The sequence below is a fragment of the Cupressus sempervirens genome, chromosome 8 (genome assembly GCF_028749045.1).
Source record: "Cupressus sempervirens isolate cs-2001-9-10 chromosome 8, ASM2874904v1, whole genome shotgun sequence".
Classification (NCBI taxonomy): domain Eukaryota; kingdom Viridiplantae; phylum Streptophyta; class Pinopsida; order Cupressales; family Cupressaceae; genus Cupressus; species Cupressus sempervirens.
Window position 1 is genome coordinate 593,141,471 of NC_143125.1, and position 144,179 is coordinate 593,285,649.

Genomic DNA, 144,179 nt, shown 5'->3' on the forward strand with positions numbered 1-144,179 from the left:
CTCATAGGTTGATTTATGACCCTCTTCGACCCATAAAAACGATTCTAATATCTACCTAGGGGTACTAGGACCCCTAAGAACATATGTCATCATTTAATAGGTCGAAGGGGATCATAGGTACCCCTATGGGCCCCTTTGACCCATAAGAACGATTCTAATATGTCCCTAGGGTTCTTAGGTCTCCTTAGGGACATATGTCATCATGTAATGGATCGAAGGGGGTCATAGGTCAACCTATGACCCCCTTAGACCCATAAGAACGATTCTTATATGTCCCTAGGGGTCCTAGGAACCCTAGGGACATATGTCGTCATGTAATTGGTCGAAGGGGGCGATAGGTCACCCTATGACCCCCTTTGACCCATATGAACGATTCTAATACGTCCTTAGGGGTCCTAAGACCCCTTGCTATATATGTCATCATTTAAGGGGTCGAAGGAGGTCATAGGTCAACCTATGACACCCTTTGACCCATATGAAGCATTCTAATATGTCCCTAGGTGTCCTAGGACCCCTAGGGACATATGTCGTCATGTAATGTGTCGAAGAGGGTCATAAGTCAACCTATGACCCCCTTTGACCGATAAGGACATATGTCATCATCTAATGGGTCGAAGGGGGTCATAGGTCACCCTATGAGCCCCTTTGACCCATAAGAACGATTCTAATATGTCCCTAGGGGTCCTAGGACCCCTAGGGACATATGTGGTCATGTAATTGGTCGAAGGGGGTCATAGGTCAACCTATGACCCCCTTTGACCCATAAGAACGATTCTAATATGTCCTTGGGGGTCCTAGGACCCCTAGGAACATATGTTATCATTTAATGGGTCGAAGGGGATCATAGGTCAACCTATGACCGTCTTTGACCCATAAGAATGATTGCAATATGTCCCTAGGTGTCCTAGGACTCCTATGTACATATGTCATCATTTAATGGGTTGAAGGGCGTCATAGGTAAACCTATGACACCCTTTGATCCATATGATGCATTCTTACATGTTCTTAGGGGTCCTAGGACCCCTAGGGACATATGTCATCATGTAATGTGTCGAAGTGGGTCAATTGTCAACCTATGACCTCCTTTGACCCATAAGAACAATTCTAATATGTCCCTAGGGTTTAGAGGACCCCTAGGGACATATGTCATCATGTAATGTGTCGAAGCAGGTCATAGGTCAACCTATGACCCCCTTCGACCCATAAGGATGATTCTAATATGTCCCTAGGGGTACCTCTAGGGACATATGTCATTATGTAATGGGTCGAAGGGGATCATAAGTCAACCTATGAGCCCCTTCAAACCATATGAATGATTCTAATATGTCCCTAGGGGTGCTAGGACCCCTAGGGACATATGTCGTCATGTAATGGGTCAAAGGGGGTCATAGGTCAACCTATGACGCCCTTTGACCCATATGGATGATTCTAATATGTTCCTAGGGGTCCTAGGACCCCTAGGGACATATGTCATCATTTAATGGGTCGAAGGGGGTCATAGGTCAACCTATGATCCCCTTTGACCCATAAGAATGATTCTAATATGTCCCTATGGGTCCTAGACCCCTAGGGACATATGTCATCATTTAATGGGTTGAATGAGGTCATAGGTCAACCTATGACCCCCTTTGACCCATAAGAACGATTCTAATATGTCCTTAGGGGTCCTAGGACCCCTAGGGACATATGTCGTAATGTAATGCGTCGAAAGGGTTCATAGGTCAACCTATGACCTCCTTCGACCCATAAGAACGATTCTAATATGTCACTAGGGTTCCTAGGACCCCTAGGGACATATGTCGTTATGTAATGGGTCGAAGGGGGTTATAGGTCAACCTATGACCCCCTTTGACTCATATATATTAATAACATACATATTAATATAATAATATATATTAATAACACACACACACACACACACACACACACACACACACATATCTATATATCTATATATATATGGTTATTATATTTAATAAAAATATTACGTTATTATCTTTAGTAAAAATAATAATAATATAAATTATATTTATAGATTATAATGAGAATAACATAATATATTATTATATATTAATATATTATATGTTATATCTTTACATTACGTTATTATATATATATATATAATATATTATAATACATATTTACATAGTAATATAATTTTTTTTTTTAATAAATTATAAGCTATAAAATTTTATGTTATAATATGTATTACGTTATTATATATATTAAAATCACACACACACACACATATAACTTTATTATATTTAATAAAAATATTACGTTATTATATATATATATATATATATATATATATATATATATATATATATATATATATATATATATATATATAACATTATTATATATATTAATAACATATATATAAGGTTATTATATTTAATAAAAATATTACGTTATTATATTTAGTAAAAATAATAATAATATAAATTATATTTATAGATTATAATGAGAATAACATAATATATTATTATATATTAATATATTATATGTTATATCTTTACATTACGTTATTATATATATATATATATATATATATATATATATATATATATATATATATATATATATATATATATATATATATATATATATATATATATATATATATATATATATATATATATATATATAATACATATTTACATAGTAATATAACAAAAATAATTTATAAATCATAAGCTATAAGTCTTAAATCCGGTTTTCCCTCCAAAATGGGTTGGGATTTCAAATTTCTCACCAAAATTCACCTAGCCATATCGGATATCCGATTTGAAATCCGATATCCGATTTCAAATCCGATATCCGATTAGCACCTAGCCATATCGGATATCCGATTTGAAATCCGATATCCGATTTCAAATCCGATATCCGATTTGAAATCGAATATCCGGTCAACCCAAAAGACGTGTTTGAAGAGGGTTTTAGTGATACTTAGACTTCGAGTAGTCGTCTGACAATGTTATTTTGATTGAAATTGAATGAAATGAAAAGGGTTTTTTAATATCGCTCTGAAGATTCCATCAATATAATTTCTGTCAAATTCTGAGATCGATAACTATTTATTAGTTAATTATCAATGAAGATTATTGTAAAGTGCTGATTGACATACTGATTGAAAAACGGCTATAATTTTCAAACGGTATAACATTTTTTAAATCTAAAAGTTGCATCACATTCTATGCTTCGCCTAGTATAAGAAAAAATAAAATAAAATAAAATTTGGTAAAATTTTCTATTAATTAAGGTGGTCAAACACGGGACTTTTTTTTTTCCGAAAAAGTTTTGGTAAAAAATTCATATTTAATTATTTATTTGGAATAAAAATACCAAAAAATATGCGTCACATCCGGGCATGAGTCTACTTTTCATATCTATAATTATATTAAAAAAATATTATCATTTGATTTTGATTAAGGTGGTCAGACATACACCTACTTTTTATTTTTGCCTTGAAATTTTTGTAGTACTGCATTAAAATTTAACCTTTTGACCAATCAATTATTTTTTTCTCCTGATAAGGCCTAGTAGTTTAGAAACTACATTCAATTTCTTACTGATTATTTTCTTACAACTTTTTGATATAAAGTCCATAACCACTTTAAAATTATGTGTCAAGTTGACATAACCCTGATTTTCTGATTTTTCACTGCCACTTAAGGCCATAGTTTGGTACACCATGATCCTGCACATACCCTAAGCTAAACTTTAGGCATATAATAATTAATTATTTTATTAATTATTATCATGCAACCTAGGTTTTACCTTGTTAGGGCTTTGATCTCCTTTTATAAAGATTGATCTCTTTGTAATTTATTCATTCAATTTTGATAATAACAATTTCTCTTTTTGCTCATCAAGAATGTCTCATCTATGTATTTGGAAATTCCAACCTCCATAAGATTTTTTCTTCTCTCTTTTTGTGATAGGTGTTTGCATGCAGGTGATTCTTGGGAGCTGCAGGGTTTATTTTTCATCAACTTCAACAGATTCAATAGAACCTTTAACATCAGCTGGCTTTGTCTATATTTTCTCCTGATAATTATATATTTCTGCATTTTTAACATGCTGACATTTATCAGCCATTTTCCAACCACTAGTTTTTCAACTCCATCTATCTTTTCTTTTTTGTAAACTTTACCAATATGCTTTTCTATGGTGTAAAGTTTTAACTGTAACCTCTTTTCCTTCTTATTTATCATGGTGCAAATCTTGCATCGACATTCTACCAGAGGTTTGCCTTCAATCAGATTGGTCACTAGTTCTATGAGTAGATACTTTGAGGCCCAATCTAATTGAAAATTCCTCGACAGATCCCACCTACGATCTTTTTTAGAATTGGTTTTTATATTCCCCTTTTGTGTAGTATTATCATCTAAATTTGCAACATTCTCACCCAACTCTAGGTCCATTATATCATTATGGCTACTCTAGGTATCTTCATGTACTTGTAAAACATCTTCAAGTCCATTGTCATCTGAAATATCAGGCTTGCCTACTTCTTCACTATGCCTTGCGGGCTGTGAATCTTGTAATTGTGGTTGATGTGCCTTTTTCAGTAAACCATGATGATGAAACTTGTTGATAGTAACCACCAAAGTACGATGATAAGGTTTTCCTTTTTGCATGCCTCTCTTGGCTTTCCCCATATTCAAGGGTCCTACCCTTCTTCTTGTTTGATATCTTCAACCAAATAAAGGCTGCCAAAAAAAGATTGAACTTACTGGTGAGGAAGAAAGGACACAGTTTACAATATACTCTAGTAACTACAACTAATAATAAATAATTTGATTCTTCGGCCCTACAAAAACAAATATAATCATAAAATCATGTTCGACTTCTCCCGTTTAGTGCCCACTATATTACTAATTTGTGTCGATTCCCCACTCAATAAGAATGAACTAAAAACTTGTAGAAATTTGATTAATCAATAACACTTACCTCTAATGCGACTCTACTGAGACTTCTTTGTTGTCGATTGAATCTGAGAGATCAAAATTAAACAAATTGTGTAAACTGAAATTGGTTATGAATATATTTATAAGGCTCCTAAGCTCTTTGGACCTTTCTTTGGAAAATTGGCAGGAATGTTATATGATATACAAATATTTGGTGAAGCCTGTGTAATCATGACATGTCTTATGTAATTTTTGAGGTGACTATGGTACATCCAATCATTTGCTACAATTAAAAGAGGAGGCAAAATGATCAGGATTTAAAATACGTGTTTTGACAAATGACAAGTGAATTGACTGCCTCTTCCAAAATTTATTTATAATACCAAGGGCAAATTAATTGTGTTCGATAAGAAACACTTGAAAATCATGGCGAAATTGTTAGACTTAAGCCTGTCCTAAAAATATAATCCATTGGTGATTGCGTTGGGGTGTGACCCAATAACCTAGAAACAAATTGACGATCGTCTCGGGTGGTGGATCCAATAAGTTGAAAAATTCGATGACATGGCTAGCCTCGTATGATCATTGATATCACCAAATCCATGTCCACTGACTAGTAGAATTCATCAAATGGCGAATATTCGCCACTAATGAAAACCCTAGTGAGAGATTATTATGATGTGGACCCTAATTAGACTCAGAGGTTTATTCAGTGCAATTTCCCCCCATATTATTTCTATGGGGGTTTGGGGGTAGTGCCCTCAAGATAGGGTCAAGGGGCTGCGCTCCAAGTGTGCTTCTTGTTGTAGTACAAGGTGGGGTCAAGGGGTAATGCCCCCGCAGGGGTTTTCAAGGGTAGTGCCCCTGAAGCCAAAAATGACTCACTATTGTAAAAGGTGTCAACTATTATTTTTCTATTGGACGATTTATTCTAGCCCTAATTTTGTAAGTGACAAACGCTTGTATAAAATGACTTAGGGTCAGGGATTTCATAATGCATGATGAGATTTTAGCTTCTTGTAGCGGTTTTAAGTTGTAAGGGATTGCAGATTGTAATTATTGGATAATAATAATATTGGACTTGTTGTTGGTGGAAGTAGCCCAAAGATTGGGTGAACCACATTAAATCCTTGTGTGTTGTGTTATCTTCTGTGCGATCTATTATTTTCTGATATTGATTATATTTGTATGTAATTGTTATTTCCGTCTGTGGTTAAGCCTAACATCTTTTATATATCCAACAAAATCATTTTGGACAAAGGTTTTCTCATATTAAATATGAACGTATACATATGTTCTTCCTTGGCTTCTACCTATGTACAATGTTTGGCTTGTTGATGCATACTTCTAATGATGTGGCCAATAATTAATATTGATTTAATGTTGCGTCATGACAATGGATTATATACTTTAGTTTATGGCTCAAATAGTGCTTATTTGCTTCTCTTGGTGAGTTTTTAATACCATATCTATTGAGATAAAGTCGTGACACATTGTCTGCAATGTGTGCGACCTAAATTCTAGTGAACTGGAAAGTATTGAAATGATAGGGTGATAAAATCAGAATTTCACCATTATGATAACTGTAAGGCAAATGTAATGTTGATATAAGCACACTGAAACACTGATATACACAATTCATATTCAACCATACCCACGAACTGAACAACGACATGAAGAATGAGTGTAAGATGTGGTTGCTCAATAATTGAAAGATTTTTAACTGTCTTAAAACCAATCTACCAATATTATAGATACATATTGCCTTCTTAATTATTATTATTAGAGAGGCTATTAATTGAAATAATATAAACAACGTATACTATTTTAATATATAATCGACATTGGAAGATTCCAAATGATTTTTTTCCCATTCAAATCAATGTTTTAACAACTCAAAAGAATAAGCCTATCAACTCAATAATTTTCTGAAATAAAATTTTGTTTTAACTTTTTTTTCGTTGAAATATTTATATGACTACTGAAACTGGATAAATTTCCAAAGCAATCACTCTGTTCATACCGCATCTGAACATCCAATCACTATATTTTATATTTTCTTAGGTCAAACTTCTTTTAACAACCATTAAATTCTTCTTGCCAAGCCCTGCACTTATTCTTAATAGTTTGAATGCCAAATATTTTTGGTTTCTCACTGTCACATTGTAACAGTAGGAAAGCAAGCAAATAATTTGTATTTATTACTAATATAATATTAGAACTATTTTTAACATTAATCATTAAATTATATTCATTATTTTCAATATACAACATATATATTTTAATTTATTATAGATTTATCTATTGTATTTTTTATTAGAAATATTAAATTGTAAAATTTTCAAGTCTAATTTTTAAATTTCATTTTCCTATTAACAATAATACATCAAATTTGATCTTTTGTAATCTTAGTAATTTAGTAATTTAGATTTATATAAGATATATTTTAAATTTTAATAAAAGAATAAGTAATATTTATCATAACATATATTTTTATTTGTATATAATTTTAATGAAATATTACACATATTTGAATTTTTTTTGAGAGTCAGTTGTCCCTTTTTAATGTAAAAAAACCTAAAAACTTGACTATCATGTAGCAAGCTTTTGATAATTGGCAAAAGACTATGGTAGACATTATGATTTAGATCTTAGCAAAAGTAATTTTTACTATTGTATGAAATTTTTATTTGTTTTGAATGACAAATGTATAGATTAATGGATCTAGAAGTGAAAAAAAAATGTATTTGTGCTATAGATAGTTGTATTTGTTTTGAATTTATTGAATATAAATTGTTATTTTTTATATTTTTAATAAATTTAATTTAGTTGAATATATAACTAGAAAATCATTGTAGAAGGTGAAACAAGATAATTCATAATTAATAAATTGTTTAAAATTTTAAAATTTGTTACATATTTGATAAAAACTATAATATGTACTTTTCAATTGTATGGGTAATGTAAGTAGTGATACAAATCATTCTGTAAGATGAATTGAAAAAATAAAAAATTGTTGGTTTATTAACATTTTAAAAATATTTTATACTCTTTTTTGTCTATATTTGTAGACACATACAAACATTTCAAACATTTTTAAATATATAATTTATTTTTATTAATGGTTATAATTTAATTTTTCTATTAAAGTTATGAAAAAGATTAGGAAAGATGTTTGATTTTTGAATATTGATAATGATTTTTAAATTTTTTAATAGAGGTTGATAGTTGTTGTAAGTTTATACTGCAGAATTACAAGTGAAAGAGGTATAGTTAAATGATAATATACACATGTGGTGATGTTTAATAAGTATAAGTATTGAAAGGTCAATTATTAAAAAAATAAATAATAAAATTTAAAAATTAAAATTTTGTGTTTATAAGAGGTTATTAAATGATAATATTGTTAGAAATAGGGATTACCAAGGGGGGGTGTTGAATCAATAATCTACAAACTTTAGTTGTCAACTGGATATTATTACTTACTTTAAACCATGCATAACAAAGCAATAAAATAATGCTAAATAGTAACAATAGCAATGCACAAAGATAACTCATAACACCATATTTTGTTAACTAGGGAAACCCTGGCCAAGGGAAAACCCCAGTGGGGATGATACCCACTAGATATACTGATATATAAGTTCCTTATTAGAGGATGGACCCTGTTAGGAGTCAATGAGAAAATTCAGTATAAGCAATCCCTATTAAGAGACTTTGAATCCCTATTAGGAGATTCCAACCCCGTTAGGAATTGTGGTATAATGTATGCAAGAAGAGCCCACTGCCCAAACATGCAATTTCAACTACAAGAAGAGCTCACTGCTCAAACAAGTAATTTATTGTTATTTTCCTTCCTTATCTAATATCTGATCTTCAACTTGATCTTGGATCACCAGATAGCTCATATAAAACTTCACATATTTTGCTTTCGCAAAAGTTCGCTCATCGCAATTCACAATTTACAATTCATAATTACACAATCTTACAAGATAGCACACTTCTTATCGCAAGAAGTCTTTTGCATAAATACTATGCCTTTACACACATTACTGCTAGGTCGGCTAAGACCACAATTCATTTTTCCAAATTAAAGTAAACATCTAGGACGTCGGCCTTAATTGGACAAGTAATTAATTTGTAAACAAAATAATTATTTCCTTCAATTATGTTGTCCTGCTTCATCAAAACATGATTATCTCTGTTCCGTATAGTCCATACAAACTTCTGAGATTATACACGTCATCACTAACATGTATATAATCTCCATGTAACTTCGCTAGTCATAATATGATGTCAGCAACAAGTTATAAACAAAACATTGCACTGTTGTAAACCAAATTCTATACTTAGACAATTTTCTAATTACCAAACACTAAGTATCTTTATTTCCAAGGTTTCTTGTGAACATGTACATCATGTGTTGCCATAAATGACAACAATTACATATCATTGTTAGTGAATTGTCAAAAAATATACTCTTACAATGGCATCATGAAGTTTAATAAGCACATCGTAGTTGTGTATTAATTGAAAATCTAAAGTGCACTTTTTTAATAATCTTTTGACCTTCATATTTATTTTTTCAACCATTTTCTTATAATTGTCAACAAATATACTCTTACAATGGCATCATGAAGTTTAATAAGCACATCGTAGTTGTGTATTAATTGAAAATCTAAAGTGCACTTTTTTAATAATCTTTTGACCTTCATATTTATTTTTTCAACCATTTTCTTATAATTTTCTTTATTTTGTAATAGATATAATTTGTTTATAAAAGAAATTAAAAATATAATTATCTTTAAATAATACCATCTATAAATTAACATGATTTAGCCAATCCTATAATATACATATATATATATATATATATATATGAATTACATAAAAATAAATCTTGATAATTGAGAATAAATATTTTCCAAAGTGTTCAAAATTGATCTTGTTAGTATTTTCTATAGGCAATATACTATTGCAATCACTTGTGTTTAAGTAGTGATTAAATTATTTAATTTCAACCAATGACGACGAATAATTTTTCTTTTTAAAATTTTATTCAATTTTTTGTATAGCAAAATTCATTTTATTAACAGTGATTAGTTGAAAGTTTTGGAGTCTTATAACAAAATTTAAGCAAACACACTCCTTTTGAGGCTATTGTAGTGACGCGTATTTTCTCTATAGATAATTGTATTTGTTTTGAATTTATTGAATATAAATTGTTATTTAAATTATATTTTTAATAAATTTAATTTATTTGAATATATAGTTAGAAAATTATTGTAGAAGGTAAAACACAAGATAATTCATAATTAATAAATTTTTTAAAATTTTGAAATTTGTTACATATTTGGTAAAAACTATAACATGTATAACTTTTCAATTGTATTGGGTAATGTAAGTAGTGATACAAATCATTTTGTAAGATGAATTGAAAAAATCAAAAAATTGTTAATTGGTTGATTAACATTTTAAAAATATTTTATATTCTTTTTTTGTCAGACACATACAAACATTTCAAACTTTTAAATATAAAATTTATTTTTATAATGGTTAGAAATCATTTTTTCTATTAAAGTTATGAAAAAGATTAGGAAAGATGTTTGATTTTTTAATATTGATAATATTTTTTTAATTTTTTAATAGAGGGTGATAGTTGTTGTAAGTTTGTACTAGAGAATATGTGAAATGAGAAGTGAAAGAGGGTATAGTTAAATGATAATATATACATGTGGTGATGTTTAATAAGTATAGGTATCCAAGGTCAATTATAAAAAAATTAAATTAATAAAATTTAAAATTTAAAAGCATGTCTTTATAAGAGGTTGTTAAATGATAATATACTCTTACAATGGCATCACAAATTTTAATAAGTACATTGAATAGTTGTGTATTAATTGAAAATCTAAAGTACACTTTTTTTAATAATCTTTTGACCTTCATATTTATTTTTCAACCATTTTCATATAATTTTCTTTATTTTGAAATAAATGTAATCTATTTATAAAATAAATTAAAAATATAATTATCTTTAAATAATACAATCTATAAATTAGCATGATTTAGTCAATCCTATAATTTGTATAGCATATAAAATTTATAAATAAATAATTTTTTTTACAAATATTTGAATTACATAAAAATAATATACTATTGCACTCACTTGTGTTTAAGGTTTAAGTAGTGATTAAATTATTTAATTTCAACCAATGGTGATGAATAATTTTTCTTTTTAAAATTTTATTCAATTTTTTTTGTATAGCATACATGTTAGTTTTATACTTTTATAATTCTCAAAATTCATTTTATTAACGTTGATTGGTTGAAAGTTTTGGGGTCTTATTGAAGCTATTTTTTAGGATGCGCTGATATTTTTTAATTTTAAAATTTATAACAAACTATTTGATTGTAGAAATAAATATTATTATTGACTAAGAGAAATTGATGCTTTCTTAACATTTGTACCAACAACGTGATATAAAATATTATTCTCCTTTTGTAAATTAACTGCAACAAATTGAACTTGAAGATCATTAAAAATAATAATAATTAAGTCAATTTCATCCCAAATCTTAAACCCTACTTTTTAAATTCATCCACATTATATAATTAGTCAAGTATCTAAACTACTAATTTCTCTAAATAGAGAAAATGTGTTTGTTTATAGTGGAGGCTACACATGATTATTATTCTACTATGAAGGGAAAAATGTTTAGATAAATTTATTTTATTTTTGATTCATTTAAATATACCTCTAATAATAGTTATAATTTTTGTTTTCAATGTTTAATAATGAAATGAAATAAAGAAAATCAACACATTTTTTTCATATGTATTATACTAATCATATTCAAAAATTAAATAATAAACCTTTTTTATAATATCAAGTGGATGAATAGCTAATAGAATAGTTAAAAGATAAAACATGTTCTAAATACTAAACAAAAGTATATTAATATAATATAATTTAAAATATGTATTCATTGTAAATGCTATCATATAAAATAATCAATGTTTGAAAAAACTTCATCTTAGTTTAAAAATGTATTTGTGTTGGTTTATCATGAAGGCTAATTTTAAGCAAAATAATAAACGTTTACCTACTTACAAATTTTATTTAAATAATGTTAATTTAAATTAAGAAAAATATTATTTAGATAAGTGGAAGAACTTATTATTTAGCCGATAGGATATATGTGGGAACTTTGTCTTTATAAAATTATTTTTTTGGTTGACCAAAAAACTGCCAGCCCTTGCGTTAATTATTTTTAGACCAGTATTATCTCATTCCAACTTTAACTCATATTATTTTTCCTATTTATTTAATTTAATTAGCTATTGTCTACACTATTAACTCTTGTTTTTTTCTTATTTATTTATTTATCTCCATTTTTAATTCTTGTATTTAATTTATAAATTAATTTATCTATACTTTTAACTCTCTTTTTTCTTATTTATTTAGAAAATTAATTAGTTGTTATCTCCACTTTTAAACTCATGTTTTTCTTTCTTTTTATTTAATTTTGATTTTTAAAATTGATTGAAGTGTTAGTTTTTAAATTTTAAATTTATTTTTTATATTTTTCATATTAATTTTATATATTAATTGTTAGAAATTTTTTAAAATAAATATTTTATTCATATATTTAAGCCAATAGAGTTCAAATTAATTAAGTGTTTAGTTTTTATAATTATTTTTTAAAGTTTTAGTTTTAAATTTATTTTTAAAAATAGTTTAGTTTTTCACTTTAAATATTGATTTTGAGTTTAGCGATATTTGTATGATTGAAGTTTTAGTTTTTAAATTGTTTTAATATATTTTTTAAATTAGTATAATTTTTTATTTAAATATTGATTTTAAGTTTAGTCAATATGATATTTGTGGAGTTGTTATTTTTAATATATATTTTAATATTTCTTATATTAATTTTTCATAATAGTATTTTTCATGAAGATTTTTTTAAATGGTTATTTTTTTCATATATTTAAGTTGGTAGATTTTAAGTTAGTTTAATTTTTAATTTTTAAAATAATTTTATTCATATATTTAAGCTAATAGACTTTAAATTAATAAGTAGGAGATATTTTTCCATAACAAATTAAATTGTGATATTATTATCAAGGTTTAACTATGTAGTTTTCGAGTCGAACTCATTGATTCATGTTTAATGAGTAGTGATTTACAAGAATCCATCTCTCATGATAATAAATAGAATACTCTGTAGTCATTAGATCTAGGTGATGTTCAGAGAGGTGAACTACCAGGACTTCCCTTAGTTTAGTTTTTTTTTATTATTATTATTTTAGTTTATATTTTTTGCTCCACATTATACCTGTTATTTTTTCATATTATTTTCTTATTAGTTTTCCATAATAGATTTTTATGTGAATATTCTTTAGATGATAATTTATAAGTATATAATACATTAATAAATAAATATTATTTATTTGATTTATTACAAAATTTAAAAGCACAAAAGCTTGCAACTCCTAGTTATTATTAGTATACTATATTTGAAATGTTCAATTTTTATTTTTTAAATTTTTACATTCCTATTATATCTAATTATATTTAAAATTATAATTCATCTAATAAAATTTTAAGTTTATTTTTTCATAAGTATAAATTTTTAACTATTAATTTTTATTATTAATTATCAATTTGTATCTTTTTTTTTTTTCTATTAGATATAGGAGTACCAGAAAATACAAAGCAACCAAAGCACCACCACGAAAATCAACAAGGAGGCCAAGTCTCACAAAGGGAGAACATAATCAACTATACAACATAACAAAAAAAGGAGAAGAAGGACTATCTAACTAAGAACATCATAGTAATTGCCCACCCAAGTAGTCCAACCTAAGGGACCCTCTATCCAAACGACGCTTTTACGTTCTTGAATCTGCATCAGCCTGAATAAATCTTCTTTTCTAGCATTCACTTTCTTATTGATTTCTCTGTTCAGCCTAATGCAAGCTTGCTCAAAAGCCTGCAGATCATCCAGGGTTCTACACCATTGGTATCCATGCTTCAACTCATGGCAGAAAAAAGTAACATGCTCATCATGAAGGAACCTTCTCATCTTGTCTCGCTCGATCAGCATAGTAGCCTGCACCTACACAAAAAAATAAAAATAAGTGAGTTTTCAAAAAAGCTCAATAAGATCCCTCAGCTTACCTTGGTAACTCTCCTCGTTCCTGCACTTCCAGATCTGCTAGAGAATGTTAGACGAAAAAATATTCCAAAATAAATTGGTATCTTTAGGAAGACCATTAATATGACCAGTGATTATATCAAGAATATTAACATCAATAGGATAAACAATGGAAAACATTCTCCATATTTCTTTAGCAAAAATACAATCTAAAAGAATATATCTACCAGTATCAAGAACTCTGCATAAATTACAAATATCAGAATTAGATAAATCTCTCTTAATAGGTAGCTTGTCCAACATGACTAACCATCTGAAGCATCTAATTTTAGGCTCAATAGAATTCTTCCACAAGATATCAAAGTATTTTTTCCAAACATCAACATCGTAAGAAGAGTACCAAACAACATTGACATGATCAATAATATCACTATTACAATCAAGGAATCTATATATATTCTTGGCCTTAAGTAGATTCGGGACAACTCCACTAGGCCAGTTACACTTACGGTGCCTTTGAGAATCAACATGGCATATAGTGGGAAGACCAATAACAGCTTGCACAATCATGTTATAAGTTCTTTTATGGGAATCAGGGATATCATAATTATTTTTAAGCACATCCCAAGGAGTGATAATATTTTGCTCAAAGAGATCTATGAACTGTTTAATACCTTTCTTAGCCCATAGTCTAGCAGAACATCCTTGGGTAAGGGCCACAGGTTTACCATTTAGGTGAAGATTCCACCAAATGGATCTTTTACCATGGAGTTGATTATCACAATGAAAATCCTTGTTAGTGATGAATTTCCTAACATGGTCCCAAGCCTTCCAAATAGATCTGAAGACCACGAAACCTTGGACCATGACAGGAAAATTGCCAATAAGGTCGCAAAAGGGGAGATTAGTCCAAGATTTGGCTTTCTTAGGCACGCCCCTCTCAATGTTGTTTCTAACCAAAACTTTCCAAGGACAGTTACCCTCCATGGATTGAAAAATCCATTTGGTAGACAGGGCAATACCTTGAACTCTTAAATCCCTTAGCCCAAGTCCCCCAAGGGCTTTGTTAGTGTGGCACCAAGCCCACTTAACATAATGAATTTTATTATTACCCTTGCCATTAGACCAAAGAAATTGTTTGATGGACTTTTGAATTTTAGCAATCTGATAATTGTTAAAAAACTAGGCAGAAGAATAGTAAATGGTGTAAGAGGACAACATCTTCTAGCAAACTTGAATTCTGCCTGCTAGAGATAACGCCCTATTGTGCCATTTGTTAAGCTTCTTATCAATCTTCTCTTTAACCCATGACCACATGTCTTTGAGGGAAGGTTCCACCGAAAAAGGGATACCAAGATATCTAGTGATCTTATTGGGGCCTCCCGACTAAACATTGTATTGAGGAAACCAATCCGGGGGCTGCACATCCCACCCCAAACAAATTGATTTGGCTTGAGATATTTTAGCCTCGGATATAGAACAAAAAAAATTGAGTTTACATTGCAAAGCCTTAAAATTACTTTATGAAAGCTCAAAGAACAACGCAGTATCATCTGCAAACTGGCAATTGATGAGCTCTTCATCATTAGGCAAATAGATACCTCTGACATCAAGAGATAAAGAATTATCTCTAAGAATATAGAAAAGAGACTCCAAAGAAATCACAAAAAGAGAAAGTGCCAAAGGGCACCCTTGTCTAATGGATCTCCCTAGAGAAAAAGGAGCAGAGAGAACACCGTTAAATTCCACCTAAGCAAAAGCATCGCAAAGAAGCACCTGCACAGTATTACAAAAGGAGGAAGGGAAACCGAAGGCCTCTAACATCATAAGAATAAACCTCCATTCAACCCTATCATAAGCCTTCTCAAAATCCAAAAGAAGCATGGTTGAGTTTTGGTGTGAGCATTTAGACCACTCCATGGCTTCCCAACTAGTTATGAGATTCTCAAGAATATATCTACCCTTGATAAAACTAGTTTGGGTAGAGTTCACAAATTTAGGAAGAATATTGACTAACCTAAGAGCCATAATTTTAGCCAAAATCTTATATGACACATTAAGAAGGGTAATCAGTCTCCAATTCCTAATGAGGGTCTTATCTCCATCCTTGGGGAGGAGCTTAATGATCCCTCTATTAAAACATCCTGCCCCAAGGAGCCAATAAACAAAGCTTCAGAGTATAAGTCATGGAGATCCTTACATATCCAACTAATATTGGATTTATAGAACTCAACAGGAAAACCATCAGGACCCGGGGCCTTATCATTATTGAGAGCCTTGATAGCTGCCTCAATCTCCTCAATAGAGATATCTTTAGCAAGCACATCAATATCATTCGAGTCCAACTTTTTAGGGATAAGCATTTTGCATTTATTTCTTAAAGACTCAGCCTCAGAGGAGTCCTCTGAAGTAAAAGAGTCTTGTAATAATCAACAAAAGCCTGAATAATAATCTCAGGGTCTGAAATGTCTTGATTATCAATCGAGAGTCTATCAATGGACTCTTCAATATGTTTATGTTTAAGAAGATTGAAGAAAATTTTTGAGCCCCTGTCTCCATGTTGGAGCCAGTGGGCTCTAGATCTGATCTTGGCTCCACGAATCCTAACTTGTTGATGCTTCCTAAGAGCATCCTTGGCAGCCATAACTCGGGAGAGAAGATCCATATTGGAGGAATCTCTTTGGATCTTGTTCTTCGCTATTTGCAATTCAGAAGATAATTGTTTTTCAACAAACCTGTAATCCTTAGCCTTTTTTTGACCAATGGTTTGAAGAAAAATCCTCCATGAAGAAAGGTTAGATTTCCATCTATCAAGATGGGACATGTGTTTAAGGTTAATTTTATTGATACCTCTAATAATCTGCATAGTAGCAAGGACATCCTCATCCATGAGGAGGCTGGTGTTTAAGATGAATTTACAACTACTAGACTTGTGCTGAAGGGGACTACTATTAAAATTAACCTTAGTCAAAATAGGGTGATGATCAGACAAAGTGGTGGCAATAACCCGAACAATAGATCCAGAGATGTTAGGAGGAAAAGAGAAAAAATACTTATTGGCATAAAATCTGTCAAGCCTGGAATAAATCTTAGCATTGCCTTGCTGAAAGTTGCACCAGGTGTGCCATAATCCAGGGTTGGTTTTCATGTTACCAATAATAGGATAAAAAAGATAATTAGAATTTAAAAATCTATTCCAATAAATTTTTTCATTATCCTTCCAATGAAAGGGAATGCCCCCCGACTTATCATCCTAAGATTCAACCATGTTGAAATCTCCATCGAAGAGCCAAGGCATATTAGGGAGGTCTATAAGCCACTTCCAAAGCTCAATTCTTTCCTTAGGGTCATTAGAAGCATAAATAGCACAGACCTTAAAGGTCTTGTCATCATACTGCAAAGTAACCCACACTGCTCTTTGACAAGGAGAACATCCATTATTAGTAATATGTTTTCCCCATTTATTACTAATAAGTAGGGTGATTCCTCCTCTACCTCTCTCATGGTTAGTGCAAAACTTAATGGCATCTTTCCAAATAAAATTGAGATTGGAATCCAAAGTGAATCCCATAGACTTAACTTCCTGCATCATAAAGAAGTCAACATAATGTAGAGAATTTAACAATCGCTTGATAACAAATTTTCTATCAGGGGACTCTAAACCCCTCACATTCCAAGATAGGCAATTCATTGAGACAAAATGTTAGAGGTGGAGCACTCAATACCCTCTTGATTAGTTAGGGCCAAAAAATTATTTGAAGACTCCCTTGGTTTAGGCACAGATGGCTTATTTTTAGAATCAAGTGGTCTTCCTCTTTGCTTGGCAGCAGGAGAGTTGGTGTTAACATCGTCTTCAAAATTCGCTAGAGAATCCACATCCATACATTGCCCATTATTAGACTTCGGGGGAACAGGTGTGGCTAGAATAACTTCAAATTCATAATCCTCCCCAATCTCTTGGAAGATTTTCTGGGGTAATTTTCGAGAGGACTCACTAGTTTGGGGCTTACAATTGATATCAACATTCTGCCTGATAGAATTCGTGTTAGTCAAAGCAAGACTAGTTAACAATCTAACATGCTGATTATTACTGTTGTTGGGGCAAAAAGTTTTAGGCACGAAGACACTATTTCCCCTTCTTCTTTTTTTCTTATCCTGAACAACAGTAAAACCATCATTTGTATTAAGATCAATAGCTAAATCAAGACTGGGAGCATCTGAAGACCTCTAGATGTGGGAGTGGTATCACACAAAACGTTCTCAGGCTGAACAGTAATAGCAGAGAGAGGGTTAGGCATAATTTTAGTTGAAACATTCTCAGGCTGAACAATGAAAGGAGCAACATTAGTCGAAACATAAGTGGGGATAAGGGTTTCGGTGGGGGGTGATGGGGATGAAGAAGAAGTAGGGGTTGAACGACAGAGAGCATTCTCAAGGGGAGGATTACATGTGACGGGAGGATTAACCATATTTTTAGACGAACCATTGGAGGGATTAGGTTTTTTCCTAATGATCGGACAATCCTTACGGAGGTGGCCTTCTTTGCGGCAGAGAAAACAGGCGTTCAACCCCCCCAAAATCTCTATAGAACATATATAAGCATCATTAAGGATGTTAATTGAAATATCGGAAGGAAGGCCCTTACTAGGCAAGAGAGAGATAAGAACCCTAGCATCCATATGTGGGACGAGTCTCACTGTTTCATCCATTCGAATAATTTTACCAATAGGCTCAAGCAAATGCGGTAAAAAAATGCCATAAAAAAGGGGGAATGTTTTTTACTAGAATCCATCTTGGAGCTGAAAGTGCGAGAACCTCCTCATGGATGGCCTCAAGTGACCAAGCAATAGCCCTAAAAGATGTTGAACCCACATTCCAATATTGTTTTTTAAGAACCTCAGTTTGAGCATCATGATTCACAAAGAAAATCACATATAAACCCTTTTGTATTTGCCTATAGAATGAAATATGCAACCCAAGTTTGTTATTCCAATAATGATGGAACCAGTCATCCATAAATTTCCTTAGCAGATATTTATGAATTTCAACAACTAATAAAATAATCGCAATATCTCTTAATCTATTTTTTTCCTTAACAATTTCTTCCAACATTTCAGGATTAGGAACAATGGCAAAAGTAGACAAAGAAGCCGAAGGGGTCTTACCGGATTCGAAGACATCATTGTTACCCGCGCTTGCAAACTCAAACCTTGCCCTATTGTTAATGACCGATGATCGACCCACAATCTCAGAAAAAGACTTAGGTCGATTGTTGCTATGGGAGGCTGGGTTACTAATGCCATTACCTGGAGCAGATTTAATAGCCGTCAAAAATGTAATACTTGGTACTTGCTCGGCGGTCTTGCCATTACCACTCACCACAAACATAATTAAAATCTTTAATGCTGGATGTAGAAGGGGATACGCCCGGATCGAGAAGCTGCACGGAAGAGCTGCGCTATCCCCTGCCATCAACATTAGCATTGCCGGAGGTCGCCACCTTGACAAAGCCCTCCAACTTCGCATTGATTGATCAAGATTGCAGTGACAAATCCGCATAAACCAATTTCCCTGTACTCGGCTCAAATTTGCATTTGCAGATTTCGCTTTCACAAATTACAAATTTGCACACGTAGACTTCAAATTTGCATCTTGCGCATTCTGCCCATGAGAATAGATCAGTCCAAACACATATTACAATTTTTTAAAATCTTTTTAGTTAAAACATTCCTATTATATCTAATTATATTTAATGTTATAATTCAATTAAATGGAAATACTAGCCATTATGTAGCACTTGTTATTGTAAGCAAACATTGTTGTAACATTAAAGTTGTGAAAAGATAATACACGTAACATAGATTGTTAAAAATATAGAATAATTTATTGTAATTCTATCCATCGTGAATCATACATCTCCTTTGTTACAAGTGCTAGTTTATGAGTTTTAAAAATTGTAGAAAAGAAAAATGAAACAGTAAAATATAATTAAAACATTTGTTACTTTTTAATTTTAATTACCCGCCACGAGAAAAAAATGAAACAGTAAAATAGAATTAAATTAATTTTAATTTTTAATTTTTTAATTTTTTAAAATTTTATTGACTCGCCGGGGAAAAAATAATGTCAATGCAGGCATGCCAGAGGAACTCCTGTGGAGAATTGACCGACTACGAGTCTTCCTTTACTAGGTAGATTCCTTGTTTTCTGCACCCATTTGTGAAATTGACGGACTATTTGCCTTTCTTCCCCGCCTGTAAAATTAATTCGCCTATCATTTCAAGCTCATTTGTGATTTGCATACTTATCCCATTAGGGTTCCCCACAGCCCATCTCCTATCTCTTCTGTGTTTGCTCTCTGGTCTTCTTTTCTGCATGGGTATCTTGTTTGTTATTTGGGGTTTTCAACGTTATGCTATGCCATTTGGAAATTGCATGCAACTGAACATTGGGTTTTAACGCGCCACACCTGCCCTACATTTCAGTCCAAATTCAATTGCCGTATTATTTCTTGGTTTACAGTCATTGGCACAGTGTGGAGGCTGACGTTTTGTAGGCGGCGGGGCATTTTCACAGGTTAAGATCAGAACTGAAGATTCATGTTATCATTTCATCTGTAGTCTCCGAAGTGAGTAAGATCACTCCAGAGCTGTAAAATAGATCTTTGATTTATTTATTTGTTAATTTGAATAGCTCCTTGATTTATTAGTATATCATTTTTGAAGTTTTGTTGGCACATCAGCTGAATAATTAATTAGACATCACGCTAAAGATTTTTTCCGAGAACTTGAAAATTAGTAAATAGAACGAACGAGACCTTTCGAAAGCTTATTTTAACTAATTAGATAAAATCGAGTAAACTCTTAACGATCAAGGGTTAACTCCTTTTTTATTAAGCGGAAGAAATTAGGAAACGGTGAAAAATGATAGTGCAGGCTATTGCTTTTGAATGTTAACAACTTGGGCGTTTGATTGAATGGAACGCTGATGCAGCAGTTGTGTGATAGAAATACTAAAGGTTTCCTCACCTGATGTTTGCTGCTCCAAGTTCCATTAGGGAATGGAAAAACCTTTAGGCGACTATTTATGATTGAATGTGGACCTTCAAACCTTTGTGAAAAAATAAATTGCAAGGGTGGGTATAATCTCATAGACTTAGATGATTTGGTATCACCCTTTCTTAGGCGGGCAATGAGAGATTTTGTTGCTATCTCTTGCGGTGTGGGTGTTACCCCACATGGATTTCACTGCGAACTGATTGTAGACTTTTAATGGCCAAATTTTTTTCCAGAAGCCCTTATATTTTCACATAGTAGAATGAATTATAAAAATATATTATATGTTCATTCTTTCTCCTAAGAAAACCATGGAATGAAATACTTATGACTTAAGACCATATTCCTTTTGTCCCGGAGCCTATGCAATGAACACTATATAAATAGCCCTTTTTTAACAACCTACTAAACTGGATAAACCCTTTATCAAAAGTTGATAAACTTTGCAACAATAACTTCACTAAGTGACCACAAAATCCTAATAGGCCACCTTTGAAGCGGTTTTTATGGCACTTTTAAGCAGCAATTGATTAGGGTGGCCCTTTAAGGTATGGTTACACTCTACTAAGCATTCATTATATTTATTTGGGGCTCTATTTTAGATATTATAAGGTAAGCTGCTCAATTTTACAAATTGTAGATGTAATGCCTTTCTACTAAAATATTGAAGAATGTATTGCCTTTCAAGTGACTCTTTAATAATTCTTACTAATGTAAACTAGTTTAAGTACAATTGAATCATTTTTTTAATAGGCTAACAGCAGCTAGGGGGCTGCATCCTTTCTATTAAAATATAAAGTTCTACATTTGTTTACAGTTGGATGAGTCCTTTATTGGACCAGAGTATGCAACCAATCTGATTTAAAAAACCCCTTCCCTAAAATGTCATCCATTAGAAGAGGGAGTACAGACCAAAACAAACCCAACAAGGAAAAAGGAACAAAAGAGAAACCTTAACCCACCCATACATTCAGAGCTTCCAGTGACCAAATGGAGCTGACTAACATAGATCATATATCTAATGATTATGCATAAAGTATAAAAGCACCCTACCCAAACTAGACATACCTCCCCCGACCTCACATTTTATGACACCCAAACTTCACAACAGTCATTTGGCTTTGAAGACATTACGGGCCGCAATTGGCATGATCCCCTAGGTTTGCAGCTTCCTCCACCACTTTCATATCTTTCTCCTTGCCCTAGTCTTCCAGTGTCCACTTTGGAGTCTGAACTCAGCTTTCTCATTTCTAAGTCCTATTAGCCCTTGTTTCTTGAGACGACTCTGCAACCACCTGTCCATTCCTTCCGACACCATCCCCAACATCATCTTTAGGAAAGATACACTCATCTCAACAACCAACTGCCTCCATAGAAGAACAGAAGGGTATAGGCTTGCATTAGTGGATACTTGACTACCTCCCTTCTACAGAGGCGCACAACATAATAGTCTTTTGGTGGAGGAATTCTATGCTCTGGGTCCACATTCTCTAAGACATTGCCCAAGTTCTCTATAAAGTTGCTACAAGCCAACCTTTTGCACGTGGCTTTTGCAGTGGCCTTCACCTTACTTCTGTTTAACAAAGCTGCAAGAAACATCATTGAGACATCAATGTTAACTGGATGGCAATGGTTTGGCTTTAGGAAATCATCTTTGAGCACCACCCTGATGGCATGAATTATCAAACCACAGTTTGTTTTAAAAAGTCTCCTCATCCTCTTGTCATAAGCCTCACCTAGGATTGACGTTTATCTCTTTTTACACACCAATCACATGTTGCACGTTGCAAATAACGAACTGTCTAGTCAAGTGACTCACCATCACGTTGTTGACAAAGACAAATCTAACTTATGCTAACATGCTTCAATCTTGAAATTTTCTGAAATACAATCAAGAAACCTTTACTCAGTTGCCCTATACCTATCGGCTGTCCCTCATCATTGATACAACCTATCTTAATCCCGAGGAAAACAAGTTTTAATAATTTGAAACAAAGGAAATGTTGAAGGCCAAGCGCTGAAGTGGCAGAGGACTGACCAAGTCAGCTTCTAAAATTGCCATTGTGACACTCAACCTTGCTCATCTTCAAGAATGACCCACACCTCCATCATTTCCGTGGGTTTTCTGATTTGACTGGTGACTGATCTAGATACTCCTATTTGGCTTATTGCTCCTCTGTTACGATTGCAAGCTCCAATACTAGCACTAGAGCTCGCTGCTGATATGCTCAGGCAACCTCTCTACGGAGCTCAATTGGGATTGATATTGATAGCCTCCCTCTATATCAGTTCTCGCTGGATGCCCATGTTCACCTCCTCCCCTCGCGTCAGGAGTTGAATGAACATGTCAGACTTGATATCTACAGACAGCACATTACTACTACCTGGAGTAATCCTCCTGGAGGTTTACGTCTGATGATGACCTTCTATGCTTAGCACTTTCTGGAGATTCGTGATAGGGTTGTTTTTCGTCCTAGCTACCTATCTTGATGTTGGTGTTATGCCCTATGTATCTCTTTGGGCTCCTTTAGAGTTGGTTCTCATCGTCTTCAGGCTTGGACAAACCATCATATGGATAGAGATGACCGGATCTGTCAGCTGTGTACTTTAGTTGAGGTTGAGACAGAGACTCACTTTATTTTCCATTGCCCTATCTTTTATGAGATCAGAGGGAGATTTCATTGCCTATTCTGTGACTGTTTCTCTCTTTCAGCATTCTTCAGTTACATTGATCAGTGGTGTCTTGCACTCTACCTCCAAGAAGCCGCCTTGCTCCGCAATAGTACTTTGCAGTCACTACTTCCTCACTATCATACCTCAGATCAGCTCATTACTGCCTTTTTCTCACCCTTGTCACCGCCACGAGGTGTGAAAAGGCCATTTACTACTACCACCGTCGGTCACTCTAGGTCTGTGAGACTCCGCAACAATTTCTCCTGACAGCGACACTCTTCCAGTAGCTCTCAAAGACAGTGCAAGGCTCATTCGCAGTTATATCCTTCAGTGACCAAATTTTTTATGCCAGCAAAGGATTCCTAATCCTTTTCTTGGCTCTCTTCTTCTCTTCTGGTTTCTTGCTTGCTTTTCTTGGACACCATTTGGTGCTTCCGCTTCTCTCTGCTATCTTGTTGTAAGCTCTCAGTCCCATAGACCCTTTTGTGGTCTTTTGTTGCACATTAATAATATTATCTTATCTTATCTTATCCTCCCATGATTATGTTCTTCTCCGGTAGCTCTCTATTAGCGACTTCCAATAACATTTCTTATTTACATTGGAAGTTTGAGGAATTGCCAAAAAATTGCAAGGAAAATTGGCTATTTTTAGATCAAGAATTCTAGCAATGTTCTTTTGTAAACTTGGCTGAGTATTGAGAAGGAGAACTTCAAATTTTATCTTCTTGATATTTTGACAAGACACCTTGCAGTAGGAGTCCAATAATGTTCTTATTACCGTCACCTCTCTCCTGCTTGCTTCCTTCAAAAGCATTGTATCATCTACAAACTACTTAGGTGTTACTGCTTTGAGATCCAAGGCCACCTCCATACCCACCCAATCACCCTCCTACCTTCTCTAATGATACTCCTTTCCAGGGCCTCTACCATGATTATGGCTAGGAAAGGAGATACTGGATCCCCTTAGTGAAATGCCTTATAGGTAGCAAAACAAACCTTGTGGAGGACCGTTAACTATTATGAAAACTTGTGGGTCTCAATGAAACTTCTGATCCACCGAGTCAAATTTAGTCAAATGCAAACCTCATTGCTTCCAAAAGAAACTGCCTAGCAGACCTTGCTTTCCTAGCCATGTGGACAGCCTCGCTTGCTAATATTATCCCTTCAATTATTGATCCATCAAGACTGAAACCACTTTGCTCATTAGAGATGATATTTGTTAATACTTCCTTTAGCATGTTAGCCATCAATTTAGTGATTATCTTATAAATTAATTTGCATGGTGCAATCATTCAAAAATCACTGATTGCCTCAGCATCTTTCTTCTTCGGGATTAGCTTCTTGATTGTGATGTTCCCACTCTAGGCCAGGGGGAGCGAGAGTGAGACCTTGTGCTTAGTGCCAAGCAACTTTTTAGGGTTTCCTATTTTGTAGGGACCAAGTGATTTTTTTTGACTTTGTCCTAGTTTCACTTGGTGGACTCACTGAGACCCCAGCTTTTGATGGATTCAGTTTTTGAGTTGTTTCGACGGAGTTATGAATTTTCATTAAGTTCTTGCAGGCAACTATAGTTTTTTAATAAATTAAAATTAAATGACTCATTAAGTCATTTTGATTTTTATAACTTAAAATATAAAATTCTCCTAAGTTGGGTGCCTAAGTGTAAAAGGGAATTTAGGGTGACAAAGGTCTTGCCAAGTCTAATTAGGTTGGATGCCAGCCCTATATGGGCCATTTTAGCTGTTGGAAAGGGGATTCTTTTGCATGCTTAATTTTTGCTCTCATTCTTTCATCCTTGCTATGGTGGCTAGGGTTTGGAGTCTTCGGAACACATACTCTGCAGGATTATAGTGACTTTGATTTTGTGAAAGATTAGATGAATTGTTGCAGCCGGTTGGCTTCATTTCAGAGGTCCAATTGGAACTATTTTATTGCAGATCTGGGTTTGTACAGGCTGAATTTTCCCTGTGGTTTCTTATTCAAGTATTGCTGTTGTTTTTCCTACTGTGGTTGGAGGTTTCTTTTCCCAACACAACTGCGCATTCCTTGACATCATCTACCACTGTTTGGGCATCCTGCTTTTTAAATAAGAGTAGATCTGAACATTTTTGTTTGCTGGAATTAAATCAGATTTGTAATTTCAAGTACTTTGATTTATTGCTTCAATAAAATTATGCTCTGGACACCCGGGTACATTTGAAATAAGTCTCAACTCAAATTTTTTCTAGTATTCAATTATTGTTTTTGAATCTCAGCTTTTCAATGTTTGGACAACTCTATCTGAATTCTAAAACCAAAAAACCTCATTCTGCAACTTCTGTCGAATTCTGAAAGATCACACAAATAATAAAACAACATTAAAAAAAAGTAAAAAAATACAGTAGCAGCAGGGTTGAACCAGTTGGGTTCTTCATGGTGGTATTAGAGCCAAAATCTTGCCAGCCTGTAGGGTTTTAAATATGGATGACAGAATTGATGAAAATTTCAAGGCCAGAGAGGTGCTAAGAGAGCTTGTTATAGGGTAGTAATGGGTAGCTGATGTGCTTCAGCAATTGAGTGCAGCGGTACAGAAATTATCAGGACAAAGAAAATTTGGCGCAGATCTGGAAGAGGGCAGCGTTCATGGCATACCACACAGGGCAGTAACACCAACTCGTGCCTTTGATAGGCCTATGCGCCCAAATTTCATTAGGGATGAAGCATACACTGAGGAGGAAGGTAATATTGAGTTTGCTGTTAACATCATGCCATTGCATGATGAGTGGGATGCTCTACCTCAACCTGTTAAGGATTACCTTAACTTTGATAGGTTCATTAGCCAAAGGAGAGAGCACGGTAGAAACTGAAATAATAGGGGACCCAGGAATGGGAACTATGATTTGAAATAGGCTACCAGTAAACTCACATTGGCCAACTTTGATGGCAGCAGTAATATCACAACTCAGTCTTGGGTGAGTAAGCTAGACACTTTCTTGACATTGCGGCCAATGGTAGAAGAGGACGCCATAAAATTTGCAGTCCTGCATTTAGATGGTGTAGCCCATGATTGGTGACCAATGCCACAATTACTTTGCATCATGATGAAATTCATACTTATTAGGAGTTTACAGATAGGTTGGTGGAAAGACTTGACAAATGAGACCCAGAATTGTCTTTCAGAGATTTGGCCCAGCTCAAACAAGTGGGCAATTTGGATACTTACATAAGTGAATTCCAGAAGTTGTCAGTGGTGGTTACAGGAATCTCAGAAAGGCGGCTGATTATACTTTCTGTGGAAGGGCTGTATGAACCTATGAGAGGTTGGATCAAGGCTTTTGATCCCCCTACTGCGCAAGAGGCCATGAATAAGGCACGAAACACAGAGTTCACAACTCCACAGAATACGTTTACTCAAGTGCATCATCCTTATCATTTAACAACCACCAACAAGAATCAAGGAAATCTGATAATGAGGATCAGAAGAAGAAATTTCCAGCACCTCTAGATAGGGGAACTTTGAACGACTTGCAGAGGAGAAAGCTACGCTTATATTGCAAAGCTCCCTATGACCATAACGATGAATATCCACTTAGACCAAAAGGATCCAACAAGTAGATGGAGTGGTTATATGAAGAAGAGGACCTTGTTGTTGTAACAGACCAACAATCTGGTCATGATTATTGTGAAGCTAAATATGTAGAAAGCAGGGTGCAAGATGAAGAAGTTTAGCGCCTATCTAGCATGCAGCAGGAGGGTTCTTTCAGAATGTGTGAACTCTTGGCTGGTCAAAGAGTCATTTCCTTACTGGAGAGAGGTGCAACACAACTTTATAGATGTACGCCTTGTAGAGAGAAGGGGCATGTAGACATAGGGATTTTGAGGTGTTCCAGGGAAAGGTTGCAGATGGCTACACTCTCCAATGTGAGAGAATGGTTCTGGATTTACCAATGAAACTCAACAATTTTGAGTTTAAGGTGGATTTCTATGTTGTGAATATAGTTGATACTGATGTCGTCCTAGCCTCTAGGCATGAGATGGCTCTATGCGATTGGAGAGTTCACACTGTGGAGATGAAGTTTGAGATTGATGGGTCTACACATATCCTTAAGGTCATCAAAGAGAGTAATCTGAAGACCATTTCACTCAGGAGGATGGAGAGATTGGTTAGGCATGACATATGGAGTGGGCAGCAGAGTTCAGAGTGATGCCCCATACAGATGAAACTCACAAGACAACCTACCGTCCAGATATTCAGGACCTTAGAATTAAGCATTCTAAGGTGTTCAGTAATATAGCACCAAGTAGATCACCTGACGGGGGATGTGAACACATCATCGAGCTGGAGAAGGGCACTAATGTTGAATTTTAAGTACTTGTTTACCACGGGAAGTGAATTGCCCTCTCAACCATAGTGATTGTCTCCCCCGAGCACTGCATGTGTTTGATCCAGTAGATCATATGTTTTTCATACTATTTTGCTTGCAATAGAGGAAGGTTGATCTTCCTTTATGTGGAACAAATGAGATCCAATAAGGGACAGAGGTCTTCCAAAGCTTGGACCCCCAACTAATGTAATTATTATATTATAATAACACTAGCCCACAATTATACAATAAGGTCGGGCCTACTTGAAAATTACTATAATAATATAATAATTATGATCACAAAATATAAATATGTCCTCTCACAATAATATAATAATTATAAAAGCATGCATTTCTGGTGCTCATTTCTCGATTTTAACTTAACGGATCACCGACATGAATTTTTCCTTCCACTCAGGGGGTGCGCCAAGATGATCCTTTATCCCCCTTTTTGTTTATTATTATGGCAGAAGCTTTTAGTAGAATCATCAACTATAGTAATCAGCATGGAACATGGAAGGGAGTGGATATTGTTGGGACCTCAATTTCTATTACTCATTCCCTTTTTGCAGATGATACTTTGTTATTTGGTCTTCCCAACATTCAAGAAGCCAAACAGATTAAAAAATTATTGACCTCTACACTTCAGTTTCTGGGCAATGTATAAATGCTCATAGTCTAAAATATGTCTTTAATACTCCATAAGCTGTTGCACAAAGAATTGTCAGATTGTTGGGTTACCCCCTTGAACAGCTCGCCTTGGTTTATCTCGTGGTTCCAACTTCCATTCTTTGTAGGGTCCAATAGACATTACTACTTGAAATCTGTTATAGACCGAATAAAGAATAGAATTGCAGCTTGGAAAGTTAGATGGCTATCCTTATCTGGTAGAATAGTCCTTATCAAGACTGTTCTCTTTGCTATTCCTATTTATTATTTATCTATTTTACAAGCTCCAAAAGGGATCATTCAGCAGATTGAAAAGTTAATCAGAAATTTCTTATGGTCAGCAAATATGAATGGCCAGAAAAAATTACCTCTGGTGACTTTATCAGACATGTCCGCACCTTTTCATGTTGGAGGAGTGGGTATGCATAATATCTCTAATAGGAATAAAGCCTTTGGAGCTAAGCTGGTATGGCAAATGTATGCTAGGCCTTCCTCTAAATGGTGCCGTTTAATTCAGGAGAAATATTTGGATAGCATGGATCCTTCTAGGATTATTACTGTTAGGGATCCACCAAAAGGGTTGGGCATTTGGGATTTTATGATGGAAGCCAGGGAGCTCATCACATCATTTGTTTCATGGGAAGCCAAAAATGGGGAAAAAGTAAGGGAAGCCAAGAATGGGGAAAAAGTAAATTTCTAGTTTGATTCATGGAATGGCTATCCTCCTCTTGCTTCTATTGATTCGCTGCGAGATATTATGTATTTATTAATAGATTGCTGGGGAACCTCTTTTCTTGATTATGTGTTGGTTGTTTCTCTTTATTCAGGGAAAGTAATCTGGAAAGATCAAACTTCTCTTCCTATCCCCCTTCATTCTGCATATAATCTTAAACAGATTCTATTGGAGAGGGAGGCTTTTTTCTCAAACAAACCTGATTGTCTTTTCTGGGCTCCATCAAAAGATGGAATGTATTCAATTAAGAGTGGGTATATTGCACTACAACACAATCAGGCCAATCAGAGAAAGCATCGGGCTTTTATCTTTTGTTGGAACAATTCCGTTTTGCCTAAGGCAGGCTGCTTTGCATGGTTGGCTCTTAAAAAGCGGATTCCTACTAGTGATAGATTGCAGAGACTAAATATTGCAAATGTTTTAATGTGTGCTTTGTAATCAGGAGGTAGAGTCTGTTGATCACCTTCTCCTAAATTGTTCTTTTGCTCAAGCTTGTTGGCATTTTGTGCTTAACAAACTAAACTATCCTATGCCTTTACAAAACTCAATTTGGGATTTATTTCAGTACTGGCCAGCTTCTTTTTCCAAGTCAACGTTTTCTTCCTGTGGAAATGTATTCCTGCCTCGATTGTTTGGGCTATTTGGTGGGAAAGGAACAGGAGAATTTTCAGGCATGTTTCATGTAATTTTTGAAAAGGTTCTTGAGGGACTTGAAAGGGGCATTGTTGAAGTTGTGAATGCTTATGTAAGTTTAAGGGTCAGTGTGTCTTTACATCTTTGTATAATTTTATTGCTCAACAGTGGAAGGGTCTTTTGTTCCCTTCGCTTCGTGCTCCTTTATGCCCACCTATGGCCCCTTTAATAAGGTCTCAAATGAAGTGGGCTCCTTTGGTGGCTGGTCAATTTAAACTTAACTTTGATAGAGCGTCTCAAGGCAATCCAGGTAAGTCTGGTTTTGGAATTGTTAATAGAGATTATAAAGGTGCGGTTATTGCAGCTAAGTCATCTTCTATTCCTCCAAGCACTACAAATAAGGCTGAGGCTCCAGCCTTGCTTAATGGGTTAGTCCTTTTATATCTTTGGGTCTCTCATCCTTACATATTGAAGGTGGCTCTGCAATTATTATTAATGCATGCATTAATCGTCCTGTCTCTAATTGTTCAATTCACTATATTCTGCGGCAAGTTTGTAATATTTTAGATACCATTTCTGAATGCTATATATCTCATGTATATCAGGAAGGCAATTTGCTTGCAAGTTGCTTAGCAAACTTGGGTGCAGATGATATTATTATAGACTCTAGATTGACTCTGACCCTTACCTATATCCTAAGCTAGTGGATATTATTTCTAATGAAAGCTCTTAACATTTCAAATCATGCCTACTTTGAACCACTTTAATTCATTGCTAAGGATTGCATTTAAAGTTTATGTGAAAGCTCCATTCCACTTTGATATCATGCCTATTCTTCGCCTAGTCTCCATTTGAATTTATTTGGATGCAGATGCTTGTCACTTTACTTGGATATTCGTAAATAATGATGTGTACTTACCTGGCTTTAACATGACTGTTTATTATTTTTTAGTGGCTCATTCAAGTGTAGTACTATATCAGGTCATTTCGAAGTATACATTCTCAGTACTTCCTTAGACATCTAATATCTGTGTGTACATTCTCAGTACTTCTTGATGTATCTGGTACTCTTCTTAGTTCATGATTATTAAATATGGCACTTGAAGCTATTATGAAAGGGCTGTCAGCTCGCACAAGCTGATTTGTATGGTCCTCTTTTAAAGGTTTCATATTTGCATTTGCACAATATCGGCTTTTTGTTTTCTGAGCTTCATATCTGTGTTCATGTCTGCCTCTCCACCAAATGCTTCTGGAGAAGTTTTCGTTCAGCTCAAGAATGCAAACACTTGAGTTTTGGCCTTATAATTTTCGGGTTCCCCTCAATGTTCAGGTATGGGAAGAACATTAGGAGGATATCATGTCTTCATCTCAGTTTGATTCTATGTTTATTTCTGCATGCCCTACCTGCAAAGAAGGTGCTTGGAATTTGATAGGAGACTGTACTTTCCCCGCCTTCTAAATTGATTGTGTTTCCTTCTCAAATCATATCTATTATCCTTCCCAATGTTCTGGATATTTCTGGTAAGGTGGTTTTACCTCATTTTCTCCTGGATGATGTTCTGCTGTGTTCGGTTCAATGTTATAGTTTTTGGCCCAGAGATGCCCCCATTGGAGGTATTTTTCCAAGACATTTTCTGTTTAACAAGACAGAATTTGTTGATCTTTTTGATAGTATGAAAGTATCCTGTGAAATTGGAAATTCCATGGCCTTGATAAGGGCTTTGAACAGTTTTAGATTTGATGGTATTATGAGGAATAGAGCCATTTCTAAAGTTGATGCCTTACTACAAATTACTTCTCGCGATCATGTTGTCTCCTCCCCTTCTGTTTTAGAGGAGTTTCTTGATAGATTGCACACACAGCCTCCGTTAAATGTTGAATATGGTTACCCACCTTTGGTGGAATCTGCTTGGGAAGCTTTGTTATCTGTAGTCCACCTCCATCTTTGTCATTTAATCATGCTGATATGGATATTGAAAATTTCTTGGACTCGTCAGATCACATGGAGATGGACTGAAATTGATTTTGTTTTGTGATGCAAATTTTGTTAAGGATGGCCCCTGTGTATTTTTGGTACATTGGGTTCTCTGTAGTTTTATATGCTAAGGTTTCCATAATCTAAAAGTATTAATGTTGCGCCTAATTTTTACATGGGCTGCCGTAGTGAAGGTTATATGCCATTAATTTTGGCCTACATTTAGCTACCCAACAGTGGTTGTTTTCAAGTGGTTATTTTGACAGGAATTGGCAGGATTCCTTTGGCACTTTTGAGGCATTCAATTGTTTATATTCGTGGATCTCACTTGTTGCTTCAAGATTTTGTATGTTGTTTTGGATACCTGTTTAGATTCATTCTTGGATGATCTCTGATGGCACAATGTTCAATGGTTTTTTTTTGATCTAATGGCTTGAAGTTAATGATCTTCACCTTAGTGGCGGTTTATTGGGTTCGGCTTCCTGAGATAGCATGGAGAGTAGAACAGAAGTGATTATTTTTTGCTAGCTTATGAGCCTTGTGTTCTTTTCCATATTATAATGTAATAAACATGAGCAATATTACTTGGCATTTGTAAAGAGGTTTGGGTGTTATGTATGGGTTGGGGATCGCTCCATTGTTTTTTGGAGCCCTTATGTAATGGGTTTGGGGTCTTATGTATTGGGTTTGGGGTCTTTTAGTTATCTTATAGCACCAATAGTGTATGATGCTATATGTAAAATAGCTACACTCTCTGGTTGTAGATACTTCTTTCTACATTATGTATTGTTTCAGGCAATGACCAAAGTTTTTCTTTACTGGTTCTTTTCTGTGGGAGCCCTTTTTCAACTAGTTTTCTATTAATATAAATATAAAAGTGTTGCTTAAATTTTTTTTACATTATTGCATGATATAATTATATTATCTCACAATATAATAATTATAATATCGAAGTAAGCAATACAATAATTATACAATCTCCCAAAATAATAATTATATTAACAAACACAATAACAGTATAATTATTGTATCACAACCATAATTTTATCTGATTCGGCCAAGAAGGAATCCGACCTAGCTACAAAAGTCAATACTCCCCCTTAGCTAGGGAAAGGTTCCTTCTGATCAACCAAGCCACATGCCGTCAACTATCAACACAAGTGCTTATTGTGGTCTTAACATGATGTTTACCATTGCTACTCCCTGAGGGTGAATAAGCACAATCATGTAATGACATCCACCATACATAGTCAAAGAAAACTTGCACCACACACTTCTCCCTCTAAGAGAAGAATTCATAAAGAACCTATTGATCACCTGAATGCTAAGACTCCCTCTTAGCCAAGCCTCCTCAAACTGAAATCAACCTTTTGACCTCTGCATCCAAGATTGAATAGTCAGATTTCCTCTAAATGGAGTCTCGCTCTCAACAGGTACAACATTCTCACAACATATGCTAGAATCCGATCTAGCTAGTTTCAACACTCCTTAGCTAGGGAGGATTCAAAAGATACACATCATCGCCATGACACTCTTAGAGGGTGATTAAGAACATGATGGACTCTTTCCATGATATCCATCTTGCATACCTGCAGAGGATGGACCTACCTTGCATTGTCCGCAAAGGGTAGGAGAGGTCTTGCAACTCAAATCTTCTCTCAAAGAAGACTATAGAACCATCTCGCGTTACCGGCAAAGGGTGGAAGAGGTCTTACCCCTCAAATCTGAAGAAAGCACTACCACCTTGCATTGCCCTTAGAGGTTGGGAGTTACAATTGAATAATTGTATTAAGGAAATAGTCTACATGATCTCTCATCTTAGTCTACATAATTTCTCATCTTCCCATTGCATCCTGCAACCAAGCGAGATTAAGAGTCAGACTATCATAAAGATTAATGCAACAAACATACACTATCAAAAATTCATAATCGTGGAATACTTATCTCTTACGAAAGGAAACTGCTCCCTGGCAAGAGGAATCCCGAACACATCTAGTACTCTAACCTTGGTGCCATCCTATTCAGAGTAATGATACTTCCAAGAACATCCAAGGTGCCCTTCAGTTGTGACCCCTGTTTACTGTTGGCACTCAAAACTTGCAAGCTGCTGCTATTTTGATTTCCTCTGTGTTCATTTATTGCTGCTACACCCAATGGATTGAGATACACCAGAACTGGACTCTGATGTCAACACTGAAATAGCAGGCTATATAAGTATGACCAAGCTCATGTAATCCTGCAACCCAAGGCAAGTAGTCATTTTGCTTCGTCAACCAACTAGCAAGAAACGAATTGGATGCAAACATGTATCTCATAATACCGCTGGAGTCCTCTGTTGAATTGACAATATTCATGTCACTGCTAGAACTAATACTACAAATAGAATGTTTGATACTAATGCTATTTGAAAAACTTGGCATTGCTTCTCATGCAGCACTTACGCAAAACCCCTTTCACAAAAGTTGTACATAATAGAAAAATAACATATAAGCTTGATCGATACATCTCCTAAATCCCATAGAAAAGCACATTTTAGAACATGTCCTCGATTGAATTCAGTTCAAGCAATTCTTTGTTTTAAATCTAATTGAAAATGATTAATTCTGACAGATATAATTTCCTTTAGGCTTTTGATTTCCCATGACTTGATTACACTAAGTACAAGCGCAATGGAAACTCCTGTGAATATGAAAAGAAAACTTGAAATTGATCTACAGTTGGACTCTACTACGAAAGCATAGGTGATTAAAGAACTCCTCCTTTCCACCCACACTAATATGAAAACAATGATGAACATCTTGCAACACAGGTCAAAAAACAAACAATTTTATTTTACAAGATCTTGACTTTGAATTTTCCCTTTGGATTGAGGGAGGTAGGAATGGCTTCAGTAATGGAGGAAGCAGAAAGTCAGCGGGACAAAATTGGGCATGAAGATGTGGTTCACGACACTGCAATCAACTACTACGGTAAGCGCATGACCACTTGCTCTTTAGATCGAAGGACCAAAATCATTGGTCTCAGCGGCCCCGATTTCCCCATACCACTCGCCACACTCTTCAGTCACCAAGGCCCCGTTTGGCAAGTCGCATGGGCGCATCCTATGTTTGGATCTTTGTCTCCCTCTTGTCCCTAAGTCTGTATGATCATGGTCCCATCTTGGGAACAACTTGTACTAGTGCTTTTGAGAAGCACTAAATTGGGTACCCAAGCCGCATCGTACACCCAATCGGTATGCATTTGCAAAGTGAAAAGGAATCCAACTTCTAGGAATCATTATAAAATTTCCATACATTAGCTTTGTTGTCACACTGCCATAGCTACTAGGGACCAGCTTCTCCACGGGATCTTTGGTCTACCCTACCATAGATCCAGGAATCAATGCATGTTCCATGAAATTGTAGTGACACCAACCTAGTGGGCTTGATCTATCTTGGTTTTATCCCATTGTCTGTCTTCCCTTCTTGTATAAATTGTAATGGATCCGTCAGAAGAATCACAAGCGAGGTAGAGGCCCAGCTCATGGAGCGCCCAGGAAATAGAATTGACGAAGGCATCGTCATTAACGAAGATTTGAAATTCCGACTAATCGTTTCTATCAATTGGCACTTTTGCATTGTGGAAGTCCTGCCATAAATGTCCATTGTAGTAAGAAATCCACCTCCGCCAATATCATTTCAAACCAAACTCTCTTTGTTACTATACATCTTTCTATTTTAATTGCAAGCTTAAATTCCACCGTGCAAAGTATATTTGAGAATTAGCTTGTGGAATTAAATTTGTTGTGTGAAACACATATGAACAATCATAACCAGAAGACATTGAAAGAAGCCTTGCCAATTCAATTCAGTTTTCATGGAATTAGCTTTATTTTGGTGCAAGGTTTAGCAGAGGGGTTTGGGTTTGTCTCCACTTGCATCAACATTTAGCATTTAGGCAAGTTTGATAGCGCAACGAATGGTAGACAACCCGCACATCGATCGCAACCCTTCAATAAATAAGTGCACCAAATCGCTTGATCGGACCATGTCTCCAATACAAATTCTGATCTAACCATAGCTTTGATACCATGTGAACTCTAGGTGCTCGTTTACCACGGGTAGCGAATTGTCCTCTTAACCATGGACAATCTCTGACTGTCTCCCTCGAGCGCTGCATTTGTTTGATCAAGTAGATCATATGTTTTCCATACTATTTTGCTTGCAATAGAGGAAGGTTGATCTTCCTCTATATGAAACAAATGAGATCCAAGAAGGGATGGATGCCTTCCAAAGCTTGGACCCCCAATCAATATAATTATTATTTTATAATAACAATATAATAATATAATATAATAACACTAGCGTATAATAATACAATAAGGTTGGGCCCACTTGAAAATTGTAATATAATAATATAATAATAATTATCACAAAATATAAATATGTCCTCACAATAAAATAATAATTATATTATTGCATAATATAATAATTATATTATTGCATAATATAATATATTATCTCACAATATAATAATTATAATATCAAAGTAAGCAATACAATCTCCCAATATATTAATTAATTATATTACCATTATAATTATTAGATTAACAAACACAATAACAATATAATTATTGTATCACAACCTTAATTGTACTTGAGTTGGCCAAGAAGGAAACTGACCTAGCTACAAAAATCAACATTTAAGCTCGTCATGATTATACCATATCGACATCCTAAGTGGTTGAAGGATGAGATTGAGAAGATAATTAAGGAACTGATTGCTATGGGACATATAGGTCCAAATAGATCCCTTTTGCTTCGTCATCAGTTTTGGTTAGATAGAAGGATGACATATTCATGATGTGCATTGATTACTGCACGCTGAACAAGAAGACCATTAAGAATAGGTACCCCATCCCTTGCATTGATGAGTTGATTAATGAGTTACATGGAGCTTGTTATTTCTCCAAGATTGATTTGAGGATGAACTACCACCGGATTAGTGTTAGGGTATAGGATATTGTGAAGACCACTTTTCATTTTCATGATGGACACTATGAGTTTCTAGTTATGCCATTTGTGTTAAGGAATGCAGTTGCCACTTTTCAGTCCATCATGAACAAAGTTTTTCATCCTCAGTTGAGGAAGAGTGTCTTGGTGTTTTTTGATGACATACTAGTTTATAGTAGGACATGGGAGGAACACTTGGCTCATTTGGATACAATCTTGGGAATATTGGAGAGGGAATCCTTGTATGCCAAGGAACCCAAATGTGAGTTCGGTATGGCAAAGTTGTACCTTGGACATATCATTAGTGTTGTAGGACTGTGCATAGATCCTGACAAGATTCGTGTTATTACAAAGTGGCCTACACCAGAGACATTGACACAACTCAGGGGCTTTGTAGGGTTGTGTGCCTTCCCCTGTTAGTTTGTGAATGGGTTTTCGTGTCACGCTGCACCATACAAATTTGAGTAAGGGAGCTTTTATTTGGACGCCTCAAGCACATGAGTGTTTTGAGAAGTTCAAGCAGTTGATGACTATGTGTACAGTACTAGATTTAGCCAATTTTACCATACCCTTTGAGCTATAGTGTGATGCTTGTGGAGAGGGTATTGGTGCAGCGATTATGGAGGATTGTCATCTCATAGCTTTCAAGAGTAGGAAGCAAAGGGGTCCTGAGAAAAGCTACAACATTAATGAGAAGGAGATGTTGGCTATAATGCATGCATTGGCCAAGTTCAGGCAATACTTAGTGGGCAGCGAATTCTATGTGAAGACTGATCACGATAGCTTGAAACATTTTCTTGGGCAACATGATTTGAGTGAGCATCACTAGAAGTGGGTGAGTCAGTTACAGTCTTATGATTTTGACATCTCTTATGTCAAAAGGACCCAAAACGTTGTTGATGCTTTGTCCTGTCGGCCCCATTTGAGTGCATCATGGTAGAGATCTCACAAGACTGGAGGCATTGATCATTGCTAAGCATGCTAAGAACCCTTGGGCTTCTAGCATTATTGAGGGGACAATGGAGGACGACAGGTACTCTATTGTGAATGATCTTATCATTTACAAAGAGAGGGTATTTGTAGTTCCAGAGTCGAGGGTGAAGAGCATTGTATTGAAGACTCTTCGTGATTCACCTATGGTAGGACATCTCGGTTTCTTTAAGACCTATAGGAGATACGGCTGAGATTCTCTTGGAAGGGACTTAAATTTGACGTTCATCAATACATCAAAGAATGTTCTATTTGCCAACAGAACAAGCAAAAGCATAGTTATCCTGTAGGGTTACTACAACCGCTTCCTATTCCTGACAAGAAATGGGAATGTTTGTCTATGGACTTTATCATGAGATTGCCTAAAGCTCAAGGGAGAGACAACATTTTTGTGTTGGTTGATCGGTCGACCAAGCACATTTCTTTCCAATCGCAACTACATATTCAGCTTCGCAGGTGGTTGATCTTTTCTTTGATGAGGTATTTAGATTGCATGGATTACCTTGAACTATTGTCAACGATAGGGACAACAGATTCATGGGACATTTCTGGCAGGAGTTGTTTAGACTTTGTGGGATAGAGCTCACCTTAAGTACTAGTTACCATCCCTAGACGGATGAACAAACAAAGACTGTCAACAAATGGGTAGAGGGATATCTGCGAGATCACATCTCAAGGCAGCAAAAGGCAGGGGTGAAGTGTAGTGCCTCCCTTGTTTGCATTCTGTACCATGGCCTATTTTGTTCGATGACACTTTGAGACATTCATGTTTATGTGCATTTGAGATGCTTCGATGTTTAGACATTATTTTAATTGCCTGTATCATAGCTGATAGATGTTAGATGCTACACTATTCAGTTTGATCACATCTGCATGATGATGCTAGTGATGTGACATGATGCCTTATGATGATATTTGGTTATTATGTATTCGGATATAATCCTTGTTTTATGGATTTATGATGGACTTTATTGAAATATGGTTGTTGTGATTGTGCTACAAATATTTATATCATTCTTCAAGTAAACTTTTATTATGGTGCAAATAAATAATTTTAATAGATTATTTTAATAAAATTAATTAAATGATTACTTACGTGATTTCACACACTATTGCTTCGGCTATTTTAATATCATGCATCTACACTTGATCGGGTTGTTTATTGTGCAAACCTTATATTCCTGGCATTAGCACATTGAGATAGTGATTTGACTATTCATACTGAGCCAATGTCATTATGCATTTGTGACTAGACTAGTGAAGTGTCTGTGCATTTAGGAATCCACAGTGGTTGCGGAAGTTATTAAATTATTGCAATTTATTATTTAGGGGATTTTTATAATTGGTTTAATTTATTTTAAAATTACTAGCAAATTTGTCGTAGTTGAATTCCATTTAATTGGAATTACTTTATTTATTTGGATTAAAAAGGGAATTTAGTTTATTTATGTTTTTTCCTTTTTCCTTTATATGTCACTTTGTTTAAAAGTGCATATATGACCCAAAAGAAGATATAGACTTCACTTCTAATTGAGAATTTTTGAGCAAATCCTCAAAAATCCTTTTGTGAGCATTTGTGAGATTTGTTCATTGTGGGAGCTATGCTTGTGGGATCAACGTGAGAGTAGGCTCGTTAGATTCAAAGTGGGAAACTCCTTTGCCAAGTGTTTCATTGACTTTGCTGCCTCCGTTATTTTCTGGTGTCAATTTCCATTTATGCCATTTTGGCTGTGAGGTAAGGCTTTTTTGTTTTAATAGTTTTGGTTCCTTTCAGCTTTTGTTTTCGGTAGTAAATTGGTTTGAGGTCAAGAACTAGTGTTCCCCTCCGTTTTGGTATGCTAGTTCTACCCGGTTGGGCGGGGACGAACATTTGGGTGCATTTGGGGGTTTTAAATTAAAGTTTCGTGCCATTTGTTGGCCATTTTTGCATACTAGCTTGAAATTCAATTTTTATTTGATTTTTGGGAGTTTGGCAACCATTTGGTCAATGGGTTTCTAATTTCCTTGATTTTCAATAACTTTTGTTTTTGAGTGATTTTCTCGTCGTCTTGTTTTTTGTGCCACCTATTTTTCTTGGTATTTTGTGGCACTGATGTTGGTCGTGGATTCATAGTGAATTCTATATTTCTTATCTGGCCCTAGTTTTACCTTGTTTGCATTGGGATTCATGCTAAATCTGTACTTCTGACATTATGCTTAGTTGAGTGAGTTTTTACACTTGGTGTTTCTTTGTCATGTCCCCTTTTTGGAGGTAATTTGATTTAATTAATTAAATTAATTAAGTTGTCCAAAATAATGAATATTTTATGAGGATGACTAATTAATTATTTTAAATAAGTGGTATTAAGTTAATTATTTATAAAGTTATCAAATAAACAAATAATTTTTTTTTTTTTTTTTTTGTTTTTGGATCAGTAAACGGCTGAAGCCTAGATTAAATTTTGTTAATTAATTTAATTAATTATTTTTGATGTGTTGAGTGAATTTGAACCCAAGACCTCCCACATGAGAGGCTCACAAGTTTCCGTTGTGTTGTAGGCTCTTGCCTGCAAATAAACAAATATTAAAAGGTAACTTTATATTTAATTAATTTAATAAAGTGATTTGAATTATAAAATATTTTATAAAGGCACTTAATAAATAAAATAATGTTCTAGAAGTTTCTGGAGAAAGCGGAGAAAAAAAGATAAATAGGCATCTTGGGCTTCATTCTCAGCAGAGAGATTTGTTGTTGTTGATGTGCATTGTGGAGCCTAGGGTTTCTGCAGTAGTCACAATTGGCCATTGAGAACGAAAACTTTCAATTGGTACGCAATTTTGAGGGTGTGAAATATCACTTGAATTATTGCAGCTGAGAGGAAGATACTTTAGTCTTCTATTTGTGCTACATTGAGAAAAAATATTTGAGTACAAAAAGCAGTCCAAAAAAGCAATCCAAAAAAGCAGTCTGAAAAAAGCAGTTTGAAAAAGCTTAGTTGCTGATTTGTGACACGAATCCGATTCGGGCATGTGAATCGGATCCGTGGATTCGAGATTTTTTTTTTCCCCAATTATGATTCGTGGAGGATTCGTGCATATATATATATATATATACACTAAAAAATAAGAGAAATATACATAATTCTAAAACTAAATCATTTCATAGTATGAATCTATGATTCTAGTATGCATCTATGAATCTAGTATACTTGATCAATGACATAGATAATTAATCTATTTTCACGATTATAAAGAAAATCAACACATTCACATTGAATTACTGAAAGTGAAAGTTTGTAACATTCAAAATATAGATCATTAAACTTAAAGTTTATAACATGATTTACTCATAAAAGAGTCAAGAGTCAACATTAAAGTTTTTATTTAATCATCAAATGGATTTTCAAGAAAATCCGCATCAGAGGGGTACTGGTGAGCTGCAAGTGCTGCATCTGTATCAGTAGAGGAACCCAAACCACTAGTAGTAGAGGGGATTGTTAACTCATAATCCTCCTCCTTATCATCCACATTAATCAAAGTGGATCTAGCAAGATCCCGGATGGTCATATCTAAATCAGGAGTCTCGGGTGCTACATCCCAAAGCTTTTCGGGCCCTTTCTTGTACTTAGGATCCTTCCGTGACAACAAGCGCAAATTGTTGTGAATGAACACAAGGTCTTCTGATTTTTTTGGAGCCAATCGGTTGCGTTTGACTGAGTGGATAAAGGAGTAAGTACTCCAATTCCGCTCAACTGTAGAAGAGCTGGCAACTTAAAGAGAAATTAAAAATTATCAATACAACAATCAAGATAAATAAATTAAATAATAAATTCAAGGAATTGAGAATGTTAACCTTAAGCTTAATTTTACAAACTTACTTGGGATAGGACCTTTATGGCAAGAGGTTGGAGGTACGTGAAGGCTTGCCCATGAAGGTACCACCATTTGATGGCACCCATCCTGCTTTGGTCTGCTATGGCAATAGGGTGGAAATCCTCACCTGAGTTGAAAGCAGCAAATTCACTCCTCACAATTGCCCCAATCTTTGGATCTTGGAATATCTTAGCTAGTGCCCTCTTATACCCATCTGCAACCTCTGCATTTCTAAATGGTGGCACTCTACCTGGAAGGCGAAGTACATCTGCACTATAGTACCTGGGGATAACAAAAGACAATTGAACACTATCAGATATCAATAGCACAAACATTGGATAAAATAAGCACAAACATTTGATAAGAACTACAGTACCTCGAGGATAGAGCATATGCAAGGAGGTGCAAAGGTGTGGTCATCTTGTTCCATCGATGATGAACAATTTTTTCCACCTTCTTGTAAAGGGTGTCCTCAGGATCATTCTCCCTCCTCTGTATGACCTAAGATATGAAATATGAATAATAATTATAATTAGTGAATATGTCAATTTAAACTTTAGAATCTAGATATCTCTCAAATAAAAAATTGTTGTAAAAGAGCGTAAAACTTACCATTTTAATTTTTTCCAGCATACTATCCATGGAATCATAAATATCCCCAAGGCATGGCTCATCATTATTTGCGAAGCGAAGCATTGCCATTATTGGATCGGTGATTTCCAACACATAACTCACAAGACCCCACCAATCCTCATCTAGTATCATTCTTCTCACATTTAAAGCCCTTGCTGTATTGGAATTCTTCCAAACGTCCCATTGGGGGCTAATGACCATATGCTTCAATGCTTCTTTTACCTTCACAAGTCGTCTCAAGACGATTGTGTGAGAGGCAAAGCGGGTTTCAGCAACCTAAGAGCATGTTAAACTCAAGTTAGTAAAACATTTAAAAATTAAAACATGTTAATGTAAACAACAACAAAAATTAATAATTGTGGAATCCAATAATATTCAATTATATATTAAATATAAAAATTTACCTTCAATAACTCCAAGTCCGAGAAACTCCTAAAAATTGCTTGTGACATGTGGTGATTTGTCACAAACATTTGAATCTCTTCAGCTTCCTCATATATCCTTTTCACCCAATCTATTTCGGTGCCAATTGCTTTCATCACTAAATTGAGAGAGTGGACGGTGCATGGTGTCCAAAAGATATGATCATATCTAGACTCTACAATTATCCCTGCAGCCCTGCAAACTTTTACATTGTCCGTGACCACTTGGACAACATTATCAGGACCCATTGACTCTATGACATCAATGAGAATGCGTGAAATAAATTTTGCATCTTTCACTTGCCCTTCACAATCAACTGCCTTCAAGAACATTGCCCCCTTAGGGCATACAACAATAACATTGATCAATGGACGGTTCCTACAATCTTTCCACCCATCCGAAATAATAGACACACCCGATTGAACCCAAAAATCTCTTATTGGTTGAAGTTGAGCCTCTACATTTTTCCTCTCATCATGTAATATGGTAGTGCGCAACTTCTCATAACTAGGCGGTTTGTAACCATGGGGTGCATCATTTATTGCTTCCACCATCTCCCTAAAATAAGGTGATCTAGCAAAATTAAATGAAACATCATTTGCAATTAAACAACGTCCAACTTTGTGATCAGCAATGTCTCTCTTTTTAATTTGGAATGCCCTATCTAGTGGGCCTCTCTTGCGGGTGAGTGGAGATGGGTCTTCATTTTCATCATTTGTAGTTGGCATAGGCAAAAAAGGATGTGTTCTTGTGTTTGTTTGATTGGATGATGGTGTTGGTATATTTTTTTTTTTTGAAGCACCATGTTTTGCTTTTGCAACTGCTCTATCAGCATCCTCTTGCTCTTTTGCTAACGCTGCTATTTGTGCAGCTGGTAATCCCTTCTTATCACTACCTTGACACATGTGAATTCCTTCACCCGCAGGGCCCAAAAAATGTAGTTTCACTCGGGAATAGGAGCTTCTATGTTGTATGTTGCAAAAATTACATTTCCATATGTATGCCCCACCCCCAGGACATTGTGCAACTCTTGTTGTGTGTCTCCATAAAGGAGACCCCTTATCAGTTTTGAAGCTTGGTGATGCAGCCCCACCCCCACCCATTGAGCCTTGACTACTCATTGTTCTATTCTTGCACTCTAGAAAAAAAAAGTGAAAGAAAACCATGCTTTACACTTACACAAAAACTTGAAAATTTGGAAAACTAAAAATAAATCAATAATCTATAAAAGAACTCAAGAATATGGTTGAAATGCATACCTTAAACACTTCTTCCAAGGTATTTGAAGCTCCACAACCGATCTCCTTCGAATCCAAGCACTTTACTTCAAACTAGCAAGTATGAGAGAGCAAAATAGAGAGCAAATGAATTTGCATTGTGATTTAGAGGGTCGTTTTTAGGGTTTAGGGCCTTTAGGAAAAAAAAAAAACATAAAAAAATGAAATTGGGCCCATGTTTTTGCTTCCTTATTTTGTTATTGCCGCGGATTCACCCGGATCCGTGCGTGGATCCTCGAGGATCCGAGCAGGATTCGTAATCTTGCCCGTGGATCCGTAAGGATCCGCGGCTTGGATCCACAGGCAGGATTACGAATCTTGCCTGGATCCTCTCGGATCCATACGTGGATCCGGATCCGAATCGGACCCGAGTCCAGATCCGGCCATTTCCAGGCGAATCTGGTAACTAAGCGAAAAAGCAATCCGAAAAAGCAAAGCGAAAAAGCAGATCCGAAAAAGCAAAGCGGAAAGGTAGCATTGGTGAAAATTATTACAGCTATCTACAATCAGGTTCCTTTGGATATTTCATGCATTTTTTTTATCATTTAGATGCATATTAGAAGGTAAGGTTGTAGGTGAAAGTTTGTAACAGATTTAAGCATTATTCTTGCGAATGTAAGCCAAGTGTCTTGGCCATTTCATACTAGCATTGTAGTTGACATTTTATGTGCAATAAAGGAGACATAAGTTGCTGGTCTGATATAGTTGTAATTGAATATGTATTTATCATTCATGATCAGCATATTAGTTTGCATGCCAATTGTTTGACAAAATGTCAATTGGCTGTAGGTACTCTTTTTGGCATAAATAATGTTATAATTCTGCATACCAAGTGTTTGTATTAATGCCACTTGGCTATAAGTGCATTAACGCCATCATAGGTTGCATCCAAAGTGTTTGTCATAATTACTATTTGCTGTAACAGCATATTGCAAGTAGTTTTTCGTACATATATGCATTGAATATTGTTAAAATAAGTTGCACATTCATGTTAGGTCATTGTGTAGTGAATTTTGAGTGTTCTAGCAAAAAATTCTCATTGATACAAATTGAAGAAAGAGTCATTAAAGCAAATTGAAATACTATATCAGTCATATGACCCTTGTATGTGAAGTGTTTGACAAAATTACCAAGGCCAAATATCAGAAGTTTTCAATCAGATTTGAACAGGGATATTACATTCTTGTTTTCTCTTCCAAACCTTGTTTATCATTGATTTAGTATGGATAGTTGTGGCCATATATGAGCACGTGCATGTGCGTTTGATGGGATCTTGCGAGACCCAAACTCCTAGATATAGGTTGGTTGAGGGATTGTTCATTTGGGGGTTGGGTTGAGAACTTGCATTGCCTTTGGGCACTCATCATGATGAGCATGGGTATGTAGGGTAGGCAGTGGAGTGGCTTCTCTCGTGCACCCTGGTTTATATTCCGACAAGGTAGTGTGAAGAAGTTACAACAAGTGATAACTAAATTAATAATTGGGTAATAAAACTTAATGATAAGATATGAGAACACTTGTACAGTTAATTCGAGGGTGTGTGCCTGTGCGGTTCATTTGAGGGCATGGTTTGATGGTTCTTGAGGGATTTGTTCCACACTGGTGTGATGGTTTCCTGAGGGATTTGTTTTGTACCGGTGTGATGGTTTGCTGAGGGATTCGTTCCGCACCAAAGATAGCTTGGGCTTTTCGATGCCAAGCGACTTACACTCCACTAGAGTCCCTACATAGTTATCTGTAGTGGATTTGACCAGTGACTTGATGTACTGCATTGTCTCATGATCATATAGATGTTGGTATCATGTTTTTGATTGGCGTGTGTGTTAGCCATGGGTGATTGTCTTCTGTGATTGTGGTTGGGTTATTATCTCCATGAGCACGACGGGTGTGGGCCTACAGGTACATATGGTTGGGAGGCGTAGCTACCTATACCACTACTGGGGACTAGTGTACATAGATGGTCTACTTCCAGTTCGATGCTGGTGCTAGATATTCACTTGGTACTTTGGTGTATTTGGAGTATATTCTCTTGTGATTTATGTTTTACTTTGATGCAATTGATATCATGTTTAGATGATGTTTAGTATGTTACTTGATGCATTATTCCTTTATCATGATGATGTATCTTACCACTGCTTTGGATTAGTGATGCTATTGGTAGATCAGCATGTCAGATGTATTTGTTATTGATGGTTTATTGGTAAGAACGATCTCATGAAACAACTCCAACTATCTTGTTGGCAATTTGAGATTCATGCTCGAGGGTATGGTTAGCGCCCTTGATGTATCATGATGCCATTATGGTAGGGAGGAAACAAGCACAGTTGGTTTTATTTACTCATATGTCTTTGATAGATTTGTTTCATTGCGATGTTGCTTATGCTCATTTTGTAGATTGATGTTGTTGATTAGATGGATGTATATTATTGCAATGTGTATTTTAGCTTCATTCAAGTTCTTAGATCTACCTTTATGCTCTCGAGTGATCATTCCTCGAATTACATGGATCCAATTTTCCTCAATGTGGAGGTTTAATGTTTTTACGCATTTTCTTATTGCTTTGTTGATGCACTGTTAGCTTTTGCCGCATGGGAATGGCAGTCTCTCACACAATGATGTATTCTCTCGTGGGAGCAAATCTTGACTTACGCAAGCATCCTGGTGGTTTTCTCGCATGGGAAACAGCGAGTGTTTGCACACACTTCAAGAAGATGTAAATTATAGTTTTGAATACCCTTTAAAGTCCCACATCTTCCTATATTAAAATAGATCAGCTTTAGGGTGTATAAAATGTATCGTTTAAGTATAATGCCCTTTAGGGTCTCTCATTTTCTTTCTTGTACTTAAGATATATATTAATATATGCGACGATTCATTTGAGATAGGTTCCAACCCTCTAGGAGTTAAGATAACGATTTTAGAAAATTTCAGGGTTTCAGGATGTCAGTCAAATTTCAGGGCTTCAGGATTTCAAACTTCGCCAAATTTTAGGATTCAGCATTGTTGTTCAGCATTATGCCCAATAGATGAGTGGTTGTAACTTGTAACCTTGAGCCCTCATCTTGTGCATGACCGTTTGAGGATCTCTGCTTGTAATTCTTGATTATGATATGTTTAGTTGGAAATGGATTTGTATGTTTAACCATGTTAGGAACTTTTACTTTGGGTTTAAAAAGAACATCTCCTTGGTATATTCTCATGATTTGTGTGATCTTTGGATTGTAAGTTATGGTTTATTTAGTGTTTGGGGATCTTTGGAAGTGTTTGTAAGACTTCTGGTTGTGTGAGTGAACATGTGAGTTTAGCTGTGTTCCCTATTTTATTATTTGTATTAGATGTTTCATTCTTGCACTTAGTTACTTTATGTTGTCGTTAAGTAACTTATGTTAAGAAAAAAATTACTCAGTGCATGTTTTATCCTTGTGTTCTAAGGATCTCCAGGCGGGGCATTACATGAAGTGATTACATCTATGTGAGCATTGTTATAATTCCACTCACCACATGTCTATATAGATGATGCCTTTCAAGGACTTGTACAGTTATGATGCTCGGGGTTTCCTGAATTCATTATTGAGTGATTGCAGAGTGCTTAGTATTGGGGATCTATTACAGGAAAACCATGATATAATAAGGGCCCTTTGTGAGAACATCTGGAAGGACCAGATTTAGCAAAAACAGTATGCTGATTAGAAGTAGGTTGAGCAAGCATTTGAGGTTGGTGATATGGTGTATTTGATGCTTCAGCCCTGCCGACAATCCACTGTGGGAAAGAGGGGTGCAGAGAAACTTAAGCTATGCTACTATGGGTCGTTCAGGGTTGTTAGGCGAGTTGGCCACTTGGTTTATGAGTTGGAGATACTGATAGATAATAGGATATATAATGTGTTTCATGTATTGTGCCTCAAGAAGACTTTTGGATAACACATGGTTCCTTCTGCAGTTTTACCACCCTTGGATGATGAGGGGAAGTTGGTGTTAGTACCTGAGATCATATTGGAATTCAGAGAGTGTGAACTATGGAGAAGTGTTATTAGAGAGTAATTGATCAAGTGGAAGGACTTGCCAACTGAGGATGCTACAGGGGAGAGTGACAGTGTTTTACAACATCCAGCTTTGAGTTTTCTTGAGGACAAGAAAATTCAGGTGGGGCAGACTGTGATGTCCCCACTTTAGACCAGGGGGAGTGAGAGTGAGACCTTGTGTTCTGTATTAGACAGCTTTTTAGGGTTTTTTTTTACGGACCAAGTGAAATTTTATGACTTAGTCCTGGATTCATCAGGTGGACTCGCTGAGACCTCAACTTCTGATAGATTTAATGTCTGAGTTGTTTTGAGGAGAGATGATTTTTTTTTTTTTATTAAGTTCTTGCAGGTACTATAGTCTTTTTAATAAATTGAAATTAAATGATTTATTAAGTCATTTTGATTTTTATAACTTAAAAATTAAAGTTCTTCAAAGTTGGGCGCCAAAGTGGAAAAGGGAATTTAGGGTGAAAAAGGTCTTTCCAACTGTAATTTGGTTGGACACCACCCCTATATGGGCCATTTTTCTGCACACTTAATTTTTGCTCTCATTCTTTCATCCTTGCTATGGTGGCTAGGGTTTGGAGTCCTCCTGGGAACATATACTCTGCAGGATTATAGTGACTTTGAGTTTCTGAAAGATCAGATGATATGTTGCAGCTGGTTGCCTTCATTTCAGAGGTCAATTTGGAACTATTTTATTGCAGATCTGGGTTTCTACAGCCTGAATTTCCACTGTGGTTTCTCATTCAATTATTGCTGTTGGTTTTCTTATTGTGGTTGGAGGTTTCTTTTCCCAACACACAACTGCTCATTCCTTGACGTCATCTACCACTGTTTGGGCGTCCTTCTGTTTAAATAAGAGCAGATCTGAACATTTGTTGTTTGCTGGTTTTAAATTAGATTTGTAATTTCCAGTACTTTGATTTATTGCTTCAATAAAACTAGCTCTGGATACCGGGTATGTTGGAAATAAGCCTTAACTCTTTTTTTTTTCAAGTATTCAATTTTTGTTTTTGAATCTCAGCTTGTCATTGTTTGGACAACTCTAGTTGAATTCCAAAACCAAAAACCTCATTCTGCAACTTCTGTCTAATTCAGAAATATCATGCACAAAAAATAAATTTAAATAAAAAAAATACAGTAGTAGCAGGGTTGAACCAGTTGGGTTCTTCACATTGATTGATCTATTCTTTCATTTGGACTAATTTGCTTCTTGATTGATCTTTTCTTTCATCTGGACTATGTCAGCGTCATTTTTCTTGATCTGTGAAAGAATCTGGTGTTTCTGTCCCCTTCACAGATCCGCACCTCCCAGGACTTTGTCTCCAAAAATTTTCCCCTCGAGCAAAAATTTCCATAGGCTCCTTTTTGAACATGTTTTCCTTTCCACAGTCATCTGCACTCATCCCCTATTTGATAATTAAATCATTCATCTTAGAAAGTTCTTGATGTGCTCTCACCTTCTCCTTAAAAATATTCTTGAAGTGTTCCTGGTTCCAATCCTTGTGCTTGTTTTTGAAGTGACTTAGTTTTTTGGCTATTAGAAAGAACTTTGAGTGATTGTCTATGTGCACTTCATTCCACCAACCTGTCATCAGGCCCTTCAGGTTCTCATCTTTGAATCACATATTTTCAAACTTGAAAGGCTACCGGGCTGGAGGCCTATTTGGTGCTAGTCTATATTCCCCAGGGACACGTCCCCCCCCAAAAAAGCCAGTGTTTCGGGGACGGGGACTTCATTGGGGACTTGCATCTGTCCCCAATTTTTTAACACACACAAAAAAAAAAAGGAATGTCACTTTTCCCATCCCCGTTTGCCGTCCCCCCTGTCCCCAAAATCGGCAAATTTTTTTGCCGTCCCAAAAACCTGTCCCACTGTCCCTTGCCATCCCCATCTTGTAAACTCGGGGGAACATAGGTGCTAGTTGTAGTTGTATAGGCAAATGATTGGATCCCATTAAAGGAAGTATGCTTGCCTCATGTGCCACAGTCAGATTTCCCACTCTCCCATGTAATGTCCCAACTGGTTCCGCCTTGATTTTTCACATTACCTCTTCAAGAAATTTTGTCAAACAATTTACTTGTACGAGATAATTTTCAGTTTCCAACCACATAACATTTATAGCAGCTTTTTCGCCAGCACTCATACATGAAGACAACTTGAGCTCCAATGCAAACTATTATCTGAAGCTTACAAAACATATAGAAAACTGACCCTTGATTCAGGTTTCATTAGTCAAACCAAGATCGAGCCTTTCTAAGGTCAGCACTTATTATCTTCATGGTAGAGACTAATGTCCTTCATGCTATAGAATTCTTATGTCAAGGACATCCAGTCAAGCAACTGTATAAATCCAGTCCTTCAAGGATGCTCCTTTGCATCACCAAATAAAGGTAGGAAAATTACCCATAGTAACATGGGGACACGTCCCCCCCGCCGCCCCCCTTTTGCCCCACACACCGGGGACTTAGATGCACTGGAGACTTGGGGATTCCGTTTCCCTATCTCAAGCGGTGCCACCAGATTCCACCACCTCAGCTGAGGATGGAGGGATGTCCGAGTGTTAACTATTTGCTGATCTTACTATTTATGTTCAATGTTTGATGTTCCAATTCAATGCAATGTTCAAGTATTTACTCTTTGACGTCTTTATATCTTATATTGCAATAAGTATTTTCATAACTAGCATTTTGAGTACCATATGTATAATATATACAACCTCCCTAGTCCCCCCCTGGTCCCCCTGTCGTCCCCAAATTAAGGCCCCATTGCCCCCCTGTCCCAGAAACTTGTCCCCCCGTTCCCTAGGGTGGTGTAACTATGAAACTACCAAAACTAGCAAATAAGAGCTGTTCAAGTTTACTCCCATAGATTGATATATGGACTCAACAGAAGTCTCAGAATAGACACTAAGTCTTTAGACCTTTGCACCCTAAGAACATGTGACCACAAACTCCCTTGATCTGCAATAGTTTATGGTATGTTACACTGCCGTATGCTAGAGTTTTGTATGCGGTCTTAAATGGATATGATATTATGATCTCTTTTGATATCAATGCTATTGCCTTTTGAAAGAGCTCCCTATAACTTTTACTTTGATCTCCAATATTATTTGATGTGTGGAAATAATAGTAATTATCCTCAACTTGTGTTCTCTAATGTCTTTGTTAGAATATTGGTTTTCCATGACACTTGAATATGTTCTCTAATCCCTCTCCCAAATTATATTCTTGATGATAAATATTTCAAAGGCTTGACTTATATCATGAGAAATATAAGACTCACTGAGATATCTAAACCATAAACTTCCCTCTAGTATTATCACTAATACTATGGTGAGGAAATAAAATACTTAAAAACTTCTTATTGATTTCCTTTCTTTGTTAAATGTCTTCGCATTCATATAATGATGCCAATACTAAGTATCAAAGATTTCAAACCTTTATGTAATGCCCCCATTCTACAACAGCTCTAGCTTGATAGATAATATTATACACCCAATGGTAGTTCTTCTATTGATTTCTAGTCAATCAAGGCATGCACGACAGTCCAATAATTATTAGTTTGAACTTGTCTATATAGTATTTCAGTGATCTCTTATAGATTTTTCTTTTTCCCCCTTTTGAGTGAATGTTTCCAACACCTTTAATATGTCTTAGAGGGATACAAACTTGGGTGAGCTCTATTAAATTTCATCTTTTGTAATATATGATATTATATTATTAAATAATAATGTATATTAATATATTATAAGATTATATTAAATTTAGATTGCATCATATTATTAATTATATTACATTATTTGTATTTGTTTAGTAGTTTAATTAAATTAAATATTTAATTTAATAATTATTAATTTATTATATATATATATTTAGAGAAATCTTATAATTTAATTAATAAATCCTCATTTAGAAAGGGGTCATCACAGTCCACCCTTCCCCAAAACTGTTTTTCCCCAAGCAACTATCCTGAAATAGTAAATTTAACTTGAGGTGAGAATAAATATTATTCAACTTAAAAAACTAAGGGTAATTTAAATAGATAGAATTGAACTTTGTTTATTGCAGTTCTTCCCTTCTCCTTTGTTAGATGTTGCTTTGCTCCTTGATGCATAAACCTTCGGGAATATAGAATCTCTGCCTTAATTCCTTTCTAGGAATTCTCATATCTGCCAAGAATGTTTTGATGCTCACCAAGGATGTTTATAATCAAGTTTTGACACTCACCAAGAATGTCCTTGATCAAGCTTTGACGCTTACCAAAATTGTTCTTAACCAAGTTTTGATAGTCACCGAAAATGTCTTTCATCAAGCTTCAACACTCACCAAGAATGCCCTTGACCAAGATTCGACACTCACCAAGAATGTCCTTAACCAAGTTTTGACACTTATCAAGAATGTCTTTGATCAAAATTCAACACTCGCCAAAAAAGTCCTTGACCAAGCTTTGACGCTCATTAAGAAGTGCCCTCCACCAATTATCGTTTGGATCGATTATTGACACTTACTAAGAATGCCCTCCACCAAGCATATTTTGGATAATTCTGGACATTCACTGAGAGTGCCCTCCACAATTCACTAAGAATGCCTTCAACCAAGCATGACTAGGATCAATCTCGACATTTTCTAAGAACACCCTCCACCAAACAAGCTTAGATCAATCTCGGCATTCACTAAGAATGCCCTCTACCAAGCACAATTTGGATCAATCTCAATGTTCACTAAGAACACCCTCCACTAAGCACGACTTGGATCAATCGCAATATTCACTTAGAATGCCCTTCATTAGGCATGACTTGGATCAATCTCAATGTTTACAAAGAATGCCGTTTACCAAACATGACTTGGATTGTTGTTTGACATTCACTAGGGATGTGCGTGATTTGATCTTACTTGATATTCTCCATTTTGCAAGAGGGAACAATTTTTTTTCCTTAATCTATGATTGCTTCCCTAAGGTATGAATAATTTAATCTCCTTCAGAAGAATCTTAATCTCATTTGTATATACTTCATTTTACAAATCTTCCTTTTATCAAATGATAATAAGTCATTTATAATTCCTTTATGCAAGTCTACCTTGGTTGTATGTATACACTTTTCTCAGAATTTTGCCTTAACAATGTATATCTTTGTAACAAATCTGTGTTGTCCATATATTTCCTTCTATATGATATTTCTCTTCTCTTCAGTGTTTGTCGGTGTACATATATAATATATCTTCAATTTGCACACCTTTGCCAAAAAGTCTGCTTGTGAAATGCTACATTTGTTTCATACTTGTTATGTAATGATCTTAATATATATTCCATTTAGGTATATCTGCTCCACTTTATAATTCAGCTTTTTATATCCATTGGTGCTTGTATAATATAGCACATATTTCTCATACCATACTCTGTCAATCAATTTAAATTTATTTCTTCTTTTCTATTGGGAGAGGTAATCTTTCATAACAGATGTATTCTTTCCAACAGAGGTATCCCTTTGAACCTCACTAATTGCTGCATTATTTACCTTTCATAAGGTGTGATGAGTCCATGTTGGCTCCAACTGATAATGCTAAATGATATGCTATTTTTTTATGTTTTAATGCTCTTTTGCAATTTTTTCGGAAAGCATATAGAGCATGATGAAAACTGAAACAAAATGCAATTACTCACACCACCAATGAAATTCAGAATTCACTTGCAAATTTATTAATTGCAGCAGTGACAAACAAATTACATCAGAAATGGAAATGGACCTGTTTTGTTTGTAAGCTATAGCAAATATATGATCACAGCCTTCAGGAGAATTCACCAATATTGGCGATTGTGCATAGGACTCCGTTTCCAAATTGGCAGCTCTAGCACAGTCGCCCAACCACAGTAAACAACGCTGCTACAGTGAGAACCCACGCTAAGATAGCATTCAGTCTGTAAGGGAAGAATTTGACCAGAACCCTGCGTTTGCAGCCTAGCTACTATAGTGCCAAAACGCTGCCCAGAATTCCCCAAGTTAACAGGGCCAGAATGTAGAAGGAGGCTGGCGTTGTTGTGTGCTCAAACTGCAGGAGAAAATAAGACCCCAGCAGAGTCTCAGGGTGCCCAATCCTTGAGAAAAAATGCAGAAGAATGCTGCGCCAGTAACAGGAGTTTGTCACCCAATATAATTAGATTCCAACGTCCCAATTTCTGATGAAAATCAAACTCCCAACCAGAATTATGAGCTGCAAAAAAATGGACTATTACAACTAGATTCTCAAACACAAACTCACCCTCTCAGTAACAGTAGCAACAGTAGAGAAAGGCTCCAGATTTCAATTTCCAATTTTTCAATATTAATTGCTCAGAATCACAACAGCTTAGGCGTTCAATTTGAAGATACAGATGATGTTGATCTCCAGCAAACACAAATCTTCCCAACCACGGTAAACACGGTATGGAAGATGTTAAGATAATTTCCAGAATTCAACTGCTAACCTTCTTACCCTCAGCGAAACTCTACTTCTCAGCTACAGAAGACACAGTTAGGGAAGTCTCTTTTAATTCCGATTGCAAATCAAATCAATTCTTCTTTATCTCAGCAATGAATTGATGCACAAACTCAGTGCCAAACCCCCAAAGAGAATAATCAAAAGCAATAGACAATTAGATGATCTATTTGCTTCATGAAGCCATCTTTTATAATGCAATTTAACTTCACCAATACACCTTTCATTAAGGTAGCTTCATCAACACAACATTCAATTAGAAGCTTCCATCTAATTCTTTTAAATAAATAACTTTATAACACACAGCTTCATGAAGACAGCTTTCGCTTTAGAGGATTCATGTTCACAATTCCATTTTATAACATTAAATAACATAAAGTGCCTTAATAAATATGAACCCTCATTAATAAACCAATAATTATGAACTCTGTCAAATAAACACACCAACCAATTACAGATGGCGACCAATTGCCAATGCCACCACTGTAGTGCCACTTATAGTAACTGCCCAAAATAGACTTACTATAAATAGCAAGTCTACCACTGAGACCCTCAAATTCTGCTGTCAGCTGATGGGGGTCGCGATGAAGAACTTACCTAGCCAACTGTGGGAACCTGCTAAAAATGGGGACATTACAGTCCTCCCTCCCCAAGATTGCTTGTCCTCAAGCAATCGGGTAACACACCAAACTCCAACCTCCACTAGGATCCCATAGGAAGAAGCATGTGACATCCTTGTCATCACTGAACCAATTGCTATCCAATAACATCATCAGGACTAACAACATAATCAGTAACATAGCACCCAATACCCGTGCTAATGATGTAGAAGACAAAGTATTCTCTCCAAGGGAGGCATTCCTTTGCACCTCAGCAATTGCTGCATTATTAGACTTATAAATATGTGCTTATATACAATACCCTCTTTCGCTGCTTCAGTTTTATTAATCATAATCACTTTTTGAATCGCTGGTTTAGTTCTTCAATCAGTTTGACGTGTTCATACTTTTTGGGAATGAATCCTTGCTGTTCAATTTTTATCTGTTATTCATCTTTGCGATGAACCCCTGAATTAATTGTTTGACGAGAACTTGCTATTTAGCTTTTACCCCGGAGGATGGCAGGATCATGCTCTGATACCACTGTAATGTCCCAATTGATTCCACCTTAAATTTTGACTTTACTTCTTTGATCAATTTTGTTGAACAATTTACTTTTACGATAGTTGTAATTTTTCAGAGTTCAATCAGATAACATTTTGTTGGTTAATAGTTTGTCTTCCTTGGATTTTGGTTTGTACCTTGACTCTTAATGTGCCCAATGTGGTGAAAGACAAAGTAGTTAACAACAAAATGGGTCAATGTAGGTGTTCTATCAAGGACCCCTGAATTGAAAGGTACAGCTCCCTTGTGTGCAAAGATTTGCAATGAATATTGTTTTTAGTAGATCAGCAATTTCTAGGGGTATACTCTTAACTAGAGAGCAAAAGAGGTATGAGCAGATTGTCCAACATTTGAAGCAATCTAGGTGGATTTCAGATGATGACTCAAACTCCACAGCTATGAATGCATATGAGTCAATTTTAAGCTCTTTTAATACCTAAAATGCAATCTATTTGCCTACTGAATGCAGGATGCAAAAATACAAGACAATGTACTGATGCATACTGCATGAGAAGAGAGAATGTGATTGACTAAACAATACCCAGATTGCCCAAGTTACTGAGATTTTACAACAACCGTTTGCTTCCTACTCAGCACCTAATATTAACCAAATCCCAAACTTCTAATACAACCATGAAATTGCACATCAAACTAGCTTGCATAGAACAGAGGAAACAAGAAAATACTATGAACGATGGGGTGAAGTCATATGACCACTGAACAGAAAGCAACAAAACCTAGTTTGTCTTCAATCCCATAGTTTCCATTAATAACACATTTCATTCCAAAGACCATGCAAGAGCTAAGACTAAACTAACATGAACGACTAAATTAAAATGTAGATGTAGAGTCTCACATAGTAGTCCCAGCTACAGGGGTTTGCACACATAATAATTTTTTGATCTTATTTACTTATCAAAAAGTTATATGTATAGGCCCTTTAGAACTCACCAGTTTCATTTCATGATTACAATGCAGAGAATCTTTGAACAAATGTATTCTAAAAATAGGATTGATTGGTTAGTCATCCGTTACAAAGCCTAAGCCTATGAGGAGAATGCCATATATGGCTACAATATCAAAAGAAGAGAGAGGAAGAGGGGTGAGACTTGCCACAACTTATAGGGAGAATGTAACACTTTTTGAGAGAGCATCAATTCTTCTTTGGAGTTACGGATTAAGCTCTGTAGGCCTTCATTGCATCAGTTGCAGTCTTCAGCTCCATGACACCTGGAATGAGGATATTGTTAGCTTTGCTATAGAATGGAACCAACCCCCCTACAATGAGAGAGAAGAGAAAGATATAGAAGAGTGAAGAATCCCGGATCTGATTTGTACATGACAAGTGTCCACTTGAAATCTCATCCTGCTGTTTGAAAAGCACACTCGAAACTACTCAATGACGAGGAAGCAAAATGCTTGCATTTGATTTGATGGAAAAATTAAGTTTATATCTTCCCCTTTTTGTTGATATACAATACTCATATATTTGAATCAAAATTAGGCCCTTTCCAAGCTTAGTCAAACCCAGGTTGACTCTTCCTGACACATGGCCTTTTGTGATTGGTCGCCTGATCCCTGTCACCAGCTTTGTCATATTACACCCGGGTGCTTCGCCATGTCATTGCCACATGGCATTATCTCGCTGCTTCTGCTCTCTGACAACTCTAGCTTACGGTTTCGCAAGATTTCGACACGTGGAGCCTCTTGCATAGTCACTTGGCAGCAAAGCGTAACTCCGGAAGTCTTTAGATTTGACCATACGATGTTATGCATAACTATCCATGGATGTATGCCTTTACGCTTCCTCTTTGGACTTAACATCATGACCACCCTTAAGTTGTACTTGCAATCATACGCCTTCCTTTTTGGACGTAAGTTTGGGAGACATAAAACCTTATCATAAAATCCTTTATGAACTTACGCTCACTGCCTTGGTTGTATCTTTGCATGAATTTTCAATTAAGTTTTGATCCTTTTAATCTTGGGTCCTAAATAGATTTGAATGTGGACAAGTGTCATTATTTCGGAGATTTTCTCCAAAACTTTTTGTCCTTTAACATTTAGGCCCGAAATATTACTAGGTTCGTTCAATCTTTGTTGATCGAACGGTTTGTAACACTGTAGAGGATGCCGATGCTGCAATAGATGTTACATCAAGTATGCCACATGTCCTCTTTCTGGAGAATATGTGAATACAAGTTGACTATTGTCAAAATCAATGCAAAATTCATTTGGAGTCGTTGATCTGTGCTTTGTTGGATGGTTAAGATGTAGTGATGGACTGGATCCATGACTTTGCATTCGAATAGAGATCAATGGTACTCGTTGATTCGTGAGCCTTAACTGGTGAGCACTTTATCTTGGTGGGAACACAGCGATTGTAGGATCATCTCGATCTTTAATGACTTCTTCTTTGATGCTTGGTAGAGTCATCGAACGCACAGAACATTGTCATTTGCTGTTGACTTTTCATTTATCGCCCATGTAAACTTGAGGAATTAACTTTCCACCGTATATCTTAATTACATCTTATGATCAAGAACTTTTGCCAGGTTAGGACCACATCCTTTCTGGGCTTGAGGAAATCAATGGCTCTCGCTACGTTGTGATAGATAAAGATCTAGTATTTGACTTATGCGGTGCAACAGGGACCGTTAGATCCCTTCAAAGTATAACTTTGATTACTTAGCACTATAGGACCCTTGACATGTGGAGTTACATAATTGGCCCCTAACCATTCAACCCTTAGATCACGTAAACATTAGATTAAAACCTTCGACGTTGATTTGAGATCCATCCAATGATCCAAATCACTTCTTTGAATAGATTGACTTTTCTACCTTCGCAACGTTGATGTGAAGATCAAATCGACACTATCGATTCACTTCTCCATGCAAATAACAGGGTTGACTAGAGAGCACACCATTGTTGAACAACTTCATTGCTTCTTGACTCCAAGTGACTTCGTGCGTGATTCCAATGAACTTGATTTCTTTTGGCTTCAGCCACAAAGATGAACTCTTTGACTTTGATCCAATTGCTCTTTGTTGCCTTGGTTTCAAGTGTTCATGTGATCTTTCCTCCAATTGTAAACTATCTTAAAATGAGCACCTCTTGAACATTCCTTGGAGTTACTGACAAAAATAGCTTTCTATAAGCTTGACACTTTCCCTCCCAAGCCTATATCACCTAGCATAACTGATAAGTATTGATCTCTTGCTTGGGCAAGCCTAAAGGGGGTAGATGAGGAAGAAAGCATCCTAATGATCACTTGGTTATGAATCTTGACATTTAGACCATTACTTGATATCAAATTAGAAGCGCAAAAAAAAGGGGGAGACCAAAAATGTACCATTTATAGCAGAGTACTCACCTGCACTTATACATGAACACTATCTAAGCTCCAAGACAAACTATAATGGAAAGGTACAAAACATATAGAAAACTAACCCTTGATTCGGGTTTCATTAGTCAAACCGAGTTGCGCCTTTTTAAGGTTGATTTCCTTCACACTAGAGAAATCTTATTTCAAAGATTAAAATATGATCAAGCAACATTATGAATCCACTCCTTTAAGGATCCTCCATTGCATCGCTAAATAAAGGTAAGAATCATCAATGCTGGCAGATAAAAGCTGTCCTCCCACAGACCAATGTATAGAGATTTAGACTCAACCAACTTTTTTAACAGATACTAAGTCGTCAAACCTTCGCACCCTAAGAACATGTGACCACAAACTACCTTAAACTTGTGATGGTTTATGGCTTGTTACATTGCTGAATGCTGGAGTGTTGTATGCAGCCTTCAATGGATATGATCTCTTTTGATATCAATTGCTTTTGCCTTCTGAAAGGGCTCACTATAACTTATACTTTTGGCTCCAATAATATTTATTGTCTGTGGAAATAATAATAATTATCCTCAACTTTTACTCTCTAATGTCCTGGTTAGAGTATTGGTTTTCCACTGCACTTGTTCATGTTTTCTAGTCGCCTCTGTAGTCTCCTCCAAAACTATAATCGCTGTTGATGAAATATTTCAAAGGTCCGACTTATATCATGAGAAATATAAGACTCGACAACATCACTAGTAAATCTTAAATTTCCTCTAGAATTTTGCTAGTACAATGGTACAGGAAACAAAATATTTCATAACTTCTTATTTATTTCCCCTATACCATATCTCTTGGCATTAATTTAATAATGCTGATTTTATGTTTCAAAGATTTCAAACTCTATGTAATGATCCCATTCTACAATGCCTCTAGCTTGACAGATTATATTATACACCCAATCATAGTTCTTCTATTGATTGCTAGTTGATCAAGACATGTGCAGCAGTCCAGTAATTATTGGTTTGAACTTGCTAGTTGATCAAGGCATGTGCATCAGTCCAGTAATTTTCAGTGATCTTCTATAGATTTTACTTCCCCCCCACCCCTTGAGTTGATTTTTTCACCACATTTGATATTTTGTGAAGGGATACAAACTTGGGTGTGAACTCTTAATTAAATCGCACCTTTTGTAACTCCCTCTCGACGAACACCTTATGTCTCCCTCTGAAAGATGGTTACATGCCCTCCTTCTACCTCCCTACACGAGCACCAGCTATCCATCGACAACTACACTTAATCTGTCCAAGTTGACCGAGAAACCCCTTATGACCCCCTTGACATACTAGCACACACCTTATCACTCCATCTTTAGCACACACTTTGTACCACCTTTTGCAATCAATCAACCGCATAGCACCCACCTCTGATGACCTACCAAGTGCAACATTGGCAGTCAGAACATATTCGGTCTCCTTTGGTCCATGAATGCCACACTTGCAGTCACAATCAACGATGCAAAGAATGGTGGGGGCCATCAATGATCCATGTTAGTAGCATCTACGTCTTGCACAGTAGCTGGCACAAATATATAGGGGGAATCAAACACAAGACTGCCCTATGAACAGGTTTCGTGACCACCGTCACACTAGATGATCATGCCACATTGAATATATATATATATATATATATATTAGTATATATAATGTCTATTAATATACTATATGATTATATTAATAGTAGATTACATTATATTATTAATTATATTACAATAATTTTAATTTTTTTTAGTTTATTATTTTTTATATTTAATATAATTTTTAGTAATCATTTATATTGTAATCATAATTTTATTATTATTTATTTATTGCTTTAAAAATGAAAATCTTATTATTTGATTATTGACTCCTTGTCAGAAAGGGGGCATCACAGCAACTCAAAACTGTTTAATCTTTCTGCAATGCTAGTGAAACTTCTCCTATTGGTCCACATATAGGGGCCATTCTTTTGTTGATTTTTCTTTATGTGATCATCTTCTATAAATTGCTGAAAGTCTAGTTGTGTCTAAGTCAATTGGGTAAGTCCACTCCATTTTTTAGAGTTATTCTAGGTGGAATTGAAGTTCTCAACAATCACCATCTTGCCCTCAAAGTTTCTCAATCTATGAGAGGTTTTTTTCCAAACCTTTCTCATTTCCCCTATTGGCATTGGGCCTTATACACTAAAACCAAAAAACTTTGCATACACTTCGAGAAATCTTACCCCTCTCCTCTCCTCCAACATTTCTCTTGGTAGGTTAAAACGGTTCCACAAAATCCATAAACAACAAAGGTTCCATCTGCTCCTACAAAATTTCCTACCCATTGTCTCTAACACTTCATCTCTTGCTACTCTCTTCAAGGCTCCACGTTTTTCCTTAGAGTAAATTTACATCTACCTTACCTTGACCAATGTGGTGCTTGATCAAGCACCATTTATTAGGAGCATTAATGCCCTTGATACTCCACGTTATAGCCTTACATTGCTCTTTAGGAAGGAAGATCTCCCTTCCTTTTACCAATTTCCTTTGCCCCTTTGCATTTCTAGCAATCTCCAATTTTTTATTGTTGGTTTTCCTTTTCCCCCCTTTTTGTTTACTATTTGGATATTTTAATTTGGATTTGATCTGTTCAATGATCCCGTTTATACTCATTTTCTTCTTCTGACCCAAAAATCTTCTCTCCTCCACTATCCATGGTATCAATTAATCTCTCCTCTACCAACTTCGCATTCCCCTTTGGTTACTTTTGTTGCTCATTCACTCTACTTTCGCTTGATTTTGTTAGCTACTGCCAAAACCTTCTCCTCAATATTCCTTGATTCTTTAGCACGCTTTGTACATTTGCATCTCCTTTGTCTTATTACCATTCTTCCTCATTGCTTTTGAAGGATCATGTAATGTTTCCTCAAAAGCTTCCACTGTATGATGATTCTTTATTTGTGTCTCCTTTAAGGACCCATCACTATGTAGCCACTTCTTTGTCTTCTTGTTCGTAGACTTGCTTCTTAGCCTCACCGTTAATTACATTGATCCTACTTTCCAATCACCCCTTTTTCTGTGTTACCTCCCCCTGTTTTGAGCACTCACCAACTTGGGTTCTGCACTGCTTCCTTTCTTTACTCCTTGGCTCCCTAGATACTATCCTGACCTTATGACATTATTCCCCAATATGCCCTTCGGACTGGCATTTAGGGAAAGTAGTAGTCTGTCTTCCCTTTCAATTTTCTTATCTCCACTCCTTGATTCATATGAATCTTCATCTCATTAGTTAGGGTTGGTATTGGGTGAATTTTCTTTCAAAATCTTTTATGTTTGAAACGTCTATTGACAAATTTTTTGTCTACTTTAATAAAGGTTCCCAGTTTGTTACTGATATCCTTAAAAATGTTTTCTTCCTAATATTCCATGGATCCAAATCTGGTTCCAATTCCTGAGACATTTTCCTATACCATCTACCATGTAGGAGCCATGTTCTAGGACTTTCCTGTTTACCGTACCAATAATTACCATTTGAGAGAGTCCTAATATGAACATTGTTCCCTCAATTTTTACCACGTCAGTTTCTAATTTCTCCAACACTGGTCAACACTTAATAAAAGACTCAGTTCTCTCAAATTTGGAATAGCCGGCCTTCTAAATGTACTATTCTCTAGTCACTGTAAACAAATAATGTGTATTTAAACTGGTAGGAATTATATCAAACAGTTATCATGCGCCCAAATACTAAGCAAAGGTAAGACTGAACTGCCACTTGATTGTTTAATGATACGAGTACTTCAAATGTGATAAGTCACCCAATGATACCAAACTCCAATCAATTCGGAATTAGAACTCGAATTCAGTAAAATGGTGTCAACATATTATATTCATGACAGGAAAAATGATAACCATTAAGTTATTTTGCTGAATACAAGATTACCGCTCCTTACAACTATTAGATAATGTGCTAAACTAGAAACAGAACAAGTAGATGAGGACAGACCCGTGGTAATGGCAACTCTCATTCCTGGAGTTGCAGTGCCGTAAGGCCTAGCCCTTCAACACTTCCAGATGCATGGTCGAACTGTTATCCTCCACTATGCCTCCTTTTGTCCAGACTGTATTGTCTACGGAAATTGTAGTGTGCTATGGGAGAAACAACATCATGCAGATACCAAGATGCAAGGAAGTGAAAACATCAATAATACCTTCCGTGAACACTTCCAGTCAAAACGCCATGTTCTCGCAGTTGACAACTAACAGCACATACCCAGTCCTGGTTACCACCGATGTCTCTGCTATCATCAGAATTACTCATGGCAATCAACCTTCGACAGAAGATATTCACTTGCAGGATATTTACGGAAACTTTTGCCGGTTTGTGCCTGTTATCTATCCTGTGAACCCACTATATAGAAGCCTGCTGCCAACGTACAAACTGAGATGATAAGGACTGCACTTACATTAAACTCCTCAAGATGCTTCGACTTTGGGAATGTTTGTCTACTGGAATCACCGTCCCACTTAAGCTGGTGTCCTGTAGATGCTTTCACAATTTATGCCGACCACTGTCACTTCCTACTATTTAAAAACTTCAGACTTCTTGCCAACTTTCCAAATACCAAAACAATCTCAAATCTAATAGTGCAAAGTGAGATACTAGGTTTATATCTAGCATCACTTTTTTTTTCTCAAGGGGCTTCGTCCTTAGGAAAATCCAGTCACATTAAAGCAACCTTTAAGATTCATAATATAACATATATATTTGTTGTGCCTTTCCCAAAACGAAGTCTCTTATTTATAACCTTGAAGTGATGGAAAAACATTGGAATAAGAGACGTGGGATAAAACACCAATTTCATCTTCTAGTCACTTAAGTCACTTTATAAAGTGAATGCCTTATTAAAACATAAGGTAACTTTATTAAAGTACTTAATACATTAAATGATGAACTTAAGACAAATCTTCTCTTGTGACCAGCAGGCATCCTTACTGGTAATGCCGTTAATCTATCCGGATGTGGAGATAGATTAACTAGGCACCAAAAGAACTAGCGCGAAAGAGGGGACATGACACTAAAATATTGTCCAAGAATATTGCAATGTTTTTTGTGGGGTTTAGACATACCTTTTTGTTTGGCGGGATTGATTGCTGGGTCTTTTCTAGGGTTGTCTTTGCTCCTTTTGGCAGCTTTTGAGGCATGGGGCTGATCTCTTTGGTGGCTTCTCTCTCCATTTTTTGTCCATCTTGTGGATCCATTTGGGGTCTTCTCTCCATCTTTTGCCTTGAGGGTTTGGTTCTTGATTCTCAAAGCTATTTTGCCCTTATTGTTCTTCATACCATAATGCCTTGCTTCTTTATAGAGGGTAAAAAGACAACCAATTCCTTAGCCTATTGTTTCAAGAGTTGAGGTTTCTGGCAGATTAATCATGTATACTCTTGTGGATGCTCAATTGACCACTCCTATGTTAGCTTGCTAGCGAGTTGTCCTACACCTTTTGTCGGGTTTCCAGTTGTCCACACACCCGTTTTGTCTACTCCATTGTATCACTAGTGCTGGGGTGCATTGGGACAAGCTTTTGGGAAGGGGGAACATAGGGCCTCAATTTTGGGACGGGTAGGGGATGTCCAGGGAAAAACAACGAGGGGACAATGGGGCAGGATAGGGGGGTGTATGGTATACATATAGAACTTGACTTGCTAATTATGAAATGATGTTTCAGTATAATATACCGAATTGAAATACTTGAACATAGAAAAATTGCAAAATGAATTAGAACCATTAAACATTCAACATTGTAACATAGTACATACCCAATAGTAACATTCAATTCAATGGTGGAGGTGGGGGTACATGGATACTCTAAGTACTCGGTGTGGGGACGTCTCAGGGATAGATACTTCAAGGTTTGGAGGGGGTGCATGTAATGTCCCCTCTTTAGTACGACATGGCATTGTTCGTGGATTTGCCTATTACAGACTCTCGTAGGCAGATGGGATTGATGAGAGAGTCATTTTGGTGTTTATTTGGTGATTGGATGGCTCATTATGCTCTTGGAGATATTATTTTATTTATCATCATTTTTATACGGGGCCTACATGTTATAATTCTAAGTTGAGTTGCACTTTTTTTTTTTATAAAGTTATTTATTATAAAAGTGCATTATAATGGGATTTTATAATGGATGTTTCTAGAAGTTCTTAGTAACTTCTTAGAAAAGGATGCTTCTAGAAGTCCTTAGTAACTTCTTAGAAAAGTAAATAAATAGAGGGCTTGGTCTCTCATTTGGACAGATGTGAATTGATGATTCTACTACCATTCTCTTTGAGCATTTGTGGCACCATCCAGGTCTGCAAATATTCAACATAATCCTTGAGAACGATACCTCTCAAGAGATTGCATAGCTGAGGAAGTGAAAGACCTTCTGAAGGGTTGCACATTGGAAGTGGTATTCAGCCATTTCATGTTGAGCTCCATTGATGTATTCAGTTTTGGACAGAGACTTGATTGAGGGTTTGAGGTTTTTGTTGCAAGTAAACTTGTGCTTCATTGATACATCAAGAGGATCAGTTTTTGGGAGAACTTTGGATATAAATCAGGGCATTTCTGAGGCGTTTTTGACAGGTCCTGTTATACAACGAAGGCATACATTTTTGCTCATAACTTCCAACCGGCTAGAAGTCTGATTTTATAATTTTGGGAGGACATTCTACCACCCTAGGTGACCCTTTTCTTGGTATTTTCGGCAGCCAAAACTCCAGCATTTAATTTTGCTAGGAGCCGTACAGCCAGTGCAGGTACGGCTGTACCTGTTGGCAGAGCTGGAACTGGTTTGGGAGTAGATTTTTTGGGCACAGCACAGTTGCTATTTCATCAGTGTGGTCATCAGCATTTGATCAACAGCACACTGCATGTTCCAGGTTCCTTCATACAAGTTTAATGATATTTTATGTGCATTCATGGTAGCTGCTGTAGTTGAACATTTTGTATCAGACCTGTTTGGAATTATTATATGAATTGTAAGCCAAGAATCTTGGTATTGGCATTAACTTCATTGTTAGACAATTGCATTTTTTAAGTTATCACTTGTTGTTTTGAGCATTGAATGTTAAATCGGAGGGTGTATGTCAATTGTTTGATATAATGTCTATGAGGTGTAGCTGCAGATTTAGGTCATGATACTACATCTATTACATTTCAGAATACAAAAGATAAATCTGCATTGCATCAATGACCTTGTCTCAACATCATAGGACTCTTTGCAATTAGTAAATATCTTGAATATCATTGGTATAACATTTCTGCATTCAGATTAGCAAGTTACAGGGTTGCATGTGATTTGTTTGACAAAATTACAAGCAGCAAATTTGGACAAATTGTGATCAGTTTGAGCAAAGGTCTTTACAGTGGAAGTTCCCAAGTTTCACTGGTCTGGTTTGAAAACCTCTCCTATCCATGTTTGGGGCAATCCTTTCTGCTTCTTTACGCTCCACAATATCAACTACATGGTGGTTCTATGCCTGGAATGTCTGCACCTCCTGTTGTGGGAGATCAAGATCAGCTTGGTCTGCTTGCCACCTTGCTTGCCTCTATGCTTGTGCCATTTATTTCCTTTTTAATATAGTTATCTTAGGAAACACATTTTAATTTTAATTTTGTATAACTTTTGAATGCTTTAATAGTTAATTCATAGGTTCAACATACAACTTGATGAAATTTGAAAGAGGAAAAAAACAAATTAGATATACCAATGTGTTTATGTATGTTTAAGTTACAACCCTAACTTAATAAATAAAGTTACAAAATAGGTAGTTACATGTGTGTCTAGATTCATGAAATCTAAATTAGAAAGTGGCATTCGGCATAGTACGTACTATAGTTACATTTGTATATTTATTATATATGTTGTGAACTTCATAAAAAAATCACAAATTATATTGCTGCTGTCACTTTGTTCTCTCTTCAAAATTGATCTTCGGTGGCATATATTTATGAATGATACGATTCACACTATAAGAAGCCAAATTTTGTAGGATAGGTGGCATTCAAAGATTACTGTATAATGAAAAAAAACATTTTTTAATAATATTGTAGCATATGAAAACCTTCTCAATGTTCCATCTAACTTTCAAAACTGCCCTTCAATTTTTTCCTAAAAAGTAACAAATACATTTGTTTTCTTGGTGTATACAGTGACCACTTATGTGATTGCAAAACAAACCCACTATATGTGGAGTATCATTATTCTTATAGCTAATGCACAAAATAAACATCTACATCGTCAATAGTGACTGCAACAAGTGAAGTTAGAAAGGAGTTTTTATGTTACTTAGATTGGGGATTTAGTTGTTAATTTCATGCCTCCTAGTAGCAAAGTCCCTAGTATCTGGCAATGTTGCATTTTCCTGTACTGCTCATCTTATTATAGAAAGTATTAGTTAGTGTGGTTCATGAGCATATATATGTCTTAGTTTAGAAAAGGATCTTTGCTTGCAACACATTGCAGCCCAATTTAAAATTGTTCGTACTTGAAAGGCATCTTTAAATGATTCTATTGCAAAATTACTAGTATGTACAGATAGAAATGATGTGATATAAACAATGCACCTTCCTAGTGTAAGTTGATGTGGTATTACAATTTATATGGGACCACTAAACATGTTAATGCTATTCAGGATGGGGAGAAAGAACAAATGGGAATTATTGATTGAACTAGATGTGCAAAACATTGCAAACCAAAGAAATTATTTCTCCAGTGAAGACCTTGAATGGATGCCTATTGGACAAGGAAATGGTGTGATTGATTTATGTGCTGCTATTCCTCTTGAAAGGCTCAATGATTTTGTGAAAGGTGAAGGTTTGTTGAATAACATTAAGACAACATTTGTACGTAAATTACATAGAGAGAACAACCCTGCAGAATATACCAACCACACTACCAAGATGTATTCAAGGTTTGCAATTTTATTGTTTGTACCTTTCATTCTTATCTAACATTTAAGTTCACCTTATTTTGTAGTAGTTTTAGCATGTTACCTAAAAGACATTTTTTGTTGTCATGCATATATAAACAGGTATTGGTGTGCTTTTGGCCCACAGGATAATAGAAATAAACCTCCAAATCCACAAAGGATACGGAAGTTTCAAAAGAAAAGGGGTTGTCAAACACACTTTCATGTTAGGGTTATGTGTGGTAGGCCGCATGTTGCACTTATTACATACAATGATTGGAGCCATTGTGATGCTAAGGGTGAATTTTGTCATGGAAAAGATGACTCTTTTATAGATCCAACAAGAGCTCTTGAAGTGAGCTTGTCAATTGAATGTAAATCATACCTTGAATCCTTGTTGCTGATGGGTGTGGAAGTTGACACAATATGTGAGAGGCATCATTTAGATCATGGTTTTCTTGAACTGATAAATAAGACAGATGCGCACATGTTTAGAAAAGAGGTGCTAAATGCATGGAAAAACTTACGTTCCATTCGATCCCAAAAAAGTAAAGATGATATAGTAAGTGTTAGCTTGTGGCATGCAGAGGAGAAAGAGAATTTTTTTTATTACCAACAGGCAAACATTGTGGATGATGTTCCATTTATTATTGGCCTACAAACACCATGGATGCAAGAAATAATGGTGAAATATTCACACAAATCAATTATTGCAATGGATTCCACATTTTTCACAAACAAATATGGTGTAAGTAGAACAAAGTTTATTGTATTTGCACTTCTCAATTTACACATTTTTTCTTCTCAAAATAACAATTCATTAATGGTTTATCTTATACAGTTCCAATTATATACTTTGCTTGTTTTTGATGAGCAAGAGGATGGCATACCAGTTGCATGGGCCATATCCTCAAGACATAAAGTTGAAGATATCAATGATTGGCTTGTAGAAGTTCATAGAAGAGGAAAACAGTGTAAAGAAGATTGGCATGTCAATGCATTCATAGTGGATGATGTTGCTGCTGAGGTCCAAACAGTCAGGTTTTGGTGGTTTGTTTAATTTTAAAATTATTTCAAGTTATTAATACTGCTTAATATTTCCTTTAGAAGAATATAGCTTTCTGTTCTACACCCTAGAAAGGTTCTATTTTAACATTACATTTGGTTGGAAAAATGCTTATAAACTTTAACAATATTTGTAGGTTGCCTTTCGATTGTCGACCACAATTATGCATTTGGCACATCCGCAAGACATGGTTGAAAAGTGTACACAGGTTAGGTGAATTAATAGTAAGATATGGTTACCACCATACAAATTTCAGCTTCTTTGCATGATTTTGTGGTTTATGATGTAGGTGTGCTAGAAACAAAGATGTGGAAACAAAAATGTTTTATAAATTGGCTGGCATTATCTCTGCAATGAGCAAGAATGAAGGCACAATTATTCACTTAATTAATGAATTCATAAAGGAATTCCCACAAGAGAAGGGTTTCAAAGATCACTTCAGAAAACTTTGGTGTCATGATGATGGTCATATTGGTAAGACTGTTTAATCCTTCTATTTTGTATCTATGCCTTTATATCATTTTAGTTGATTTATGTTTTACTAAGATGTCACAATGTTTGTTTGTGAAGCTACATGGACAAAAGAATTTCGAAACTTCTTCAATGCAAGTCAAGAAATTAATGCATCCATAGAGTCATATCACTCTTACATTAAGAGTTGCTATTTAAGTCATCATGCTAGAAAATCTACACGGAGGATGGACTCGCTTATTTGTACGCTTCTTCATAAGGTAGAGCCATTGTATAAAAACAAAAGGTATTTGCAGTTAACAGAATTTCGAGCAAACTTCAAGAAAGAAAGATATTACATCACATCATTAGAGAGGTCAAAAGCAATATTAGATACAGATTGCGTTTCATATGATCTCTCTAGCACATATATGGTAAGAAGCCAGTCTGTTACAACAAAAGAATATCTTATTAGAAAGTTTGGGCCCAACTTTTTTGTATGTGATTGTCAATGGGCAAAGAGGGGAAACATTTGCAAGCACGTGTTGAAGGTTTTGGATTTTATTAGGAGAAACAAAACAGATGAGAAAGATTATGATTTTAGTAAGTGCCAAGATTTTAATTTCATATTGATATGTTCAATTAAAATTATGTGTTTTAGAACTAACTGAATTATTCTTCTGGTATTATAGATGTTGTTGCTCCATTAGTTGATGGTGATCTACTAGAGCATTTCTATATTGAAAACCATACCACTGGTACGGTCAATTAGTTATTTGTTGAATGAAAATTTGATTGATTGTTATTGTTTTTAAGCTAATCAATTCTTGAGTCAATGACAGATGGCTCTGTTCCATTTCAAAATGAAGATACAGAAATGTGTCTCTCTATTGAAGACCATACTACTGGTAAATTCTGATAGAATAATTTTTCAATGACATATTAAGGGCTGGTTATGTTTGATATAACGCTAATTGTTCACGTTTCAACTATAGATGCCACGAAAGAAGCAGGTGCACCAATCCTTGAGTCAATGGCAGATTGCTCTATTCCACTGGAAGATGAAGATACAGAAAGGTGTTTTTCTAATGAAGACCATATTACTGGTAAATTTTGATACAAGTATTTCAGAGTGACATATCAAGGGTTTTTCTATGTATTATTTATTCCTAAATGTTCATTTTTCAATTATAGATGCCACAAAAGCAGTTGATGCTTGCAGTGAAGACATGAAAAACTCAGAGAATTTTTTGAAGACAGTACTCCAAAATTTACCAACTATGCCAGATCAAACATTTGCTTTCAATGGGTGTGTTGAAAGATTTAGGAAAGATCTCTACAAATCTGGTCTTTTCTCCTTCGAATTTAAATCAGACCCAGATTTAGAGGAGATATCTTTGAGACAGAGATCACCATGGTCCCGTCCAATTAAAATGCACAAATGTGATTCTAGCCATCCAAGAAGCAATGCCATTGGTCAAGACTTGAATGATAGAATAGAGGAATTTGAATAGGATTATCTGCTACAGGTTGCAGTAAGTAAAAGCAAAAAAAAACGGTTTTGAAGTTTGAACCATTCAGGCATGTTGACATAGGCAAAATATGTCCTTATTGCACAGAAAAAAAGTGAGTATTTATTTGAAAGCAATTGACCACTCTACAGATCTTTAACACTTAAAATTGATATGTTTAAACTTAAAAGTGTGTACTGTTGCAGCTTTGGATGCACGGCAAAACACTCAGTGATGTCATTTGCACTTCTCTTTTGATCTGAAGCAAACAACAGAAATCGACGAAATGCACTTCATGGATGGTAAATTATTTGGCTGTTAAATTGTCTTCACACTCATAATCAAAAGCTTCTGTTCTTATTTTAGTAATTTTCTCATTGCTTGATTAAAAAACAGTGCATGCGATTTGTGGAGCTCGAACATCAATGTTAATGCTTTCTCACACAGACATTTCTATGGACCATTTTAGGTATTTGAGATTGTCCATCTTTTATAACAAAACTAATAATTGTGCCAACACTAGCTCTAAACTGATGCATTTTTCATATGTTTTTATAGCTTTAGATTATCAACAAAGCACTTGGCATTATTGACTACCCCTTGGTATCGATAACCAGGCAACGACAATAACAATGGATGCAATGCAAAATGTGGATGGTAAAGATTGGGATAAATTACTATTGTTTCAATTACATTTTTTGGCGTAGGATTTGCAGCTCTCAAAATGACATGCAAAGGAGTATCTATTTTTTTGGTACTACAATTGCTTTGGTTTTTGACAAAATATCATTTTCACAAACTGTTGAAAATATATCCATATTGTCATTTCTGGTTGAGCAAGAGTTGAAATAAGTTTTGGATGAAAAATGCAACTGTTGGGGATTCTCCACATCCGTTTCCTGTGTTCCTCATTTGATTCTAGTGTAGTCTTTATGATTTAGATTACTTCGTTGGTTTGTGTTTCTCCTTAGCCCATCTTTCGTATTAGTGTGTCTTTTCCGTATTTTCTTTCCTCAACCTTTAGGTTCATTTTCCGGCAATTCTAGTTCTTAGCTTTTTTCCCCAAATAATTTATTACACTTGCATGCGATATATTTAACAAAACATAGCTAAATGATTAACCTTCACCAATTGATGTTGAAACTATGATGGAGATTCAATTTAATAGTTCTTCAAACATAGACAAAATGAAAAACACAGAAGATTGAAATTCACCAGGCAATAGCTAAATCTCAAAATTGCAGGAAATTGAGAGTGAGCAATCACACAATTGAATACAGTTTTTATCCTGTAGGAATCTCAAGTCAGTCAGGCACACAACTAGCCTGAATCACTATTAATTGAGTTCCTACAATAACTTGTAATTCCCTAAAACTTCACCATCTTGAAAATTTCCTTAACTCTGACTTTTTGGAACTGATGAACTCTCTTAAACCCACTTCTAATTCCAATTGCATTCCTCCTGCCTGATTCATGATAGTTTCCTAATGCTTTACAATCAACAACAAAAATTTAAGCAGAAAATTGGGTATGTTGGAATGCCACAGGTTGCCTTCTGTCGCTGGAAGAAACTTCTGTTTGTCATCAGGGGCTGATTACGAAATTGCTCCAGTGTATGCAAAATTGCCATTGGCAAAACTCACTGCATTGTGTCAGTAGGAAACACCTCTCATGGTTACAATACCACTGCCTGTCAAAACAGATGGTTTTGCTCAAAAGTAAGAAACACCGTTTTTCCTTAGTTTCCTCATCTGTAAAAGCTTGCTTAGACATATTTCCTTTCTTCAGCATCCAAGTATTTGAATTAGTTTTAAGATCTCTTCTTCCTTCAACAAAGTGTTTTAATGAATTGCATTTTGTTACGATGAAGTCAAACCTATCGCTTTCTAGCGCAGGCCTTTTTGATATGGAGGCATTTGGTCTCCAAAAGTTACAAAGACTCAGAATAAGAGGGATGCTCCTCTTGATAGGTGAAGTGGTTGCCATCTCATTTCACACCACTTCAACTAGGATTGTTAAAATCTGTATCTTGAATTGTCTGAATAATTTGTTGAGCTGAAGGAGATTGAAGCTGGAGGAACTTAATCAGCTTCTTTTTATTTACCTCAAAGGGAATGATTTGGGTATTTATGTTTAAGGTACCATCTTCATGAAGAATTGCTCCTTATTGCCTTTCGTAGGTAAACAGCATGAAGCTTTGCCAAACTTTGATCAAGGGTATATGTTTGCCCTTCGGCAATAAAGAATTTTTTCGTCATACTTGTAGGGGCTGCCAAACAGAACTTTCTGCACATCCAAAGACACAATATTGACAATCAGTTCATCAACAAGCTTGGTGTTGATAAGAAGCTTCAATTTCCATTGTCTGCACACATGCAAATCAGAACCATCTTTGATCCAACCAAAATGTATGGCTTGGGGTTTTGATAAGTTGCTATAGCAATTTTACCAATTAAATGTTGAGCTATAAGGTTAGCTTGTGAACAAGATCCTAAATTTGCATCATTTTTAACATTCTTGATTTGAATCTTAATGCTAAACAATTGTGGATGTCATTTTAAAAGTTTTTGAAATACATTTTTGAACTACAATAAAATTTTGATGTCTTCTACTCTTTGTTACAATAGGCATGGAGATCTTTATACCTTTTGGGTAGGGGCATTTCTCGAAATGCAGCTTCCAACAAGATGAGTCCGTATGATGATCATGATAATGGTTACAATGCTTTACAGATTTCTTCCTTGTGCTAGCAGCGTACTCCATTTATCGTTGGTGAGAATGGAGGAGAGTCTATCTCATGGTTGTGACTTGTGAGCATGGGCACATGTATCTATGTTCGTTAGTTTTTGAATGTGAATAAAAACATCCTGAGATAGTTGTGATGGTCCCTGATGCACTTTTCCAATACCTCCTCATCTTGCACTTTTTAAAACCAATTGGACTGCACTTTTCTGTACAATACACTTCTGCATTTTTGGGCATTTTGCTTATCTCTCTCTTTCAAAAATTGCCACTTTCATACATTTTCCCATGACAGAATAGATAAAGTTATTTCTTAATCATTATTTGAGTTCAATAGCATTAACTATTAGGAGCTTGTTTTCACCCTCAATGCAAGTTAATGCTTTTAACAAAGGAAATCTTTTGTTCCCAAGTAAGAGAATACATCTTAATGTATACCTTCAATTGGGCTTACCAATGATCAAGTTTCTCTGCATTAACTTCTGTTGGAATGGTAGAATTTCATTTTTCGCATGAGCCTTGAATTGTTTAACCCTTGTTAGGCTTGATTCACTATGTGAAGACTCTTCTTTCGTCAATGGTGAGTGCTTTTCTCTTGCTCGAGGTGTCTTCTAATGAAAATATTTCCATTATGAGAGCTTCCATGGTCCCTCTAATTGTCTTCATTTGACTGAGAAGTACTTGCAACATCGTCTTCTAGCTTGACAAACCTTGCTTCACCGTCAATATCTGCGCATATCTCTCCATGCTTCCTAGATCTTACTCTCACCTATGGGATTCAATGTCTCTTTTGCAAATGCAGTAAATCTCTTTCACTTTGCTCTTTTATAGCCATGATCTGTAAAACTACCTTTTAGACAAAGGGAAGTCGCTCCAATATGACTTGATGTGTAAACTATGGCGGAGATTCCTTTTGATATATTATCAACAATAGATTAATAAGGAACATAAATGATCTGATTCACAAGTTAATCATAAAACTGGTAAGTTACAGGGAAATGAGAGTAAGCAATTGCACAATTGGACAGAAAGTATCTACCCTTTATGTTGGGGAAAAAAACTCTCAGAATGTGAGCTAAAATACTCACTTGATGGACAAAGTTCAAGACAATTACAATCCGTCACTTTGGCCCACAATCAGCCTGGTTCACTGTGAATTCAGACCATAAGATCACTTGCTATCTCCCTAACAACTCTCTATTATGAAAATTGCCTTAACATATTCTTTTGAAATAATGTGCTCCCATGAATCCACTTCTACTTCCTATAACATGCTTCTCATTTCCTGATTTTTGCTCCCAATAGTTTCTTTGTGCATACAATCAAGAGAAAACTTTGAAAAGTCCAATGAAGTTGAACAACTGAGAACATTGGAATGCCATGAGCTGTTTTCTGTTGCATTATGATATTACAACTTGTGAGTTTAGGTGTTTACAAAATCATCACTTTCATGGATGACACCATCCCATTTGAATGTAGAAACTGCCACTGACAAAACCATTTTAACAAGCTAAAACCTTGGCAAGATTAAATCCTAGACAACTGCTGAAACAAAGAAGCATGAACCAGTATTTAAATGCAACATGTTTTTTTTCTTTTTCGGAACATAATAATGGCTACTAAATCAAATCTGAATGGAAAATTGTGCAAAGGAAAAACATTTCAGCATGTTTTTATCTCGAACAATATATTCAACATAAAATAAGAACGAACTGTAGGGCGGGGGCCCTAGCTCGGTTGGCTAAATCTTCCTTGTTGCAGGGGGTTGGTCACGGGTTCTAGTCTTTCCCGTCCTCGTGGTACCGGTGGGCGTGTCGCGCCAGCGCTACCAGTCACGTTAAAAAGTTTACCAGGCGCACTGCAGTTTATAGGGGGGCCGTGTTGCACCGATTCCTGCAGTCTAAAAAAAAAAAAAAGAACGAACTGTGGAAACTTACTAAGAGTGCACTGGTATTTCTCAATCCATTGTCTTTCTTAAATGCTTCAAAGTAACATGGGGACATATATCACCTGATGCTTTTTACCATCCAACCACGGATCGACTGATCCCCCCTGCACACTTCCTACTCAAAGTGGCCCAGCCAATTGGAAAGGGTGTAAACATGGTGATGAACAAGCCATCCAAATCTAGTATATGATCCTACATAGCTCTAGTTGGTCACATCGTAGAGCTGTTGTTAACTTAGTATGATGCATGACTAGGAATGTACCCGAAGCATTACAAATTGACTAACACTAGTATAGCTTAGTGCACCTTGGCCAAGGTTTGAAGATGCAAACACATATAGGATGTGTAGTCAAGCTCTTCACCCTATTTGACTTGGTTCCACTTATTGATAGAAATTCCGTTAGTCCGTTTGGTTTGTGGAATTACACAAGTCTCGATTTAGCCAAATCAAAGATTTGCAAATCTTGAAAATGACTCTTGCAATTTTAGTAGAACCATTTGGTTGACCTGGAAGATGAGTGGGAAGATTCTATTTTTGTGTTTAGTTCCTCAAATTAGAATTGGAATTAGGATTTTTAAAATATTTTTTGGCTCCACTATTGAACGCAAAACCCTATCTTGATGTCCATTTGATCTGGTATGAGAAGGTGGATGTGGTCCAACGTTCAATTCTGGGCAAGTCATTAAAGAGAACTGACATTGGAACTTTGGTGTCAAAAACTGTGTCTTCCAAAGCTCTGCTTGTGGATGACAACGTCGTTTATTTGGTCCTGAGATCCCAAGATGTGATTGTGGAGAGGTTTTGCATGAGCTTGGGTGAATTCCATGTAGGTCTCGGAATGAAAAAGACGGTGCTTCCCCAAGCATGGGTTGGGAACTTAGATACCCAATGTCCTGGACAATGTGCATGGCCATTTCTTCACCCCCCTTTATGGGCCCCGGACTCCTCCCCTAGCACCACCAAATAGTGATGTGGGTATTGATGGAATGATAAAATCAGTTAAAATTAATAATTTTTCAACAGATCTATTTTAGTGTAGACCTGCAACCATTACAAATGTGATACCACATATCATTGAGGCGTCTGTCCAAAACACATTGTTCCAATGAAAAACTTTATTCAATCACTCATTCAGCCTTTGCCCGTGCTTCAACAATGTGCATTCATGTCGATGCACATAGGTAGGGGAACTTGGCAAAGGTTGTGGTGTTTGGGTTTATACCTACCAAAATCCCCTATAACTTGGCAAAGGTTTTGGTGTTTGAGTTCTAAAATCCCCTATTCTTTTCTTTAGTCTTTTTGTGTCTTCCCCTGTGGTCAAAACATCCATGAAACAATCACCTCATCTAGCAAAGCCCTAAGGGCGATCACATATCATTCAGGCGTCTGTTCAAAACACATAGTTCCAACGAAGAACTTTATTCAATCACTCATTCGGCCTTTTGCCTGCGCTTCAACATCCAAGTTGATGCACATAGGCAGGGAAACGTGGCAAAAGTTATGATGTTTGATTTTATACCTATCAACTGAATTTGGTTTGGGAGTTTTGAAATCCCCTATTCTTTTCTCTAGTCTTTTTGTGTCTTCTCCTATGGTCAAAACATCCATGAAACAATCACCTCATCCAGCAAAGCGCTAAGGTTGACCTATTGAGTTTGTTCTGGTAAGCAATCCACAGAAATCCACGCCCAAAACGAAAGTGGGAAAAATGATAAACAAAGAAATGGTGAATGCAGAGGAAGAGTGGACTTCAAAAAACAGTCCAATGTAATTTTGAACAACTCCTCAAAAGAGTGTAACCAGGTTTTGATTTTCAATTCCTAGGCTGGAGTGGGAAGATTGGTAATCTGATTCTGAGGCAAAATTGGAAGTCTGATATTCTAATTCCATTTTGCCATTTGACACACAAAAATTTTCAAATTCATATTATGCAAATGTCAATTCCAGTCATCTTCCACGAACCAAACTGACGCTTAACTAATTTCATAACTGCGTGAGTTTTGACTAAACTAGCCTTAGTCTTCCTTCTCTTGATGTATAATATGGAAGAAGATTCATAATCATTCGTTTAATAGAATTCAGCAACATTGACCCCTTCATTCTGGGCTATCACATGAACAAGGATTGTGTTTTACCGCTCGTATGGTTAGACTTATAGGAGTGTTGGCTTACTAGCCACAACACTTCCATAGTATTCCACATCATAGTTGTCCATTGCAACCAACAATGCTTATCTATCAATTTTTGGTTGTTTAGTCAACTAGTTTCTGTTTAATGCTCTATAATTAAATTAGCCTGAATTTAGACTTCAACCATTTTTCTTTACCTTGAATGGTAACACTACTTGATTTCTATAGGGTTAATGGCATCGCTAGCACTTCATGCTCTCATGAGAGTGCTGCTATCTCTGCACCTTTCATGCTTGCACGGGAATACTGTCTTGCCATAGACGCTTTACACTCCAAACATTTACCAGCCAAGCACAGGTAAATAATGAATAGTTGTGCAATTAATGTTTCACCCATGATCAACACTTAGTGACTGGGTTTATTTCTGCTTTGTTATTGATGTAATTGTCATTAGAAAATAGCTTATTAACCATCCTATCTTGGTTATTTAACTGTTCCAGTTTGCTGTTTATATTTTCTTACAATGATTATTTTAAGATTTCTCACTAGCTGTAATATCACTTCTTTGTCACTTACGCCATTTGGTCATTGTTAAGAGATGCATCATAAACATAATGAACCATGAGCTCACATTCTGGCTCTCTCACCCTATGCTTATACCATAATACTGAACTACGTCTTGTTATAATCTTAGTTATTCATGGATGAAATGTTAGTCACTGACTAAAAGCCTTTTGCAGTCACATTGCTGTTGTAATCTAAGGTCAGTTCTTAATGTTGCTACCTCTAAACTTTAGTTTGTTTGAGTAGGTCTATAATTACATATTCTTCTATATGCCAGTATAGGCGATACATAATGACCTTATAATTTGGCATTATATAGATAATACAGCAAGATGTAATTATTTGTAACCAAACAATCATATTTCAGAATCTTTGATACTTTGGACAGCTGCAACCTTGGATTATCTTATCTAATATTTAAACCCTGTTTAATTCTTAGCTAACTCAATAATGGTAACTGGTAACAAGCCATATAAATGCTCTACCAGCAGCTGGAGGTAAATGTTTTGTTTTAGATAAAGCTCTAAGCGTAAAGCTAATGCATACACAACATGTAAATTAGAACATCCCTTCAAAATTCACTACAGGAATTCATATGTTTTGAAGACCATGAAAACTTGTTTCCCAAATGAATAGCAAGTGGAAGCTGTCTAGGGGAAAATTGCATATGCCTGTGATGTATATAAATACTCTTTGATGAAAAGGAATACTTGCATTAAATTCTTATATGCACTGTTCTTTGCTAAGTACCTTGTTCACAAAATAGTCACAGCTATTTTTATATATCTAAACCATAGGTATCTTTTTCATATGGGTAACATAGGAGCAGCTGATTAGAAGAATTTCACATACCTATGAAAATATGAAAGCCTGAACTAGAAGTGAAGGAAGTTAATAACCCCTGATTACCACCGCTGCCTGAGACTTTTCTCAATTTTTAGACTTCTATAATATATTTTCCTTCCACTGTTCTGTACCTGTGTATTCTCTTTTCTTGTTTTCTGGCGCATATGTGAGAGGAGGCTCACCATGTTCCTTCCAAAAACTTTCTTCCAATACTTTATTGTTTCTTCCCTTTTTTCAGTATGCGTGTTTTAAGTATAAATAAAAATGTCTATCTTCGAATGTGTAATAACTCCAATAGGTTATAACTTCTTCAAACACCAAAAATCTTTATACTTCAGTTGTTTGACATTTCGTCAAACACTTTGCAAGCAAGCTCTGATACCACTGTAATGACCCTCCTCAAATCTGCCCTAAAAAAAAATGCTGATGAAAGCTCAAGGAATTTCATCAAACAATTCACATGCAAGGGACGTATGACTAATATAGTATTTCAGCTAGCTTTATATGACATTTTCTTCAATTTGCATCAATGAGAATCTTGTGCTAGAAGACTACAATGGACTACACAATGACCTAACATGAGTGTGCTACTAATTTTGACAATATTCAGTGCATATATATAATCTAAGCATAAGAAATGAACACCTACAGCCAACAGACATTTTTACAAACAGTTGGTATGCAAACTAACTAGCTGATAAATAATGATATTAAATTGCTTAAATGACACCAGTAACTATTATCTTCTTAATTGCAATGAAAATTACAAAGCTCATGAAATATGGCCAAAACTTTGGCATTTACATGGATTACAAAATGATAATGTTGGTATAATGCACACTTACAGCTGAAAGCTTATAACACCTTAAAAAACAATACTAACAAAAGAACTTGGTTGTAGATGGCTGTAATAATTTCTTTCTATGTTGCCCCTTCTGCTTTGCTTTTTTCGGTTCTGCTTTTTCGAACTACTTTTTCGTACCCTCTTTTTGAGCTTGCTTTTTCGGTTTCGCTTTTTTCGAACTGCTTTTTCGTACCCGCTTTTTCAGCCTGCTTTTTTGGTTCCGTTTTTTCGGATTGCTACTATGTTGAATCTCAAGACCATATCTTTCAATGGCGTCAAGATTTCCAGCTTGAAGAGATTTCGTCGTCCAAACTATTGAGACATAATCTTCAGAATTTTTTTCAATTTCTTTGATATTTCCAAGCATGCCTAAAAGAAGCTCTTCCATTTCTTTTATAGTGTTCTCACAAGGGCTCAATGCTTCGTTTTCTCAATGTGGGATGAAACATCACTCTCTTTTATGTAACTTATGTCTCCAATGTGTTATCAAATAAAAGAGACTCTTTTAATTTAAATATTTCCCACGAACTATAGTCTATGCATTTATAAAGTTAAATATTTAAATTTAACTTTATAAAATAGCTTTATCAATGCATAACAAATCTTATCAATGATAAACAAGTCTTCTTGCCGATTTTAAACAATTACCATCGACATACCGCTGCCACTGGATGTCCGACCATATCCAAGATGACTTATTATAAATAGTAAGTATGCCCAAAGTTGCCTCAAAACCCCTCAGAAAGACCTGCAACTGAAACTATCTAGGCCAAATGGCCTCTAAGTCCCTTTAATGTCTTGGTTAGCCTACGAGACCGTGGGGAAATAGGCTAACGACAACATCATGCTATGAATGCTAAAAAGGGGACATTACAATCCGCCCTTCCCAAAATTGCTTGTCCCCAAGCAATGGTCGAACAGCAACCCAATCAATCCACTTGGATCCCAAATGTAGTCATGAACTATATTGCTGTCAGTCAATATAGGCTCCTACAACAACCCCTGAAAATTAACCAAGAGGAATCCATAATCAAATTGACAATTACAACTCAACCAAACTCTAAAATCACAACTGCCACAGTCAGAAACCCACAAGACACAAACTCTTAGAACATCAGAACCCAAGTAAAGTGGACAAATCAAGCTGCCAACACAGTAAATACCATCAACGCATCCCACTGGCCTATACGGAATGTATAATCCAACTCTGCAATAATGGAACTGTATGTACGCTCCCGAATGAAACTGCACCAAGTATGGAGAATCCACACATTGCACAACTCCTGCAGTCAACACAACTCTGCAGATCACCAACCACTGTTTCATAACCATAACTCCCATGCATCGCTGATGGTGAATAGACATCACAAGATAAACAGCAAGAAATGGAACCCAAACCAAATTTGCCTGCCATCAACTCCTCAACACAAGGATCAAATGCTAACTGATGTACATACCCTGCAGTATAATGCTGATAAAAAGAACCAACCTCAGTCAACAGCTCACCATGAACAAGTGATACAACCCACTGTGACTGATCACTAGTTAAGTCAGGAGATGTCATAGCCAAAGGCGTAGAATCAATAACAACAACCACTGAAGCATCACTCCCAAACTCCTGCTCTAAGTCATGTATTGTCAAGCTATCAACAACAGAACCTATCGCCATGTCATGCCTATCACAACTCTCATCCCGAGGCGTCAAATAGTCCCATAACTGATGACAAGCACTAGGAACCAAAGTACATCTCTGTATCATCATCTCATCAACATGGTCATCAAAGGTAAATTGATGAGCATACCTCACAGTGTAATGTCGATAGAATGCGTCAATCTTAGTCAGTGGCTCAGACTGCAATCGATCATGAACCATGTTGGAACTGACTACTACCTCCGAAGACATCACCAAGGGAGTAGTATTACTAGCACGAACCATGCCAACTGTCGGCTCACCAATATCACACATGATCATTGATACAACATCTCTAGTTTCCGTGCCATTAGTACTAGAGGCCACCACCATGTCAGGCATACCAAAACAATCTACTGCAGCACCCAACTCAACTGATCCTGACTCTAGTGGGAACGAACACGATATGCCAATGTTAGTATCAAGGATGGATGCATTCCCATCTCCTCTGTCTTTGACAATCTCGACCATGGACATCCTCAGATCACTAGACACCACAGCTTGTGACTGTACAGAATTTGGTAAAGACTGCAGTCGCTCTAACTCCACGGTCACCTTAGGCAAATGAAATTGTGACTCCTCGAAAGCCAACTGTGTACCCTTAAGAATCTCAGAAGTCACCTCGAGCTGCTGAGTAAGCTCACTCACCTTATCTTCCTTGGCCAACAATGCTTCGTATGCTGTACTCCCCCACTCCATAAGATAATCTCTGTTGGCTACCAAATGCATATAATTCTGTCTCAGAATCCGAATAGCCTCCCATAAAGAGTGGATCTCTGTCAAGGAAAGATAACTGCCTCCCTGCTCATCACTAGTAGGAGAACCCCATTCATAAACTGCTAACAACTGGCGAGCAACATCAAAATGTTCGCACGTAATAGCAATGTCTCACTTGCCAACTCTCAGCTGACTAGACACATGATTGTGCCAATTGGTCGAACTCCTATACTCTATCCTTGGTACACTGTCCAAAGGAGTAACCTCAGAATAGCTATCATTTGTAATACTCAAATCTTGGGACTCTCCTGTAAACTCTGTCATCTCTGAGAAATCATCAACATGTGACTTGACTGTAAAAGAAAACTGAGTCCCTGCTATATGCGCTAACTCCTGAATTGAGCTCACTTCAAGACAAAGCTCGTCCACATGTCTCTCAGAATCCTGGAGAGCCAACTGAATATACACCAAGGAATTTCGAGTATCCTCCAACTCATGAGAAAGCCGGTCAACCTCCTCCTCCTCCTTCTTCAATGCATCTAAATAGATCCCTGCAAGATTAAGGAGATGATCGCGATCTGAAAGTAGGTGTATGTAACTTACCTTTATTGCCTCCATGCCTTCCTTGATCTGTTGTAAGTCGTCACAAGAAGAACTTGTTGTGACTCCTTTCTGTCTCTCCTGCAGTTGAATCATCCAAATGTGATTCTCAATCAATCCATGCATCCTGTCATGATAAGATAAAGCCATGACAATATCCTTGTCCCCTGTCTTCAGCTGGCTTGCCAAACCAAGTGAAGAGCTACTAGCCTCTATATCATGTGAAGAAACATCCAACTGTACTATCCTCAAACATGACAATATCCTCAACTGCTGTAACTTCATCCAGCCCAATTGTACTAGAATCACTATTTGTGTCAATCACACAATTCGGTGTGCCTATGATATCACCTTCTGATGCAACTGGCTCAACCTGCACAACATTTGAAACCCCTTCTGCCTGTGAAGATGATGCAGATAAATCATTACCTGAAGATGTGCTAATGTCTCGTTGTATTGAATCAGCATGTCTGTTAAACTCCTCATACAAGTTTTTGCCTGTCATAGGGAAGGTACGATCCTTAGGCCTATCAAAACGTTCAATCAGTCTCTCCGTAAACTCCACATATGAAGTAATGTGTGCATGACTCATAGTGACCATACCATGATGCCACCACTCATGTGCTACCCCATCCAGGTGAATTGCTGCATACTTAATAGCTTCTTCCTCAGGCATAGGGTTCATTTGAAAGTATGTGTCAAGCTTTTGAACCCAAGCTCTTGCTATAGACTTCCCCGAGCCATCATAATATGATAACTGAAGTTTCCCTACTTTCTTCTGTAGCTCATAGCTCTGGTTCCTGTCATATCCACGTGGCATATGCTTCATCCGCACATCTATATACTCCCTAAAGGTGATTGCAGCAATAAAATCTGGACCTCCAGCTTCCCAATCTCTCCTCAGCTGGTCCTGTATATCAGTGATCTGGGGCTCTGGTACGGGCTGCTTTGGAGCTCTAGGAGGAAATATGGGAATCATGGGCCACGAACTCACTGTCCTAGTTTGCTGGGGTGCATGACCGAAATTGTTCCCGACTTGTTCGCCTCCATTATGTGCCGCATTCTGATTATTACCATTTTGATTATTTCCTCCACCCACATTAGCATTCAACCCCATTTGACAAGCCATCATCTGCATCATAAGCTCAAATCTCTGACTCTGTTCCTGTGCTCTTTGCTCTGCTGATCGCTGTCCCTGTGCTAAGGTGTCTAATAATTGTAAGAATCTTTCCTTTTCCTGATCTGGACCAGCATTCATTTTGTCAAACATTTTTCTCTCTATTTGGCTATTCCAAATTCTCTATAAGACCTCCACAGGATGGCAGGACTTATAGCTCTGATACCACTGTAATAACCCCAATAGGTTATAACTTCTTCAAACACCAAAAATCTTTATACTTCAGTTGTTTGACATTTCGTCGAACACTTTGCAAGCAAGCTCTGATACCACTGTAATGACCCTCTTCAAATCTGCCTTAAAAAAAAATGCTGATGAAAGCTCAAAGAATTTCATCAAACAATTCACATGCAAGGGATGTATGACTGATATAGTAATTTAGCTAGCTTCATATGACTTTTTCTTCAATTTGCATCAATGAGAATCTTGTGCTAGAAGACTACAATGGACTACACAATGACCTAACATGAGTGTGCTACAAATTTTGACAATATTCAGTGCATATATATGATCTAAGCATAAGAAATGAACTCCTACAACCAATTGGCATTTTTACAAACAGTTGGTATGCAAACTAACTAGCTGATAAATAAAGATATTAAATTGCTTAAATGACACTAACAACTATTATCTTCTTAATTGCGATGAAATATGGCCAAGACTTTGGCATTTACATGGATTACAAAATGATAATGCAGGTATAATGCACACTTACAGCCGAAAGCTTATAACACCCTAAAAAACAATACTAACAAAAGAATCTGGTTGTAGATGGCTGTAATAATTTCTTTCTATGCTGCCCTTTTTGCTTTGCTTTTTTCGAACTGCTTTTTCGGCTTGCTTTTTTCGGTTCTGCTTTTTCGTACTCGCATTTTCAGCTTGCTTTTTCGGTTTCGCTTTTTTCGAACTACTTTTTCGTACCCGCTTTTTCAGTCTGCTTTTTTGGTTCTGCTTTTTTGGATTGCTACTATGTTGAATCTCAAGACCATATCTTTCAATAGCATCAAGATTTTCAGCTTGAAGGGATTTCGTCCTCCAAACTATTGAGACATAATCTTCAGAAAATTTTCCAATTTCTTTGATATTTCCAAGCATGCCTAAAAGAAGCTCTTGCATTTCTTTTATAGTGTTCTCACAAGGGCTCAATCCTTCGTTTTCTCAATGTGGGATAAAACATCACTCCCTTTTATGTAACTTATGTTTCCAATGTGTTATAAAATAAAGGGGACTCTTTTAATTTAAATATTTCTCACAAACTATAGTCTATGCATTTATAAAGTTAAATATTTAAATTTAATTTTATAAAATAGCTTTATCAATGCATAACAAATCTTGTCAATGATAAACAAGTCTTCTTGCCGATTTTAAACAATTACCATCGACATACCGCTGCCACTGGATGTCCGACCATATCCAAGATGACTTACTATAAATAGTAAGTATGCCCAAAGTTGCCTCAAAACCCCTCAGAAAGACCTGCAACTGAAACTATCTAGGTCAAATGGCCTCTAAGTCTCTTTAATGTCCTTGTTAGCCTATGGGACCGTGGGGAAACAGGCTAACGACAACATCATGCTATGAATGCTAAAAATGAGACATTACAGAATGCCATACAGCTTTTGATTTGGTTTGAGTTTCAATTGAAACCGTTCTAAAATCTCACAACTATTGTCGTGGCGTCTTCAATGCATAGGAATTTTTTTTGAAATGAAAATTCATTTTACTAGAGAATTCTTTCGTTTAATAATTCATACCACTTAAATTGTATCGTGGCTACATACGGCAGTAGATCATCCACATAAAAGAGTTTCACAAAATAGAATACACTTAACTATTTTTTTACGTTCGTTTCATTAATGAGGCGGTTGGATATAGGAGTCCACTAAGCCATGACAAGGCTAAGGATAGTTTTCCTAAAACTTGCATTCATTTCATTTTTGATCGAATTCATTTCCATAACTAGCACTTACACCCTAACGAAGCAATGATTATGCGGATAGTAAAATATATATGCAGTGATGACATTTTGGTGCTAGCATGAAAAGATCTGTAACAATAATTTTCTTATGCTCGGAGACATCTGATGAAATAATCACATCTTTATTTTTTCATGTATGCAAAATAATTACATTTTTCTCCTCCTCCATCTTCCCCTTATCTTTCTCTCCTTCTACCCCTTCTCTTTCTTTTTCTTATTCTCCTTCTCCCCGTTCTCTTCCTTTTTCTTATTCTCCTTCTTCCTCTCTTCAATGAAACACCCACATCAAACCATGAAATTAATATCACTATATAAGCATAAACCCTCTTTATCATTCATTGAGATGAGAGAGAACCATCTATTCCGCAAAATATACTGGCCCTATCTATGTCAATCCTATCAACAATGAACCAGGTAAACCGGACAAGAAGAAAGAAAGAAATAAAGAAAAGCTTGACTAAGCATTGAAAAGAAAGAAAGTTAAGCTTGCCTAGGTTGGCAAGCTCCATATTGAGGTGGGACTGGTCGAGAAAATCAGATAGAGATTTTGCACATGTTTTAGAGCATTACAAGACATTGATCACTAATACCAGTATGTTGTAGTTCAAGCACGCTTAACCACACAGTACAAAACCTTTAGCAAGAGTTGTGTATTATAAACTATTCATTATAAAGCCACTTAAGCTCATCAATTGAAGTTTTGGTGCTTCACCTTTGTGAGCATTGCCTAGATGCAACGAGTGTTAAGTGTTCCATTCATTCTTATGAAAGATAGATTTTTGTGAAACTACTCATATGGCCTAAGTCAATGAATGTCTCAAAAACTAAACAGTTGAATTTTAGTAGTAATATCACAATTTAATATATTGTTAAAAACACATATTTTTTAAAATATTGTAAACTAATCCTCATATAATTAAAATTTATTATATCAATATTAAACATTTTAAAATTATCAAATTTAATAAAGAAATAAAATTAAAACTATATCTTTTTTATACAACTATAAAAAATTTCTTAAATTATGTACATATAAAATTCTTGAAAACTACTATATTTTTATATATTAGAAAATATTTAAACTCAACAATTGTTTGGAAACTACTTATAAAGTCCAAGTCAATGAATGTCTCAAAAACTCAACAGTTGAATCTTAGTAGTAATATCACAATTTAATATATTGTTGAAAACACATATTTTTAAAAATATTGTAAACTAATCCTCATATAATTAAATTTTATTATATCAATATTAAATATTTTAAAATTATCAAATTTAATAAAGAAATAAAATTAAAGCTACATTTTTTTATTCAATTATAAAAAAATTCTTAATTAATGTACATATAAAATTCTTGAAAACTACTATATTTTTATATAGTAGAAAAGATTTAAACCCAACAATTGTTTGGAAAGAAAATACCCACAGAAAATAACTCTTGGAAAACAATAGACTACGAAGCTAAATATATATAATTGTCAATCAACCATTTAGCTTTTGACAAATTTTGACCCAGACACTCTCATGAAACATGGCAGTCAAAGCAGCAAAATAAACTTGAACAAATCGAATTCTCTTTATTGTAATATTTTATATTGTATTTATTCGACGCGTACCAATGTTTTTCATATTATTAAGTTCAGCGCTATTTGCATATGATTTTGAGCCTGGTCAAATTTAGGAGCGTAAATGGTCCATTCTACTATTACATAGCGATGCTCAATCCATATTAGTATCTCAACAGTAATCAGAATCATCGCTTCCAAGTTTGCATTAGGAAAAGAATCCAAAGTCGCCATTAAAATACTTATGCAACCCCAACGCTTGCATACCTCCTTCACAGTTATCTGGCCGGACAACAGGGCTCAGCCTTTGATGTTATTGCTCATGCACTTTCTAACATAAGTATTACGGACTCCAAATCAAGTTGCACAGTGTTATTTTGACTGAAAGCAGCTTTGTGGGTGCCATGTCGATTTATACTTCTGTCAATGTATTCAGATCATAGGTGAAGGAAATGAATCTTGATCCTGATTCATTTCAGTCTGTTAGAGTTTGTAATAGAATGAAATAAATATTGGATCTTGATTCATTCCAATATATTCAAAGAGGTCATATTTGAATGAAATAAATCTTTGATCCTGATTCATTGCAATCAATTAAAAGAGGTCAAGCTGAATGAAATACATCTTAGATCCTTCAACTTTCACTGGTGGATAAAATTAAACGGTCTATATTTGTCTCTGCCCAAGTTATTATTTTGTCAACATTTGTTCATTTAATTTTATTTTTCAAAAGTAAAATTCCCTTAGTAGGGTAATCTTTTCACTTTGTCAACATAAGAATAAGTTCTTTTTGTTCTGGGTTAAAGGGCATGCCGAACTGCCCTGCTGACATTGACAAGTATATGCAACTTTGTCACAAACTTCTTGAGAAGCACATCTTCGTATATCTTGTTTCCTATCACATTACCCATTAAAACCAGAGTTTCAAAGGATCTGAACTGAACTATAGTATACACAAATTAAAAGAAAACGCAGACTGAACTGTAGTCTAAACACATTAAAAGAAAACACAGATAGCCAAAAAGTGCTCTACACCACTGATTGTGGGTTAAATGGAGCTAGTTAGTCTTCATGCATATCTAGACAATGCATAATAGAAAAAAAAAATGTAAAGGACCTAGTTGGCACTGTTTATGCTATGTAAAATAATGGACATCATTTTTTTTAATTTTCTATTGTAATGTATCTGGTTGTGATTGCCATGTTTCATAATGTTTTGTGAGATGGATATAGTAAAATATTTTGGAGGATTCTTCGTCTAGATTTTCCATTTTCTTTTCATCTGCCTGTATTTATATGATCTGCAGTAGATCAATATTGTTTACTTCTTTCATTATAGTTTTGTTACTCTGAAAGGTTTTGGGGGAATATACAAGTTTGGAGAGAGATTTTAAAATAGAGAAATCATTTAGAGCTTTTAAATTTGTCTCATGATTTGTTGGAAACGTAGACAAATAAAGCTTGTGTTGTTTGATTTGTTGCATTCAAAGGATTTCAAATTTATTTCATCCACTTAGTTATTTAGTTCATACAGTAATTTTCTCCTTCACACAACCTGCACGTGTTGATTGCATTGCAGAGGAATTTTCATTACGTCATTAAATTAATACAGCAATTTTGGGCCACGTAATTTGCAGATTTTAGTTTGTTTTCCATATTGACCAAATGAGTATATATTTTATTGAAGGTTTGGAATGGACTAGTTAATAGTTACAAATGAAACCGCTTATCACTGTTGCGATTCAACAAGAAGTAATAGCGGGCTAATGCATATGAAAATTGGAGAAAAAACATAAATAAAAATTAATTGAGAGGATTTCATAATGTAGGGAATTTGTGCTGTTAAGAAAGAGATTTGAAATTATCAGTTTCCTAAGGATGGGGTCCCATGGTTCATCTAGTAAGGCCACACTTATATATTAATAGGGAATTTTTTAATATTGTAACAGTCTATGAGAAGGGTTTAGAAGTTATCAAAATGTACAAAACCTTGCTAGGCGATACAGACTGCAGTGGACTGCTTAAGCATCACACACTAAGCTTCATTCCAACTCTAAAAGTGTTAAATAGTCAAAGTTGATTTATTTTTTCTGATATTTAAGGGTGACCAGATTGTATAGGGGAATGGTTTAGATTTTTCTAATTTCTTAATTAGGGTACTCATAAATTACCACTCCTATACTAAAATTGACAACATCCTATTATACTGATATATTTTTGGATTTGATTGTGTTAAGATTTTTACCATCAACGTTTTGAATCACACTATGTGATCCATCATTAGGATGAAGAGCAAGAGATGCAAAACAAATTTTACCATCAACATTTCGAATCACACTACGTGATCCATCATCACGATGAAGAGCAAGAGATGCAAAACAAATCACTCTGTTTTGCATCTCTTGCTTTTCATCCTGATGATGGATCACGTAGTGTGATTTCACTTTGTTTTGCATCTCTTGCTCTTCATCGTGATGATGGATCACGTAGTGTGATTTGAAACGTTCACGGTGAAAATTTTAACACAATCAAAGCCATAAATATATCAGTACAATACAATGGATTGTGGAAATTTGATCTCTTTAATATCCTATTATACCAAACCCACAAATTTACACAACAAATTCCTCTAATCATGGTCATCCTATCATGTTATTAAAGTTGATTATAAGTTAAATAATAAAGTTATGTTAATATTTGAATGACATTTTAAGATAAAATTTTACAAAAAAATTAATTTTTGATCCTGACTATTAAAAAAATATCATTCTATTTTAAATATTTAAGTAATTAAAAATAATATTTTTGACAGAAAAATACTAATAATTAATTTATGTGGACTAGTTTTTAATTTAGGAAGATTAAAAAATTATCATTATATTTTAAGTATTTAAATATTTAAAATAACATATTTTAAATATTTAAATATTTAAATTAACATATTTTAATATTTACAATGACTTGATAATTATAATTTAAACTAATTTTTGTTTTGTTTTGTTTATGTATACATACATCTCTTGAGAAATATAATAATAGTATTAAGTATGATCAAAGTTAATATGATAAATACTATAGTGTCCATGCTAAAATATATAAACCAAAAAAAAAATTATTTAGTTTTTCATCTATTAAGTGGAGCATAAATATATGTGAAAATCCACTCCACCCCAAATATATGAGCCAATCAAGTTCAATTAAAATAATTTTAAGAATTTTAAAAAATAAAAAATTTCACTAATAAACATTACAAAAATTAAAACTTCAAATTACAAAGAATAATACTTAATCTAATTGGTTGCAATAGAAATGATTAATCATCTCAAATCTATACAACCTTATATGATTAAACAGAGCCCCAATAACAGAGCATTTATTGACATTACCAAAATTGTAGGATTCTTTTGAAAATGAAAAACCATAGAGGCTAATTTTTAGATCCCTTTGTTGGATGTTTTGCAAAATTCTAAAAAAATGAAATTGTCATGTCCCCTCTTTGGTCTGATTAATGGAGTTATATGAGTTAGCCTATTGTGGGGGTCTTGTAGGCTAGCAATTGTGGATAGACTCATACAAGATATTCAGTGACCGGGCTTGACTTTACAAGCAATTGGGTGCAATTATCCCTACATTTTTGGAGGATGTGACAATTTTCAAATGTGAGGTTCCATGGGACCATTCCATGGTTTTAGTTTCAGGATGATAGGGTGTGTTCCCTAGTTTCTAGGAGCATCTCTAGATTATAGGTAAGGGACTGCTAGTTGACCCATCTCATCCGGTATCAGTCATAGACAAGTGACATGGCCAGTTTCACGTTTATTTGGTTGGTTTGGGGTTTTAGAGGCAAAATGGGGAATATTTTAATATATTTAAATACTTCCTAAGTTAGCATTTAAATAATTTATAATAAGGCTATTTATATAGCCATTTGAGAGTAATAAGGGGAATATGGCTTTGTTTGGTCAGATGTGCCCTTGTGTTATAGCTTGTTGGAAAGGTCTTGAATTATTAGAAACTATTTTCATTATTTGGGGACTTTTTAGCGCTTTGAGTTATTACATTTTAATAAGGTAAGATAAGATAAATCTATTAATGTCCAACAAAAGACCACCAAGGGTCTAAGGGATTGGAAGCATACAAGCAAGGAAGCAACGAACTACAAGACACCAAATGATGTCTGGAAAAGAAGAAGGGAGATCAAAATAAATAAAATAATGAGGGGGCCAACAAGGAGGCAAGAACTAGGGATCCTTCTTCCGCTTAAAGAACTCCAACATCGAATGAGATGAATGAGTATGAAGGACCTCTGGTCTGTCACTATGACTTGCCAGAGTGGTGTCGTTGAGGAGTGAGAGCAATAGTAGTACTAAACCTGGTCTGGGGTCTCACAGATCAAGAGTGGCCAACCATGGGGGTATTCTTGGTATTGGAGGTCCGCTTTACCCCCCTCATTGGAGACAAGGGGGAGAAGGTGGTGATGAGGAGCTGATCTATGATCTTCTAGGTGGTCAAGCGCTATAAAGTGGAGTCTCAGAGTTGTATCGCCTCCTTGGGATAGAGCTCCAGGCATCTCTAATTTGTATACATGAAGAAAGTTGTGAGGGAACGACACTCTCTGAATAGGCAGTAGAACCTTCCTCTGATCTCATAGTATGACCGGTAGCGAAAGATGAAATGGGTCTTTGTCTCGGCCTCAGACAAGGAACATAAATGATAGATACAGTCCTCTCTGCTCATATGATGATCGGTCTGTATCTATAATCAGTTGGAGTCAACTTTGAAAGATCCAAGGGAGATGCATAAGGCATGACACCAACACCATGATAAGTAGCTAGGTCGTACAATAACCCTATTAGTGATAACCAAGAAGTGCTTAGCATAAAATGCCATCTTAGGACGTAACCCCCCAACGAAGTTACTCCAGGTCGTGGTGATGTACTGTCTATAAATATTTATTCTAACATGTCCATTCAATTCCTATGGTAATGGGAGGAGATGGGCAAGAGTATCCAATAAAAATTGGATGGGAGGTAGGTGGTCAATATCAATCCCAATAGAGCTCAACAAAGAGGTCGCCTGAGCATACCAACATTGATAGGTAGCAACGACAACAAAGGAGCAATAGGCCAAGTAAGAATATCGGTGACGACAAGTCGCTAAGTCCTCAAAGCCACGAAGACGGTGAAGAAACCAAACTAGATAAAAAAATGACACTAAGTCTGAAAGATGAGCTTCAAACTCTACCAAATAATGTTATGGTGCATGAATCTATGGCATATGATAATACGTTTGAGAAGCAAAGTTTGAACACACTCAATAGAGGCCAGTCTGAGTCAAGAAGAGACGGTCCCTAAACCACTAAACCATAAAGCACTATTGGCCTAACCAAGGAGTCCAGAAGGGACAACTTGGACATCGTGCCCTGGAAGTGGTGTCTGAAGCATTGCCTCTCCAACATAGCAAGGGAGCACATCCCCTTGTTAACTCTAGGCTAGATGGCCGGTCTCATATCGAAGTGATGTCTTGAAACTTGACACCAAGATATGTGTAAGAAGAGGCGATCTCAATCTCCTATCCTTGAAAAAATAAAAGTGTAGATCAAAACTCTTTAGATGGTTGAATACCATAACCTGAGTCTTACTCAGGTTCATAGTTAGCTGTCGTAAGTCACAAAAGGAGCCCAGGCCGTCAAGGAGCCTCTGAAGACTCTTGAGAGAAGATGCTAAAAGGACCACATCGTCAGTGTTAGGAGAATGGAGATCAATACTTGGTATAAGTAGCAACGATCACCTGGGAGCGAAAGACTCATTGAGGAAGGTCTCGAGCTCATCGATATAAATGCCAAACAATGTGGGGGAAAGAGAGCAACCCTGTTTCGCCCTAGTAGTGCTCTGGATAGGAGTCGAGAAACCCTCAGTGACCTGAATCTACCCACAATGTTCTTATATAATCGTCAATAAGATCTTTGAAATCTTGATGTCTTTGAGCTGCTGGAAAAGAGCCCCCCATGGGACGATGTCAAAGGCCTTACAAAAGTTTACGAAGCAACTGTAAACTTTTGCAGAGTGGTGCCGAGCCTCCTCAATAATAGCTCATAATGTCATGATGTGGTCCATGGTCTAGTAACCTACACAGAACCCAACTTGGCCCCTAGCTCTACAATCTCTCCTATTGAGCTCTCTAGTAAGAGTAGTGTTCAGTGTCATGGCGTAGAGCTTGGAAAACGTGTGTCCAATCATGATAGCCCTGTAGTTGTCGGGGTTCAAAGTCAGCCCAAACTTGTGGATCAGGTAGATAACATGTCTCAACCAGGAGTTCGGGAAGCCAGTGTAGACCACTTTGTTAAAGAGTGTGGGAAGAGAGGAGCACAACACCGAGGAGTTGAGCTTGAGGAGCTCCACTTGAAAACCCTCCTTGTCGGCTGCCCTATTGCATCTTATGTATTTGATGGCCTCAAGAATGCTAGAGGGGGTAAAAAGATGGCGACAATGGGGAGGCAGGGTGAGGTGAAGGGGGGGTTGGCCCGGGATGTCGTACAGAGTGGAGGCATGGGCGGTGAAGGAGATGAAATCAAGGGAGGAGAGTGGGGTGGTGGGATGAGGGAATAAAGTGCGCTAGAACAACTTGGCATCCTAAGAAAGCATGGCACATAAGGAGCGACATTGGAAGTTAATGAATGCCCGTTTCTTGGAGTGAAGGAAATGACGGTAAGTGGGATAGAGGGTGGTGAAAGCAATGAAGAAAGTCTCAAAGGTTGAAGGCAAGTGGCGATGATAAGACTTACAATCATCATCAAACCATTGGTTCATAGGGCATGTGTTATGTTGCTTGGAGTGAAGGAAACAACGGTAAGCGAGACAAAGGCTAGTGAAAGCAGTGAAACAAGTCTCAAAGGTCAAACGCAAGTGGCGATGATAAGACTTACAGTCATCATCAAACCATTGGTTCAGAGGGCATGTGTTATGTTGCTTGGAGCGACGAAAAGGATGATGGGGGATGGAAAGGAGAGCAGACTCCCATAATGCAGTTGTCAGCAAATCAAACATAGCGGTAACCTAGTTGATCTCAAAGAAGCTATCGGGGGGAAGAAGTCGCGTAAGATGGAAGATGAAGAGGGCAGGGTTGCTCTCGTGGAAGTGAAAGTGGGTAGGGGCAATAGGGGGTGGGGAAGGGGAAACGGGGGAGGGGACGGGGGGTGGCGAGGGGAGAAGCTAAGTAAAAGGCTGAGGAGAGCATGATCGGCTAAGGGAAGGCGAGAGATGGAGAAGTGGCGAACTGACTGAATGTAGGGGGCTAAAGCTAGAGCGTAGTCCACAACACTTGCATCACTAGAGTCTGGCCAACAAGAGAGCTCAGAACTAGGGAAGCATGAGAGGTTGTTCATAATCACCATATCAGAGGACTTGCACATTTGGAGGAGGTGACACCCATAACTGGATAGAAGCCCACCACTATCTTTGAAAGTGCGTCGGAGCCCAAGGCTGGCCATATCAACCTCCGAAGTGCAAGACTAGTTTGAACCACGATCATGTAAAGGTGTCCGCAAGTCTCTAGTCTGGGTGTTAAAGTCTCCTAAAATAATAATATCACCCCTATCCGCAAACATGGAAATGCACTCCTATAAGTTTGAGAAAGGGTCTTTGTCCTCTGCACTATGAATAGTGTACTGAGAAGAGGTAGGCGGGAGTAGCAACCAGCGATGAAAATATCTCTCTGATGATGTCTAGCGTGACTGGTATGTCTAATGCGGATTCAAAGGAATCTGGTATGGACATCAGTATAGACGATCGAGGTAGCCTCAAAAAGATCATCCCTAATTAGAAAAGCCACGCATCTAGAACCCCAAACCCCACTAGAACTACAAATCTCCTCTCTGCATATGGATAACCATTGATAGCCTATGAAACCCAGAAGGGGATGATTCAGACTCTCACAAGTCTTCGTGATAATAAGGATGTCTGCTCAGCCAACTGTGTCCTAAAATAGGCCAGGTAGGGACCACAACAAGCCATTGCCATTCCAACAGTTAACACGAATCGAGTTAGAGGAGGACCCACTCTTGTCAGATTGTTGGTAAGTGCGTCATTTGGTCTTGTCGATCTGTCTTGATGCCCAACCACTAGGGGGAAAATCACCGATAACTACCTTGAGATTTTGAATCACACCCTACTTCCCACATTTCCTAGCCTCAACAACTAGGTCACTCAAGTGTTTCACCTCTGCCACCTATGATTTAGTGAGATCTTTGTCCAAATAAGTTTCAATAGCAAGAGAAAATAACATCTTCTTTGCTCTATGGGCTCGTAGCCTATCTGAAAGGGAGTGAAACCAGAGAAAGAGGGTGTCGTTTGGGCCTAGCCAACATCTGTCTAGTGAAATATTTGAAATGCCAAGCTGGTCTGCAAGGAAAGAATGTCTAGCAACAAGAGGGTCAGAAGTGGGAGGGAGACCACAGACTCGCAAGTTTAGTTCCCAAGCACGTCTCGTCCGCTCCTCGTCTATCTTCCCTTGGACCAGCTTCTCAACACTTGAGACAGGTGTTGTAGGAGCAATGTTACACAAGGCAACCCAAGTTTTACCTTGTGTTCAATTTCATATATGAGATGAATGTTTATCAACAATTTCAGTCTCTCTCTCTCTCTCCTTAAAAGTTGTGAGGGCTGTGGTTGTAGTGTTGAAAGTTGTTGAGAGATTATCAATAGTAGTTGTATTAGAGGTTGACAACTGCTTAAGTTCTAGGATTGATGTTGAGAGAGACTCGACCATGTCTTTAAGTTCTAGGTTTGATTTAACCTAAGATTCCAGTGTAAGAACGCGTTCTGTTAATTTGTGAGAGGTTAGATATAGTATACATTGTATCTTTCAGTGCTACATTGTCTTTCTCAATCATTTCAAGACGGTCCAGAATCTGTTGCCATGGAATTGGATTGGATGGAGGAGTCATTCTGTCAAACAGGTGAGTGATTCATGTGTCATGGTCCTTCACCAATATGCCAAATGTGTTCACAGACAGAGTGTGATGCGTAATGATTGGAGAAAAGAGGTCGTAGAGGATTAACCTGTAGTTTCAGGATATTGTGGGTATACTGCTTGAGGAGGCATTTTGTCAAACACTTGGTCTGCCTCCTACAATGCAATTTGTGGCACCTCTCACAATCACCAGTAAGACATATATTGTCAAGTAGTTCACTTGCAACAGGAATAAACACAAACAAAACAAATCCTTCTCATTGCCAATTCCCCCAGCCTTTGTCAACCCTGACAACATGCACCGATGCACAAAGATCAACCCGCAACCAAAGCCCAACCTGTGTGTTGTGGGGGACCACAACCGATAGACAAAGGCATACCCGACCCACGACAGAAGAAAGTCCGTGGGAGCAAGTGGCAACCAAGACACAACAAGGAACTCAACCCACCAATAGGACACAAATTGTGGCATAGGCGAAGCACATGACACATGACGTAGGAACACGACTCAAGAACTCGACGCAGGAGCACAACTCAGGAACAAGGCTCAGAACTAGTTAGAACACATAGCTTGGATGCCTTTATTTGGGAAAATGTTATTTTACTATAAAGTGCAAAGTGTAATTCTCATTTAGGGTTCAATTTGCACTTGATAGGAGTTATACGGAGACAAAGACCTAATTGTGGAGTATCTTTAGACATTTGAAACTTCTGAGATTGGAAATTGCTTTAGTGGAATGATTCGGAGGCTTGGGATGAAAACCCTAAGTTTGGATTGTTGGGACACAAACCTCAACAAGGATTTGGTGATCGAGTATTGGAGTTGGAAGGTACTATTCTTTGTTGCAAGGATTGAGATTCTTCATAGCACCATTTATCAAAAAGAAACATCACATTTAGCTAGGCGGTCGACCTATTCCAGCTTGTGTGTTTCTTCCAGAGGCAGCTTACGCTTGTATTGTGGGCGCCATTCCTTATTAACAACCACATTTTGTAGTTTGGAGATCATACATGGGTTTGTGACAACAAGCTCTCCATCTTTTGTGATTGTAAAACCCTTCTATAGCTGGCATCAGGTTCATTGTGGACAATAGTAAACCCATTTGATATATTTATTTCTTTGACTGCAAAAATCTGAATATTATGCTTGGTACAATTTGAATTATTTTCAGATTGTTAAGTGTTTTCAATACATGAATGTTGCTCATCATTCTTAGTTCGAAGTTATTTGTTTTGATTAAGTAAAAACAAGTTTTGAAAGGACTCGAAACCTTGTACAAAGGGATAAGAAAGATATAACAATAAGAATCTTAAAATAACTATGGAGAACCTCCTGACAAACTAGAGGGACACACTAAGGTTCCCAACAAGAGGGCAAACAACCCAAGAGACCACAGACCATCAAGATACACATTTTGGTCCATTCTTTTGAGAATGTAAAGTCATATCAAATGAAGGTTTGGAAATTTTTCCTTTTTTTTTTCCCTTTAACTGAAGTCCAACCATCCTCCACCTTCCCCGCAACTTTTTGCCAATCCCCACTAACCCCCAAAACCCCCACAGTAGAAAAACCAACAACAATGTTCTGGACAGAGTCAGCAAGAGAAGGGTCAACAACAAAATTTTGACTCAAAGCTATCAAAGGGACTAGAACAATAGAGTCAACAGCTGGAATCGAATCAACAACAACACTTCGAGTCAAAATCGTCGTAGACACATGCGAATCATTAGAGACATCAACTTGCATATATCTTCAAAAACACCTAAAAAATTGAAAATGAGAAAAAAAACAAAAACAATAGTCTATTTAGAGGTACAAAATTTTGGTCAAAGTCTCAAATTTTGAAACAAACATCAATTTCCAAGGTTATAGGGATTGGGGATGTTTCAGTGGTATCAGAGCTTTGATCTTGCTAACCAGTGAATTTTATTGACACTTCTATGCATTTGGGTAGAGTTGAGATAAACAAATTTTACGTACGCAAGAGAGCTCAATCCGAGCAAGGGTTTGGAATTGAACAAGAAACTATTATGGTAGATGAACAGAGAGGTGCCAGATAGAACCAAATGGAGGAGGAAGAGTAGGAGATGATGCGAACCCTCATCACTAGACAACCCTGGATGGTTCAAACCTTGGAAAGGTTATAGGGTACCTTGGAACAGATGGAGTTGGATAGACATGGAAGTAGGCATGAGAGACAAGGACGAAGCAGATCAGTTTCAGTCATAGGAAGTCAACATAGCCATAGGTCTCATGTGTCAGTTGGGAGCTCCTTCATTCCAACAGGAAAAATGGTAAAAAAATGAAACACAAGTTTTACAAGAACATGTGACTCTTTCCTAGTTAATTCTTACATACCATGGTTTACACTTTTCAAAAGATCTTTTGACTAATTCTAATAGTTAATACCTTATCATCTAAAATTATTTTCTTCAATTTAGTTTGACTCACGTCCAAAAGGTATTTTGGACATGGGTGATGAATTGTTGAACAACTCTTAATTTAAAAACATATTTTGAATTAAGTGATACTCTTGTATTATCATTCCAAAAAATTTCAACCAAAGTTTTTACTTCACTAGTAAGTTTCATATCAAAGCTTAGGAGTTTACCACTAGAAGATGCAAATTGTTTACTGGATCACTTTCAAAATTAACTCTTCTTTTTACAACTCTTTTTAAGAGACTATTGAGAAATGATTGAAAACATTATTTTTTACCTCGTGGGCTAGTTTTTTGGCCTAATGGGTATATATGAATCGGTCACCCCATTTTAAAATTGGGCACCCAATTTTAAAACTAGGTTCCTGATTTGTGCTCAATGGGGAATTATGAATCGAGTGCCCAATTTTTGAATTAAAAAAATTGTGCATCGATTTTGAAGACATGGGTAGGAACCAATACCTAGCCATGGGTTTTAACTTGGGGAAGGGTTCGTATAGGCTTGGTGGGAGCAAGCCTATGCCCTGACCTCTCAAGATTTTGGCAAGACAAATAATTGAAGAAATTGAGTCTGGCTATAATTTTTAGAGTGTTTTCCTGATCAATTTTTTTGATGAAACAAAAACCCATCAGAGTTCTCATTGTCCTTATTTTAGAAATGTAAATTTCACAATGTTGTAGTTTAATTTACTATTCTACATTATTTATTAATAAAAAGTTGTACCAAAATGTAAAATAGTGAGGCCACTAAAACTTTAATAACTTTTTTAATTTTAAGTTTTTTCTTAAATTAATTTACATGCCATCAATCTACATAGAATTCTTTTGAAGTTTCAAATTTTTTTTTTTTGGATCAAATTATAGTGTTCGTGCACTAGGGCTTTAAAAAATTAGCTTAATATCCAATAATTTTTTTATATAAAAATAATATTCACTAAAAAATTAACGAAAAAATATTCTAATTGATCTTTGGTCTGTTAGGTATTTTTCGTTAAAAGGATTCACAAAAAACCATTTATTTTGTCAAATTATGGTGATGAGTGTATTATCATCATGAAACAAATATTTTGAAAAAGTAGTTTCTAAAGATCCACACCAAAAATAATTCATGTCATATGGGTATTCAAATAAGTTTCATATTCGAAAAAAAAAGGATTAGGGCACTATATTTCTATTACTGTTTTTTTGATATTCCATCTCTAAGTGTCAAATTTTGACATCAATTGACAAGAAATTTCATAAATAGATAAGATAAGATAAGATAAGATAAGATAAAAATATTAATGTCCAATAAAAGACCAGAAAGAGGTCTACGGGATTGAAAGATTACAACAAAGTAGGACAGAAACCAGCAGGAGCATGCAAAGGTGTCCGAAGAGAAGCAACAAAACGCAACAAAAAGCACTATGATGCTTTCATGGGTAAAAAGAAATCAGTCACAGCATGAAACATGTGCCGATGCATAGAAATATTATACTGTCTCGAACCATTCCCAGAAAAATGTCACTGGTGCATATAAGCAGAACGGGATTTGACATGTCTAGAAGGCTCATCAAGCCGAATAGAGCTAGAGGGCCTTTTCACACCACGTAAGGGGGATAAAGGTGTAAAAAAGGCAGTAATGAGCTGAGTAGATGAGGGTGGGTGTAGAAGCGGAGTCCGAATCATACTATCCCGGAGCATAGTAGCCTCACGAAGATACAGTGCAAGGCATCTCTGATCATAGTAGCTGAAGAAATCATAGAGAGAGAAACACTCTTTGAACAAACAAAAGAATCTCCCTCTGATCTCATAGTAAATAGGGCATCAGAAAAGAAAGTGAGCTTCATTTTCCACCTTCTTTGAAGTACAGAACACACAAGTCCGCTCCTCTCTGGCAATCTGATGATCCAACTGAGCTCGAAGATGGTGAGAACCAACTCTGAAAGAACCTAAAGAAATCCACAGGGCATGAGACCAACGCCATGAGAGATAGCTGGGCCGGGTAATAATCCCATATGAGATCTCCAAAAAGTGTGTCGCATAAAACGACATCCGTGGGCGTAACCCCCCAGGAGGGTTAACCCAGGTAGCAGTAATATAACATCGATAAATATCAAAACGAACATGCTCATTCAACTCCTGCCGGGAAGGGAGAAGATGAGTAGGGGCATCCAAAGAGAACTGAAAAGGAGGGAGACAATCAATATCAATCCCAATAGAACTCAGCAAAGAAGAAACCTACGCATACCAACACTGCGCCCAAGCACCAGACTCAGCAGTCGTTGTGGAAACTGAGGAGCAATAAGCTAAATAGGAGTAACGATCACAATCACTCGCCATATCAGTGAACCCATGAAGGCGATGAAGAAACCATACTAAGTCAAAGATGGTTGCGAGTCTGAAAGGATGAGCTCCATACTCAGCAAGAATGATACTGTGGGGAGTAGATCTATGACATCTGATGATGTGCCGTAAAAATAAAGTCTGAACCCGCTCAATCGATGCCCAATTTGAGCTAAGGAGAGAAGGGCCCCAAACCACAGAGCCATAAAGAACAGTCGGTCGAACAAGGGCATCAAGGAGAGATAGCTTAGACGGGGTATCCTGGAAGTGATGTTTGAAGCACTGCTTCTCAAGCAAAGCAAGAGAACCCATACCCTTATTAACTCTGGGCTGAATAACAGGTCTCATACTGAACCACGATCCAACAAACAAAACACCCAAATATAAATAGGATGAAGTAATCGCAATCTCTTGGCCTTGAAATATGAAGCGGAGATGAGAAGTCTTTAAACAATTAAAGACCATGACCCGAGTCTTACCCAAATTAACGACCAGCTGTCTCTGATCACAAAATAAAGCCAATCTATCAAGAAGTCTCTGTAACCCATTAGGAGAGGATGCAAGGAGAACAATATCGTCTGCAAAGAGGAGGATCGAGATCAGAACCTGATAAAGATAACAACCATCACCCGGGAGCGAAGACTTCAAGAGGAAGTCCTCAAGCTCATCAATACATAACCCAAATAAAGTCGGGGAGAGAGGACAACCCTACTTAACCCCAATAGTACTGTGGATAGGATCTGAGAAGCCATTAGGAGTCCGGAATCTGCCAACCACAGTCTCATACAGTCTCATAATAGCAATACGTAGCATCTCAGAAATATCGATCTCCCTAAGTCTCTCAAACAGAGCCACCCTAGGAACAGAATCAAAGGCTTTACGAAAATCAACAAAGCAGCAATAAACTTTTTCCGATCTGTGTCTAGCCTCCTCAATAATAGCCTGTAAAGTGAAGATATGATCCATAGTTTGATAATCTGTTCGAAAGCTTGCTTGTCCTCTGGCCCTACAACCAATCCTGTCAAGTTCCGTAGATAACATATTATTCAGAGCAGTAGCATAAAGTTTGGCAAAAGTATGTCCGATCATGATAGTTCTGTAGTTCCTCAGATCAGAAACAGGCCCCGTCTTATGAATGGGATGAATCAAGTGCTTAGACCAGGAAACCAAAAACCCAGTATGAATCACTCTATTAAAAAGAATAGAGAGATAGGGACCCAAAACAGAGGAACCAAACTTGAAAAGCTCAGCCTGAAAACCTTCCTCGTCAGCAGCTCTACTACACTTCATAGATCTGATAGCCTCAGACACATGGGAAACGGTGAAAAGGCGGATGAAAGGAGGTGGGGGGGGGTGAATGGAGGGCTGCCCAGGAATATCATAAAGAGCCATGGTATGCGATGCAAGGGAGTGAAAGTCAAGGGTGGAAGGCAGAGGGGGATGATGGGGGAAAAGAGTATGCTAAAAGAGCTGGGGATTGCGAATTAGAGTGGAGCAAAGAGACTTACACTTAGAGGTAGTGAAATTACTTCTTCTTTTGAAGAAAGCGCAGATAAGACGAGCGAATGCTAGCAAAGTCAGTGGAGTGAGCCTCAAAAGAAAAGCGCATAACACGATGAAGGGATTTGCAATCTGAATCAAACCACTGGTTCATGGGGCAAGTATTACGTCGTTTACTACGAAGGAGCAATGGAGGGCGGTGAGGAATGGAAAGGGTGGCCGAATCAAAGATCGCCGAAGCGAGCAAGTCAAACATGGAGGTGGTCTCAGACAAGACAGAGAAATCTGAAGGGCTAAGGAGTCTGGAAAGGTGAGCAGAAAAGAGCTTGCAATCACCCTCAAAAAAATGGAAGCGAATGGGCAAAAGAGCGGTCATCGAGGAATGAAGAGGCAACATGAGTGAGGGCGCAGGGATAGGGGAGAGGCTACAATGCATGCTGAGAAGAGAGTGATCTGCAAGGGGAAGGTGCCGGATAGTGAAACTGCGAATATAAGAGATGAAAATACTTCACTAGAGAAAATTCACTTTTTGCCCAAAAGTGATATCCAACTTCTTGTACTTACCTCAAATGAATTTATTTTAAAAACATGGATGCAACAAATGGTACTACTCAAATTTTTTTTGGAATGAATAAAATCTCAATCTATATTCATTTAATTATGACTTCATATTTTTACTTTTACTAAACATAGATTTTTCACCATATATAAACTTTTGTGTTCAAAGCTAGTGGAAAAATAGTAAACTAAGGAAAATAAATAAATAAATAAATATGTGTGTGTCTCTGTGCCTGCATGCATATTTATACACACACACATATACATATGTATATATGTACACACACACACACAGATATACAGATATACATATGTATATATACTTTCTATCTATCTATCTATCTATAGGCACTAGGTATTGATGATATTTGGAACGAATAGAATCATAATATATATTGATTTAGTAATGACTTCATATTTTTAGTTTTACTAAACATAAATATTCACCACACACACACACACACACACACACACACACACACACACACACACACACACCTTTTTTCTATAAAAAAAAAGAACTTTGATTGATACACATAGAGAAAGTTATAAATTACAAAATGTACCTATGCCAAAATTATTATTATTATTATTTATTGAAACTTATTATTATTGTTCGAGTAGACTAAAACCCAAGTCCTCTCACATGGGAGGCTCACAAGCTACTATTGTGTTATAGGCTCTTGCCTGTTATAAAAATATATATTTAAAATTTAAATAAAAATTTATAAAAATGTCGGTTTACATTATCTTCAAATTTGTAATGGTTGAAGAAATAGGTGTATGAATGCAATTATTTGCTTCAGAATATACTTTTCAATGTCAATGCTAGCAAAAAAGTGTAACCACTATTTTGAGACCATCCTTCTATCTTTTCTTTTCTCTTGATTCTTGTTTGGTACTTCCTTGGCCAGTCTCCATGAACTAATATTCTCAATATTTCCATTCTTCTTCCTCAAGAAAGTCCCTTTCACCTTGATTATTCTTTCTTTTGTGATACCTCACCTAGGTTTCTTCTCTTCTTCAATTACCTAGTATTTTGGCGTCCACACTCTTGATTCAACCTACAAAAGGATGAAATATGAACTCAAAAAATCATATCTTTCTTATATATTTGGGATCTAATTCCAATTTAATGTAGGGAATAGAGTACCAAATAATCTCCAATAAGCAATCATAGAATCATTAGAGTATCATTTGATGAGTTTTTTATTACAAGCTCTCAATTTCTTAATAGCCACTCACAGTTAGTTTTTCACTCATAACTCTTATAACCAAACTTAATAAAAAAATAATAACAATAGGGTTAGATACCCTTTATGTCATTTGATAATACATCCAATTTGCAAGTGTATTACTTCAAAACAAATGACAAAAAAATTAACTTTCCTAGTCTCTAGACCTAATTGTTTAAACAAATTTGGGGTATTGAAATTAAAGTTTTGGGGCCACAAGTTTCATTGTAAACATGATACAAAATCTGTCAACACAATATGAGATGCCCATTTTGGCTTTATACAACATATCATAAAATCGAGATAAGTTACGTTTTATGAAACCCTTCAAGAATTGACCTGTTTTCCCATTATTATCCTAACTAGGGTTTCAAACCCATTTTCTATAAAATGGACAAAACTCTCTTGAAACATAATGAAAATGATCTAAAAAGACTATATAAAAGGAACTCATTTAGCCTTCCAACCATAATAAGTGTACCTTATACAAAATTTGTACATATGTGAGAAAAATGTCTCAATAGGATAGTTATAGAAAAAATCTTAACGCTGTAGTCATTAAAATGAAGATAAATTCTTCATAACTCAATGAATTTGAGTGTATAAAAGGAGAAGAAAGAAAATTCAATTACATTTAATTTTCTAGAACTTTCATATCATCATGAATTTTTACAAACACATACAATACAAATAAACAACAAAGTAACCTTTGCAATTTGTACAAATAATGATTTTTTTATTGTTTGTTTTTACCTCCAAACTTCCATCCACTATCACCCAATGCCACGAGTCAACATTAAATGAAAATTTATTCTCCAACTATCCTCAACCACTTTTGAAATTAGGATTTCATTGTGACACTTCATGCCAAATTAGAGTAAAAAATTGCTTGACCACAATGTGCAACACTGATAACTTCCATTATTTTGCAACTCCTAACAACTAATGAATCAACCTAGACTCCAACACAATAAAAAAAAATGATTTCTCCCCTTTTGGAGCCATGCAATCAGCATTGTTCTCCTGCACCATTTGAAATTTTTCTACAATGTTAGAAATCATCATTGCTTTTGTGAATGATTGTTTGGCCCTCCCAATTTAGACATTGGGAAACCTTTTCGTACATGACACTTGTTTTGGTTAGAAGTATTTTTTGATAGGAGAAAATACATCACATCTAGGGTTTGTAGTTATTGAGAGACGTGAGTCAGTAATGTTAGTAGATCAATACCTTCCATCCTTGCTTCTTAGATGATTGTGAGGGCACTATCTACTTAACAACTTATTTTCACCCTAGTAAAAAATATATTGATAACAAACAATCTAGTATGTTAGTATATATGTTAGCTAATTGTATTAATATGCATTAGTAATTTGCAAACACTTACAATTAGCTAGCATATATGTTAACATACTATTGTTTGTTAGCAATATGTTGTTTACTAAGGTGCAAATAAGTTGTTGTGTAGACAATGCCGATTGTGAGTGGTATAAAAGCCTAGAATGCTTTACTTGGTTGCATTAACAAAAGCTAGAACTGTAATCCCTTCTAAAGAGATTGGCTATGCAGAACAGGCTACTCCCTTTTAAAGTGGTCATTAAAATAAAATAAATGTCGATACTGAGCATTCTCATCTCTTTCCTCCCATTTTTTATATTCTTCTCTCTCTTTTCTAAATGATGTCTTTTAACCCATGTACCATAGAAAACCTTTGCTCTCTCGATGCATAATATCTATAGTTTATGGCCCATTTCATTCACAAGTGGTCTTTAATAGATAATTAGATATCTTTGAATGGATGTAGTGAGCTAATTAGGCATTGACTACAAGGAAAGAAACAAAAGTACAACACTTGATGACAACTTATAATTACAAACTCATGGTAAATAATTAAAATTATTGAAATTTGTGAAAAGCACAAAATGTGTATGTGTGTTTGATTGATTAAAATAATTAATTATAAAACATATTGAAACTTAGTATATATATCTATAATAGTTCTATTATTTCATATATATATATTTGAGAATTCAAAATCTACTTTACCAATTTAAAAATTATAAAAACAACTCGCTTTCTATAATAATAAGGACATTTGGAACATTGTGTAAGGATACAAACTATCGAGATAAAATAAATTGTATAAGTAGAAAAAATTACATAGCTTGATTCTTAGACTAAAAATGTTAAGTAATTAAAATTGACTTACTTTTTTTCTTAGTGTACGGTCAGTTTAAAAAACTTAATTTACCATTGATTTTAAAATTAACACTATTAGATAATTTTATTTGAATAGAAAACTTTTAAAATTAGCCTCATCAAACCAATCTGATGTAAATATCTAAAACTAATCAAGATACATTTGAATTTTGAACCCCCAAAGAAGAACATTCATGTATACATGTTAAATGTATGACAAAATATGTTTATTGTTTGTAGAGATGAGCACGAGCAGGAAATTTGAGACCATATATCTTCTTGAACAAATCTCAATTTTCCCATAGACCCATGTTGTGGTCTTTTGTTGGACATTAATAAAATTATCTTATCTTATGTTATCTTATCTATGTAGGAGAGATTGTAATTTGATGCTAACAATCATTTGTTTTTTTTTTGAGTGCACTAGTAAGTTGCTTTAGAAGAATAAAAAAAACATTTTGCCATTTTCATAAACAATTTGTATTACAGAACAAATTAAGTTGAAAAATTTAGCTTATCTTGCCTATTTAATACTTTTTAAGCCATTTGTATTTGGCCATTATATGTCCTAACTGAGCCATTATGATAACTATGAAACATCCATTTGTATTTTTTCGGTTGCCATAATTGACAAATGATAGGAGCACAAACGAATATCCTCTCATGGAAATGGCGAATGCGAGTTATTCTCACTGTCATCTAATTATGTTTTATTTGAATAGAGTCTTCTATTGTGAAAAATATGATATGTTTGATTGTATTTATAGTAAATGTTTGTATAGTTAGATTGTGAAATCTTTATATAGTATAACTTATTTATTGTAGGAAAATATGATATGTTTGGTTGTATAATTTACAGTAAATATTTGTATAGTTGGATTGTGAAATCTTTATATAGTATAAATTATTCATTGTAGATTGTTTATTATTGTACAAAATATTCAAATCTAGATAGTTATAAATGTATGATATCTTATATTTCTTTTCTTTATTGTGAAGTGTATGGATATCTAAGTAAACTTTAGGCTTCATTCAATCATATAATCATCATAGATAGAAGGGAGATGCCCACTTTATTATATAGTATATTGTTATATTAAAATGAGCATAGATTAAAAAGAGATAATTATCAAATATCTTATTTTTGTAAAATGATTATATATAAAGGGAGATGATTATATTTTAGTGTGTAGAATCTTATTTATAGATAAATAGGAGATGATTATTTGTTCCTATGATGATATCTTTGAATTTTTTTTTGTTAATATATAAAAAGGAGATGGTTGTCTTTTATTTCATCCACTATCTTTCTTTTTTAGAATGAGCATAGAGAAAATATGGATGATCACTTAATATCTCATTTTCCTATAATTGTTATATATAAAAGGTAGATGGTTATCTTTTATTGTTGAATATCTTGTTTTATTAGAATAATCTTAGATAAAAGGGACTTGGTTATCTTTTCTTGTGTATTATCTTGTTCTTATAATTATAATAGATAAAAGTGGGAGAGCAACCAAGATATCCTTTTGCATTTTTAGATTTAATGATGAACCCAAGTTTCTAACAATGCAACAATATGAAATCTTATTCTAACCACATGTTCAAAAGAAAACAATTGAGATAGGGTGGCAAGAAATTAAAGCAAATTGCTAAAAATGAAATTCCTAATGAACACAAGTCATAGACACAACCTGCCTACAAATTAAATTTTCAAAAGGATTGAGTAGAAAATCAATGAAATTAGGAGAAACATGTCCTCAACTCCATTGATGAAATCGTCAAAGGGAATAATAATAATTGAATGATCTTTCATAATTCATCAAATCATGTAGCCACAAAAAGTGCACGTACATGAGATAAATCTCCATGCAAGTACTCGAAGAAATCCTTTCTTCAATTTGTCATTATAGAGGAATTTGTTAGCAAATATGACAACTACCATAACTAATTGTTTGCAAGAGCATTAACATACAATAAAACCATCGGCTCTATCACTAGTCATGAACATAAAATTCATAAAGGAAATGCACATTCCAGCAAGAAACACTACACACAGAATGAGAGCACCAATAGCATACTTTATTGCATGCCAATACCATCCTTGAATATATATACATTTCTATATTTATAGGAAACCCCATTCTTCATGCAATTTTTGGATCTAGGGATTTTCCCTTGCTAAAAGCATGCTAAATCCACTAATTTTAAGAAAATTGTATACAAGCAGACTCCTAACCAGGTGTTTAGTAGACCATCACTCTTTATTTTATTAATTACATGGTGCATGGACCTTTACATGACTTCAAAACTAGCTAATAAGAAAGAGATAAAAAGAAAGAAGACTTCGGATGATTTGGGAGTCTTTGGGACTTTTTAAAATGTAGACTCAACCTTCTTTGTGTGTCTCTACCAATTAAACTATCGCCAAAATGCATTTTTGGTGCCTAAAGCGCTCAAAACACTGAAGTGGTAGTTAACTATTAGTGCCATTGCAACTAATCAAAATAGTCAACACACCTATGCACCCTGGAAAATAATGCTCCTACACACCTTGAGGTATCACAAGGTCAAACTATTAGGATTCTTCTACATCCCAAAATGCCAGTTTCCAACATCTGGGTCTTCTTGACCTTCCACCAAAATGATGTCTAGATGTGCCACCTTAAACTTTTTGATGGTAGTAGAAATCTCCTGAGGCTCTGATAAGTTGAGAGCTTGGTATTTGCCTCTCACTTCTCTATGAAAATCCTAGACCTCTTTCCTTACTTCAACAAAATCCCTTGTCTTGGAATTCAATTCTTTCAACATCTCCTGGACTTTGAATATGTCGCACATCATCCTCAGAGGACATTGCTTCAAAAGTTTCCCTAAATTTTTGCACTACTACTTCCATTGACCATATATGAATCCTGGAGTGATCATAAAAAATATCTAGACTAGCCATGCTATAATACTTATCTACTTCCAAAATTTGGGTTTGGGTCCCTCCTTGAATATCGTGGATGTCCTCATTTAAGGCCAACTTGACCTTGTCCTTGGATTGAATCTTATCAATCCATTCGTTGATCTTCCCCTATATATACATTAAGCCACATTTGATATCTCTTGCCCCTTATTACGGTCATTTGTCTAGCTAAACACTTCAACCATCAAACCAAAATCCTAGTTGACCACCATTGTAAGTCTCTCTTCCTTTTTCTATATGTTATACAACAAGTGCATGTTAGCTTCAATGATGTCAACTTCCCTATCCTCAAAATTGTGGCACTATCTCTTGCACACATCCTAAAATAAGTCACTAGCTTTCGTGGCTAGAGCTCATTTTTTGAGGGTGGTCATTAGAGCTATCTCTGGGAGATCCAAGTCAATGGGACTTGCCACCTCTTTTACAAACTCATGTAAGACATTATTTTTTCTTCTCAAAACTTAGAGCTCTTCCTCTCCAACTCCGGCCTCTGGAGTTTTGGTGTTTGGATACATACTTGCTAACTTGAGGTTTGGTGTTCTCCACTGTCCAATTTTTGGAACACCTAATTTAGACCGAAAGTCATCAATGCTTCGACAATTTCCTTTGTAGGCTTCCCCAATTCACCATTTTGTATGTGAAAATATTGAGGTTGGATAGTCATTGGATCAACATGGAGAGGAGGAATGGCTATGTGCACTACCATGTTAATTTGCTTGTTCTTCAAGATAAAGGCCATTCGATACGACTCTCCTAAGAGAGATTGTGGTGCACACGACTTGTGTCAAAACTGAGAGACCCTGGACTCTGACATTTGTATGTACTTCCTCTTTCGAGTCTCTACCACCCATGTCAACCATGTCGGGGTTGTACTCGTTGAAGACATATGTTGGCTAGATGAAAACACTATCGTGACTTTCAATTCATTCCCCTTATCTACACTTCTCAGTGTCTCATCTGTCCTTAGCTATTCCACACTAGATGTAACCATTATTGTTGTAGGAACAAAGGAAAATGGTTGTACTGTCAAGGGGGCTTGGTCTTCTATTGCAACTGTTAGACCATCTTATGGAGCTTCCTCTATGTGGGCTATATGTTTTTCCCCCTCTATAACATTCTAGCTCTGATATTCTAACACTGAAGGGAGAAGTTGCATAGTTTCCTTCTCTAGTAGACGTGGGGCAGTGGGGGACGGGGGTATGATGATTTTAGATTTCTAGGAGGTGGAGGCGGTATGCCAACTAGACCCTGTGGGAGAGGAGGTATTGAACTCCAATCATCATCCAATGGCTCTTAGCAAGGTATGTCCCTTATCTCTCATTCCTTCAAGTGTGTGTGTTGGTGTTTTGAACTCCAGTTTTGAGCTTGAAATTTTAGTCTTCCTAATGGCCTTTTCTTGGTTTTCTTTGATTCTCCTTTGATTGATATTGAAAAGTGCTTTGTGAAGTCTTGTTTTATGAAGGCAATGTTCAGATTAATTGCTATAATAATGAACCAAAGGACACATGCCAAAGTGCAAGATCGAGCAAATAGTTTCAAATGGTACAAAGTGTTTTTGAAACACTTTGTACCTGTTGAACTAATTACAAGCGGTTCAAAAGTTGAAGGGGTCTGCTTCGAACCAAGTTGCAAAAGACTCCAGAACTATGCAGAACCCATTTTGGAAGCTCGGTTTTAATGATTCAGAAGTTCAAAGTTCAGCCTTAAGGATCAGCGGTTCAAGTTTTATGACTCAAAGCTTAGTTCAAATTTCAGTTTCACCAGTTCAAAAGTGCAAATGAATGTCTAGTTTTCAAACTTCGATGTACAGATCCAAAGACTTAAAGTTCATAATTCAGCACCAAGTTTGAAGGCTCAATTTCTATCATCCCAAGGATGCAAATTCGTCAGTTCCAAACTGGGTTCAGTTCAAATTTCAAGTCTGGAAGGTGCAGATTTATTAAAATACAAGAGTGAGCAATCATAATGATCTCACTAGATACAAAAATTCCTCAATCATTGACTTCATAACCAAGATCTGATGTACTGGTGAGAAATTCAAAGCAATAGTTCCAGAGTTTCCTATGAGTTCCAGCCCAGTCAGATTTTAAGGTGGGCGACACTTGTGCATGTCACATGGATCGGTTCTATAAGCCCGATGATAATAGACAATGGCATATATTCTTATTGAAAAGCTATCTGATTATTCAAAAAAACCCATGGATACTTCCTAATATTGTCAGAATTTTGATTCCATGTTGCAATCACAATAGCTCCAATAGCCATTGGACAACCCAAAAAATCAAAAAGATGATGTCTCTTGTTCTTGCAAGGGATCAGGTTAGAGGGACTCCATGTTCTCTTCAAACAGAGAAATGCCTGAATTGCACATCATGCAGCTGGAGCCCGAGGGATAAACCAAGGAGTGATGGCACGAATTGAAGTAATTTCCACCAAGTTTCGGGTTTTGATTATATGTGAACTTCGTGAGAATATTGATGTGGAATTGTGCATGGAAGACACACCAACCGTTTTGACAAAATGCGAACACCACCGTGGAGACGGCAAAGGCACGTGGATTATACACATTGCTTCTCAACAACAACATTCATGTGTGATTCAGACGGGTGAATATCTTACTACAATATGGACTTGTCATATGTCGAGGTTACTCGAACCCGAAGTTGAATCTTAGCATGGACGTTCCGTTCAATCCATGCATAAAATATGCTCGGCAACGCATATATATAAGCCGCTGTCATAAAAGAATAAAGACATGTGGAACGCTCAACCAGGAAAGGCAAGACTCTTTATTAACCGCAGAGACTGATCACGAACTCTTTGACATAGTGTCTGATTCGTAAAAGTGCTGTCTCGGCAAGTTTCGAGCCTCCACTCCATGAAGATCCCGGTGAATGAAGAATGGACGCGAATGGTGTCGGTATCATGGCATGCCGAGAGCACAGGGTGAAGTTTGAAGGGAGAGCATAGTGCTCGAGGAGCAAGCGTGCGAGCTTGGGCTTCTTGAGGAAGGGTACGAGTATGAAGACATATATAAGCTGCCCTTTTCAAAGTATGGTGACCATGTTAACATCACAATGCAAGGATGAAATTAGATTTCCAATATTGAACTAAATATTGATTGGAAAGTTTTAAAAAAATTGCAAACAAGGAAATGGAGTTAGATTTCCAATATTTAACAAAATATTTAACAAAATATTGATTGGAGAGTTTAAAAAAAATTGCAAACAAGGAAATAAGAATTTTTTCACGAGGCAAGATTGTTACACCTTAAGACACTCTTCCATAGTTCATTATTGGTACATTGGATTCATTGGATTCATTGGCTGTGAGTTGAATGATTAGCTTGATGACATCCTTTTCTTTCTAAGAAAATATTTCATTGAGCCTAATAAGACATTCTTATCTGACATATTTTGTTTATGTTTCTAGAAATAATCAATGAATCAAAGAAATCTACTATATTTTAGGTATCATAATCATATGATTTACATTTAATCTGACATAGATTTGTAGGATCTCTATGCTGATTTTTTCAATATTGGCAAGCCTTCTACGTGTACATTTTTCCCCTTTTTATAATGTAAATATATTTGCTGCACATTTTATTCATATGGCAACTTTAAACTAAACTATGTACCGTCTGCATTTACACATGCTAAAGCTTGAGGACCCTGACAAAGGTTGTAGACCCTTCATTTAAATATACCGATTGGAATTTCTTGAACATCTCTGAAGCCTTTGAAACAAATATTTTACTGGGAATATCCTACAACCAGAGAATTCTGTGAACTCATATTGTTATGGGGGCAGCATTATGTCGAACAGTTCACATCTCCCTGCCTCCACGTTCTGCATATGTCTAACGAGGGAAGTTGCAACAATTGGATTTGACGAAATTCCAAAGTTTGAACATGCTGCCAAAAATTGAGGAATCTAGATTGATGCCTGCAAATAAAAATTTCTAGAAGGATTTTAAATGCTTTTCCACAAATCATCTTCCTAGGTATCCTACAACGCAAAGATATTTCTACGAAGCACTCTGTCAAACAATTCACGTCACCTTCCACATTTTGCAAACATCACAGTTCTCTGCAACAGGGAATTCTTCCTCCTCTGCAAGACATCTTTTCACAATAGATATGAGAGCGAGTGAGGTAGAGAAACATCTAACAAAGTTATGTTTTGCAGGCGGTAACTTAACCCGTGAGCCAGTGGGCGGGAATAAGAAGTGAGTTTAAATTTTGAATTTGTGCACATTCGGCAAACGCTTTCATTAACGGTGAACGTGAAGACTGAGATGAGTCACAACCGGGCCCACACTAGACAACGAAGCTGTCAAAGCTTCGAGTGTGCCGGTTAAGGCCGACCGATTGCAGTGGGAACCAAGCATTATATGGTACAGGCTAATCTCCTACAAAAAAGTATTAAAGACAAAACAACATCAATTTTTTTTCTAGATTCACGAAAATATATTAATTTTTTTTCTTTTTTTTATTGTTTTTGACTACAAACTATGCAGATCATGAAGATCAAATGCTGAAATTATCAAAAAAATTCATGATGTTTTTGATCTTTTGAAAATTGTTCAATTGTACATTTGTGTGGGAGGATAACCACGTCTGCATCATATCATGTAGAATTTGGAAGGCTTTGATAGCATAAGACAAGATAGCCCACGTCAAAAGATTGTAAACAAGTCAGGAAAGTGAATTGCATGACCATGAAGAACCGCTGTGAACTATTTGACATAATCAAATCATTGGCTTATCTGATTTGAATATTGGTCAAAGTGCCATCTCTCTTTGGTGGAAAAGATCACACACTGTGGAGCTCCAATTTTTAAGCCGTGTGGAGGCATATTGCACAATTGCTAATGGAACTCGGGCATATGCAATTAGAGCATATGGTGGAAGATCCATTCATGCAATGCCTTACCATTCATATAGTATAAGAACAGGGTTGGAGTCTTCGTGCAAAACACCTTAATGGAAGGTGCTAAGTGTTGCCAGATATTTATATCTTGGGCATACAAAAAAAACACAATCAAGCAAAAGTATATGTAAACTAGTCAAATGTGATAGTTGGTCACCAAATCAGGGGAGCACATATAATGAATCATTTGCTCAAGACAGATAAAGATCTCAAGTGTCAACCGACCCACAAAAATAACTCTAACTTGGAATGATATAAGGTGTTGTCAAAAGGAGAATATTTCTATATGTCAAACATAGATATATGCGTTAGTTAATAGTTTGGCTAAAATGCCATATAACCATATTAAACTATTAAAATATAGCAATTTGCATAATCAAATGTGATGTGGGAATTCAAAAAAGACTTCAAGAAGCATTTGGGCTTTGAGAATCAGTTATGAAAACTAAAATTTTTTGTTGGTAATTAACAAAGAAGTTAAATATGCAAACCAAAGAGAGGGTCCAGGTTCTTTTTTTTTTTGGCAGTGGAGAGTCCTGAGGGGTACCACTGTTTTGGCAGATTGTATGTTGCATAAGGGGGGAAACATAGTTTGTATAAGGGAGACAATTCTCGATTGTAATCAAAGCTGTTAGTTTTTAATTTAGATTTCCTTTTCAATTTTTTTACAAATGTTTTGAATTGTCAATGATAGACAAGAATGAAATGATTTCTGAATGAATGAAAGTTTCCACAAACTATTCGAAGATTTTATACTTTAGGTTGCTCTTTGTTGGTTCATCCATGAATCAATATTGAATTGTGGATTTGATTTCTCTTGTTGGGTTCATATATTGTGCAAATTTTATATTAGTCTGTCATTATCTTTCTTGAATGCATATGCAGGTGGAGGGATTCTGTGTTTCCACTGTCGTATGTGCAAATTGTTTCATTTTATAGTAATTTGCCCCCTATCCAAGAATAGTGAGGGTAGCCTTTGCTTTTAGGTTAAAAGCATTTCTTACTCTCATTCCTTGCATATCTAATCGAGGAGTTTTACCTTGCAAAATTCAGAGGGTGCTTGCACAATCCAATGGCAAAGCAACCCAACTATTGGTAGCTTTTTGTGTCTTTATTATTGGGAAAATAAGGGCTATTTTAGAAGTTTTGTGTGAAGATGAATATGTTTACCAACAAAGTGCATCCCAAAAAGACATTCAATCAAAATTAGACAAGTTGAACCCATCTAATTCCCTCCCTAATGAAGACTTAGTCCATCCCTCTTTTTATTGATCTATGACATGATTGATCTAGATGGCCTGGTTTTGGGTGGTCGAGGGGGTTTGCATGACACTTCTTCTTCTTTCCTTTTTAGCTGCTCATGTTGAACGTGTTCACTTGTTGAGAGGGAGAATCGCAATATCTTCTTCTTCTTGATCTTCTTCCTTAACCTCTAGAATGGTCTCAGGGATTCAAGGTGAAGGAGTACTCTTCTTCTCCAATTTCCTCCTTTTCATATAACCACAATCTCAATTTTTCTTCATTTAGGTATGGATGAGGAGGATTCAACTTGGACTTGAGGTTTTTTGACGAGTTCTTCTTTAGTCTTAATGGACTTCCTCTTCTTCTTCCCTTTGACCTTAGTATCCTTTTAGATGTATGCCACATCTCTAGCATGCCTATATATAGTCCAAGGTCAGGCCAGGGACTTTTTGTGATACACAGGGATAATAAATCTGGTCCCTTTACCTCTATTTGGCCTAGCAAGTGCTTGTAGAGTGGAAACATTTAGTATTGCATCTAAATGGAAGGGCATCTTCACCCATTCTTTTGTCACTGCAATGGCATGTCTTGCCCCATGTTGTATATGTCATCATTTTCCTCTCTAGCAACCTCTGTATTCATGATAGGATGATAAAATATATTGTCTCTCTTATACATGGGGTCTAGGATATCTGGGGTATCTCTATTCCATATCATGAGAGATATGTGTAGATTCAATGCCTTTTCCGCTAGTGATAGAATTATCCTACAATAGTTCCTTATTCAAAGTTCGTAGTCATCTATATAATTCAACCAATGATATTCAATGGTTGCATCATGGATGAACTCCTTCCCTATGCTCTATTAGATCATCCCAATATTATCAAAGTAGAGGTAGGCTATCGGGTAACAATCTAAAGGATACCTATCCCACTATATCTCGTAGGTGGAAATGTCTTATTTCTACTTCACCTTGTAAGGCCTTGTGGTGATTAGCCATGCCCATGTCTTCCTGTGAAAATTTTAGACTCTTTCATATGTCAAGGCTAATTGCCTAGCAATCTCCAAAAGCACAAGCCTATCAGAAGGATAGTGGGGTAGCTTCTTAGGGCATAAGAGAGTCCCAACTACCCGGATGTATATGAAGGTATTGCATTAGATATGGTACCCATGTAAGAACCCCAAATAGGCTCTACTCTGATCACTGTTTGTTTCCCTGGGTGTAATGATTGTTTTTGGTTTGTTTTTGAATGTTTTAAGCTGTTTTTGGGTTTTTGAGTTGATGAAAAGAAAATACAAATATTGAAAACTAATCTTACCTAAAATTATAACTCAAATCTGGTTATAATGCTAATCAAATTCATTTATTCGGATGGCTCCTAATGTATGTACAATACTTATTGCTGGAAGAATACATTAAAAACATCATCATTAATAGTTGAAAAAAACCTGATTTTTGTCTCCAATATGCAACCACCCTGCTGGCTACTTCCTCCTTGGGCAGTGCCTGTCAAAAACCGCAATATTAAATCTCTAATTTTTAATTCACTGTAGCGCTGTACTGTTCACAGCACTGTAGCGCACTATTCACGGCGGCACTGTAGCATGTCACTGTTTACGGTACTATAGCGCACTGTTCACGGCACTGTAGCTGTTGTTATAACCCCTTCCAACCTGTAAACAGATTCATCCACTTTTTTCCTACTAAAACACAATATTGACTCCAGAATGAAGTCAACTCACAGGAAAAATTCAAGTGATATTTCACACCCTCAAATTGCATCAACTCTGAAGATACTATGTTCTCCACAGTCTGAATTCTTCTCAAACTTGTAGAAACCCTTGTTGCCACAACTTCAAGAAATTTCACAAGGCAAATTTTTTAAGCAATTCTCATAACTTGCTCTTGAAGGAAGACAAGGTTTGTTTATAAGGACTCCTCAACTCCAGAATGAGTCTCCACACTCAATGTGGGATAAAAGATATAATAATAACATAAAAATTTTATTACATTAAAACTTAGAAAATCCCTTTTAATTTTTCCATAAGCTTGGACCCACAATTAATTGAAACGATGGCCCCTTTTATGATATCATGACCCTCACTTAAGTTATATATTATAACTTAACAATATAGGCTCAAAACCAATAATGTTTATTTTAACTAAATAAACATTAATATCTCCATTATTACTCAACATTTTTGAATGTCGTTTGGACTGGGAGCTAACATGATAGAACTGCATATGACCATACCCCTTTTCTAAAAATAGCAGGGGTCTATCTTTATAACTCCAAAACTGCTAAAAATAGCCTGACCAAGCCAAACTCAAAGGAAAACTCATCATAAACAAACTCTGGCAACCCAAAAGAGTACTCTGCTCTGGTCCTTGGAGGATCTCCACACCAAGGTGACCCTCTATCCAATCTTATTAGCCTACGAGGGTCTCTGATAGGCTAATCACCAGCTAAAGTGACGTCTCTAGCTAGAAGGGGACATCACAGTCTGCCCTCCTTGAAATTGCTTGTCCTCAAGCAATCTCAACTCTGGATGCTGTAAAATCTCCTCGCTCTCCCAAGTAGCATCCTCTACCGGCAAATCCTTCTACTTCACCAAATATTCTCGGATGGTACGTTTCCTCAAGTTCCTCTCTCTAAAATCCATGATAGCCTCCGGTATCAAAACAAGTTTTCCCTCATCATCCAGGGGTGGTAGTACTGTAGAAGGCACAATATGATGCCCTAGCGCCTTTTTGAGGCGTGACACATGAAAAACATTGTGCACCTTGCTCTCCGCCGGCAAGTCTAACTCATAAGCCACCTCTCCCACTTTCCTGATAATCCTAAATGGACCATAGTATCGTGGCTTGAGTTTCTCGGCACCACTCTTCTTGAGAGTGGATTGACGGTAAGGCTGCAACATAAGATACACCATGTCTCCAACCTCAAAAGTCCGCTCAGTCCTCTTCTGATCTGCATACTGCTTTTGCTGATTTTGTGCCTTAGTTAGATTATCCTTGAGAGTCTTAACAAGGTCTTGACTCTCCTATAACAAATCACCTGCACTGGGCACTCTACTGTCACTCAAAAGAAGATCCATAAAATTGGGTGCCTCATACCCATACAGGGCCATAAAGGGTGACATCTGAATAGACATGTGATAAGTGGTATTGTAGCAATACTCACAAAGATAAATCCACTTTACCCATGCCCTCTGTTGCCCTGCTATATAATTTCTGAGATATCCCTCCACCCATTTGTTTACTATCTCTGTTTGACCATCTGTCTAAGGGTGGTAGCTAGTACTCGGAGTGAGCTCTGTCGCACACAACCTGAATAGCTCCTGCCAAAAGTGACTCATAAACCTGCTATCTCTATCACTTACAATGCTCCGAGGTAAGCCATGTAATCTGAATATCTCTTTGAAGAACAACTCTGCCACTTGTGTAGCAGTGATCGGAAAGAAGTGTGCAAACTTCGTAAGGTGATCCACAACCACATATATGCAGTCGCTGCCTTGGGCTCTAGGCAGTCCTATGATGAAGTCCATAGACAAACACTCCCACTTCCTATCAGGAATCGGAAGTGGCTGAAGTAAACCGGCTGGATAGGAGTGTTCTTGCTTATTCTGTTGGCAAGTGGGACACTCCCTAACATACTGAAGTACCTTTGCTTTGAGCCCTTTCCATGTGAATCGCTCTCTAATCTGTCGGTATGTCTTGTAGTAACCAGGATGTCCTGCCATAGGTGAATCATGAAAAGATTTCAAAACCACCCTCCTCACTACTGATCCTGGGACCAAAAATATTCATCCTTTGTAAATGATGAGCTCATTCACAAGGGTGTATCTGCTGTCCTGAATAGTCCCATCTATGAATCTAGCTGCCCAAGTGTCATTTGCATACTCTGCAAGGATCAAGTGTCTCCAATCCTCCGATATGTCTGTCAGTAAGGTCAAATGGGGCCTACGTGATAAGGCATCAGCAACTACATTCTGTGTCCCCTTAAAATATGTAATGTCAAAGTCATAGGACTATAACTTGCTCACCCACTTTTGCTGCCTATCATTGAGATCTCGCTACCCCAAAAAGTGTCTTAGGCTATTATGGTCGGTTTTGATACAAAATTTGCTACCTACCAAATATTGCCTGAATTTGGCCAAAGCATGCATAATGGCTAACATCTCCTTATCATATATGCTGAAGCTCCCCTCTGGCCCTCTCAATTTCCTGCTCTCATAAGCAATAGGGTGCTTCTCCTGCATAAGCACCGCTCCAATGCCCTCTCCGGAAGCATCACAATGTAGCTCAAAAGGTTTGCTAAAATCTGGTAATGCTAACACTGGACAAGAAGTCATCAACCCCTTAAATTTCTCAAAACACTCATGTGCCTCAAGAGTCCACAAGAAAACTCCCTTTCTCATCAAATCTGTCAAGGGTGCCGCATGCTTGGAATATCCATCCACAAACCTTCTGTAGAAACCACATAGTCCTAGAAAGCCCCTCAACTGTGTAAGGTTCACCGGTGAAGGCCACTCCACAATGGCACGAATCTTTTCAGGATCCATGCACACACCCTCTGCACTGATGATGTGACCCAAGTACAACAACTCTGTCATGCCCAAATCACACTTCGACTCCTTTGCATACAAGGATTCTCTGTCCAATATACCCAACACCGTGTCCAGGTGAACCAAGTGCTCCTCCCAAGATCTACTATATACCAAGATATCATCGAAGAAGACAAGTACAAATCTCCTCAACTGAGGATGGAAAACCCTATTCATTGTTGCCTGAAAAGTAGCAGGTGTGTTAGTTAGCCCAAATGGCATAACTACAAACTCAAAATGGCCACAATGACATCTAAAGGTTGCCTTCTCGATATCCTGCTCTCTAACTCTGATCTGGTGATAACCTGATCTCAAATCTATCTTTGAGAAGAAGCAAGCTCCATGAAGCTCATCTATCAACTCATCGATCCTGGGAATGGGGTATCTGTTTTTAATCGTCTTCCTATTAAGCACTCTGTAATCAATGCACATCCTCAATGTCCCATCCTTCTTCTTTACTAACACCACTGAAGAAGCAAAAGGAGACTTACTTGGTCTAATGTGGCCCATAGCAAGTAACTCCTTTATGGTTTTTTCAATTTCATCCTTCAACCTCTTCGGATGCCTGTAAGGTGTAATCATGATGGGCTTAGCCCCCTCCTCTAACTCAATGATGTGCTCAATACCTCTGTCTGGTGGTCTACCTAGTGGAATGTCATTGAACACCTTAGAGTGTTTAACTCTAAGATCCTGAATATCAGGAGGATATTCAATCTTATGTTGTCCCTCCTGTGATGGCATCAACATGCACTCTGCTGACCACTCTACCTGATCATGTCGAATCAATCTAGCCATTCTACGAAAAGAGACCATCCTGAGATCACTGTCCCTGATTGCCTTAAGAATATGTGTCTTCCCATTCACTTTAAACCTCATCTCCATCTCCTTGAGGTTAAGAGTGAACTCACCAATATCGTGCAACCAACTCATCCCAACAACTATATCTGTATCTCCCATAGGTACAACATAAAAATCTGCCTTAAAGTCATAATTATTAACTTTCAATGGGAGTCCAGTGATCCTACGATCACATTTGAGGACATAGCCATCCGCTACCCTCACTCTAATTCCCCCAAACTCCTCTGTTTGTATGCCACGCTTCTCCACCATCCTAGCATCAATGAAATTATGAGTGGCACCTGTATCAACCAAGGTTATGACTCGTTGTCCAGCAAGTACTCCTCTCATCTGGAATGACCCTTCTTGCTTAATACTAGTGAGACGAGCTTCCCTAAGTTGCCCATCTCCTTCCCCATCCTTGGACTCCATTTTAGACAAGTTTTCAGCCTTGTCTTCCTCTTTTTCACCATCTATTTCCTCTATACCAGACTGCTGATCTGAATTATCTGATTCTGATTCCTCATAGTATGCCCACATAACTCTGTTAGCTTTTCCCTTTGGCCTAAGAGGACAATCATGGTTTGCATCATAGGGTCCCTTACAGTAGAAACATAATTTTTTCTTCCTCAAATCGTTTAATGTTTCCCTGTCAAAAGGTGCTGGAGTTTTATCTTTAGAATCATTTTTAAAATCAGTCCTCTCTAGTTTTTTATAAAATGGTTTGTTATCCTTACTAGAAGATGCTCCTTTGGACTGAAATTTTTTTGTTGGGACTGCATGTTCCATACTTCTTTCCTTTCTCATCGCTTCCTATAAAGAAATAGGATCAAATGCCTTTATCCAACCTCTTAGTGGTTCGGATAGGCCCTCAATGAAAAGAACTATCAATTTATGCTCTGAAATGTTTGGCACCATGATTGCCAACCGCTGAAATTCACCAATGAAATACTCCAAGTTGCCTATTTGTTTCAGCTGTGCTAAGTCCCGGAAGTAAATCTCTGGATCTTTCTTGTCAAATCATTCAACCAACCTATCCACGAAGTCCTGGTATTCTGTCACTTGGTTATGCTGAAGTGTTACCATACCATGGTACCACCAATCATGTGCTATTCCCTCCAAATGCAAGGTGGCATATTTGATAGCTTTAATCTTTGTCATTGGCCTCAGTGCCAAAAATGTGTCAAGCTTATGAATCCAAGCTTGAGCTGTCATCTTACCACTCCCATCAAATGTAGGCATAGTAAGCTTGCCTGTAGCCCTCTTCAGCTCACTATTTTGACCTCTAGGCCTCCTATCTTGTCTGAGTGACCTGTAATGCTCTCTCCTCTGATTTACAAAGCGTTCAAAGGTCATCCTCTCTCGAACATGTGGAGCTAATAATTCCCATTCATCATTTGCAGCCATGAGTGCATCTGCGAATATGGGGTCTCCTGTCGCCTCCTCTACCGGAGCTTCTTCTGGCTCCTCCAGAACAAATGTAGGGCATGTAGGCCTATCAGCTGTTCTGGAATGGGTCCATTGTGGTCTCTGATTACCTGTAGCACTCCTGTTATCTCCCTGTTCTCCCGGCTCCCCATTTTGTCTAACAGGTGGGTTCATCCTTTCTACCATAGTAGTGAGTGCCTGTAATGCCTGTGCCATCTGTTGCTGCCCTGTAACCATAGCACGGTAGAATTATCTGGTATCCTGATCATCATTATTCCTCCTATTTCTAGGTGGACTACCATCATGCCTCTCTTTCATATTTCCTGTTTCCTGTAACTGTTCTCTTTCAATCAGAGCTCTCCTACGAGTATGGTACCTGTGTGGTCCAATTTCCAGTGGCTGCATATGACTCCCCAAACCCTCAGGATGACAGGAATGAGGCTTTGATACCAATGTAAGAACCCCAAATAGGCTCTACGCTGATCACTATTTGTTTCCCTGGGTGTAATGATTGTTTTTTGTTTGTTTTTGAATGTTTTAAGCTGTTTTTGGGTTTTTGAGTTGATGAAAAGAAAATACAAATATTGAAAACTAATCTTACCTAAAATTATAACTCAAATTTGGTTATAATGCTAATCAAATTCATTTATTCGGATGGCTCCTAATGTATGTACAATACTTATTGCTGGAAGAATACATTAAAAACATCATCATTAATAGTTGAAAAAAACCTGATTTTTGTCTCCAATATGCAACCACGTTGCTGGTTGCTTCCTCCTTGGGTAGCGCCTATCAAAAACCGCAATATTAAATCTCTGATTTTTAATTCACTGTAGTGCTGTACTGTTCACAGCACTGTAGCGCACTATTCACGGCGGCACTGTAGCATGTTACTGTTTGTGGTATTGTAGCGCACTGTTCACGGCACTGTAGCTGCTGTTATAACCCCTTCCAACCTATAAACAGATTCATCCACTTTTTTCCTACTAAAACACAATATTGACTCCAGAATGAAGTCAACTCACAGGAAAAATTCAAGTGATATTTCACACCCTCAAATTGCATCAACTCTGAAGATACTACGTTCTCCATAGTCTGAATTCTTCTCAAACTTGTAGAAACCCTTGTTGCCACAACTTCAAGAAATTTCACAAGGCAAATTTTTTAAGCAATTCTCATAACCTGCTCTTGAAGGAAGACAAAGTTTGTTTATAAGGACTCCTCAACTCCAAAATGAGTCTCCACGCTCAATGTGGGATAAAAGATATAATAATAACATAAAATTTTTATTACATTAAAACTTAGAAAATCCCTTTTAATTTTTCCATAAGCTTGGACCCACAATTAATTGAAACGATGGCCCCTTTTATGATATCATGACCCTCACTTAAGTTATATATTATAACTTAACAATATAGGCTCAAAACCAATAATGTTTATTTTAACTAAATAAACATTAATATCTCCATTATTACTCAACATTTTTGAATGTCGTTTGGACTGGGAGCTAACATGATAGAACTGCATATGACCATACCCCTTTTCTAAAAATAGCAGGGGTCTATCTTTATAACTCCAAAACTGCTAAAAATAGCCTGACCAAGCCAAACTCAAAGGAAAACTCATCATAAACAAAATTTGGCAACCCAAAAGAGTACTCTGCTCTGGTCCTTGGAGGATCTCCACACCAAGGTGACCCTCTATCCAATCTTATTAGCCTACGAGGGTCTCTGATAGGCTAATCACCAGCTAAAGTGATGTCTCTAGCTAGAAGGGGACATCACAACCCATCCACTTGTGTTATCCTTTATGTAGCTTCTACTGATAGCCTCTTCACATAATCACCTTCAACGAACTAGATTATAGCAAAGATAAAGGCATCATTTACCAATTTGGACTCTAGGCTCTTGTCTAGAAGCTTCTTTTGTACCAATTGTGGGTACACAATGTATCACCACGTATTGGGTTCCTGTAAACTTCCCCTCTCTAGTTCAAACCTAGATAGTTGGTTTCTCTAGTGGCCAACAAGTAGATCACATATGAGATTATGTAGAATCAAGGATTTGTCTGAATTGATGTAAGTTGGAACAACTGATTATGTTGCCCCAATCAATCTTAAGGTTCCTTCTCCTATTTGTTTTTATGGAATGAACCATTTAGGTTTCCAAATGACTTGGTGCAAGAAGCCCCATTACTCTACTCAAGAGAATGATGTAGTAGCCTATATCATTGACCATGTACCCTTGGGTCATGTCTACTTTGCTTTCTTTCCTATTAGAAGATGCTCTAACAAGAACGTACTTCTCTTGCATAAGTTATTTTTCCTCTCATTCATGCTCCGTACACCATATCTCCATTGTGTCAAATGTGATCTTGTCATACGGATCAACAACAAGTAGGTGGAAAACCTTTTCAATATTGTCTAGGCAGATGCCCAAGACAATTTCTCCAGTAATGCTTTTGACTACATTCTCCTTGGGCACATAGTTTTTAGCAAATGTCATTATTAGCTCTTAGGATTGCACCAAAACTGGGTGTGATGTTGCATTTACCAAGCCACTTAGGATGAGTGATAATATCATCTCCGATCTCTTGTGTGGTTTTTTGTAAAGGACCAAGAACTCGTTCCAATCAATATCAATGTCCCAGATCTCATAACGTAGGTCTATAAATTTGGACTTCTTTGGTACACCTTGTAAGTCAAATGTTACTAGTTATGGGGTAATGGTAGCTTCCATAGATGACATTTTGACCTGCACAAAAAACATAAATTCTAGTATACTACTTTTAGGAGGTAAAAATGATGCTTAATGACTAGACCTGACTGGCAGAAAACTAATGAACTAGGTCAAAACTGAAAAAAGGCACAAACTGTAGCTACACCAGTGGGTCTCAAGGTGGAAGGTGCAAGGGGTGCATCTGTGCATGGTGCACATGTGCACAAAAGACTACCTTGTTGTTTGTTTGTGAATAGAATAGAGGTCTTCTTTCTCCACAACTATGAGGGTGAGGAGGTGCACTAATTGAGAGTACGGATGTCACAATGAGTGATATCAAGGAGGGGTCCCCCTATTTATAGGTGCATAGGTGTGCCTCTTATCAATGTGCACACAAGGGGAATGGGGTTAAGGTTGCACACTTGCACATGTACGCTAGGTGCACAGGTGCAAACCCTTTTTCCTTAGTCTAAAAAATGATAATTTTCCAACTAATAGATTTTAAATGACACTACCCGACAAGATACCTAGACTAGAGCTATAGTAGTCCCGCTCTCTGAGGTGCCTCAAAAGATGCCTTGTTCTAGAGAGCGGGTCCCTACAACCTAAAGGCAAAGAGGGGTCCCCATTTTTGAGTTGAAAATGGGGCGTGTGTTGGGAAGCCATAACAAGTTCCCTTCTTTCCAGTAAAAGCCTAGAATGCTTTTATTGGTCACATTAAAAAAATATTGAAGAAAAGAGTTTGGTCATCTAGAACGTACCATTGCTTTTTAAAGTGGTTGTTAAAATAAAACAAGAGTTGTGTTACAACTAGAGTCCCCATCTTGTACAAAAACAGGAGATTTGCAAAGGTTGAAAGAATGTTTAATAAGACTGGTCATGAGTTCCTTTTAGTATAAGTAATGACAATATTGTGGCTCATTGTGTCCAACTTTGTTTTGCTAGTGGCAATCATATTATTCAATTATAGTTGGCAAACCTACCCATTGTATGCTCAAATAGAGGATTAGATCTATGGTGATGATTAGGAGAAACATATATGACTCAAAGACCATGGATGAAATAATGAAAAACATATCAAGATCCAGTTCTCAAAATGCTGACTCACATTCCTCCCTTTTTATCATTCTTTGGGAATTTTTGTTCAAATTTTACAAATGAAGGCTAGAAAACCCCATCACATGATGTTATGCTAGATTATCTAAGATTTAAGTAAACACCAATGAAGATAAGTTTGTCATTCAAATAAGGAGTATTTTTTGAAGGCCATAAGTTAGATTCACATCATTAATTGCAATTACATACTTTAGCCAACATGACATTAGATGATGACTAAATGCACACCTTTTCATTCTTTAAATAGGGCCTATTGTAGTGGTTCAACCACCCACAAAAAAATAATTTAGTAAACTCAACATTTCATGAGAAAAGACAATACTAAATTCATTTATGTAAGTGAGAGTAGCTTCTATATGCATTTTATGGGTTGGCTAGCTATTTTGAAAGTTAAATATGTACGGAACTAGTAAGATTTAACGTCTCCAAACAAATATTTCATAATTAGCAAGTAAAATAATAGTTTTCACCCATACTAAGCTTATTTAAACAATTTAACACTATACGTAAAATACTTAAATATAATACTAATAATAAATACTTAAATATAATTTATTCTACATTCTATATAGTTTTTTTTTCATTATTTTATTATTAATTCTAATTCAATTTAAATGAATGCAAATTATAATTGACTTACATTTTGGTAGAATAAAAATATTCAATAACCAAAATAATACATTAAAGAATTAAATATATTTTCCACCTCGTTGTTCATTGGTTGAGATATCCTTAGTAGAAAAAGTTAAAAACCAAACCAAAATTGGAACCGACCAATTAGAAAAATAAGAAAATTGTAAAAATTAGCTATATAAATAAAAGTCATGCAAACTATAGAATATGAGCTTGGTATATTTATTAGCACAATTACCCAAGGATGATTAATTGTTTTTAAGTGTAGGGAGAGGATAAATTGGAGTCTTTCCTTATTTTACTAGAGCAGCTATAATTTAGGAATTGAAATTAGGAATTGCAATTAAAAATTGAAAAAGTATGGGGGGTTGCATGGGAACTTGCCCTTATCTCTCATTCCTAAATGATGTTATTTAACCCCTATACCATTAAAAACCTATGTTTTCTTGCTGCATAACTATCTACAATTTATGGTTCACATTTCACCTAGTTCATTCACAAATGATCTTTAATAGATAATTAGATATTTTTCATTGGCTCTAGTGAGCTCAAAGAAAAACACAACCCTTATAGCAACTTATAATTAAAATCTCATAGCAAATATTAAATTAGTTGATAATAAAACTTTATTAAAATTTGTAAAAAGCACAAAGTTCTATTATTTCAATGTATATGCATTTGAAAATTCAAAATCCACTTTATCAATTTAAAATTTATAAGAAAAGTCACTTTCATTGGGACTAATTGATATCATGTAGATTTTTCTATCACACCAAAAGTATGTACAGATGGTAGAAAGGGATCTCATCAAAATTGTAATCTTTACGCCAACAAAATCAACCTTTAATGCATATACTATCTAAGCCATTTACATATTTGGCTAGTATCCTTGAACCATAAGGAAAACTTTGAAACATCTATTTCTATTTTGAAACATCTGATAATGGACAAACCATAGGAGCACAAATGAATATCCTCTCGTTGAAATGACAATTGTGAGTTTGATATGTGTGGAAAATATTTGTTAAAAATGCTTTAGAGAATTTTAGGGCAAAGACAACTATTTACAAAAGTCTAACTAATTATGAACCTTTAGCTACCTTAGAAAGATAGCTTTGATGTATGCGATGTGCTAATTTCTCCTAGAGCGACTCTAATTACAAATTTCTCAATTTATCCCTTGAATGGTTGGTCTGATTCTCCGAATGGCCGATTCCACTCTATTTTATCCCTGATCGGCTGGTCTGATCAATAATGTTGATTCCATTTGAATGTTACCATATTAAAATTGGAACCAACCGATTATAAAAATTAGGAAATTTGTAGATGTTAAGCATGCTCATCTCTTTCCTCCTATTTGGAGACTAACAATACCAAGTATACACATCTCTTTCCTTCTATTTTTTAAGTGCAGGGAAAGGATAAATTGCAATCTTTCCCTATTTTAGTGGAACAACTATAATTTATGAATTGAAATATGAGAGGCTGGAAATAAGCTTAGCTAATGGGGACCTGCCCTTATCTTTGTAATAACCCCAACAGGTTATAACTTCTTCAAACACCAAAATATTCTTTACTTCAGTTGTTCGACATTTTGTCAAACACTTTGCAAGCAAGCTCTGATACTAATGTAATATCCTTTTACAAGGAACTAATATGCAAGTGCAGTTCTTTTGGTATTTTCTATGCAAATACATGGAAACTAGATATGAAATGCATACCTACAACCAACTGACATTTTGACAAACAATTGAGATACAATAATGACTACAGTAATGCCAAAATTTGATTCTGAATTCTCACATAAAAAATATATGCTTATGAAGTACAATGATAAATACTAATAGTTACAAGAGGAACCTGATAATAGTGATGCCCAAGAATGGAAATTAATCAAACATAGATACTGCAGCGCCACATCATGCATGCGTATTCTACCGACCAAAATCTATTCTCCAATTTAAGCACAAATAGAACTCTTGAATTGAAGCTCTCCTGAATACCAAATTCAATGGATATTTCACCACCTCAAATGGTTGCAACAATGAAGAGTTAACGTTCTCCAATGGCTAACTAAAATCAGAAACCTTAGTTTCTTCTCCCAACTTAATATCAAATACAATTCACAATAATCAGATGACAAACAATGAAACTCTCACCTCTATTTATACTTTTCCTTCACCCTAATAATTGCATTCTCTAGAAGTTTCTCCCTTTCCAATAATTAATGTGCTTTTAGGAAATTAAATTACTAGAAGTTCCCCCCTTTCAATAATTAATGCATTCACTAGAAGCTTCTCTCTTACAATACAATAATTAATTGTGCTTCTAGAAAACTAAAATATTAGAAGTTTCCCCCTTCCAATAATTTAATGCACTCTCAATTAATTAAATTAATTAATTATAAAGTCACTTTTTTATTTTAATTTATTTAATGACTCTATACAAAATTAATTTAATTAATTTCTCCTTATTTCTCCACTTAGCCTTCAGAGAATGTCAAGGCTAAGAACTCCACTGAGATGCTAAAAAGATGGGGACATTACAATCTGCCCTCTTTGAAATTGCTTGTCCTCAACCAACTTCAAGTCTGGATGCTGCAAAATCTCCTCATTCTCCCATGTTGCATCCTCTACTGGCAGGTCCTTCCATTTCACCAAATACTCCCTTATAGTGTGCCGTCTCAAGTTCCTTTCCCTAAAATCAATGATAGCCTCTGGCACCAATATCAATTTTCCCTCATCATCCAAGGGTGGGAGCACTGTAGAAGGAACAATATGATGTCCTAGTGCCTTCTTGAGGCATGACACATGAAAAACGTTGTGCACCTTGCTCTCTGCTAGCAAATCTAACTCATAAGCCACCTCTCCCACTTTCCTAATAATCTTGAATGGACCATAGTATCGTGGCTTAAGTTTCTTGATACCACTCTTCTTGAGAGTGGATTGATGGTAAGGCTGCGACATAAGATACACCATATCTCCAACCTCAAAAGTCCTCTCTGTCCTTTTCTAGTCTGCATACTGCTTTTGCTGATTCTATGCCTTGGTTATATTATCCTCGAGAGTCTTAAAAATGTCTTGACTCTCCTATAACAAATCACCAGCACTGGACACTTTACTGTCACTCAAAAGCAGATCCATAAAATTGGGTGCCTCATACCCATACAAGGTCATAAAGGGTGACATCTAAATAGACATGTGATAAGTGGTATTGTAGCAATACTCACAAAGATAAATCCACTTTACCCATGCCTTCTGTTGCCCTGCTATATAATTTTTGAGATATCCCTCCACCCATTTATTCACTATCTCTAGTTGACCATTTGTTTGAGGGTGGTAGCTAGTACTCAGAGTGAGCTCTATCACACGTAACTTGAATAACTCCTGCCAAAAATGACTCATAAACCTATTGTCTCTATCACTCACAATGCTCTGAGGTAAGCCATGTAGTCTAAATATCTCCTTGAAGAACAACTCTGCCACCTGTGTAGCAATGTATGTATCAATGATAAGAAAGAAGTATGCAAACTTCGTAAGGCAATCCACAACCACATATATGCAGTCCTTGCCTTGGGCTTTAGGCAGTCCTGTGATGAAGTCTATAGATAAACACCCCCACTTCCTATTAGGAATTGGAAGTGGTTGAAGTAAATCTCCTGGATAGGAGTGTTCCTGCTTATTCTGTTGGCAGGTGGGACACTCCCTAATATACTGAAGTACTTCTACTTTGAGCCCTTTCCATGTGAAGTGCTCTCTAATCTGTTTGTATGTCTTGTAGAAGCCAGGATGTCCTACCATAGGTGGATCATGAAAAGATTTCAAAACCATCCTCCTCATTGTTGAGCCTGGAACTAAAAATATTCACCCTTTGTAAATTATGAGCTCATTCACAAGGGTGTATTTTCTGTCCTAAATAGTTCCATCTATGAATTCGATGGTCCACACATCCTTTGCATACAAGGATTCTCTGTCGAATATATCCAAAATCGTGTCAAGGTGAACCAAGTGCTCCTCCCAAGATCTACTGTACACCAAGATATCATCGAAGAAGACAAGTACAAATTTCCTCAACTGAGGATGGAAAACCCTATTCATTGTTTCCTAAAAAGTAGTAGGTGCATTAGTTAGCCCAAATGGCATAACTACAAACTTAAAATGGCTACAATGACATCTAAAGGTTGTCTTCTCAATGTGCTACTCTCTAACTCTAATATGGTGATAACCTAATCTCAAATCTATTTTTGAGAAGAAGCAAGCTCCATGAAGCTCATCTATCAACTCACCGATCTTAGGAATGGGGTACATGTTTTTAATTGTCTTCCTATTAAGCACCCTGTAATCAATGCACATCCTTAATGTCCCATCCTTCTTCTTCACCAACGCCACTGAAGAAGCAAAATGAGACTTACTTGGTCTAATGTGGCCCATAACAAGTAACTCCTTTATGGTTTTTCAATTTCATCCTTCAACCTCTTTGGATGCCTTTAAGGTGTAATCATGACAGGCTTAGCCTCCTCTTCTAACTCAATGATGTGCTCAATACCGAGGGACACAGAGTAGGGGATGGGGGAGAGAGAGAGGGGGGGGGGGGGGAGAGGGAGTAGAGGATGGGGGATCAAAGGATACATGAGATATGATGCATAGAAAGAGAGGGAGGGACACACAGTAGGGGATGTGAGAGGGTGGGATTGGGGTAGAGAGAGAGGGGGGGGGGGGAGGATGAGGGGAAGAGTACGAGATAGGATGCAAAGAAAAAGAGAGAGGATGGGGTAGAGAGAGAGAGAGAGGGAGGGAGAAATGGAGAGTGGGGAATGGAGAGAGAGAGAGAGAGAGAGAGAGAGAGAGAGGAATGGGGGTTCAAAAGAGTATGTGGGATAAGATGTTAATAAAGAGAGAGAGAGGGGGGACATAGAGTAGTGAATGATAGAGGGAGGGAGAGAGAGAGGGGGGGAGAGGGAGGAGGGAAAGAGTATAGGATAGGATGTAGAGAGAGAGGATGGGGTGGGGAGAGAGGGAGGGAGAAATGGAGAGAGAGAGGGTAGAGGGAGAGAGATTACGGGTTTCTATTTTGTATGTGATTTCCAATAGTGTGTACCCACTATAGTGCGCACACGCTATTGAGAAATCCATTTTTCCATAGCACGCATGCGCTATGGCTTCAGCTTAACAAGCCTATACCTAGGCCATAGTGCATGCATGGTATAGCGTGTATGCACTATAATTGGAAATTTTGATGGAAAAAAATGTGTCATCTTTTTGGCACCACAACTTGGTGCATTGGCCCCAACATCTCCATCTCCTTGAGATTAAAAGTGAACCCACCAATATCGTGCAACCCACTCATCCCAAAGACTATATCTATATCTCCCATAGGCACAACATAGAAATCTGCCTTAAAGACATAATTATTAACTTCCAATGGGAGTCCTGTGATCTTACGATCACAATTGAGGATATAGCCATCAACTACCCTCACTCTAATTTCCCCAAACTCCTCTATTTGTATGCCACGCCTTTCCACCAACCTAGCATCAATGAAATTATGAGTAGCATTGGTATCAACCAAAGTTACAACTCACTATCCAATAAGTACTCCTCTCATTTGAAATGATCCTTCTTGCTTAATACTAGTGAGATGAGCTTCCCTAAGTTTCCCATCTCCTTCCCCATCTGTGAACTCCATTTTAGACAAGCTTTCAGCATTGTCTTCCTTTTTTTCGCCATCTATTTCCTCTATATCATATTGCTGATTTGAATTATCTGATTCTGATTCCTCATAGTATGCCCACATAACTATGTTAGCTTTGCCCTTTGGTCTAAGAGGGCAATCGTGGTTTGCATCATAGGGTCTCTTATAGTAGAAACATGATTTTTTCTTTCTCAAATCATTTAATGTTTCCCTGTCAAAAGGTGCTGGAGTTTTATCTTTAGAATCATTTTAAAAATTAGTCCTTTCTGGTTTGTTATCCTTACTAGAAGATACTCCTTTGGACTGAAATTTGTTTTTTGGGATTGCATGTTCCATACTTCTTGCCTTTTTCATAGCTTCCTCTAAAGAAATGGGATCAAATGCTTTTATCCAAAACCTTAGTGGTTTGGAAAGGTCTTCAATGAAAAGAACTATCAATCTATGCTCTGAAATGTTCGCACCATGACTGCCAACTGCTGAAATTCACCAATGAAATACTCCAAGTTGCCTATTTGTTTCAACTGTGCTAATTCCCAAAAGTACTATCCACAAAGTCTTGGTACACGATCACCTGATTATGCTGAAGTGTTACCATACCATGGTACCACCAATCATGTGCTACTCCCTCCAAATGCAAAGTAGCATATTTGATAGCTTCAATCTTTGTCATTGGCCTTAGTGCCAAAAATGTGTCAAGCTTATGAATTCAAGATTAAGCTGTCATTTTTCCACTCCCATCAAATGTAGGCATAGTAAGCTTGCCTGTAGACCTCTTCAGCTCACTATTTTGACCCCTAGGCCTCCTATCCTATTTGAGTGACCTGTAATGTTCTCTTCTTTGATTTACAAAGCATTCAAAGGTCATCCTATTCTGAACTTGCGGTCTTAATAATTTCAATTCATCATTTGCAGCCATAAGGATATCTACAAATGTCTCATCCTCAACTTCCTCCATTGGTTCCTATACCTATTCTTCTCTAACAAAGGTAGGACGTGTGGGCCTGTCTACTGTTTTGAAAAGAGTTCTATGAGCTCTAGGTGATCCTATTATCCTCTTGTTCCTCATTTTGTCTATCTTGTGGATTCATGCGCTCAACCATAGTGGTGACTATTTGCAAAGCTTGTGCCATTCGCTCTTGTCCTATAACCATTTCTTTGTAAAATTTCATTATTTCTTGATCTTCATTCTTATTCTCTCTTAGTGGGCTATGCTCTTGCCTATCACCCATGGTGTCTAGTTGCCTATAAAAATCTTGTTCCTTGTCAAATAAAGCTTGCTTGCGAGTGGACAATCTGTGAGAGCCAACCCTAGGTGGCTACATGTGATTGCTAAACCCTCACAATGGCAAAATTTAGTTATGATACCAATGTAATAACCCCAACAGGTTATAACTTCTTCAAATACCAAAATCTTCTCTAGTTCAGTTGTTCAACATTTTGTCAAACACTTTGCAAGAAAACTCTGATACTAATGTAATAACCCCAATAGGTTATAACTTCTTCAAACACCAAAATCTTCTCTAGTTCAGTTGTTTGACATTTTTTCAAACACTTTGCAAGCAAGCTTTGATACCAGTGTAATATCCTCTTACAAGGAACTAACATGCAAGTGCAATTCTTTTGGTATTTTCAATGCAAATACATGAAAACTAGATATGAAATGCATACCTATAGCCAACTAACATTTTGACAAACAATTGAGATACAATAATGACTATAGTAACGCCAAAATTTGATTTTGAATTATCACAACAAAAACATATGCTTATGAAGTACAATGATAACTACTAATAGTTACAAGAGGAACCTGATAATAGTGATGCCCAAGCATGGAAATGAATCAAACATAGATACTGCAGTATGACATCATGCATACGTATTGTAGTAGCCAAAATCTATTATCCAATTTAAGCACAAATAGAACTCCTGAATTGAGGCTCTCCTGAATACCAAATTCAATAGATATTTCACCACCTCAAATGGTTGCAACATTGAAGAGTTGACGTTCTCCAATGGTTGACTGAAATCAGAAACCTTAGTTTCTTCTCCCAACTTAATATCAAATTCAATTCACAATAATCAAATACAATAATCATATGATAAACAATGGAGCTCTCAACTCTATTTATACTTTTCCTTCACCCTTCTAGAAGGAAATAAAATATTTAATAATTGCATTCTCTAGAAGTTTCTCCCTTTCCAATAATTAATGTGCTTTTAGGAAATTAAATCACTAGAAGTTTCCCCATTTCAATAATTAATGCACTCGCTAGAAGCTTCTCTCTTGCAACAATAATTAATTGTGCTTCTAGAAAATCAAATTACTAGAAGTTTCCCCTTCCAATAATTAGTGCACTCTCAATTAATTAAATTAATTAAATATAAAGTCACTTTTTAATTTTAATTTATTTAATGACTTTATGAGAAATTAATTTAATCAATTTCTCCTTATTTCTCCACTTAGCCTTCAGAGAATGTCAAGGCTAAGAACTCCATTGATATGCTAGAAAGATGGGGACATTACAATCTCTGATTTCTAAATGATGCAATTTAACCTCTACACCATTAAGAATGGTTGTTCTCTTGTTGCATAACTATCTACAATTTATTATTTACATTTGGCCCAATTCATTCATTAGATGTCTTTCATTGGCTCTAGTGAGCTAAATAGGCATTGACTATAAAGAAAACAAAGAAAAATACAACCCTTGTAACAACTCATAAGTATAATCTCATAGCAAATATTAAAATAATTGATAATATTACTTTATTGAAATTTGTAAAAGTACAAAGTATATATATCTATTATAGTTCTATTGTTTCAATGTATATTTAATAGTTTTATTATTTCCATGTATATATGTGTTTGGAAATTCAAAATCCACTTAAAAAATTATAATAAAACACACCATAAGCACATAATGGTGGTAGAGAGGGATCTCATGGGATTTAAAGTCCTTATGCCAACAAAATATACTATTTAAAACCATTAACTATTTGTATTTGGTTAGTATCCTTCCTACGTGAACTATGAGGAAAACATTGAAATAGACGCAGCTATCCTCCTTACAAATTTGTACCATTGACTAAATTTTAAAAAATGAAAACACAATGAATTTTTTTGAAATTTTCAGCATTTGATCTTCATGATCTGTATATTTTGTGATTAAAATAATAAAAAATTTGAGAAAATTTGGGTGTGTTTTCGTGAATTTGAAAAAAGAATCATGTTTAACTCCTTTTTTCTTTTTTCTTTTTCTATAGTACATTTTGTCTAGAGATTAGCTAGTGCCCATATGAATGTCATCTAATAGAAATGATGATACATGATTAAAAAACAGTTGTTAAAAATGCTTTACCCTCTTTTGCCACTTTACCAATTTAAAAATTATAAGAAAGCTCATCTCATGGGGGGAATTGATGACCTGCATATCATGTAGATTTTTGTATCACACTCAAAGCACCTATTGATGGTGGAGAGATCTCATAGAAATTATGGTCCTTAAGGGCCCGTTTGGTGAGCGGAATAGGAATACGTATTCTGGGTTTGCTATTCCATGGAATACAAAATTGGAATACGTATTCCTATTCTCTGTTTGGTTCACCTAAAATTTGATAGGGAATACGTATAACCTCTGTTTGGTTGTCCAAAAGTAGAATTGGAATAAGATAGTTTTTTATTGTTATTTAATAATTTAATTTATACATTTGATTGATTTGGATTACTTTTTTTAAAGATAATTTTTATTGTTATTTAATAATATAATTTATACATTTGATTGATTTGGATTACTTTTATTTTTTTAAAGATTATTTTTAAATAAGATAAATTTTTATTGTTATGTAATATTTTAATTTATACATGTGATTGATTTGGATTACTTTTTTTTTCAAGTTTTAAATTATCAATTGATAATCGAAATAGTAACGAAACTAGTATTGCTTTATTTTTTAATTATGTTTTTTATTTATTTTAAATTACAATCAATCAACTTAAATAGTAATAAAACTAGTATTACTTTTATTTTAAATATTATTTTTTCAACTAGTATAATTTATTCGTCGTTTTAACAGAATTCGTCACCACAATACGATCAAACACAAGTTCTAAACAAAAAAAAATAGTCAAATTGTTATTACATATGTCCACCATTTCTATTAAAAACCATAAAACATGCCTCACAATGTTCAATTTTTTTACTAAAAAAAATAGGTTTTGAAGGGTTCTTGAAACCCTTTTATAAGACTTTTTAATGCATATGGTCCCAACAGACTAGTAATATGGAAACAATTATTACTCCCAACATGCCTCGAAGAAACATGTTTTCACTCTCTCTAACCTTGCACAACTTGCAATTAGTACTTTTAGGAGCTACAGATTTAGCTATGGTAGATGTGGGTGAGACATCATCAACCCACTGGAAGAAACTACATCTACCATCCCCTTGCAATACGAAATCTAAATTAGTAATCTCCACAACTAGTTGATACAAAAAATGTAAACATATAAAAATTAGTGATAACCTTTTTTCCATTTGGACAACAAAGGAATTTACGCTCCAGATTATTTGTTGTGTGCGAGGTCTTTAGCACTACATGGCCAGCACCACACTCACACATTGGCAAGTTCAAATCCATTAATCCTATATAAAATATGAACAAATACAAATAAAATGAAACATTCAATTAGCAAGATATATTATTTAAGAAACATAGGGGCATTTTAACCAATCATTTAAAGAGACCTTACTATACAAAGTCTTTTCGTTTATTTTTCAGTGTCAAAAGTATTCTTTGATATCTTTTGTATTGAGGAAAAATGTATGCTGCAATATCATTCTACAATTGATCAATGCATGATCATTTGTGTATATAAGACATTCTATTTTTGTATCTATGATATTCTTGGAGCATTCATATATTCTGTAATTGCATAAAAAAAATGATTGAACTGTATATACGGCTGATTGTTTAGCTGTTAAGAGTTACTAGTTATAAGCTTGAGATCATTGTTTTGCTTTTAGAATACAACAACGAATCTATCTTTGTGTTGTATGTTTTAGTGGTTCGGTATATTACTTTCAGTTCTAACTTTAACAAAGAGACCACATCGATGGTGGTTTTATTCCAAATGAATGAAGTTCAGAAATATGTTGTGATTAAGTTTTTAGCACAAGAGGTTGTGGCTAATTTAGATGATAATGCATTATATGTGTGCAAAGAGAGTATAGAATGGAGGGATTTGATAGTGAAACAAGGCCATGAAGAATTTGTCAAACTATTGAAGGGATCGATAAAGCTTACTCTGTCTATGCAAAATGATTTGAAATGCATTAATGTGAAATGCCCAAAAGATGATGGAAAGAATGTGTAAGCTACAGACACCACAAAAGATTGATTAATGTAAAAAGAATCAAAGGTTCTGACAACAGATGATTTCTCCAGGGTAACAAAGATTGAATTTTGGCCAAACCTTTGCATCAATCGACTCCAAAGTCATGCAAATAAAGTAGCAGAAGTTCAGAGAGACAAAAAAGTTTGGAAACAACGACTTGCACATATTAAGGAATTCCGTTGCACATAAAGAGTGGAAAGTGAAACATGCTGCCATGGTAGGACAACACAAATTGGGAAGTTCCATAGAGCCATTATAACTGTGATGATGCCACCAGATTTCTCTATTTTATTTTAGTTTCTTTAGGTAGCTTTTAGCTTTGGTTTTTCAGTTATATGGAAACCAAATCATACACTTAGAAAGAGTTTTAGATAACTCTGAGTTTTCAAAGACAGTTGACCTTATAAGGTAAAGACATTGAAAAGATTTGAGAAATTTTGAGCATATAGCCCTGATGCTTATAGTTTATATGTGTTAAAAAAGAAGACTTCTATGAATAAAGTTGATGAACAATTATAGGCTTAAATTTGTTTGCTTAAGATAATTAAAGTAGATTTATCTGTGAATTTATCAGTCAGTGTGGTTATTGTTTATCTTTTGAAAATATATCATGTATCTCATTGGATATGATTAGTTTAAAAGATCATCTTAGTTAAGCTTACTGGTATTAAAATAGAGTCTATGTGTAGTTTTCTGGAATTAGTCATTTTGGTTTTCCAATTAGTTTCCAAATAGTGACAAAATCTGATACAAATGATCACCTACAACAGTACCTTTAAAGAAATTAATACAACAATGCAAATGGACTCAACAAGATGCAAGAACATGGTATAAATGTACCCCTATGCTTAAAGTAGATGGGCAACTTTACATGCAATTAAGAAGAGCTTTTTAAATTCAACCAATTCTCCAGCTTCAGCCACTATTATTCTGGAATATCAACTTCAATAATAAATTAATAACAGCTGTGAACCCTCCTTTTTTCCACCAAAAATCATTTCCAAGACTCAACAATTTTAAAACTCTTATTATAGTTATTGATATGAATGTGACAACAATTTTAAAACTCTTGAAAGCGTTGTGAAGAGATGTGCAATTTAGTGCTTAATAGTTAGACATGTTTTATTGTGCAATACCTATATTTTGAAGTATTTTTATGCTCAAATCAGCTGTTCTATTCTTCTATTCATTGTTTTCCCTCTTGTTAATTATGAATTTGTAACCCCTCAAATACACACCAACCCGAGAAATAGATATGCGCTACTGCTCCCTGTTGTGAGGTTTTGACACTATCATGCTATCCTTTTTTAGTGATTATACTCAATCTTTTAAACTTTATATAAATATCTTATAATTAAACAACAACAAAATCAAATCAACTATCAAATTTAAATTACCTGCAACAGTTAACATTTTTCTGAATCCCAGAGACCACAAAAAGATTGAAAACAAATCTAAACGATGTGAACACTCAATATAGAGTGCTAAATAGTTCTACACAAGACTGAAGATAATATAGAATACTATTTTCCTCATCCCTGAGAATATTAGAATCCTCCAAATTTATATCTAATATAATCTTCCCTCTCTGCATAATCCATCTCTAAGAACCAAATAGCTCTTGTTGGTTCTTGCATAAAATTATTAGATGCGATAGTCATAGTTTGTTGACTGATTCCGGGGATGGCTTTCAAGGCAGCAAACAAATCTGCAGCTTCTTTTTTAGTATCCTCTTTATCAAATCTGATGGTGTGCGCCTGTTTGATTCCGTCCCGTATCTCATAGATGCTTTCAGATATAACATCCAAAGAAGCGACCATGCTTGCCTTCCTCCTCTTTGGCCTCCTTGTTGTTGGTGTTGAAGGAATGCTTCTAGTGGATGCAGTTGACTGATTTGACTGAAGGAAATCTTCATCCAAATCAGCAGCATCATTCACAGGCATACTCAAATCATCATCATCATCTAGATCAACAACATCATTAAGGTTACCATCTTCAACATCTTGTGGTGTTCCAACTACACTTCCTTCTGCCATGTCATTTCCCACTATGACAACTAGATCATTAAAATAGTTGAATGGCTGCCTCCTATACACTTTTGTAGCTCTGAATTCTTTTCTCTATAAACATTGCCAAAATTAAATAATTAGATATTTTTTATGATATTAGTATTGAAAAAAACTTTGAAGAGGACTTTACCTTCAGAAGTTCATCCTAGACGCTATCCTCGACATCCACATATTGAGTTATGTCATTCCAACCAAAGCCACTAGTATTTCGTAAATCCTTCATTATTCTATACCCCATCTTCCATGTTTTCAACTTATTTATGAAATTTTCCTTTCCAAGGTTCAATTTCAACTCAGTATTGAATCTCCTCTCGATAGCACTCCATGCTTCTCTATGAAAACCTCCTTCACCTTTCCTTCCTAGGTTGACTTGCTCAAGGAGAAAATCCAACAATTTTCTCTCCATTTCTTTAGTCCATACAACTTTTGGATTTCTAGATGAAGTTGGAGTAGAAACAGATGTAGCAACAGGTGTAGCAACAGGGATGGCAATGGGAGGAATATTAACCTCCTCATGTATGCCCGCCATCAGATTTGTGAATGACATATTGCTGCAATAGGCAACTATTATATTGCTGTAAAACATCCATAAGATAAAAGTGCACATTATATATAATAAAATGCTTTACAAAAATATCCACACACCCTTTTCACAGAGAGCTAATGCTCCCTAGCTTATACACAGACCTACTAAGAACTCTTACTACTTGGGAAATATTGCACACATTACAAACTAAAACATACACCTAGGTTTAACTAGGCACAGCCAGGGCCTGGCTTAGGTGAAGAACATAACATATTTCAACATAACATATAAAATTTAATACTCCATCTTCATTTGGGATATGTACATATAAGTCAATTTTTTCTCAGTCATTAGTGATTTTCTCTTGCAATTACGTGAAAGTTAGAAATAAATTTTGATGCTGGTTATCTTTTTTAAATGCTCCCTAGCTTATACACAGACCTACTAAGAACTCTTACTACTTGGGTAATATTGCACACATTACAAACTAAAACATACAACTAGGTTTAACTGGGCACAGCCAGGGTCTGGCTTAGCTGAAGAACATAACATATTTCAACTTTTGAGAAGTTTAGATTTCTAGTTATACTTCTTTATGTATCTATGTGGCACCAGCTTGGGACTGACCTACAACAATGACCCACGTTTTATACTGACATTGAGTAAAGCCTGCAATAGATGGTGTTATGAACAATTGCATAGATATGAACAATCATAATCTACAAAATGAGATTTAATTAAAGACAGGTAAACAAGACTAAGACAATCCATTTTAAAACTAAACATCAACAAAAGTTATCTTAAATAGTTTTTGGTAGATTCTATGGACCAAATTGCCCTGAGGATATTAAAAACTTGAAAGTCATTATGCTTGAAAGTTTATATGCATCCTTGATCAAAGAAAAACAATACATGTAATTCAGAATTGCTTACATAGACTAAAGCAAAAGAATCCTTGTGATCCCAATAAAATGGTAGAGCATATGTTTGCTATGGATTTGCTAAATATTCAAGTGCCACATTCTCATGAAAGCATGGAAATTGAAAGTATGGTGCCTTGGAAAAAAAATAAAATGATTGTGTCCAGACCAAGGTATTTATGTAAATATGAAAGAAAATCTCTTTCATCTTATCAAAGATTAACAAAAAGTATTGATTTGTATTGAAATAAATAGCTATAAAAAATCTGCAGTATCTAGCTATTCAAAATTGAAATAGAATGTATCAATGCAAGTAAAAAGATCAACTAATGCTGAGATCTATAGTCCTCCCACATCTTTTGTGCTAGTTCATCTCAAAAATTTCCCCATTCATCTCTATCTCGTTGAGTCATCCCAAAAGACTCAAGAATTGGGACATTTATCCCTTCACGATCAATGTCCTCTTCAATTTCCACTTCGTGTGGAACACCATCCTCTATCGTAATGAAGTTGTGTAGTATGCAACATGCTAACACAATCTTTGTTTGAGTTGTGATACTATAAGATGTCGCATGCCTCAAGAGAGGAAAACGTTGCTTCAAAATACCAAATGTGCGCTCAATCACATTCCTAAGAGAGGAGTGTCGGTGGTTAAATAGCTCGTGGGCATTTTTGATCGGGTTTGCTCTGGAAAACTCTTTTAGGTGGTATCGCGTACACCGATAAGGGGCGAGAAATCCAGGAACATTTGGATAGCCGGCATCAACTAAATAGAATTTTCCTATACAAAAGAACAATAAGTATTATGATAAAAATAACATAAACACTATGGTTTACAATAATGACTATATAATTGTTAGATATATGATCAAATATACCAGGGGGGACTATTAGTGAATCTACTCTTGATAGAGCTAAAGCAAGAACACGACTATCTGTAGCTGAACCTTCCCAACCAGCAAGAACATATTGAAACTTGTAGTCAAAGGAACAAACACCCATTACATTTTGTGACAAGTTGCCTTTTCTGTCACGGTATTTTGCTTGGTTGTCCACATCAATGGTGACTGGTATATGGGTCCCATCAATTGCTCCAACACAATCCTAGAACATTAAAAATATTATAGTCAAATATGTAACAATATACTCAAGCAAGAAAGTGCATGAATCTAAGAGATTTACCTTGAAGTACCGATCAAAACGGTTCTGCCCAAGAATTTCTGGAGAGGTAGTTATAGAAGGAGACAAAAAGTAATTGCCATGGAGCAATATGATTGCCTTCAAGACCTTGTGGAAGTGGCGACTCACAGTCTCTCCTGAGTGACCAAAGTTATGGCCAATCTTACGATTCCTTAGATTGTGGCCAATGGTATGTAGGAACATGACTAGTTGTTCTTTCAATTTCATGTTTATCATATCTTTAATGGTCCCTCTCTCCCTTAAAATATTGGCGAGTTTGAAGAAAGCTGCTCTAGACATGCGTATTTGGTCATGGCAATCTATGTCATTAGAATATATAATACGTTTAAAGAAAGGACAAGCAACTCTTCTTCGCTTGCGTCGTTGTCTTCTAGCATCTTTGTAAGATGCTATTGTGAGTACTGCTTGGGCTGCAAGCAAAACTGCAAGTACACGCAAGAGCGTGATCTTCCTAACAATGCTTCCATAAACTCTTTTATTAGCAGTAGGATCCATCAAATGCCCTATAAACACGTATATAGGTTTAATTTAGATTTCCATATTAAT

The 144,179-nt window shown here is 36.0% G+C and overlaps 1 protein-coding gene, 1 long non-coding RNA gene and 1 pseudogene across 4 annotated transcripts; 1 reads left to right on the top strand and 2 right to left on the bottom strand.

Moving 5' to 3' along the window:
- The first annotated feature begins 20,202 nt into the window (after positions 1–20,202).
- LOC149543830 (uncharacterized) lies at positions 20,203–74,277 on the top strand. Of its 3 annotated transcripts, XM_089798514.1 has the most exons (18): positions 20,203–20,702; positions 68,016–68,294; positions 68,415–69,039; positions 69,133–69,332; positions 69,494–69,565; positions 69,647–69,831; positions 69,928–70,410; positions 70,500–70,565; positions 70,650–70,715; positions 70,803–70,913; positions 71,002–71,433; positions 71,525–71,620; positions 71,715–71,787; positions 71,877–71,975; positions 72,866–73,036; positions 73,214–73,498; positions 73,585–73,789; positions 73,946–74,277. In XM_089798514.1, the coding sequence occupies exons 2-11, from the start codon at positions 68,017–68,019 to the stop codon at positions 71,319–71,321; spliced, it is 2,406 nt and encodes an 801-aa protein (XP_089654640.1). In that variant the 5' UTR covers positions 20,203–20,702; position 68,016; the 3' UTR covers positions 71,322–71,433; positions 71,525–71,620; positions 71,715–71,787; positions 71,877–71,975; positions 72,866–73,036; positions 73,214–73,498; positions 73,585–73,789; positions 73,946–74,277. The 3 variants fall into 3 exon arrangements, with proteins under 3 accessions (XP_089654640.1, XP_089654638.1, XP_089654639.1); XM_089798512.1 differs by lacking the exons at positions 72,866–73,036; positions 73,214–73,498; positions 73,585–73,789; positions 73,946–74,277 and having other exon boundaries at positions 71,877–72,207; XM_089798513.1 differs by lacking the exons at positions 72,866–73,036; positions 73,214–73,498; positions 73,585–73,789; positions 73,946–74,277 and having other exon boundaries at positions 20,230–20,650; positions 71,877–72,207.
- LOC149543831 (uncharacterized) lies at positions 35,219–43,292 on the bottom strand (annotated as a pseudogene).
- A 39,474-nt stretch (positions 74,278–113,751) lies between the features above and the next one.
- On the bottom strand, positions 113,752–114,469 carry LOC149543832 (uncharacterized). Its single transcript, XR_016355254.1, has 2 exons — positions 114,380–114,469; positions 113,752–114,264 (listed from the first exon to the last, which is right to left on the bottom strand). It is a non-coding gene; the product is annotated as an uncharacterized LOC149543832 (long non-coding RNA).
- Between the last annotated feature and the right edge of the window lie 29,710 nt (positions 114,470–144,179).

Bases quoted from the DNA above. Each gene is read 5' to 3' on its own strand.
- LOC149543830 (XM_089798514.1), top strand. From the start codon at position 68,017: ATGGGGAGAAAGAACAAATGGGAATTATTGATTGAACTAGATGTGCAA. The intron at 69,040-69,132 runs GTAAGTAGAACA...TATCTTATACAG, and splicing joins TTTTCACAAACAAATATGGT to TTCCAATTATATACTTTGCT. The intron at 69,832-69,927 runs GTAAGACTGTTT...TTGTTTGTGAAG, and splicing joins TCATGATGATGGTCATATTG to CTACATGGACAAAAGAATTT.